The 144,179-nt window shown below is 38.6% G+C and overlaps 3 protein-coding genes across 9 annotated transcripts in view; all 3 read left to right on the top strand.

The window, feature by feature from the left end:
- Positions 1 to 45,770, top strand: part of TAPT1 (transmembrane anterior posterior transformation 1) — a 51,376-nt gene extending 5,606 nt beyond the window's left edge. Inside the window, exons 3-15 of one of the 2 annotated variants that reach the window (XM_063401655.1) lie at positions 3,614 to 3,732; positions 8,867 to 8,890; positions 17,663 to 17,825; positions 21,601 to 21,736; positions 22,526 to 22,623; positions 22,797 to 22,866; positions 31,863 to 31,943; positions 32,786 to 32,895; positions 34,533 to 34,592; positions 35,946 to 36,014; positions 37,271 to 37,347; positions 40,828 to 40,988; positions 43,648 to 45,770. In XM_063401655.1, coding sequence (XP_063257725.1) covers positions 3,614 to 3,732; positions 8,867 to 8,890; positions 17,663 to 17,825; positions 21,601 to 21,736; positions 22,526 to 22,623; positions 22,797 to 22,866; positions 31,863 to 31,943; positions 32,786 to 32,895; positions 34,533 to 34,592; positions 35,946 to 36,014; positions 37,271 to 37,347; positions 40,828 to 40,988; positions 43,648 to 43,877 — 1,398 coding nt within the window. In that variant the 3' untranslated portion in view covers positions 43,878 to 45,770. The remainder of the gene's footprint in view (positions 1 to 3,613; positions 3,733 to 8,866; positions 8,891 to 17,662; positions 17,826 to 21,600; positions 21,737 to 22,525; positions 22,624 to 22,796; positions 22,867 to 31,862; positions 31,944 to 32,785; positions 32,896 to 34,532; positions 34,593 to 35,945; positions 36,015 to 37,270; positions 37,348 to 40,827; positions 40,989 to 43,647) is intronic. The other variant, XM_063401656.1, reaches the window with a different exon arrangement.
- Positions 45,771 to 76,157: 30,387 nt separating this feature from the next.
- PROM1 (prominin 1) lies at positions 76,158 to 139,513 on the top strand. Of its 6 annotated transcripts, none has more exons than XM_063401648.1 (27): positions 76,158 to 76,299; positions 82,854 to 83,267; positions 99,295 to 99,353; positions 103,659 to 103,685; positions 105,209 to 105,414; positions 111,643 to 111,763; positions 114,388 to 114,451; positions 116,409 to 116,498; positions 117,774 to 117,991; positions 118,408 to 118,482; positions 119,672 to 119,735; positions 121,460 to 121,619; positions 123,574 to 123,726; positions 124,565 to 124,688; positions 125,124 to 125,227; positions 125,665 to 125,749; positions 126,956 to 127,102; positions 127,353 to 127,424; positions 129,807 to 129,899; positions 130,974 to 131,027; positions 132,434 to 132,514; positions 132,603 to 132,671; positions 133,212 to 133,304; positions 134,479 to 134,594; positions 135,682 to 135,750; positions 137,800 to 137,840; positions 138,065 to 139,513. In XM_063401648.1, exons 2-26 carry the CDS (start codon positions 83,048 to 83,050, stop codon positions 137,816 to 137,818), a joined length of 2,583 nt encoding a protein of 860 aa, XP_063257718.1. In that variant the 5' UTR covers positions 76,158 to 76,299; positions 82,854 to 83,047; the 3' UTR covers positions 137,819 to 137,840; positions 138,065 to 139,513. The 6 variants fall into 6 exon arrangements, with proteins under 6 accessions (XP_063257718.1, XP_063257723.1, XP_063257722.1 ...); XM_063401649.1 differs by lacking the exon at positions 76,158 to 76,299 and adding an exon at positions 77,100 to 77,300; XM_063401651.1 differs by lacking the exon at positions 76,158 to 76,299 and adding an exon at positions 77,409 to 77,541.
- A 124-nt stretch (positions 139,514 to 139,637) lies between these two features.
- FGFBP2 (fibroblast growth factor binding protein 2) lies at positions 139,638 to 143,657 on the top strand. The gene has a single exon (XM_063401657.1). The coding sequence runs from the start codon at positions 141,879 to 141,881 to the stop codon at positions 142,467 to 142,469; it is 591 nt and encodes a 196-aa protein (XP_063257727.1). The 5' UTR covers positions 139,638 to 141,878; the 3' UTR covers positions 142,470 to 143,657.
- The last annotated feature ends 522 nt before the right edge of the window (positions 143,658 to 144,179 follow it).

The following is a 144,179-nucleotide window of genomic DNA, read 5'->3' as shown; positions in this document are numbered from 1 at the left end:
CAGATGAGTTTTTCTAAGGTTGACTTAATTTTCATAGTCTTTTATTTTGCTTCATGCCACTGTTTACCACATCTCCCCTTTCTACCAGTCTTATGGCCCTTCCTGAGGGATCCTTGCCACCTTGTTTATGTCAGCTTAGATATTGTTCTGGCCCTGCAGTGAGCCAATTTTGTTCTGGCTTAGCCATGTTGATTTGGGAGGCAGCAGCAGCAGCAGTGTGCACAGGAATGATGAGTGAGGCAACATCAGTAGTAGAGTTTGTCTAGGCTGCAGTGTAATGATAACACTAAAATTAATACTGCTAAAATTCCCAAAATCTCTAGGGATGAAGTTACACAGAGCTAAATCCTTTTACTTTAGACTGAAGAAAGAAGCTTCTTTTGCTCTTCCTCCCACTTCAGTCTCCTGCTTTATGCCTGTTTTGCATGAGCTGTGGTGGTTGTTGGACCGTTCCAGGAGTTAAATCCACTCATAACTCAGCAGTGAATGTTACACTTTCCTTGCTCTGTTTGCTCTGTGCTAGAATAGTGGTCTGATTTGTTCAGCCAATGTTCTTGAGCATCCAAGTCCACACAAGAACAGAAGGGGAGCTTTATAACTAAAGATGAAATAGCAGTGAAGGGGGAAGGAAGGGTGGGCAGGATTCCCTTGGTCAGTAGTGCTCGTGTTCCCCCTTCAGTATCATTAAATTCATCCTTCAGCCATGATGAAGCCTGGCTTTACCAAACTAAATTCCCAGTCAGGTCCTGCAGAAAATCACAGAATGGATGAGATTGGGATAGACCCATGGAGCAGTCTATCCCCTTGCCTGAAGCTGTGTAACCTACAACAGGATTTTCAGGATTGGAGGCTGTGAACATCTCCAGTGATGGTGTCTTCACATCCTCAGTGTTTACCCATTCCAGTTTATGACAGAATACTCCACTGATGGTAGAGACTCAGTTGAACGATACAGCATTTCGACATCATCTCCATTTTAATCATGTAGATTATTACATGCTGTCTCCAAGGCACAGAAATTATTCTGAAGGATCGTCACCATAGCTTTTTAATAAAACTTTCAGTGTGTAAGAACATGTAATATCCAGCAGCCTTTTTATAAATAAGATTAATACTGTAAGTGGTGCAATTGATGGGTTTTGCATGGTGAATCAAACTTCAGTCTGTGCTTTGAATATGAAATATTATGAAACTGAATAATAAAGAGATTTAAAAAATGATAGCAATCTGTTTACAGTGAGATTATGAAATAATTTTTTAGTTCTTTGCATTGGCTTAGTCTATGTTAGTATACATACTAACTATATCAAATTGAGCACCTAGAAATCAACTAAATAGTGTACAGATCATCACCTGTTGCAGAAACCACTTGCTGACATGATACAGAAATCTGCTTAGTTGAAATAAGATATGTGAGACACTAGTAAAGGAAGAGAGGAATTTTCTTGATGGCTTGTTTTGTTTACTACCTTATAATTACAGAATAAGAATGAAAACTATAATCAGGTAGAGTGAGAATAAATTGGAGTAAATTTATCACAGCTTAATCTCGGGAGATATTACTTAATAGGCACTTATGTAACATCTGTAGTTTTAGAGAGGGGGGTAATGTTCAAAGGGTAGTAGTTGTATTGATTGCTATTGTTATGACTACCCCTTTTTTATTTAGAGAAGTTAGATAATTTACCATGTAAACTCTACTACCACTCAAGCATTTTGTGCAGTTTTAGTGGGAGCTTTTCATTGCAGTAGGTTACTTATACTAAATAAGGTGATCTCTATTCCTGCCATCTTAAGGGAACAGTTTTCAGTTGATCTCAAAATTAAACTTTATGCTCCTTTATTAAATTATAGTTATGATGATGGAAAAGCTCTGTAGGTTTTTCTGTTAGTTCCTTAATATCTGGAATGGAGCAGCAAAAATAATGTTTACAGAAAACAGTAGAAGGTTCAGCACTGATTATATTTCATCAGATGCACGTAGTAAAAACGTTGGGAAAATGAGTACGATAAACAGTAATTGCAAATATTAATGCAAGCTTACAGACTGTGAAACACGGTCATTGCACTAAGGTGGAGAAGAAGTCTGTCTAAATCTAAAAGAAAAAGTAGTGGTTTTGAGATTAGAAAGATGTCCTCAAAGAACACAAGCAAAGTGACAGGCTGTCTTTCTGTTTTGTTTGGGTTAAGGAGTTTAAAAATACTAAGTGTTCAGTTTCAGTCATCTTCAGTGCTTCAATATTCAACACCTAGTTTAAAAGTTATTTTAAAAGAAATGGATAGCTTAATGGCATATTTAAAGCAGTGCATAAATTTATCTGCAGTTCTTGTAACCACTACTCCTGATAACTTTGAATAATAACTCAAAATGCTGAAATTTTAGAAAATGGTACTAGAGGTGAATGAGTAAATATCAGGAAAGAGACCTTAACATCGTGATGGTGTTGAAGTGTTCTACCACTGTAGAATTGGTTGAAATAATATTATAAAGGAAAGTACAAACTCAGGGATGATGGCAGTGCTGTTGTGCCTGAGTCAGTTGTCTTCTGTGGCTTGTGGATAGTTCTGGAGTGCAGTCTGTAGGACTGCTTTCAGAGTTACTAGGATGTATGAGGGCGTAAGAGTGCTCACTGGACCTGGAACTGGCCATGCACAAGCTAATAAAGAAGGTACTTTGAAAGGCAAAGGGATTGTGAGAGATAAAAATAATTTGCTTGTGCTTTGGTTTATACCCCCACACTAGTATCTTCCTTTCCCATCAGCAGTACATACCACTTTCACATGTAAATGCATCTCTGACATGGATATGTAGGTCTGCTTAGATGTTGCTAGTCTTAATTGTGTAGCCAGTTAAGCTGGCTTCTGTGGGATTATCCTTGCAGGAAAAAATACTAACTCAAGGTCTGACAGAAGCATAAAAGCATATTTCTAGAATTTGGAGTTGTAGAGTTTATGTCTGGTTAAATTATCATAGAGTTCCTTGGCTTGTAGCCACAATGAATGGCTTTAATGTTTGTGTAAATTAAGGATAAAACCTTTAAACTGAGGGCAACTGGAAGCTGACCTCTTTATATTTTATATTCTTTGTATGAAGAAGGTGGTTATTCTTTGGAGGAGATCTACCACAGCTGTAATTAGCTGTGCAATAGAAAATTTACAAGCTAATAGAAGACTCTTTGGGGGCAGGAAATAATGTTGAAAAAGGAGGTAGGTAGAAAATGACTTTACACATTTACACACAGCTCTGTGGGTTTTTTCCTCTAAGGTTAAAACATGAACTTTGGTAACCTTACAGGAAAGTCACCACTGGAAAATGAGCTACAGTTTTTATTCAACTGCAGTTTATATATTAAAGACTAAGTTCAGTGAGCTGTGAAAGTCTACAAAAGCCTTTGCTGCTTGGACCTTGTGGTGCAGAATTTTTGCTGAATAGTCTTCAAATGCACAGCATGTTAATATTTTTTACAGTTCAGCTGATTGAACAAGTGAGAATATTGTGCTTATTTGGTTAATAAGTCTTATGTAAATGTATTTTTCATAACATAATTGTTTATAAACTTTTTGTAAATTTTATAAACTACTAACATACTTCTGTTTTATTTTTGTAATTTAGTTGATGTTTTTTGGAATCTTTTTGTGCCTGGATGCTTTTCTGTATGTGTTCACCCTGCTTCCTTTGAGAGTTTTTCTGGCAATGTTCCGGTTCATCACTTTGCCTTGCTATGGCTTACGGTAAGTTGATTCAAGAGAAAGGTGTTGCTATCCTTAAATAATATGTCACCGTTTATATGTGTGCTTCTTTTTGTGGCCTTTCAGTGCCACTTGAACTACTAATGACTTCTTCCATTGTAAAACAGAAGTCTCAATCTAAACTAGCCAAAGTAAGTGTGTGAGACTTTTAAGCTCAACCAGCAGTCACTAACTGTCATCATTGCTTCCTTCAGACACAGCAGTTTGATAACAGCACCACTTAGACATATTCAGGTTAGTAAAGGAGAGAGATGTAACCTTACCTTATAGTTTTGTTCTTTTATCTAACATCTATTTGAACATTTTTTAAAATTTCTTAGACTTGGCTCATGTCTTTTGATAGGCTCTTTGATATTGAAACAGAAGTTGTTTGTATTTTAGCAGTAAAAGCTTTCCTTATTTTCATGGAAAACTTTGCTGAAAAGATCCCTGAATAAAATATGTTCTTTCCTCTGAAGAATTCTAGAAAGTGAAACATGGAGAGGAAAACCAATCAGAATATTAAGAAATTTTAGATCTTAATGCCTTGATTTTCTGTTCATAGCGATACTAAGAAGTTGATAATACATTAAATTTTTAGTTTGCCCTTCTGGCATAGGCATCAAAAATTGGATAGAATTAATTTCCTTCATAAAATCTCATACTTCATGGTAAAGTTGGTTGTATGAGTCTTAAGTGCAGCCTAAAATAAAAGGAGCGCTTGTATTGATGTTATCTTTTTTGCTTGAATAAAGACTTCAGGATCTTTATTCTGAATTTTCCAAAACTTGAAGTTTATTTATGGTTACTGATTTTTTTTTTTTAATCAAGTTGTTTGTATTTGCATTATCAGTATTGTCTTTTATATGTGAAGGTCTTTTAGATGCATAGTTTAGAAATGTATGTTCTGATTGCAGCAATTGCTAGTTTAGCTACAAAAAAATAGTATTTTAAAATCTAGTCTAAAGATGAAATGTTTGTATTTGGTGGTGTTAAACATAGGCACTAGATGGCAGTCTTTAGTGTTTTATTGTGCTGTTAATTTTGAACTGACCCTCATACTTGTTATGTAAAGAGAGTTTTCTTAGCAGTGTAAAAATGACAGTTATTTGGTTTTAGCCTGATGACAAGGCAAATTATGTGCCTATTTCTAGATATCTGTATGGATTCTATTACTAAATTCAGGTAAATGTGATGGAGTTCAACGTAGCATTTGAATCTCTTTTTTTGTATAAAAATCTTCTTCCTCTTTTATAAACTCAGCTTTGCTTTTGGCAAAGACTTTTTTCTGCTCCTCTGAAATGACATTTAAAGATTTCAAAGACCAGTTGCTGGTTTAGGTTATTGTTCAATATGCGGACGAAAGTGACTTTTGAAGCACCATATGCACTCAGATGTATGTGATATGTGTATATCTGCATGCATGCACCTGCAACGCTAATATTTAGTCTGCTTGCTTGACAGTATTTTGTGTGTAAGGCACAACAGAAGCCAGTTTAATCTATTGAACTTGACTGTGTTAAAGTATTATCAAGTAAGATGCTGTGAAACTGAGATTATCTTGAGTGAAGACGTCTTTGTTTTTGTAACAACTCCTGAAGCAATTTCTTTCTTCACCATTTCCTCCAATGTGTTTGGAATTTAGTTCACTAGAATCTCTACTTGTTCAGTACATGAAGCTTTGTCTAATTCATTCATGTTGGTGACTTTGTACTGGAAGTTTTAAGACTCATGTCTGTAATATGTAATGGAACTTCTTCAGATGTAATGATTCTTATTTCCAAGTATTCAGAGCCTGCACTTTGAATTTTGGGGAGTTTTCTTGTTTTTTGTAGTTCGTAGTTTTGCTGATTTTATTTGTTATGGCAAAAAATATTTGTGATTTTCTTCCAGCTCAGGAAATACATTTTTACATATTTGTAACAAAATAGATTTGAATAGGTAAAGCACTTTTGTAATTACAAAAGGTACTTAGAAAGCAGGTGGCTGTTTATTTTTTAGCTTGCACTTCCTTGCAAATATTAAATAAATGTTGTCTAGTTGTTACTTGAACCTGCCACATCATATTCCATTCTGTGTAGTAAATAAAAGTGCTCCTCCCTTCATCTTGACATTTTTCTCAACATCACAGTGAAGTAAATAATTTAGTAGTGAGTATTCTGTTTCCCTTCCAGTTTTCAGTTCAATTATTTCCTCATAATTCTATCTTCTCTTTTCAGTGTAGAGAAAATTATATTACTCATTATTAAAAAAAAAAAATTCTATATAAATGGGCTAATTCCTGTCTATGGTATATTATGCAAAGTGCTTAAATATAGGGGAAGCAGTTTACAGCCTCTTCCACATGTTGTAACGTGGTGGGCTGGTGTGATGGTGAGGTGCTACAACCTTCTCACGCTTCTACGGACTTCAGAAGGGAAACTAAGAGTAATGTATTTTAAAGAAAAGAGTTTCCTTCTTCTGCCCAGGCAGTGTAAGCACTTCAGTTTGACTTCTGTCATTCTTCCTCATCACTTGATCTTTCTTGATCTCTTCTGAGCAAATTTAGTTCTATATTTTTGTCAGTGCTATATTGGTGCTGACAAAACAATTTTTTAAAAAACTTCAAGAACTGCAGTCAGAAGAATGCAAGATTCTATCACTGAGTGAACTAAACTGCTTTGTTTAATTACTGAGATCGAACTGGCAAAGGCTGAATCATCACATGGTGTAGTTTTGGCAGGTGCAACTTTATTGCACCTATGCTCTATAAGGGGCAGGGTGCTTTTAAAAAAATTAACACACACACAATTCACAGGATTAGATTACATCTTCTGAAATAACAAAAAATCATCTCTACTGTATTTTCTTTTGAGATAAGAGAAATTTCCTAAATTATTCTCTTTTAATCTTGTAGACTATTCTCACTTTATTAAAATATTCCTTGACAGCATTAAAGGTTTGTTGTTCCAGCAAAGTCTGTGCCAAGGTAGGCAGAGAAGTGGACCTGGTGGAGTTCTGTTTGAATTAGAGTCCTTGGTGACAGGTTCCTAAAACTAACTCTGCCAGAGGTTGAAAGGTCCAGTTTCATTTTACAATTCAGACAATTTTTATCAATACCTAGACCCAGAGATTCTGGGTAGATTAATATTGCTGCTGGTTTTGAAGCTCTTTCACAGAGCTAACCTACTATTTTTCTCGAAAATATCTTGCATACCAATAAAAGTCGATGTAGGAATGTGGAAAAGCTCTTCTGCATTATTTGTAAAACACCATGATATGAAAGCTAAAATTGCATTAGCAATTATTTAGTGAAACTCTGATGAGATTCCCAATTTAATTATGTTTAAAGGCATTTACATCATCTCCACAAAGCAAGAAAAGATTTATGAGGTAAAGTGATATTCTTTTCTCCAAATTGTAGTTTTCACAAGAAAATACAGTAGAAGATTATGAATTTTCTTACATGTAAAAATAGATTGACAAAACCTTTACAAGAGACCTCCCACACACACCTCATCGGCAGGGGTTCCCCACACCCCACTGCTGGCAGTGGGTCCAGGACCTTTTGGGCTCTCCTAAGGGATGAGGGCAGCACCTGGATGGAGGAAGCCCAACAAGATCAGATTTTGTGTGAGCAGCACCCCCTGCCCCTAAATGCCCCAGCACCTCCAGTGCCTCACACCAGAGCTGAATCCCACCAGAACTGGAGCATGGTGCTGATGACACCACGGTTGTGGGTCCAATCCCTGAACGGGCCATTTGCTTGAGAGTTGGACTTAGTGATCCTTGTGGGTCCCTTCCAACTCATGGAATATTCTGTGCATCTGTAAATTTTTCCATGTGGAAGTAGATATAGACACATTATAAATACATGTTCTGTGTTTTTCTTTTCCTCTGCCCTCTGAAATAAGTGAATTTAGGTCCTGTCTGCAATAACTTCAGCTACATTCTATGTCCCTCTTAAAATTCCCATTGACATCCTGTGAATTCAGATTCAGGTTTTTCAGTAGAAAATAAATAGAACAGCATTATTCCAAGAAAGAAAGCATATCTAGAAGAATAAAACAAACAAATACTCTAACATTCTTCTTATGGACATTATTTATTTGTTCATATTATCAGGCTGTTAAATAAATTTGAACCTCTGTTGCACACTTGTTCCCAAGCCTTTTTTTTTTCTTTTTTTTGCTGAGGAATTTTGCTATGAAATCCATAAGCTTCCTGTTGTCACCTGAAGATTGTTGAGGAAGTTGTGCATCTGCCCACCAAAATGTGCAGCTTTCTACCAACCAAGAAAAGGAAGCTGCATTCATTATTTTCTGAAGTATACTCTCACATCAAGTACTCCTTTCTCCTTTCCATAACAGTGCATAGTGTAGCGACATTACAACCTTCTCTTTCTTTCTTTCTTGTAAATCAGACCGAAGGGAAGAGCACTTTCACTTCCTTTATAGGATGGAATGTGGTGTCACAGGGATTCCTCCTTGGTGAGTAAATCCTGATTTTCTTTTTCCTTCTGTGCTGTCAGCCAAATTCACCTATCTACATGTAATCAGTAAAAAGGCTGGTTACAAATGATTAGTATAGCTATTAGATACAACACACCTCGAAGGAGAAACCAACACTTAGTTTTAAAAACAAACACATGAAATTGATTCAGTGCTGTTTGTGGTAGGTATATTTTCTTATGTAATTTTACATCATTGTGGAAATAAGTGGTTGTCTTAGATTTAAAACATTTTTCACATAGAGTGCCTGTGGACCAATTTGGCCCAGTTTAAAAAAGCATATCCTGGAAAAACTGTAGCCCCTGCTGTACTTCAGTTTATAGTGCCTTAAGCTTTTTGAGGTTTCTTTTAAGTACTGTTTCAATCAGGTTCATAGCTATATTTTTGTGTGTACTTAAAGCAGGTTTTTTTGTAATGCTTAACCTCAGTCTTAGGGAATTCGGAAAGTTCATTGCCAGGTATCTTAGTGTTAGACTTACAGATAATTCTATGCGTAATAAAATACAGCACCTTAGCATATGTTTGTTTACTGTTTTCAGTTATATTTGATTCTGTTATTTAAAAATATAAGCCTAATGAAAGCTTTTTCTAGTTGTCACTTATTTGAAACCTCGTTTTATTTTTTTTTTTTTATTTTTTTGAGACAGCTCTCTTCGGGGCCTAACAGCAAGGTTGGTTTTGTTTCATTCTTAGCATGGTCTCGTGCTGTATTGTGTGCATGTAGAGGCTTTTTATTGTTGGAGAAATGCAATGCCACCTAAACTTGGCAAGCTTGGCTCTCAGTTTCTTAGAATCCTTTATTTGGGACTTATTTTTCTTATCAGTTTGTATAATCACAATTTTATATCAGTGAAGTCCTGCATACTGTCAGGTGTACCTCTTCTTAAAATTAAAAATTGGAAATTAGATTTGCTCAAAATAGCTTCTTTTCCTGAAGCCAAACTTTAGCACAACTGTAGGGAAATATTTCCAATAGATCACATAGTCCATTTAAAAAAAATTAGTGTGTAGCTATGTGGGCAAGTATACCCTTTAGACAACCTTTTTTGGATTTATTTTCCCTAACATCTTTACTTATGCTAACCAGAAAATATCCCCTTATGTGCTGATGTAATAATTTTTGTTAGTGCTTCATGTAAAATTAGAAATTTGTGACACCACAGTTCACTAATGAAGGATATATTGAAGAATTGAGAATTTGGTAAAGAGTACATGTAAATCAAAACCCCATTGTTCAGTTTCCGTGCAAGTGTCTTTGATGTAAAATGGAGAAAGAAAGGATACCTAAGCAAAACTTTACTAGATCACTATAAGAATAACTGAAATATATTATTATAGATCTCAATGGTTATAATACAATCAGAAGAGGTTTGCTGTAAAATACATGCTTGAACTTGTAACATGCTAAAAGACTTATTCTGTGCATTATTAGCTGAAAAATAAACTCAAGTAAAAAGGGTTTTTTCAAGTGTCAACATTTATAGAAATATTACTGTTACAAAAGCATACTTTAAAATGTATATGTGTATGTATGTTATTAAGATGAAAATACCCATCTGAAACATCTTTGAAGTGACACTGTATTCTTATCTTTGAATTACTGTATAGATCACATCAGTACTGGAAATTTTATATGTGTTGACTTCATAGGAGTAATTGTTTACAATAATCTGGATTATTTGGATGAGGCTAAATAGTCTAAACTAAAGGAACCAATTAAAACGCAGTGAATTGTATCAATAAACAAGAAAAAATCTAGAATGCCTGTTGGTTTTTAAATCAACTAACAAAACAATCAGAACCCAAACAACTCTAAAAGATGATTGGAAAATCATATGTAATCAGATTAGTGAAGAATTGAGGAGCATCAAGAGGCCTGGAAGACAAAAATAAAGAAATCATATGACATCTTGTGACAGTTTGTGCAGTTAAGTTTAAAATAATATATTCAGAGTGCATATGGGTTGGATGCCAAAGAAGCTAAGTGCTCAGACAAATGTACTTGTCTGCAGATTACAAATGTAGTGAAAGCATTTTGTAGGTGCCAGTTACTGAAAAGCATACCAGAAGCAACTGTAGTGAGACTTTCTTTTTAGACTTTTTATACAGTAAGAAGAAATTTCTCTTTGTCCAGGCTGCATTTCATGTTCTGAATGGATTAAATACTTTAAATTCAATAAGCAAGGCTTATAAAAATACCTAACACACAACCTTGGTTTTCTTGGAAATCACTTGCTTAAGCAATCTTGTGCATTAGCTGCTTGTGATTTTGAACACATTAAAGACAAATATTGGTAAACTGTGATTTATTTTCAATAATGCTCTGTTTGATGCTGAGTAACTTCAGTTGCACAGCTGTCGGAACAAAAACGAGTTTGATGGGGTAGATACCAATACTTAGAAACCCTTGAGCTGATTTGTTTCTGTAAAAAATTAAAAAGAAAATACTGTGAGATCCATCCTGCTGTTCAGCAGCAAACGTTAAGGGTCAGTAGTGTGACCACCTGTGTAGTCATAGCCCAAATGGATGATGGAACCTAATGGAACCTAATGCTTTTCAACCAGTAGATGGAGACAGAACTCTTACTACTGCATAAAATGTAGATCATGGCATTTTGAGTATGATGTTAAAGAGAAATACCTCGAAAATTACAGACAGGTAACTAGTTCCTTAAGCTTTCACTTAAGAGTCTGCTTATGATGAGCACTGGTTTTCACACTGGATTTTTCTTGATTGGTTTTGTGTAGTTTGTGATATAAGTTTGTCTTCATTTTGTAACAGAGGAGATTTTTTTTACAAGTATCACAAGTCATCTTGAAAAAAAAAGTTATTTTTCCTAACATTTATTGAAATTTGTCAATAGCAAGGATATTTGGTAACATTCTAATTTGATAGTATTTTAATTTAATTTTATCAAGTAGCAAAGTAATCCTTCCTAACTATTTATCTATTTATAAGGCAATTTGCTTGCTTTTAGCTTTCCAAAAGAAGAGAACATACACAGATCCAATGCTTTTATAATCAGAGGAAAAACTTGGATTTACAGTTTCTAAATTGGTCTCATGGTGGACAAACCATAAATTGGAAAGTTTGAAGCATGAGTATGAAACTTTGATTGTTATTGTGTTGTAAAAAGTAGATTTTTTCTGTAACAGACTGATTGGCTCAGTTCCTGGTTGATGTCAGTCAGTGCATTGTGGAAATCTTGCCATAGTTTGACTTTCAACTGCTTTAAATATTGTGTGAAAAGCATTGAGTGTGGTATGCTTCTGCTTTTTTAACAATTGACTGGGCTGAAACAGAAGCAAGCTGTGGTGGAATAGGGAGGTATAGTAGTATGGCTTGCACATCACTTTATATTGAAAGGAGTAATAAGCTCGTATATCCCATTAAGTATGGATTTCTGTGTTTATGGTATTTTGAGAAGTAAGGCTTTGTTTCAGTGGAGATTTTCTGTTAATTAGTAGATCGATTATAATGACAAATGTACTCAAAGGCTGAGGATTTTGAACATCTTAAGTTCATGCTGTAGAATAGTTAAGTCTCTGTGGTTTCTTTCTGTATTGTCATAATCTGCTGGTTAATATTCCAGTGCAAGAGAGTTTCTCTGTAGGGGAATGCTTGGATTTTCACTGAATTCATGCAGAGTGAAGAATCATCTCGTGTTAAACATTTTGGTGTATTCAGTGTTAGTAAAGCAATATAAGATTTTACATAGTAGGTAATAGAATGGATAAGTCTTACTTTTTAGTATTAAGGTACTTTGCTGTTTGAAGAAGTTTTAAAATTTGATTCCTTGATGGTCTAGGCTATATAGCTAATGTGGGAACTTGAGACTTAGCACAATGAAACCACTTGTAAAATTTAGTATAGAGCATCTTAAAGAGCATGACTTAAAGCAAAAAATATTTGAAGTAGTAATGGAATAATCATAGAATCATTGAATGGTTTGGGTTGGAAGGGACCTTAAAGATCATCAGTTCCAGCCCCTCTGCCATGGGCAGGGATACTTTACACTAAGCCAGTTTCCTCAAATAATGGCAGAAAATAATTAGGTGGAAAGATATAAATCATGTATCGTAATAAGGTGATTTTGAAGAACAGTCCAGGTGCACTGTGTCATTTTATTTAGTGGTTTGAGGTGTGAAAATTGTGAGGTAAATTATATTCAGCTAAATTTTGAAACCATGTAACATTATTTTTGGAATCTGGTAGGATATTAGAGGAACTACATCTTGAACAAAGGCTCTCATGATACTGTCAAGAGCATTCATTAAAGCCAGGCAAGTGTTAATATTTAAATCAATTGTGCACCATCACTGTATGCTTGGGATAGCTTTGAAGGAAAAGACGAACTACTTTCTACAGAAAAATTCTACTGCCCACTCTTTTGTTACCTTGCTACCAGAGGAAAGTTGTATGGTTGTAGTGCTCTTTAATTATTGTTCTCACTTTGTCACTCATGAGAAAAAGGACCCATATGTAATTTTCATATGAAATTTTCCTCGCTGTCATAATTCATGCACAGCTGTAAAAATGTGATGTGTTTGGAAGTGAGCTGAGCTGTTTCAGGTTCTCATAACTCTGTTCAATGGTTTCTAAAGATCACAGGATCACACTCTGAGTTATCACATCACCTCAGTATTGTCTAGTTATTAAAACTTGGGTCCCTACTTTCAAGTGAGGTATTGAAATTACCAGCACTATGCCATGTTTTTCTTGTTTGTTTTTTGGCCTTTTTGTAGTTGTCATCGTTTGGCCAGTATAAGCTTTTTAATTTTGTTTCTTTGAGCTTCTGTGGTGCTCATGATGTGCATGACTACAGCAGTATGAATGTGCATGTGATATTAATCACAAGGTCTGATTAGTTAGTGCTTAAGATGTCCTGAAACTACTTTTCAGTGCTGGCATTGAGTAGTTACTGGAGACAATAAGTAAAAGCATATATTGAGAAAAATGAATGCAGAATGCTGGGATGCTGTGACAGGCATGAAATTGCATCAGGCAGTGTGTGTTTATATGTATTAAACAGCTTAATCCAAAGGATAGGAATGATTTGTGCCAAATACAGATTAAACCTGTGTGCCTGATTGTATACTAAAACTGCAATGGTCAGCTCTCACTGAGCACTGGCTGTATAATTTCATTACTGCAGGCTTTGCAGTCAGTTCTGTGTATTTGCCAAAAGGTGATAAATCATTAGACCTAATCTGTTTACCTGATTTCCTTGTCTTTGTAGGAAATAATTGTCCCTTTTCTGTATTTTATGCAGAACCACACCTCAAAATCCTTTTTTAAATGTTACTAACCAGAGCGGAAGATGATTCTGGTACAATAAAACTGCTTCTATGGATTTATGAAATAGACATGTTTGATCTCTCTCAATTGGAAACATGCTATAGTGGTACACTGTAGATTCCTTATTTAGTCAATATGAAAGGGTCTTTCCTAGTATACAGTGAAAGAACACTAGAATATATTGTAAATGCCAGGATCTTCTTACTCTTCTCACTTTCTAGAAAGCAGTTTTCTGTAGTCAATCTTTACAGTAATCCCTTGTACTCAGTAGAGGGTTGAGATGCTGGCAGCTCTTCTGTCATCAGACTGAGAAATTTGAAACTCTGAGGATATTTTTATGACTAAGATATTGTAGTTTAGTCCTAGCTGGCTCCTAAGTACTATGCAGTCACTCACTCACTCCTTCCTGTGGGGATGGGAATTGGAAAGTTAAGGGTTGAGATAAGAGCATAAGATAAGCTCATGGGTTGAGATAAGAACAATTTAATAATTGAAACAAAATATGCTGATAATAGTACTAAATATGATAATAATAGTAATGAAAAGGAGAAGGGGAGAGTCTAATAGAATCCTAAGAGAAACATTCTAAGAGAAACAAGTGATAAGTTATCCACTAGCCACTGCCTGGTACTCAGCCAGTCCCTGAACAGTGATAGACCTCATTCTGGGTAACTCCTCCTGGGTGTGATGCTCTGTGGTGTGGAATATTCCTTTTGGCCAGTTTGTGACATCCTGTCCTGGCTACACTTTGTGCCAGCCTTCTGTGCAGCTCCTCTCTAGTAGAGCAAAAGACAGTCAAAAATCCTTGAGTCAGGGTAAACACTTCTTAGCAGCAACCAAAACATTCAGTGAGTTATCAGCATTCTTACACTAAATCCAAAAAAACAGCTACTAAAAATAAAAGGCACTCTGTCCCTGTCCAAACCAGGACTCTTCTTCTGAAGTTGTCACTGTCATTACTGTTGGTTCTGCTTCTCATGTGGATGAGAAGCACAGGAAGTTACATAGAACTTTGCATAAAACATTAATAGATTGTATTTTTAATTAAAATATCAGAAAAATATTGTTTATTGCAGTTTTTTTTCCTAGACATACAGAGAGACTACTGAGAAAATAAATCCAAGTCACCTTGAGAAGTAGGACAAGAGGACCTTATGTAGTGCCAGGAGAGGTTTAGATTGGATATTAGGAAAAATTTCTTCACCAAAATGATTGTAAAGTGATGGAACAGGCTGCTGCTCAGGGGAGTAGTGGAACCACAATTTCTGGAGGTACTTAAAAGATGCATAGACTGTGGTTTAATGATGGACTTGGCAGTGATAAGTTGACAGGTAGACTTCATTATCTGAAAGATCCTTTCCAACCTAAATGATTCTAAAATTCTCTAAAAACATTATTTAAATGGGATCTGTTCTACAAAAGTTTAATTCCTGTAAAGCACAGCAATCAAGAGTAGTTGATCTCACTCTTTAGGATTGCATTTGAATTGAATCTCAGAGATAATAAAATTTGTTCTGTACACAGCACATTCTCAAAATCTTTTAATCTCACCGGTGTATAGGATGCTGTGTGCAAGTTTGCATGCAACTTCATAGAGAGTTAGTCTCCTGAGATAGTTTTCAGAGTTGAGACCACCTTTTGAAGAGCAGTTGTGTTCCTGGTTTTATGTCTCTCTTCTCAGAATTTGTAGTCCCCTGTGATGGTTGCTGTATGCATTTACATTGGCATTTCCTGAGTTGGTTTTACTTGAGTGTAGTCGTACAGATGAAAATCAACACAAGAAGAAGACTGATAGAGCTATCAGTACAGAACATCTGCAACTTGTGACTGGTGGTTGAGCATCTTTGATGTTACGTGTAAGCCAGAAAACCTTTGATGTGGTATTTTCAGTCTGTATTGACTTGTGGACATCAAAGCATTTTCCTGTGAGAATCTGTCTGGACTGCTTCAGAAGCTTCATAAACAGATTCTACTCACTAGTGCATTTCAGTAAGAGACCATTCTGTCATTAAAGTTGGTACCTTAAAGACTGTGAATGAGATTTTCAAGTGGGTGTCTCTTTTGTTCATCAGGTTTTATCTACCAGGTACTCACTACTTCTCTAATGATAAGGTAGTTGTTGGCTGAAAAAATGACAATGCTGATTTCCTGAGTAATAGATTCTGATTCTCCTTTTCATGTGCTAAGGCCTGGCATTACTGTTGTGACATAATAGTACCTTTACCACTGTATCCCAATCTGTATTTCGGAGTTTGAGTGTTGTACAGAAATGACTGAATACTCTTCCAAAATGGAAGTAGATTGGAAAAAAAGGAATATGCTGTTACTCAGCATGTGAATAGTAATAATAATTACAGACTTGTTCAGGTCATGTAAATATTTCAATATATACTATTATATTGCAATGTCTATAGTTGTTTAAGTCAGATGTAATTAAATAAGGCAGTAAATTTTCAAAGTGTGATTTTACAGGTTGGGGAGGGTGCATATTTTTTGGGTGTCATGCAAAGACAGACATAGGCTTTTTAAGCAGTGGGCAAAAGGTACACGTTCAGTTTTGTTTTAATTTTTTCAGTTGGTGTTTGCAGTTAAAACTCAGTTTGGGGACCAAAGAAAGGAAGAAGGTTCACTGAGGCATCTTGTCAAGGACTTAAGCTGAAATAAGATATGGTGTGAATATTGTTTGTTACTGGAGGACTTCTGAAAGCAAGAAAATATCTCTTAGGGAGACAAAGCCCCTGTAAGCAGTTCTGTTATGCTGGACCAAGTTGAATTCTGTTATTCAGAATGTAATTGATTTCAATGCAGTTTATGCAGTAAAAAGTTGATTGTAAAAGGAGCAGTTGCTCTCTGTTCAAAGTGCAATACTGTAAATCTGAGAGTTCTGAAAACTTTCTTGCTCATACTCCCAGCAAGAGCACGACCTATTTGCCCATTGTGGAATGTCACTGTGTGGTTCCAGGAGTGATATAATGCATGAACGTTGTTTTCAGGGCATTTTTCTTTTGAATGGAAGACAACAAAGAAACCCAAAATATAACACTCCAGCTGTAATTTAAATAGAATGAGGTAGCAGGGATTTTTAACTTTTCTGCAGGGTCTGTAGAACTTCTCCAGAGGTCATAAGTAACTATTTGGATGTTTTTTACAAATGGCATACATTTTTACACGACTAAGATAACTTAATTTTTTTTCTAAATGTGTTATCAGTTCATGGGAATATTGCCTAATCACAGGATGACCTACTGATTTAAGAATACAGAAACTGAAAATTCATAACTTGAATTGTGCTAACTGCTTGCAACTTCTTTGAAACATCAACTTCTGTAAAAGCATTTCAGTGTATTTAAAAAAATAAATATATTTAATAGAAATTATTTCCTCCTTTTTTATATATTTAATTCTCAACCTCTTGATGTAATTCAAAGGCTTTTTAACTGCTTTGCATCCTATTAACACTAAACTAAATAAACAGACCAGTGAATATGTCCTTGCAATTTCATTATGCTTGTGTATACTGTTGTGGCAATTGAGATAAAGCAATTTTCTTCCTGTAGTTTTACTAGGAAGAAATTGTGTAGTGATTCCTTTACTCACCTGGTGTACTCATGGAAAACTTGTGCATTTGGTTCACAATCAACCTCCAGCTCTAATGTCAAATTGTTTGCATTTACTGCTGCAGAGCTTAGAGCTAAATGAAGATACAGAATTTACAACCTGTTCCTCAGTATCTAGTTCATTGTACTGAAATTGAAGATGTCTGCTTCATTTCTTTTTGATCATAGTGAATACAATTTCTGTACCTGAGGAACTCAAAATCATATAATTGTGTGGAAGAGGGAAGGTAAACTAGAAACCAAAGGGCATGCATGCAGAAGGTTATTAAAAAGTGTGAGCTCTCAACAAATACAGTGTTTTAATTACAGGCATGTGGCAAGCAAGAGAGTGATCCTGTTCATGAGTGTGATCTATAAATGTGTATCATAGTCATGGTGTTGGAGTGAAGGGCAGAGGAAGGGGCATAATAAACTACATTAAAATATATCCATGATGAACAGCTTCTGTAAATTCATACTGACTTAGTAACATCTGTATTTTGTGGGTATATGACATTTAGTGGAGCTTTTTGCCCTTTGTATTTCAGTGACAGGCGTTTGCTACAACCTGCTCAGGTATGTGACATGCTCAAAGGAATTATATTGGTCATCTGCTACTTCATGATGCACTATGTTGACTACTCTATGATGTACCATCTGATAAGGGGACAGTCTGTCATAAAGCTCTACATCATCTATAACATGCTTGAGGTAAGAATGTTGGCATCAGAATATGAAGTATGCTTTTGTCAGACTATCTAAGATATTTTGTGTTCCAGTATTTGTACTTAGAATGTGGCACATCCGGTATTCTCACAAATCTGCACACACTTAAGATAATAAGCGTAGATGCAATGAAACAGGTTTGTGAACAATAAGGTTTTAGGTACTGTTTTATAATGCCTAATTTATGGAGCTTATTAATCAATTTCATAACAAGAAACTTTGATAAATGGAAGTGAAAGAGGTGTCTTATGAAATGCCAGGTAATGAATGAGATTTTGAACTCACCAAAAAAAGTAGAAACTGTTGATTTAAAATAGTGATAAGATCCCCAGAGAGAGCAGAGGAGGATAATAGAAAACATGGAATGTGGGTTTTAGTGCATCATTATGGGAATACAGCTTTCATTTTATGCAAGGACACATGTTACAGCTTTACCTCAGTCCTGGTTGGCAGACACAAGCCTATAAGGTGAATGAATGAATGAATGAATGAATGAATGTAGTGACACAAGAAAAGGAAATTCTGTTTTGGGAGGTGAGATCATGAGAAGTTCTGTAGAGAAAAACAGTTTCTGTTTTGTTATTAATGTAAAGTAAAAGATTTTTAATTGTACCTATTTTGTCAATGGTTCACAAAGTAAGCAATGTTTTCGTAGGAACAATATCTCCATCCCGCAAATATAGGACATAGTAGGAACACAACCTCTTAAACGGACTCAATCAGAGCTTTGTATACAAAAGTGATTCGACTAGGGTTCTGGGATTCCTGAATGATATATTAATCCTTGTTTGAACATCTGTTGTACCTTTGAAGACTGCTGAAACAGGGTTACATTCTGCAAAAATTAGGATATTTTGTCTAAAGGCATTTGTTCTTTCCTAATAAAACATGAAAATACTTCATAAGGAACACACTTCGTTATACTAAGTGAAATAAAAAAATATCATACAGGCCACCTCAGTTGTTAATTCATAGGGGTGTTGTTGCCTTTGATTTTACATTTGCTGAAAAATACATACAAATATTAAATTGGCACTGAGTTGGTATCTGGATTTTAGTTGTGTGGGAAAATACTCAACTATATATAGTTCCATAATTGATGAGAGATTACCACTTACTAAATAAATCCATGTGCTTAAAGTAGTAATTTCTCTATTTCAAGACTACTTCAAATCACTTAGTACTTTCTCAGCTTTATGTGCTTACCATGTAATTTGAAGTGATACTGCAGTGTTTGCTGTGAATTGGAAGCCATGTGCCATCCAGTTTGAAATGAGGAATTTAATTACTTTGCTATATTTGGCAGAACCAAAATTGTGTGCTTCAACTAAGAAATGTGCTGCGTGAGTTTGTTTCTTTTAGGAAAGAGGGAAATCTGTTACTACTCATGGTTATTAGAAAAATTACATTAGACTTTGAATTTGGAAACAGTATTTAACTTGCATGGCGTCTAATGAAACCCAGCATGCCAAGCAGAGTGAATGTTTTTAAGGGGCTTTTTTTACCATGACAAGTTGCCAATATTGGCAGAAAATGTTCATGATATCCCACTGAAAGACTTGGTTGATAGTCAGCTTTCAACAGTTTGAATATTAGCTTGCTTAGACTACTTTGTTGACTTTTATTAAAAGTCTTTGCTACTGATGAAAGCAATACTTTTAAAGGAATTTTAATATGTTCTTTTTTAAGCAATATGCTTTATGTTTTTTTCACAAGTTTTCAAAATAAGGAAGATCCTTTTACTCTAGTAAATCACTGAGCAACAGAGATGTTTACAATGTCCTGATGTTTTCGGCTGTTGGCAAGTCCAGAGACTATTGTCCTGGACAGATATGAGGAATGCAAAATCTTCAAATTATGTGCTGAATGCTCCCAACTGACAGGCTAAGGGGAGCATTCAGCACATTTGGCTTAAATGACACTTTTCTTTTTTAGATTCAGGCCCACCGGCTCCTGCTCCTTGTGAAGCCCCAGTGTGCGTTATGTTGGTGACAGCACTCACCATGGAATTCTGCTGGAGCCTGGAGCCGGCATGTAGGGTTTAGGTAAGTCATATTTGGAAAAACGAGCAACAATATTGTGTGGTGGGTTTTAAAATTTTCTATCCTTTCAGCAAAGAACCAAGGACTGCTTAAATAGAAAGGAAAGCAAAGCCACCATTTTATCTATTAAAACCCTCACAATATTGTGAACAAAAACTTACCAAACTCTTAAGCATTCTGTAGCTGGTGTTACTCTATACCAGCTGTAATTACTCAATGGGTCATCACAATGAGCAGGAACCAAATAATGCAGACAATTTCAATTTACAAAATCTAAAAGCCGAAAACAGTGCCACTGTAAATATCTCTTAAACTGATGAGCTTGGGAGTTTCAGATTTATGATAGTTCATCAGTTCATGGCTTTGTGCATTTTATTTCGTAGTTGATTCTTAGAGCGCAGCACACCATACATTTACTTGAGGCATCCTGTAAAATTTTGTTTTAATTCAATTTTCGTATTTTAGGAAACTTCATTCAGTAATAATGTCAGAAATAAATATGACTTTCCTCACTTCAGTATCTTTACCTTGAGAACTATTTAATTTAAAAAGTCAAGAAATGATCTGAAGTCTAGGTTTGTGTTGTCCCAAGAACTTATTTTCCATTTAGTAGGATCATTATTTGCAGGTACATTGTGCACCTGGTTCTGTATTGCTACATGTTGATGTAACATGTCCAAAATTGTTGCTTTACAGAAAGACACTTAGAGAAAGTATTCCTTGTTTTTCTTAAGCAGACATAATCCATTTGTCATCTTTAACTGTTTCCATTTGGTTGAGTTAGTAAGCAATGACAGACAGCTCTTTTTCTCTTTTTTTAGCCAGACATGTGCCAAGTTTAATTTTTTAAGTTCTGGTTTTGTTGCCCTTTGCAGCTTGTTTTTAAAATTTTGAACTGCAGAAAAAAATGTTCTACTATGTAATGATTTTCAGTTTTATGCGTTTGCTGCTGATGTTGGGAACTGGTGGAACTCCCTGTGACCTTTCTTGCTGTGGTATTAAATTACAAGTTCAAAATGCTGTCCATATGTTATATATCTTTAGAATTACTGCTAGGGCATTCTTTTCCTGTTTGTGCATAAATCCTTTGGATTATACTCCAGGTGTATGTTGTTTCTTCAACATATTTTCCCTTTTTGGAAGACTTTCAAGTCCCTCTCAATCTCTTGGTTTTGTGTTACAGTACTTTTAATTTTGAATTCTGCTTTATGCTGACATTTGCATTAAGTATATACTTCAGTATATAGAACACAGTAGAGCCAAGTCTAATTTCAGGGGGTTTTGTTCCCTGTCATCTGGAGTTCACTTTTTATTGTTGGGGTTTTTTTCCCATTAAACCCTGAGGGATGGGGAAAAACATTTTAAACGGTTGGATACAACATACATACTCCTTTTCCAAAGGCTGAGCTTTAACCTGTACTTGAGTCTCTTTCAAGAAAGCATCTAAGGTAACAATATATGATTATTTATTCCAAATAGTGTTGCAAAGGGGATAGTAAGTTTGAAAGGGAAAGTAAACTGCTTAATATAGAAAATGAACAGTATTGCTGTGAAATCCAGAGAGAAAATGGAATAAGTAAGAGATCAGAAGTGATATATATGTGAAACTTTTTTTAGATCAAGCTGTACTTTTAGTTTGAACTGTTCTTGAACTGGGCATGCTCAAGTGTTGGAGAGAAAGGTAGGCAGTAAAAGGCAGTAAAGTTCTTCTTGTTTAGGTGGCTGATCGTCTGATTTCTTCATTTGGACAAGATATTTTGGATGCTCTTTATTGGACAGCTACAGAGCCTAAGGAAAGAAAAAGAGCTCACATAGGTGTGATTCCTCACTTCTTCATGGCAGTGCTGTATGTCTGTATCCTTTTTCTTTGATAATTTACAAAATATTCTAAGTTAAATTACAGAGAAATTTCTCTGCATTATTTTATTTTAATACATTTGAAAAATTGATGGTATTCATTAATCAGTGTTCTTTACTTGAAAAGTAAGATCGCCAGTACCACCTGCTTTAAAAAAAAGAATTTCTTCATTATGGTGTACCTATAGTAAAATGAAAAATCATAGTTCATGAAAAATTTTATTTCTGATTTGTATTCGAGTATTTAAAACCCTCACAGGCTTTTAAAGACAGTAGGGTTTTGTTATTTAGTGGAATGTTAAATGCATCTGGCTTGAAAATATTTTCTCAAAGTGAAGGGATAAACTCAGGCATATTCAGGATGCAAATGCTCTTCGTGTGAAATAACCTTAGAATGTATTGATGAATCTAAACAGATACCATAGTCCAGTAGTTTTGGTAATAAATTTAGAGTTCTTACCATATTTCCCTATTTTTTCTGAAATCTGTAGGTGGATTCTGAATCTTTACCTCAGATTTTTTTCTTCAGATTGTATTGATGTTTCTCACAACTAATGTCATTGAGTTCTTTTAGAACAAGAAAAATTAGCATCATTATTACATGCTACAAAGCACTGTGCATATATTACAGGTAAGTATTGTCTTGCTGTAAGTCTGGTTTACAGGGATATGGAAACCTTCCTGTTAAACTTTGAAAGCAAAATAGGAAATCTGTGGTTAACTGCTCCTCAGTACTGTTGTGGAGAAAACTTATTTCAAATATTCTTCCTTAACCCTGCTATGCAGTCCTGCATGCTATTCTTATAATGGTTCAAGCAACAACCCTTAATGTGGCCTTCAACTCTCACAATAAATCACTGCTCACCATCATGATGTCCAATAATGTAAGTATGTAGCTTTATCATATAGCTACCCTAATTTGTTTCAGAATCTAATGTCTTTGTATGTCATATGTCTTAAGTATTAATATTTTAAAATAACATCTTTTTTAATAATATTATTTGTTTATATCAGTTTTTTTGTGAGAAAACTAACTAACTGTTTCTAAAAATTGCAGTTTGTCGAAATAAAAGGAAGTGTTTTCAAGAAGTTTGAGAAGAACAATCTTTTTCAAATGTCAAACAGTGGTACGTATAGCAGTACTGATCAGGAGGAAATGTGAAGAGAGAGGCTGTTTATTTAATTCATTAATGTATTTAATGTAATCAGTGTATTTAATATTCTTACTATAAACATTTTACCTTGGTGCATTTGAGTGTTCTGACTTGGATTCCTCATCACCCCTTTTACTGTTTGGTTCAGTAGGATGAAACTGAGATCCACTTCAAGGAACACTTACTCCTTTTATGGAAAGTTTTTATTTGAGGTGCTCAAACAGCCTACTGGCTTTGTGCTTCCAAGTGATCAAGTCTCTGTTTTCAAAAAATTGACTATATAGTGTGCTGTATGGGCACAGTGATCTCAGAATGCATGTTGGGTGGCTGTGAGGGTGGATCTTGAAATACCTCCCCCTAACCCTAAAACAAACAAACCACACCCCCCCCCCCCCCAAAAAAAAAAAAAAAAAAAAAAAAGGTAACAAAGTACCTGACATATGAGGGAGATACCAGAGATTACTATAATTTTTGATATGCTCTCAAGATAATAGGTAGAGGGTATTTAAAACACATGCTTCTGGCACTTCTTAACTGTGTTGCTGCTTAGGATGAATTTTGGGAACTCATACTCAGTGTGTCTCATGAGGAAAAGCTGTTCAGGTATCCTTTGATGGAGATTCTTCCTAATACTGGTATCAGCCATTTGAAATATTTATGGAATTTTTGATTTCAAAGCCAGTGGTGATTGCACTTTAAAGTTGTGCTAGAGCTTCTTTGCTTGTACTAGTTTTGTAGAATCTCAGAATGCTCTGAGCTGGAAGGGACCTCAAAGATTGTCTTGTTCCAACCCCTACCATGGGCCAGGGTCACCTTCCTCTAGACCAGGTTGCTCAAAGCTCTGTCTACCTTGGCCTTGAGCACTGCAGGGAAGGGACACCCACAGCTTCTCTGGGCAAACCTGTGCCAGGGCCTCACCACCTTCACAGTGAAGAATTTCTTCAGGATATCTGATTTGAATTTCCCCACTTTCATTTGTACAAATGAGCAAAGAAAATAGAATATATTCTTTTCATTCCAGCTCATCATTTATAAACCAGAGAATTCAAATGTGCAATAGGTTAAAAAAAACAGCTACTTATTTAAAAACGGATTATTCATATTTTGCTATCACAAGTGAAATTTTCAGCAGGCTTTCATCAGGTTGAGTTCTGACTCAATAGTCCTTTGTCTAATTCATCTGCAAACTGCAATATTACATGCAAATATTTTGTCATTCTTTGGATGAAGGATTATTTACGTAAAACCTTAAATATATCACATAAATTTATGTAACAGAAAATTAACACTAAATATTAAGCTACTGCATAGATGCTCTTAAACCTCCCCTAAAAGATCTTCCCAGCTATGTTCATTATTTGTTTATTTAGTGAGAAGAGTATTATTTTTACTTCAAAGATTTAATTGCTTATATTTTTAAAATCAGACATATTTAAGTTTACAGTGAAAATGCTAAAAATGAAATTTACTTAACCATTGACAGCAAACCTAGATAAGGTTTCTTATTAATGCAGAAAATAGTTACAACTAAGCATGTAGCTCTCCTACTTAAAGGTGAGGCCTCTTTCATGTTGAAATAAGCAAGGGATTGGTATTAGAAATTGCTAGTAATTTCCTCCATAAAAAGAAAAGGATATCAATGTTTTATTGCTGGACATTGTTATTGAAGAGCTGTAATAGCAAAAACAGGTCGTCTTTTATCAGTTGATGGAAGAAGTATTGCTGTTCATTAAACAGTGTGGGGATGGAAGCAGTGAGTACATACATAAAGAGTGCACAAAAGCCAATTTATTCCTTTCAAACAGATAACTTTTCCTGGAACACCTTTCAGTATGGTTATAAATAGTAGTGTTTTTCTTCTCAGAGATAATAGCAGACAGATTTTTAGTAGAGCTTTTCACCTCGTTTGAACTTGAACAGATTTACTCCATCAGTCAGTATGCAACAATATTGTTTCAATTCGCGTATTCTGATCACTTTAGTATCCTTTATGTGTTTTATTTCATGCAGCTGAAATGATGATGCATCTTGTGTTGGCCTGCTATGCCCACACTTTATCCTACCCTGGAACTGAGGCTAGTCTGGTCCTGTCAGCTGAGCTTCCAGTTAGCCTTTGGAGTGTCTTGTGTGTCCTAGAATTACATTGTGCTTAAACTGCATGCCTGGGCTGAACTGAGCTTCTTAATGTAAACTCTAAATCTGGGCATTCCCATCTACTTCCCACCTTTCTCTGCTTCTTTCAGGAGTTTTCTAAGGTCTGCAGTCATCTGTAGGGTAATGATGGTAGCAGTAGCTGATTAAGCTTGGACACACCAAATGGATTCCCCTTGTCCCACCTTTTCTGCGGCTCAGCTCAAAATGTTATTGTTGTCAAACATATGTTTTCAATTTAGTGTAAAGGTACTGATTAGTACACAGTAGCTAAATACAGTCATTCTGGAGGGGAATAACAGGAATCTCACAGGGACATCTGAGGAATTTCTCATGAGTAGATGAAATTCTCTTCTTATTTAACATGTTAATCAAAAATATGACATAGCAGAAAAGATAAACAATGGCCACAAGAGTAGATATTGTGTTCAAGAGAAGTTACTACAACTAGAATTCAAAAGTCAGTTGTCTAGTGAATAGAAGTGTGAAAACAGAAATGAGCTGTGCAAGCTGTACTTTCTAAGAGATGCCCTGTATCACACATTGAAATACCTTGCAGAGCCCTGCCTGGCTCAAGCTTTTGTGCAGTATGACATCAGTTTGGGAAGTGCCCCCAGGCTACCACTTTAGATCTGGAAATTGTGAAATCATTTTCATTTGGCATTGTGCTCAGCACCAGTTGGTGGATAGCAAGCTGATGTGTGGCTGTATTATTTTTCCTAGTATTTACATTTCTGGACTTAGTGGAGTCAGTGATCCTTCTCACCTTTGTATGACCATTTAAAATTCTACTGTAACAGCTAATTCATTAAAACTTCAAGACTCAAATAACTGAATCATCTACATAAAAAATAATTGAATGGGACTTGAGATATACATTAGTTAACTGTCATCTAATAAAACAACCTGTTTTATTTTAGGGGCAGATCAACAAAGACCCTTGGGCTTGTATAGCTGCTTCAGACTGCAGCTACAGAATCTGGGACTTGAACCATGCTGTTCCCACAGCTTTGCTTTGTCAGCTGCAGCAAAACTGCTTTTGCATTGTCACCCTGAATTTACAAGGAAATTAATGCACACCCAGGCAATCTAAACACTGTGGCCACTGGAAAACACTTCTATACAGAAAACCTTTTATTTGTTGTATCAGGAAGAAATATTTCCATAAATTTAAAGAGTATATTCTCTTTTTGAAATAGTTATCTGTAAACTAATTTTGTAGGGTCAGTATTAGAGAACAAGGAGACCAAATTATAAAGAGAAGTACTTTTACTGGCATTCTTGAAAACCCAGCATGTTGCCTTCCTTTATGCTTTTAAATATCTTATTTTAATTTCAAGCTGTGCTCTAGATTAAATTTTTTCACAAAACTCAATTGTACCTCATACAAATAAACGCATTAGATATGGTTCATTAGGTTATTTCCTTCAATCAGTTGTTAGGCCTGACTCTTCCTTGTTTTTTAAATCTCTTGTCTAAAAAATTTAACATATTTATTCTGAAGTTTCAGGAACTTCAGTTTTTCTTCATAATTCTGTACCTTTTCTTCTCTGTTCTTTGTTCCAAATTTATCAGTCTCTGACTTTGATCACAATGTTGAATAGCCTTTATTTTTATCTTTGGTCATTGAAATTCGATCTGCTTTCTCATGTGGCTTTTTTTTAATACTATTATTCTAATGAAGTTGTTCATTTTAAGGATGAGGGATTTGAGGGCAGGACTATGTATAAGATTGTTATGTCCTTGGTGATTCCTTGTTCAGTGTTTGATCCTTTCTTGTGCTCTGGACACTTGTTAAGAGGTAGTTGGCACCAGAGCTATTTAGAAGTAACTGAGATGTAAAGCAAAGGATCTTTTTTCACTTCTTACATGCTACAATTTATAACTAGCTTTTGATTTAAACTTTTAAGCAGTGGGATAAAATGATAATTTTTTTTTTCCCTTCTGATTTGGGATTCCTGCATAATGTGTCAGGGAGTCTGGAAGGAAATAGCTATGTGTTCTAAAGACTATTTACCACACTTCAGGATCTCTGTTCCCGTGATCTCACGGTCTCTTTTAGTTACCATTGCAAAGTACCTAAGATCTTCAGGGTTCAGCAGATGGTTGTTGAGATATTGGCTAATTAATTACACTAGTCCATACTAGATGCAGTGCTGTGCCAGGAATCTTTATTTCCGGTAACATTTGTTTCATGTCCTTTACAAGCTTTCTAAAACCAATGATACCCTCTGGCAGGCTGAAAATTAATTTCTGGGTATGTGTTCCTATTTTTCAGGAGGATTTATGGAGGGGCAGAATGTGTTATTAATATGGGAATAGAATTCTATTAAAATTGGAATGGCAGAGTTCATGTAAGTGGGGCCAAAACATTTAAAATCTGATTTGGCTGTGTACAATTCTTTTTTGGGCTTTACTTTGCACAACCAAGAGGAAAAAAAAATAGATCTTGCTTTTTTTTCCCTTTATTGCATTTATGGCAGTATATGCATTACATGTATTTGAAATAAATGTTTACGACCTCTGTTCATATGACAACCCTTATAAGCACATGTGACTTACCTTAATGGAAAAGGGTATATTGTGGTTAGTTTATGACATGTGACTGCTAAGTTCTGATGTACTAAGTCTTGGAATGTCTGATTCCCCCTTTCCAAAATACTGAAATACATACTTTAAAGGCAGTTGAAAAGATTTAATCATATCACTTGCACCACTAGAGGATGCATAGAAACACAGGCAAATACAGTGTTGTCTTTCAAACTAATCTGGAGTGTGTATGGGCAGTATGTAGTATGATGAGTGTCAGGCTGCAGGGCCAGCCCTGGTAAGAGTGCAGCTTCAGGATGGTGTTAGAATGCAGTCTATCAGTCATAGAACAGCCTAGGTTGGAAGGGACCTTAAAAATCGACACTGAAGTGACCTTTCACTAGACCAGCTTCCTCAGTGTCATATCCAGCCTGGCCTTGGATAGACTTCCAGGGATGGGGCATCCACAACTTGTTTAGCAACCTCTGCCAGGGCCTCACCACCCTCACAGTAAAGAACTTCTTCCTAATATCTGATCTAAACCTCTTCTTTCAGTCTGAAGTCATTCCCCTTTGTCATGTCACTATGTGCCCTAGTAAAAAACCCCTCTCCATCTTTGCTGTCGGCTCCCTTCAGGTACTGGAAGTTCACAATTGAGTCACCCTGAAGCTTTCTCCTGTCTGAACAATCCCAATTCTCTCAGCCTTTCCTCACAGGACAGATGTTCCATCCTTCTGATCACTGTGGTGGCCTCCTCTGGACTCACCCCAGGTCCCTGTCCTGGCAGTGCTGGGAGCCCGGGCTGGGTGCAGCCCTGCAGGTGGGGTCTCTGGGCTGGAGCAGAGGGGCAGAATCTCCTCCCTTGCCCTGCTGCCCTCAGGGCTTTGGATGCAGCCCAGGGCACGTCTGGTTCTCTGGGCTGTGAGCACACGCTGCCAGCTCGTGCCCAGCCTCTCATCCCCCAGAATCCTGGGGCTCTTCTCAACAGGGCTGGTTTGGATCCGTTCATCCCCAACCCAGGTGCAGCACCTTGCACTTTGTCTTTCTCCATCTTTTGAGACTCCCATGGGTCCACTTCTTCAGCTTGTCCAGTGCTTCTGGATGACATCCCACCCTCCTAGTGTGGCAAGCTCAGCCCTCAGTCATCTGCAAATTTGCTGAGGGTGCACTCAATTCCTTCATCTCCGTTGTTAATGAAGATACTAAATAACACTGGGCCCAGTATGGACCCCTGAGGGGCAGCACCTGTCACTGATACCCGTCCAGATTTCATGTACAGTATGTTGTCAGCACTGTGCAGGATATGTGCTGACAACATACTGGTCAAGGGGATAAATATATCTGAATTAGTACTATATGTCAGGTTTTTAACACTTAGGATCATAAACACTGAGAAAGTAAGCTTCTTAATAATTTCCTTGTGGAGGTAGCTGAAGACCGTTTAAAATATTGGATTGTTATTCTGGCTCTCATATAACCCTGTCTTATAATGGCAAGGGTTATTGAAGCTATCCTAATGGAAAAACCATTATGTGATATGCTTATCATATATACTTAGTGGAATACATGCAAAACTGGGTTGAAATGGCTTTTATCAATGTTAATAAGCCTTGTCACAACGGAGAATGAAAAGATATCACTTTTTCTTTCTGCTTTCCTCTTCATTATGCTGAAGCAGAATAGAATGATTTCCTCCTGCTAGTACCTGTGCTGTCTGTAACTGATCACTAATACTGGTTGTTTGCCATTGTTTTACCAAATACTCAAATACAGTGATACACTTTGCTTTTGTTGTTCTTAAGAGCATGAGCAAGTGTGGATCCAGGGATGTAGCTTCACTTGTTCCATAGTTCACCACATCGTCTAAGAAATGGCAATACAAGCTACAGGAAAATCCCCTCACCAGCTAAAAAAATCCAAATGTACATATACAACATCAAATAAGTTCGTAATAGATGATGAAACATTACTGTACATGTTCTGTATTCCAAAATTTTAATTGGTGTTTAGGACTGATTACCAGTGTTGTTTTGGATATCCTGAAGCCTGTTTTTAGCCTTGTCCATGAGAGCGAGAAATGAAATGAATTTTTGAATTGTTTGAGTTTACTGTTGAAGCTGCTGTAAAGTGCCCTGTCTGCCTTGCTTGCAAGTCTGACAGTTGATGAGAAGGATGAGGATGAAGAGTAGCAGCCACAGTCATTCCTCCCCCTCCTAACAGCCTTGAGCAGCTGTGGCAGCAGAGATAACAGATTAGAAGGGAGGCCACTGAGAGCAGGGAAAATAAGCAGAGGGGAAAAATAGGTATCAGCCTGTCACCTAGCCTCAGAAATTAGTGGAAGAAAAATTGGTATTATTACAGCATTATAAGAGGAAATTTAAAGCCCAAAATGTCCCTTCTCAATTTAATCCTGTTGACTGGTGAGCTAACATATACCAAACAGGTAATAAATCTCCGGAGGATTAGCTTGAGACATGCTTTAATGTTAGGCCTGAATTAAGGTCTTTGCTTCCCACTTGAAAATGTCTCTCTGTACAGGCCTCCCTGGGACCTGAAAAACTGGAGATGAGATCTGTGTTGGTTATACATTGCTGACCAATGATGTGTCATGGCAGTGTGGAAGTATGTGATGTGGGAAATAGAAGAATAAATAATCTTGAAATTCTGTGCAGAAGTCTGAGAATTCAGTGATTATTCTAAGTCACTAATGGGCATGATAAAGAATGTAGATCAGTGAGTGCTTGATGCATTTTCACCCATTCGTGACAGCATCATGTAGTATCTTGTCACTAAGTTTTTCAGATAATGCTGTGTTCTGATCATTTGGGCATTACTTTGTGAATTCAGAAGCATAGAAGAATGCACTTCACTTGTTGGAGTGTTATTGGCAGGAAATCAAGAAATTATGGTTAGGTTTTACCTATGTCCTTTCTTCTGCTTTAAATTTATTGTACTGAAAGATTTCCTTTTTCTCCACCCCCACATAGATGCTATTCATTCCATTTGAAAGCTTCTCCGTTCCCTTCCCCAGCCCATACTGACAGATGAATTTATGTACCCCAAGATGTGCCTTTTTACAGTGTGCATGAAATCTCATTCTTCTTGGATTCTGTGTGCTTTTTCTTTCCTTTTCCTGAAGGATTTCTTCTTTTCTTTTTGCTCCATTTTTTCAGACTTGCCAGTATTTCCAAACTTCTATTCTAAAATGAGGTATATTATTATACTACAATAACTGCAGCCATGAGCATTGATGTTGGCCTGTAGTCAGTCAGAGATGATGGCAACTGTTGACATTAAGTCAAAGATTTTTTTGTCCAGCTTAATCCTTGTGTGTTCTTCCAAACATTTCTATTTCCCAAAACCAGTAGGTAGAAGCCCACACAGTATTGGAGGTGCTTAAGAAAATGATGTAACAAGCAATAACAGTATCTTCACAGATTTTCTTAGTAGCTCTTTCTTCTAAAAAGACTTCTTTGGATTTCCTAAATTGTGATGACATTATGTTTTAAGTTTTACCTTGTTTTTCAATAATACAGTTTCAGGAAAGTGTATTTTAATAAGCTAAAAAATGTGATGCTTCCTGAAGCAAGCTTTGTATGTCATCTCTGGAAACAGGACACCAAAACAGAAAAAAAAGGCTGCCTTGTCTGGGAGGCAAGTCAGAGGACTTTGTCCCTAATTAGATTGCTTTTGTGTTACAGTGCTCACAGTTTTGATACCTATGGTGATACATCCTGCTGTCCCCTTTTAAAATGGCCATGTGAAAGGCTGGTAGGAACCTTCTAGCTAAAGTGTAACAGTTGTCTTCAAACATGTTTTCTTCCTTCTGCTGAACCCAATATACAGCAATTTGGATATCTATGGTCTGTAGAAAATGAAATGTACCTTGCTAATAGCTTGAAAGGACAGACAGGTATATTTTCTTCATTTTAGTAACAGGAAGTGCTGGTTCTTTTTGAATCACAGAAGGAATGCATAGACTTTATCAAGAAGAATGATTATTTTCTTACTGATAGAAGAGGTGATAGTAAGTCACAAGTCCCTTCTGCTGCTGGGAACCCCAAGTTGTAGCAGCATCAGACAGACCAGGTCACAAACTACTGCAAAAATCCTGTCCATGCTGTGGTTCCCAGCATTTCCCCCACCCCTTAAATTCAGTTGAATAATTTGTGGAAAATGGTATCTTAATTCAAGAATTAATAAATGATAGAACCTCAGAATGAGTAGATATCTTTGTATGAAAATAAATGTTTCTTTGGAGCTGACAGGTTTTGGTTTTTTTAATCCAGATATAAAGGAGAGGTTTACCAATTACGTGCTGCTACTAATTGTATGTCTAAGGAATATGGAACAGTTTTCATGGAATCCAGGTGAGTAAACTAGAAGAAAAATTCCTGTGCTATCAAGAGCTGTATCTCTTGCTTCTTCCCTCAATCTGAAAGATAAGGGTAATCAACACATTTAATTAACAAATCTTAATTTGGTCAGATACTTTAGATGCTCGTTTTTCTGTTTCTAGTATTCTTTTAAGAATGACTATGTTCTTTCTGCTAGAAATATGTATTGTTATGCTATAAACATGTACCGTTATCTTTCAAGCAGTGTTTGGAAGGATTTCTTCCCAGCCCTTTCCTTTCCTTGGAGTATACTGTGAATGAAAGATCCCTTAGAAAGTGGCTAGTGAGATTGAAATGTGATAAAGATTATGTTAAAAATACAATTCTTAATCTAAAATTGGTTATAGTTAGGATTTTAATGACCTATTTAATATTGTGTAAAATACCAATTTTATTAAAACACTGCTTTAGTAATTTTGACCCCTGATCTGTGTGATGTATTTTGCCTCAATCTCATCAGTCTACCTAAATTTACCTTAAGTATCTAAAACTGCAGATGCTTTGTCTGTGTCTCACACATACTGAATACATACTATCTAGTATTTACAAAGGTTGTCTTCCTATAAGAAGTAAAGGTTTACAAAGTGAAAAGTTTAGAGCCTGATGCTAACTGTGGTGTGATTGTACAGTGCTGATAAGCTGTAAGGACAGCAATGGAATAAGTAATAATTTGCATACTTCATGCTCGGGGATGATGTAAACTTACAGATTATTCAGACTCATGAGGATTTTTTATTGTTGAATAGAATATTATTATTCTTTTTGTATGCTGACATTAAATGAAATGGCCTAACTTGTTTCTTCACAACCTGCAGATCACCTTTGGGTGTTATTCCCAGATGTTTGCATGGTGGTTGCTTCAGAAATTGCAGTGGATATTGTGAAACATGCCTTTATAACAAAATTCAATGACATCACGGCAGATGTAGGTATCCTGTTTGGAATTCTGGGTGCTATTTTAAGTTGTATTTAATTTTGCTGTTTTTAAGAAAAATAGTACAATTTTTCCAGTGCAGAAAATGTAAAAATTGTTATTTTCATATATTCAATATCACTCTGGAAAGCTTGCTAATTTCCTGATACAATATAGTTTTGAGGATCATTATAATGTGTAACTAACACCTCTGCTTCTAAATTAGTAGTTCCAGATGCATAAATTATTGCAAGTGTTGTATAACAGCTACAATTCACATTTTGTGAAGTAATCATTAGCCAGATTTAAAGAAGGTTGCTTGTTCTGCAGCCTAGACAGAGCTTGTAGCCTTTCCTAACAAAACGGATTGTAGGTTAAAATTCAGGCTTTTGGAAAAAAAGGTCCTGTTAGGCTGCTTTAACTCCATTCTTGCCTGTGTGTTAAAAGTGGAATCTGAAATCAGAGATATTTTTTCCCACTGTCCCTGGAGTACTAATATGAAGTAGGTTATGTTAGTTTCCCACTCGTGAAATTTCTTAGGCCGCATATATTATCCAGTCCCTCTTTTCAAGCAGTAGATGAGGTCGCTTCTTGTGTGTTGCACCATGATTCGTGCACCATTTGTGTTCCACACTGGGTGAATTCAAACACGCTTGATAAATTTGTGAAGATCTGAGTTAGTGTCTTTTCATTATTAAAAACACTTTCAGGAAATAAGATCAGAACCTGTGAAGTGCTTTCTTTTTCAGCATCTCTAAAGTAACTACATTGTGGGGTGTAGAAACAAGCGTAATAGATGCACTTAATAAGCTCCCTTATGCCAGAGGCATTTATGCATGCCCTACTTTTGTATAGAGAGAGTGGAAAAGAGCAGTTATGAAGTCATGGTAGCCAAAAATGTAGCATACTTCAGAGTGCTGAAACAGCTGGAGGATCGAGGTAGTCACTGGCAATTTTGCAATGTTTATTTAATAAACTTTGTGGGGTTTATGTGTGAAGTTCTAAAGATTTATGATTGCTAGGTCACTTTTTCCAGAATTATTAACCTGCAGAGCAAGTTGTCCTGCCACTTACCCTTAAAATAGATGCTTTTCTTTCTTAACATGCAGAACTGTTTCAAAGAGGAGGAAAAAATTAATTCATCTTCAGATGCAATTTTCTTTTTTCATAGGATCATTTGCTTAGTCTATAAGAAAGCTCTCTCATTTGTTTAATTTGATCCCAGGGCTAGCTTTCCTGTAGCTTAAAAGCAGTTATGAACTGTGTGGGGGGGAAATAAATGTGATTAATGTGATTTCTGTTATTTTGTGTTTTTCATGATCCTGAAATTCAGTAACTTTATGAAGTCTCATTCAGTTCCTAAAGCATAGCATAGTGTTGGTTGTTTGTTGGTTGGTTGGTTGTGTGTGTGTATATATATATATATATTTATATATTTATATATATATATATATATATATATATACACACACATGCAAATTACTTTACTGCAGAAATAGAGGCTCATCTCTTGAAGAGTACAGTTAGACCTCAGAAAAACTGGCTTTGATTCTTTGAGCAAATGCATGATACTTCATTAATATTTGTGTTGCTTTTATAAAGTGTGACCATAAATGAATCGCACATCTGATGTGCTGGATTTTTTCCAGGTCTACAGTGAATACAGAGCCAGTCTTGCATTTGACCTTGTTAGCAGTCGACAGAAAAATGTAAGCCTGAGAGTAAAATTCACTTTCCTGTATTAACTAACACAATTGTTATGGGGGAGATATTGGAACAAACACTTAAAGAAATACATACAGTACTGTTGCCCTCCTGCTGCGCTGAAACTCTGCTCTGCTTTCTTTAATAAGAGATAACAGGAATATTTCTTTATGATTTATATTTTTATCCAGTTGTTCAAGTTAGTTTGAGCTTTATTTAATAAACTGCTGAGTAGTCTCTTCAAAATACACTTACAGTAAGGGGTCAGTTGTAGCAACTTTTGACATCCATGGGAAGTAAGTAAATTTAACAAGGTAATTTTAGATTACTCTTCTTTTCATGGTATTTTAACTGTTGGGTGAAAACATAATATTCATTAGGAATTTCTATTTCTTTACAGAGTGCACAGAGCTTTAGAGACGTTTGCACTATGCGTGTTACTGTCATGGCATGTGTATTTACAGAACACATAGACCACTTGTTTTGAATTAGTATCAGTTTTCTGGGAAGCTGTTTACTGCACACCTTTCATGGATGAGGACTTATTATGTTTCACCTGTTAGCATTCCACTCAGCTTTAGATGTGTGCTCTAATACATGAACTTTATTACTGTGATTTCTGTGGTTTTCTTGGGCTGTTGTGAGGAATACAGTAGTTAACCCTTATAAAGAAGGTAGACAGCTACAAATAGTTAATAGTAATTTCTTAATAATAAAAACATCAGTTTATTAGTTTTGAAAATTCCAATACTGTTCCTAAGGATCCTCTGTGGGAAATAAAATAGCATCATTTAGGCACTAACTTTGGTGTGATGGTCAATACTGCAGGCAAGGTGTCACACAAAGTACTTGTGTTTTGACTTCAAATGTAAAAACATTTTCAAAATAATTTGAACACAGTTATCTTGAGGCTAATTATAGATGTTTGTCGGATGATTTAAAATCACTAGTGTGGTGGATAATTGTTCTTTTATCCCTGTAACAGTTTTTTCTGTAGAGTATTTGAGGATCAGTCAAATTAATACAGAAAGGTGTCTAAGCTGGTAATAATGTGCAGATGAAATATCATAGCGCCTTCAGATTCAGTGTCCTAATTGCTCTCGATTTAGAGATTTGTATTATACTCCAGTTGCCCTTGATTTAGAGCACTGAAGCTAATCTTGCTGGTCATGGTAGTATTACGTTTTTGTCTGAGAGTGCAGCTATCTCTATTTGAATTCCAAAATGTGGCTAGGTACACTTTATATCACTATAGTGTTTGTTAACAGAGCTTTATTCTTATCTGGAGGGTGTGCCAAGCTAAAATAAGCTCATTCCTTTGCATAAGTAGTTCATTATTCTTCTTTTTCTTTTCCTAGGCATATACAGATTATAGTGATTCAGTCTCCAGAAGAATGGGTTTCATTCCTCTTCCACTGGCTGTTTTAGTAAGTTGTATCATTCCTATCAGTTTTCTGTCAATAAGATCTCACTTTGAGAATATGTCCCTCTGGAATAGCTGGCTGGATGTGTTGAGGATGAAATTATCATCTGAAGTAACTGAAATGATGCTGAAAGGTTGAGTTAACACTTGGTACAACCTATATCACATACTACTTGTGGCTTCACAAATTTTGTGAAGCATTATTGTTTCTCAGCCTTTCATAGAAAAGTGAATATATATAAATTTTATAGAATTGGTAAGAACTTGAATTGTACCAGTGAAATTAAACTGCATCTGTGTTTACTAACCATATATTCCTTTTGGCAGTTATCCTATTCATTCATTTGGAATAGTCAAAGCAGCTGGTTGCCAGAAGGTTAGCAGTAGTGCAGCAGTTTATTTAGGTTTTCATAGGAGTCCTTGTGGCTGTCCCTGTAATGGCACGCTTAATGACCCAATATTCTTTTATATGGGGCACTGAGATCCTGAGCTGATGTTGAGTACATTGCTCTGAAATAGTTGATCTTGTTATACATACATGTTGCTATAAAATGAATGACTTTTAATTAAGTAATGGAACTGTGTCCAGATGCTGAATTAAGATGTCCTGAATTAACTGTTGCAGAATATTTTCTCTGCCTTTCCCCATACATGCATGTAGACAAAGCAGTATCATAATACTGGGGATCTGTACATGTTTTGTCAGCAAATATGCTAATTCACAATGTTCCTGGAAGAATAACAATATGAATTAACTTAAATGTAATGTTCTCCCATGGAGATGGGGAAAAATACTATTCACAGGATTTGTTTAAACTACTGAAATAAAACTGAAATTTCAGGATCCATTTGTTAGTCAAACTTGGGAGTCATATGCCTTGTCCACAAAGCAATTTTGTAATCATAAGGTTAGCATAGTGTATAGCCCTGATTCTGTTTTGCGTTGCATCTCTCTGACGATTTCCTCAAAATTTGGTAACTCTCCTTCTAGCCCTTGAGTTTGGAGGTTTTTTCCACTTCTTTTACTTGAAAGTCAGTGTTAAGGAAACATTGTCAGACTCTGGTTTTGGCAAAGTTGCAACTAAGTGCTACTATAATAGTTACTCAAATCAAAATCTGGAGTAGTTAGTACTGCCAAGGGGAACATTAGACTAAATTTCTGTTAATGTAGGTGTCTCTACTTTTCCTTGAATTTACCAAATAAGCAATGTCTGTTACAAGGTTTTGTGTGCTAAATTTTAACTTTTGTTCTTAAAACAGCTCATCAGAGTGGTAACAAGCTCAATAAAAGTCCAAGGAGTCTTAGCGTATGTTTGTGTTGTGCTGTTCTACTGTGGGTAAGTAAATCAACACAATTAAAAAGTATTCACCATTATTTGATTTCACATATGTGAAAGCAGTTTCTGTTGATACTTCTGGATGTAAGGATAAACACAATTTATATTCAGTAAAACATAAATATTCTTATGCTTGTAATCTGTAAAATGAATATCCGTAAATCTCTTATGCTCATAATCTGAAATTGAGAGTGCAGATTTGTCCCTGAGTCTTTGACTACACTGGGGGATTATAGCCTTCAATAAATAACTTCAGTAGTGGAAATAACTCACTGCAAAAAGGCTGAGAGAATCTGAGAGACATGCACCATATTGCTGTGTAAAAAGGGAAATTGAATTCCAAGGAATGAAGTTTTCTGTAAAAATACCAAAAGATTCAATAAGCCAGCAAAAATAAGCAGTTCAAGTGCTCTGAGCAGATCATGAATTTTTCTCTCAGGTAGTTAAATGCAAGGTTTACTTTGGTGTAGGAAACTGCTGTTAAAAAATAACACAAGGCTCACCTTTCCTGTGAGGGATGGGGTCAGTAAGTAATCTTAGTTAAGAAATACGATGTTGTGTGTTGATTCGTTTTCCATAGCCAATGATGTGCAAGTATCCCTTCAGCATCCCTTCACTGCCAAGTCAGGTTATAGGTGTCTTGCCTTTACCTTCTCACCAGTTGATAGGTACTTCTGAGGCTGCCTAACTGTGTTTTGCATCCAGTTTAGTTGTCTGTCTTGAGACACTTGCTGTGTACTGTCTGTGGATGACCACTTCCTAGGAAAGCTCTATACTGCACTGTCATTGTTTGTGGTCTCTCAGAATTGATCATAAGCAATTCAGTGTTTCAGGTTGCTGATGGGAGAAGCTCCTGCCTGCAGTATTGTGGGAGTACTTCTTCCAGTGTCCTGCCAAGTTGTGTTTTAAGTGAAGGCAGCAAGGCTTGAGAAGCATAAGACTTCTAAGGCTGAGGCAGTGGTTTAGCAGGAAGAGAGGAGACCATGCTGGAAGAGAGGGGACTCCTGTTCTACAATAACTTGTGAAAAGAACAGGATTACTACACATTCTGTAATGATAGGTAGACTCTTATCTCTAATCTGACCCTGATCTGCAAAAAAGGGAGCTTAATCAGATGCATTTTGACTACATCAGTGTAAGGACACCTCTGTTTAGTGTCAGCTAACTAAGACTTTGAGATAATGCACACAGGCCAAACAGTAAAATTTTAGCCACGTTCCTCTGCACCATACTTTGATTTTTTCCCCCACCATACCACATTCTGTGCCCATGTTCTCTCCCTAAAGCCAGTTTTGTATAATTCAAAGCATTATGCCCTGATCATCACATTTAAGCTGTGGCATACCAAGGTCAGCAATTTCATCCTGCTCAGTGGTTTTTCCCCTTTTTTCCACTATATGTAATATTTTTCTACCTCTACCATTCCACTGCTGCAGCCCAGGATTTTTCACAGTCTCTGTTGCTTGGAGAATGGAGGGCAGAAAGAAGTAATGTGATTAACATGAACTGTTAAATGCTGCTCTTAAAAGACATAGGTCACAAAAGTAAATACATTTTGGTCTATTTTTGTCCTTTTTGAAAAGTGAGAACAAATTTTTACTTTTGCTATGATCCCAGACTTGGAGCTAGCTCACCTCTTGCATCTTTCAAGTAATTTTTGTTCTGACCATAAATTTTAGCTTTTCATCAGATGTGAAAATATGTGTAAAATACAAACATAATAGCATAGATATGTGAGAAATGACATGATAAAATCTGAAGCAGTTAACTAGGAAAAGAATTGAGCCTATACTATGGGTGAATTAATTTTGTGTTATTTATTAACAACTTTATTAAATATTAATTGTAGTTAAAGAATCTTGCCAACAAAACCCTTGAGTTTCTTTTTCTAGAATGCTGAACAACTGCAAACTTACATTCTTGTTAAAAATTGGGGTAGGCTGGGAGAAAAGAATAAAGGAGAGTTGCTAGGTAGGCTTGCATAATTTTCCATGAGAAACTGGAACTGATACAGGGAAGTGGTGATTTATGGCCTTTTACACTTCTGATCTTGTTAAATCAGAGTCAAATTATGCTGTAGAAACCTTCTCTCTCAGAACAACATGTTACATAAGAAGCATAAGAAAAACACCTCTAAAACATTAAAAATGGAGGAGAGCTTTTTAACTCTCTGAAATAAAATCTGTCCCAATAATATAATAAAATTGAAGAGAGGCACAGCTTTCAAGTGTATAAAATGATATCTTCTTTGTGGTTGCTTGGATACTAAAATGTCACTTTCTTCTGAGTACTGGAAGTGATATGCTCTGCTCATTCTTCCATTTCTCTATTGAAATGGAATAAACAAAACTTACTTTTTCCCTTGAAAATGTAGTGTAGTTTGTTTTTCTGTTTGACAAGTTCTGAGTACATTTACACAGAGGTATAGGGGAGCTGCTGCTGGCGTGTGCTTGGGTCACTTTATGATTAAACAGTTAGACCTGCTCCATGGATCTGTAATGTTCATTCCAAGTTGTCTTTTGACTCTGTTAATGATGTACATGATGAACAGACTTTTCAGAGAGTGGAGAATGAATTCAGAGACTGCATTTGGTTCACTCTTGTTACGTAGCTTGATCTGCATAGAGAATACTTCATTCATCCTGCAGAGAACAGATCACTCTCTTTATTGTTCTGCAGTGAGCCTTCGCTCCCTGGAGTGGACATTGCTCTACGAGTCATGAGTTGAATGAATATAATGAAAATTAGATTTGCAAAACTCAGTTGAATGGTAAAAAAGCACTTGATGGTAGACGAGGTCTTCCTTTTCCTCAAACGAGGGGATGTGTGAAAGGGATTCAGTGATCTTCTGAAATTTGTGCTGCAATTTAGTCATAGTAGAAAAAGAAACTGCCATCATCTGGACTGTGCTAGGATGGAAATGCATTGCTGCCTCTTTAGATTTGTTGAATTTTATGGACTGTCTTCTGTGATGTGAAAAAGGACTTATTATGATTAGTCTGTAGTTTGTAAAAGCTAGATACTGGACCTGGCAGTGCTGGTTTAATGATTCCATGGTTCTGTATTTGCTGTTCTGTGGTTCCAAGTCTACTAGAGATCCTTGGGTGGGCACACTTAATTTGGGTGCATTTATTTTGGACTTGCAGTGTTGAGGGCACTTTTTAATTCTGTGTTTAAATATTTGATGTCCTAAATGGCTGCTTAACTGTCTTTGTAGTCCTTTAGTTAAATAGTAAAACTTGATGTTCTTCTCTAGATGCTTTCTGGAGGAAAAAGAAAATTAAGCATTGAATCTGAAACAAATTGTTAGGAAAAATAAATTACCTTTTGATCTTGATATTGAAAGGATTTAATTTGTTAGCTAATCCTTCTAAGACAGCACTTACCATATACAATTATTTTCTTACGAATAATTGCAGTATGAATAATATGCAGTTATTTTAATATGCTAATGCAGATATGTAAACTAATTTTTTCCAGGTTAATCTCTCTCAAAGTCCTTAACAGCATTGTATTGCTGGGGAAATCATGTCAATATGTAAAGGAAGCAAAAATGGAGGAGAAATTATTCAATCCTATCCTGACTGCCACCCCAGGGAAGCCAGCTGGCAAACAGCAAGGCACATTTAAATCTACCCAAGGTAAGGCTAACTGCCTTGGTTTGTTTTCAGTGAAATTTTTTCAGAATAAATTTGATATTTAACCAGATGCACGACGATGTTTGCTGCACAAACCCTGTTGGTGGACCTTAATTGTGCCACAGCACAGCTGTGAACACAAGACTGTAAATAAAATTGAATTTATTGCTTTTAGCTCATGCATCTTCTTTTGGTAATAAATTCTCATATCTCTGATAAGATCTCACTTGATATGTAGAGGTGATAGAAACAATGGAATAGAAGCATGCTTTTGTTTTAAAATCATAATCATAGAATGGTTTGGTTTGGGTTGGAAGGAACCTTTAAAGACCATCTAATCCAACCCCCTCTGCCATGTCACTGCACAAATAAGTGAACATTTACACATCATCTGTGCCAGTGCTTAAGTTTAGGAGGGAAGCAATCGGTATTTCTCATGGAAATCAAAGTCAAACAGGGTAGGTTTACACATAGGCATAATTACTTGGGGTTGTCATGAACACATAATGAAAAGCTTTATGAAATCCAGATAGGAATTTCAGTGGGTCTCTGCCCCATTTCCAGTCTTTGCAGCACAATTTCCTCTTACAGGTCCTCAGAATCAGCGGCTCATTTATAATGGGAATATGGCATTGTTGTATTTGTGTGACACAGTATAGAAGGAAACAGAAACCTTCATTGTTCCCGTCAACTGAATTGGATTGCATCTTCCTGTGGGAAAAGCTCAATGAGAGCCTTAGAGAACTTTACAGTGGGGCTTTTATTGTGTTCCCTCCATGGCTTGCCAACAACTTGAACAGCTTGAAAAGCAAGGTGCTCATTAGTCGTCAGAGTGTCTCGCCAGCAAGGGGAGAGTTAAGACTGTCAGTGTTTGGCACAAACCTCTGTATCTCATATGTGTCAAACCACATCAGGCAGAAACTTGGTGCAAACGTTTACTTTCAAATTCATACAACTGCTTTACTTTCATGATGAAAGAATGTGATATGAATTGTTCTGAATTCATAATTGCATTCAATTTGCTATTTCATTAGAGGACTATAATGATGATAAACATTCTCTTACTACATTTAGATATGAGACTTAGTAAGTTGCACTTACTTATATTCAGCCTTTAACTTACAGTATATAAATCCTCAAGACTATTTTGAGCTGAAGTAGCAGGGATGCTTATTTTCTCCAATAGAAAGATTTTGAGCAAAAAGTAGCAACTAAAAAGGTTTTGTGGATTTTATTCAGAGTATTACTAGCTTCCATTGGTGATGGGAAAAGCTCAGTTTTACAGTTTTTTGGGGATTTTATATTTTTTTAACACCTCTTTATTTCCTAGAAATCTTGATTACATGAAAGAATGATTTTACCTTCCCCCAGCTTTTGCATCATTACTGCTGGGCTCTGCAGTATTAGTTAATCTGTGTGCCCCACTTACCAGGTTTTTACAATACAGTCTCTCAACCCATCTCTTATCAGGATTAGGGAAAGGGAATTAATTGGTCTGGTCTCCTTTCTGCCACCTTATAGTTTAAATTAGTTAATTTTTAAGAGTTTCTGCCTTGTCCATAAAAACAGTTAAAATTTTGGAGAATAAAATTCTAAAACTTGCTCTTGAAGCATGAAAGCTCTAATTACTGGTAATCATTTGTAGGCTGACCAGCTTCATCTGGAAGCTGCTGGGTTAGAAAATACTTCTGTTTGTAACCAAGTATTAGAGTTAAAATCACTTGTCTACTTTCTCAATGCAAGTTTAGTACCTTTAACTTGCATAAGACTGTAGAGGGTAACCCAGGTACCTGCAGGTAGTAGATGGCATACTGTGGACAGAGGCTCTGCAGAAATAAGTTTTTTGTAGTAATTTGGATAGTCTTGCCATTCTGATAGATAACATTTCCTTGGACTAGTCTGCAGTACTCTCCACGTCAGTCAGATTTTTTCAGATTCCTTTAGAAACAATAACTCCATCTTTACTGAGGAAGAGAGAATTTTTTCTTACCTTTTTTCTTATCTCCTTATCATTTGATTGTAAATTTTAATACTTTACATGTTTTAACAAAATATGGAAAAAAATACATGGATATTACTTACCAATATCCTAGGTTAATGAAGCCAGTGTTCAGTTCCACTAAAGTAAGAGACAGGAATATAAATAGATATCTTTAGTAGCACTGCTTTAGGAGCCAATGCTATTAAAGTGCATAGCAGTGCATGAGTCATTTATTAGCTATCCCTGGAGGAGGCAGGTTTATTGTACTTATATAGAGGATTGGGCACATCTAGTTCCTGCCACAGATTCCTTTTGTTCATTTCAGTAGCAAACATTTGTGTGATTGACATAAGGACCCTCAGAAATCTTTTTGCTTAAGCCAGTAAAAATAAGCATGTATGTCCTAACTTCTGCTGCTTATGCTCTTGCTGATTATTTAAACTTCTGTAGAAGTTTTTTCTCTTTATTTTCTACATATTTTCTGAATCAGAAAACGAAATCTCTTACAGTAAAGCTAACAAGAGGTAGTGGCTTCCAGAAGGCATTTTTCTGTTGCTTCTGCTGACTTGATGCAGCACACTTTTTCAGGATACCTTTGGCTTAATCTGGATGTTGCACATTGTATTAGTATTTCTGTGTTAAGTTCATTATTATCTTTGTAATTGTCTTCTGTTTCAACAGGAATTTCCACAGATGAAAACGGTTCTACATCAGTTACCAATCAACCAGTGCATCAGAAGGAGAATATGCCATCTTTACTTGTAACAAGCAATTCTGATCAATTTCTGACAACTCCTGATGGAGAAGAAAAGGATATAAGCCAAGACAGTTCAGAATTAAAACACAGGTCTGCAAAGAAAGACTTGTTGGAGATAGACAGGTTTACTATTTGTGGAAACAGAATTGACTAAGAATTTATTTTTTTTTTAATCAATGTGCTAAGGATACTGAGCTGTTGGGACAGCAGATGCTACCAGAATGGACAGTTGCCAAAAGGCACATAAATATTTATTTAAAAACTTAAATTATTAATGGCAAAAAAATTATTAATTTCTTTCTACAAGTAACTTGGCTTGGTATCTGGTCAGGTCAAGTAAGTGATCTCTAACTTGCCTCTTGGAAAATGTGGTGGATCGTGAGTCTCTAGCCAGGTGGCAGAGCTGCAGTATCACTTTTCTGGAGACAGACTGGAAAAAGCAAAGCCCTGTTCTGCGTTATGAAACCACGCTTCCAGAACACTGTTGTTCATGAAGGTTCCTCCAGGGTAAGGATGTTCCTGGGAGTGTGTGCCGACTTGACCGGAAGCTTGCCTACCCAGTATCCGTGTTTCATTAAACATCTGCCAGCAGAATTCAAAACTTGTGCTTATATCAACAAACACATAAAGCATTGGTACATGAAACAGTAAGTCAAGATAGTTATTCTTGTCAACAAAAATCTTTTCAAGATGTATCTTGAAAATCTTATAATCAGAATAAAATTTTGCCTTTAAGTGAAAGACTTACTGCTTAGTATTTTATCTGAATACTAAACACCAAGGAAAGATCACAGTAATGAAGGTTCTGCTTAACTGGGCAAATATGAAGCATATTCATTTCATGTGTTGTGTGTCCTGCAAGGCAAATAATTCAGAATTTTTTTTTTTTAAACCTGAGGATTTTTTGTTGCTGTAGGACAAACTATTAAAGGGGCACTTCTAATGTTAAGGAATGGCAGTGTTAATTGCAGCAAACAAGTGTTGTGTTGGAACTGTATGTATGACATTAACACAGCAGTAAAGAACATTGCACTGCATTTTGCATTTAACTCTTAGAAGAATGACATCTGTGTATTAACTTGCCTGAGAACATGCCTATAAAAGCTCACACTGACAATCAAATCATAATTGTCCATTTAATGTAATTGATTGGTTGTAGTCAAACTTAGATCTATAAAGAGCATTTAAGAATTACAATGCATCTTAATTTCTGGTGTGAGATGCAGAGTTGAGAGGGATGAAAAAAGAAGTTTTGGAATCCTCAGACCAAGAATGGATTAAATTTGAGCTCAAAACATAGGCTGGAGAGTTTTATCAGAAGAGACCCTTTAGTTGAGGATAAATTCTTCCTATGTTGTAAAAACACATCATTAGCTTCCAAAATGCCTTTCAGACATTCAAGTAAGCACCGATTTTACTTTCCAAGGGAAGGTATTATAAAAGTACTTCAGTGCTGAACAAATGAAGACAATTTGCTCTATGCTGATTTCATAGTTTGTCGGAATGGGAAAGCCAAAGTTTATTTGCTGTATGAACATGTGAAAGTAAATGTATGTGCTAATCCCTGAAACTTGCAGGACTACAGTAATATAGCAGATGGAGGCAGTTGGACAGAGTTACGTGTCTGAGCAGACTTGGTATTGAGAGAACTCTGCTGTACAGTTTAGGGTTGTCTGCTCTGGTGGGAACTCCTTGCTGCAGTCTTGCAGCCTCTCCTCTCCCATAAGAGCAGTGGGAGTAATGGCCAAAATCTGTGGTTATGTTCAGGGATGAAAGTAAAAAGAAGAGGACTTGTGCTGTGGAAAAAATTGAAAATCTTTAATTTTTGATGTATTTTATACTAATTGGAGATGTTCACACATTGAAATTAAGATTATCTGTCAGTTTGGTGTATCTTATTTTATAATTATTTAGCAGTTGCTAAAGAAAGCTTGAAATTGCTTTCATTTTTTTTCTGTTGAATGACATTCTGTATCAATTTTATAAGTGCATCTTGTGTGAAACTCAATAAAATTCAATTTTGTAATATTTGTTTAAAAAAGGAAAAGTACAGCGTCAACATTTCTTTTTTAGTATTCAGAGCTGGTGATCTTGCAAAGTGTTTAATGTATTAAATTCCAATTTCCATAAAGTAGGATTCTTGCAAATGTGGAACACGAGTGAGCGTAAGAACTGGGTTATCAATGGCTTCAGATCTATTTCTGTAGCAGTTGGTTGTTGCCACCTGTAGAAAGAAGATATTGATGCCAACCTATTATTAATTTGGTTTTTAAGGGCACACACCATGTGAATGAAGGAATACTGTGTCAGGGGAGCTGTAGTTTGTGTAGTCAGTTACTACAGTTGGATTTACACCCACACAGCAATGCCAAGTGTGAATGCAGGCTCAGCAAAGCCCTTGCTGAGCACACAGTGGTGGCAGTGGGAAGGCAATGGCTCATGGCACTGGGGCACGAGTCCTGGATCCTCCTGGGGCTTTGTTCTGACACTTGAATTGTGGTGCCTGGCTCTAAAGCAGTGCAGCTGGGCTTTGGGGTATGGCTGTACATCCCTGCCTTCATTGCCCTGGGATCGCTGTACGCCAGGGTGTGCTGAGACACTGCTGCAGAGGGCAGGGCAATCACAGCGCTTCCCTTGAACTCCCCAAGTCTGGCAGGGGCCCAGCTGGGCATTCCTTCCTTTTGCTGCAAGCTCTCTGATTGTGCTCATCTTTCTGTTCATGATTTATAAGGATTCCTTGGATATCTAGCACTGTATCTTTCATGAAAAGTCACAGCTGCTTCTTTGACCCTGGGTGGTCCTCTCAGAACTCTAGAGGTGGCTGAGGGGGAACAAACCACCAAACAAGAAAAAACAGTAACACTGAGTTTCTCATCCATAGATACAGCTGTTCATTTGGGTTTTCTTGAAAAGCTCCTGTCGTAACAGTGATACATGTAAGAGCATCAGAGGTTAAGTAGTGAATAAATGAAGTTCTTCAATTGATAAATCCCTCCAAAAATAAAATCTAGGCAAGCAGTGATATTTCAGCTAAAGTCACAGTTGCCAAATTAATTCCAAAAGCACAAATTGAATACAGTGTATAGTCATAATTAGTACTATTCATTATGGGAGCATTAAGAAACAACTAGGCTTGACAGGATTATTTAATTAATCTTTTGAAGCCTTGCAGATATTCATCAGCCAAGCAGAAATTCCCCTCAAGCATAGTAGTTTTACAATCATAAGCACACTGTTCATTTACTCTCCTCTTAATTTAAAGTGAGTTTGTGGAAACTTTTCAACTTTGTCTTAATTTTTTGTGGTGCAAAATTTTGTGTAGTCTAATAATTTGTTCCGAAGTCTGTTTCTGTGACTTGGCATAGTTGATGAGGTCACTGTTGTTAACGCAGGTATTTGCCCAGTTGTGGCTGCTGTGCCAGCTCAGCTGTTGGGCTGGAGATGTGAATCTTCTTGGTGGTGGTGAGCAAGGATGGATGCAACTGAATTATAGCACAAATGTAATGAGACTGAAGCTCCTGAAACACAGCACCATTTTGTCTTATAAATTGGGCTCCTCTATTGTGAGTAAACTAGGAGTTGGACCAATGCAGTCATAGCTTGAGGAGTCATAGCTTCAGTATGCTCTTCACAAATGCTAAACAAAATTTGCTTTTCCAACCTCTTCAGAGTAAGTGCTCTTTCTGAGAAATTTGGACTGTCTTAATTTTGCTGACCATGGGGAAGCAAATAGCTTTGTGTAAATACTGAGCAGCTGTCAGGGGGAGCTGCAGTTGGGACCACCTTTATCTCAAGGAAATTTTTATATATATATAATGGTATAAAATTTTTAGACTGTGAAGGCTGTCAGAAAACACTTGATGTATCATTTCCATAAGTCTTTTTCATAGTAACTTTCATCAACCATACCTACCCAGCATGAGTCTAGTCAAGCTATTTTTAGGACTTCAGTATACTCTGATTTAGAAAAACACTGCCAGCAGAGTTTTAAAAGATCATAAATATATAACACCAAAGAACACTTATTGGTAAGCTCACACTTATATTAACAGAAAAATCCAAAGTTCCGGTATGTTTTAAAAATTTCTTTTTAAAAAAACACGATATTTCCTTTTAAAACCCACCATATTTGCAATGAAATAAACTCAGATTTTAAAATGTACATTTGTAGTCTGCTGCCCAGGTGTGCCTCACAGCTGCAGCTTTGGGCTGTGTAGGCTGTCATTGCTTCATTCCCCACTGCTGCCTCAGAGAGTGATGCCATCGAGCAGAGCTGAGGTTCATTCTCAGTTGGAGGCAGTTCTGTCTGAGAGATGAACTGCAAGGAGGTGTTGAGCACTGAGGGGAGAGGGAGAGAGGGGAATCAATTTTTGTGTGAACGAAGATGTGGGTTGCAGCAGCGCTCCCTTGGATTCTAGCATTTTAGGCTGACTTGTGCAGTCCTATTACAAGCTTTGCTAGATAAATCCTGTATTGTTTAGGCAAACACGTTGCATGAATTATATCTTGTGTTTACTGCTTCCCAATTTCTGTAGCAGAAATTACTAATCTTGGATTGGTGGTATGAGAGCTATGTTACAAGGCAGTATATTTTTAATAGAGCAACTTTTGGGGTTCAAGGAAGTCTCAGGATTTATGTTGGTTGTTCTTCCCATCCATGCTCAGTTTGTTGGACAAGATCAATAATAACTTTATTGACTGTTTTCAGTATTAGGAGTATGGGACTGGATGCCCAGTCCTGACAGGTGCTTAGATCATAGAGTCATTGAATGGTTTGTGTTGGAAGGGACCTTAAATATCCTCTAATTCCATTCCAACCCCACTGCCATGGGCAGGGACACCTTGCACTACACCAGGTTGCTCAGAGCCACATCCAACCTGAACAGCCTTGAACACTGCCAGGGATGGGGCATCCACAACTTCTCTGGGCCACCTGTGCCAGTGTCCCACTATCCTCACAGTAAGGAATTTCTTCCTAATGTCTAATCCAAACCTGCTCCTGTTTGAAGCTATTCCCCCTTGTCCTGTCACTACGTGCCCTTGTAAAAAGTTTCTCCATCTTGTAGGCTCCCTGTCTTCTATGTCTGAAAATACATTAAGTACCAAGGTAGTTGAGGAATTACTTGTTTGATGCTGACAATAGTTTAAAATAAGTGGAATTGCGAATTCTTAGGAAGTGATGCATTTGGTATACTGAGAAGTGTGAAATGAAACTTAAAATCCAGCATTGGACAGCATATTCTTAGGATTGATACACTAAATCACCATAGGAAGGTGTGTGTGAGTCAATGCTACCAAGTACAATCCTGGTGACAGCTCTGACTGTCAGACCAAAATTTTCCTGCAGGTTTGATTTAAACTTTGTGGGAAATATTAAAGGTAAATAAGGCTTGCAGAAAGCTGTATGGAAGCAGGCCCCAGAAACAGAAAGAGCTGAAGAATTTAGAATTAGCTGTAACTGCAAAGCTTGAAAATAGGAAAACTTACAATAGGACAGCAAGCAAGGACATAAAACAATAGTCTGAGTCTTAGGTTTGGCTAGGATCGATCTTAAGGCTGCAGAAAAATATGTTTAGCAAGATAGTTAAAAGTTTTAAGCTTAATAATGTAATATTGTTTATTGTTAATAAAAAGCATACAAGAAAGCATTGTTTGAAGCAGGTGTATGTGTGCTTTCAGTGATTGGCTAGAACAATTGATTGTAAGCTTTAGCAATATGCTATTGGCTGGAAAACTTCTAAAATGCCCTGTAACAGAGATCTTTGGCTGCTGCTGGCAGACGTGACCCATTGCCATCCTTCAGTTGTGTAAAACCCTGTTATGAGACTGATGCTGCAATAAAAGTTCAAGGAACGTCTGGCAGTAGTCCTGTGCCATTCGTGCCCGAAGCCCCAACACAGAACCTGGCACTCCTGTTAAAGGCAGAAATGCAGCCACCTTTTTATAGCCAAGGCAGCAGGAGCTGTGATGAGTGAATTTCTTCTGGGAACATTCCTGAGGTATCACGTGTATCTAACCTGGAAGCTGTGGGACGTTGTTTTCAGGCTGATGCTTTCTGCCCTTTGTATTCTCTTGAGGTGTAGCTGCAATGAAAATGAGCCTTGTGTTGAAGCTCAGCACTAGCCACCGATGGGAGGCAGTGTGCCTAATGCAATAGCAGAGGACCCACCTGCTAGGCTGTTGAAAAATTCTGAGTGTCTTTAGTCACTTAAAATTACTTTGACATTGGAGTAGAGCAAATTCTGCTGCATCTGAGGTAATGCTTTATGGTGCCTGTTCAGCCATTCACTGACTGACCACAAGCTATTTGGCTTCCATGTGGGAACAAATAAATTGTCCAGCCAGTTTTTGTGCTAGACCCTCATTTCTCAAAAGCAAGGACCAAAGCCCCAGTAGTGATTCTTTGCATTGATATTCTGCTAATAGCATCAGAGTAATTTTGGGGAATTGATTCATCTGCCTTGAAGAAGGCAAAGGAGGCATTGGAGTCATGTTACATCAGCTTCAGCCCTTCCACTACTCAGCACTTCAAAGCTTGGGCCAGTCACAGCTTGTAAAGAACCAGGGAAGACAGTCCAGTGCACTAGGCTAGAGCAACTGGAGTGTTCTGGAAAGCCGATGTCAAAGTTTGGATCTTTCTGGTTCTATTGTGCTGCTGTTCCCCCTTGTTTCTGTGTGTTGGTGCTCGTCCCACAGTCCAGCACTGCTGCTTGGTGCCAGAGCTGAGGTTTGTCCTCTGCCCTGTTCAGCTGGTGTCTGCTTGCTCTGTTCCAGTGCTCACTGCTGCACTCCCTTGTTTTACCTATTTTTTTAAATCTTGTTAATGAAGCCTGTTTCACAGTATCAGAAGCTGGATAGAGCTACTGATTCTAGCTCAGGTCCTGTCCAATGCAGTGTCCAATCCTGACATTAACATCTTTTTCAGTCTCAAATAACAGATTCCACAATCTCCTTGAACAGTTAATATGAACACTGCAAATGCTGTTATTACCTTCCTACTATCTGTTTCAATTCTTCCTTACTGAAATTCAACCCTCCCTACTTTTTGTCCATCCGTGGCATGGAGAATAGATTTTGCCTCTCCCTCTCTTTTCTTCTTACATCTTTGGCAGCTGAGACTGCTTTGTGTTTCCCTTCAGGCTCCTGCTAAACCCCCACAATGAGTTCAGCTTCTGTTTGTGTGGAGAGTGTGTCCCATGCTCATTGTGAGCACAGAACTCCAGCTGATACCTCCCATCCCAGCTGAGCTGAACCTGAGGATTACTGCAGCCAGCTTTTAGCTGCCATATCCTGGTATGGAATTTACCTCTTAAAAACAGGATGCCTCTTCTGACCCAGGAGAGTTGGAATGTGCTGCAGGAATTTTATGCCTCCAATGGAACTGCCTGATTATTCCCAAGCCTGCACTTGTGCTGTAGTGTACTGCTGCCAGAATGTAAAATCCTGTATTAGGGCTGCTTCGATTCAATTTTTTTACCATCTGTTCCTGTGGTTAGTCCAGTTTGTTTTGAACTCCTGTTGTGTAGTGTATCCACAGCCTGCACTTCACCTTTCTCTGGCACCTGCCCAATATTGCTGATTAAAAACACTGAGTGGCAATGGAGCATGAAGAGATCCCTGCAAAATCTTAGTGCTGCGAGAGGGTGAAATAGGGATAAATATTCCCCAAGCAGGATTTCCCAAGAAGTTTTGTCAACTTCTCCAAGCAATTTTAAGCTCTACTATGTTTCCTTAGTTTGGGAATATCACATGAAAGAGTATCAAAAGCCTCTTAAAAGTCAACATACGTGATTATCTGCTGCTTCTCACCTTATGGTGTGCTGCGTTGTTGAAGGGAAATGATTTGAAATGATCTGACAAATTTATGCTGGCTTTCATTCACCATCACATTACTCTTCAAATGCTGAAAAGAACAAAACCCAAAACTGATTATGTGCCCAGAAAAACTGTGGAAGACTGCAGTTAGTTTGATCTATCATTTCCTTTTCCCTTTTTCCAAAGATTGCTCTTTCAAATCACAGGGAATCTGCTAACAACTTTGTCAGCCACTTTTCAGTTTTGTGTTTTGGTGCCAAGGATAAGACCTGAACTGAGTGAAAAATCTCATATGCCTCCACATGGATGTGTCAAGATCCTTCTGAGTTCCCATGAGATTGCTGGTGGCACATTTGGTAGGGAGAATGGTGGGTTTGTACTGCTGTGTTTTGTCTTAGAGTGATGTTCCTGCAGAGAAGGGTGATGTGAATAAAATAAGAAGCTCTCATGATGTGCAAAGCCCTTCGATTGTGCCTTCAATTACTGGCAGGGGTAAAAGGAGAAAAGTGCTAAGCTGTCACCAGAATTTATGTTTCCCCAAGGCCCTTCAGCAGGAATAGAGAAGATATGAGGTAAATCTCTGAAGCATTTTGTGATGTCCTCAGTGCGCAGTGATGAGAAACAAGAAAGCAAAGTCCTGTCAAAGTCAGCCACCATGACCCTCAAACACAGGGTGAGGGCTGTGGCTCTCTCTGCCCCAGTCCTTGCTGTCTCAGGGGGATGGAGTGGTGTGCAGCTCGGGCAGTATCCACAAGCATCTGAAATGTTCAGTGGAGGCATAATCCTACCTATCCTTGTCTTGGATTTTCAGTACCTGACTTTTTCTGGTCCTTAGGCTTTAGTTGAGATTGAAGTGTTACTGCTTACCAATGAGCTCCTGTTATTCTTTACCTCCCAAATCTGACTTAAAGCCTCCCCATCCTGAAAAGCTGACAGACAAAGAAGCTTCCCTCGTCAAGAGGGCTCCCATCCTCCTCAACAGCTCATGCAATGCCATCCCATGGCCGAGGGTGACAAAGCCATCTTGGAAACATCGGCTGTGTGGTTCTCTCCAGGAAGATTTTGGCTTCCCCTGGCCCTAGAGCAGAAGGCTTAGGGTTCACAAGCCTAGAGCAGCATCCCTACTATTTTCTCTCCTGCTCTAAGAAGCTTAGTTGATTGGCCAGGGTCCCTTCCTGTACGACTCTTGGCTATCTTTGTCTGCCTGGGTGCAGAGAACATCTCCTGGGCAGGAGCCTTTCCATCACACCCATCTGAAAGTTGCACCAGTCCCTGCTGTTTTTCATTGCAGTGATGACTGTAATTTGCTTTTTTGGCAAGACATTTGTTCTTTTCTACAACAAAGAATGAATCCTTACTTGCTGGCAGGATACTGGAGCAGCATAATGAACCATCTTTATTCTGGTGGTACCTGCCAAGAGCAGAAGCAGAGGAAGCCTGTGATACATTCATTTCCTTCCTCCCTACCCTAGCAGGTAGACTGAGCAACAAATCACTTTCTTCTTAACTGTATTTTTAGTGGGAGACTGTTATCATAACTCTTCGTGATCACCTCTTTTCCTAGACCAAAGTAGCTTAAGGCTCTTTCCTCTAGACTCTCCCTTGGACTCTGCATTGGTCCCAAGACTGGAGGCTGTCCTCCTGTCAAGGCTTCACAAAAGCCTTGTGTTGGAACAAAACCAACAGTGTGATTCTTCCTTTCCATGCTATGCTTCTATTGAAGTAACTTATAGTTGATAAAGCAAGTCTATCATTAAATTGGCACTGTCAGCATAAAGTTTGGATGTTTCTCATGTAGCAGCATGGCCAAATTGCACCATGTCTGGGCTGAACTTTAAAAAGATTTAGATGTTAATTAATTTTATTTAAGCACCTGAATGCTTTTATGAAACTGATCTCTTGCATATTCTGTTGAGATTGGCACTTCTCATTTTTAAAGTGTAATAGCCATAAATAGGGATAAATGGTTTGGCTTTGGGACCCTGACACCTCGATTACAGATAATCAAACATCACTTTAGTTCAAGACCTGGAGCAGGTAATTGAGATGCAATATCAGCTCCACTTACAATGTCACTATCTTGACAATGAAATCCTCCATGCAGTGCTGCAAAGGGGAGATGAAAGCTGCAAGCTTTGCCCAATTTCCTTTGCAGTTCAATAATCTTTACATTTACACTTCCACTGAGGTGTCAAAGATTTGGATGTTATATTTTTGGATGAGAATTGAAATAAAATACTTCAGGCATGAAGTTAAGTCCTTGAGCATGAACTCTCAGTGCAATACCAGCAGACCAAAAAGAATCAGAGACATACTTCACCCTGCTAGGTTTTCTGTGCAATGAACGCATTTTTATACAGTGCTAAATTAGAATAAAGACTCCAATCTTGTCTATCAAATCTAATGAAAAAACCTAAAGTCAAATACTTGTGAAAAAACCCCAGCAAATTCCACAAAAACAAACAAGAACATTGGAAAACAAGCAAACAAAACCCCACAAACAGCAAAAGCCAAAACAAAACCCAAAACCCCCACCCCACACTACTGCTATCAGGTAAATGGTAGCAATTTCCAGGGCATTGCAACTTACAAAAATCTTTGAAATTATGTGGGGCAGCTCCTCAATTATAGCTGAGTTTTCCTAATTAAAACAAATTCAATTAGTAATTTCTAGGTTGTAAGTTGAAAGCACCACTATAGCATTCCCTTCAATGCAGTAACATTTAAATATACCTTTAATCTGAAGTAATTAATTAGGAAATGCACAATAGATCATCCTGGAACACTCCTCTAGCAAATAACTAGCACTACTTAAAAGTTAGTGTCTGCTTGAAAGTGATAGACTCATGAAAACCTACACCCCAAATTCTATAATGGCTTTTGCCTAAGCCACAGTCCTTCTGCTTTTTGAAATGTGCAATAAATCCCTGTGCAAATGTAATATCATGCTTTCACATTTCAGTCAATAATCTCAAACCCAACAAATCTCAATTAAGCCTCACAGCAGCACGTTCTCTCACAGTGGGACATAGAAGAGTATTTCTGCTTAAGAAAGAACAGGTAATCTAGCTCACTGACCCCAGATCTGTCTCAGAGCAAGGAACAAGACCAGAAGGACCTATCGTGCTGGTCCATCTGAAAGAACAGCACTTGGCTGAAGAAAACAAACTCTTTGGTTTACTTTAGATTTACTCATTGTGTTAGGCTTCACCACGGGAATGTGCAAGGCAATTTCAAGACCAGGTTTCAGCATTATCCATTTTCTACAGATAAAATTCAGGGCAGGTTCACCCCTGTCTGAAGCACCATGATTGATATACACTGTAAGATTTGAAAATCAAAAAGCTTTGAATGCCACTTTCTTTCCTTGGACCTCCAGGACATCTTTTTTATTAGTGTTAATTACTTGGAAGCTTTTGTCTGTAATCCTATGAACGGGAGACTTTTTCTCTAAAATAAACACATAAATTGCAGATTGCTGTACAATCAGATGATCCCAGGAGTTCCAGCCTTAGGGAATACAGCAAGCACAACTATTGTGAGACTGCAGTGCAAAAACGATGCTTGCCACCTTAACTGAACATTTTCTCCCAGGGTGAAATGCTCCCTTATTGCAGAGAACCCACAGAAGAAATTTTGCATCATATTATCATCTAATTATATGGGCTTATTAAGAGCAATCATGGTAAGAACTGAACAACTCCTAATTCCCATGTCTGTAATGAGCACGTTGCTGAGTTGCCTTGGCTGTGCACAGCTTTCTTTCAAGGCAGCAATTAGAGCAGACCCGACTGTGAGCACAGTTAGCTGACATATGGCTTGCAGAACAATTTACTGTGACTGAACTGTTGTCACAAGTTGTTGAGTTTACAGTCACATGCAATTCTCCAGAGCTAATAATAATCTGATAACACAGAGAACATTTTTGTCTTTTCTTCTTTAATGCATATCTGAGAATTCGGAAGTCTAATTTTAAAAAATGATCTTCCACTGTCCTGACCTTATGATTTCTCTGTGTTTTTGAATGGTACAATTAGAAGTGAGAAGGCAGGTCTGCTCCAGGTCTGATGAACAATTAAACCAAATTTAGTATGGCAATATTAAAATTACTGTACCACTTTGGTGAGGTAAAGTACACATTAATCATACCTACCAGTTAAGTTCTGACTGGTAGCTGTGCTCCACTGCAGCTCCTCTGTTCATCTGGCAGGTGTCATCAGCTGCAGTAGAAAGCAAACAGCAAAATTCAGGTTGGGTAACTACTGAAAAAGCATCTTTCCCTCTATTTTCATTTCATTTGAGCAACATTCTCCAAAACATATCAACGTGTATGTCTGTGCCATCCAGAAATGTTTCTTTAAAATGAAATTCAGCACTGGTCACATGCTCAGGGATGAGCGCTGAAGGCATTTCCCTCTCCAGCAGGAGCATTTTTTATCTGGTGACTACAACTGTAGTGAGTCGAGGCCAACCACTATGCTACAGTGTCAGGGAAGATGTGTTGGGAATGGCCATAGCTGTGTGAACACTGGAGGACAGGAACTGATGATCTGAAAACTTGACTTGGGTGAGCACCATTTGCTTCTAGCAGTATTCACCTACAGAAGTTGAATGGGAGCATGAAAATTTAACAGCATAGCAACTCTCTTGGGCTAAAGAAGGCAGCTTTTGTCTATTCAGGCATTTTGATAGACCAATTCTCTTCAATAAACTCTGAGTAAGTTTTAGTTCAAATTTATTTGTTTTCAAAAAAATCACAAAATGCAAATCAAAGGCTTCTGTCTCAAAATCCAGACATAATACATCTCTAGCTTATAGAACTGATCAAAGATGTACTAACACTGTTTGAAAGAAATGCTGTTTTTCACATATTCCTCAATGCAAACACTAAACATTCTCTTAATTTCAGAGAGTTTTATTAGGAGGCTTTCTTACAAGAGCTGGAAAGAAATATAATGCTCATCTTCGTTTTCTTGTTCATGGTAACACAAGATCAAGCCCTAAAGCAATGCAGATTGTTGTGCAGATTTAATTTGTAACTCAGTGAATTTCTTAACATCTTCATGGGTTTCACTCTGCATTGCTGCACAACTGAACCAAGACAGTGAAAGATCAGAAAGGTGTTTCAGACTGTTCTAACTGCAGGAGGGAACTGACCACGGATGCATCTTTAATGGGATGCTGGCAAAGACTGCATTGATAGCAGAGCCTGAGGAAGACCAAACAGGATGGTGTCCTTTCTAACATCTCAGCAGCCTTACAGCCAGGACACAGAGTGCTGCCTTTAAAGCCTTTCTTTCAGGCTCCTGCTATGTGGGCTTTTGCAGCTGTACCCATGGCAGTCCCCACTGCCCCCTCTGTGTTCTTCCTTCTCTTGTGCTCATACCTGCACCTACATAAGCAGTACCCAAGTGAGCTTTGTGGCTAAGCCTTGTACTAAATAAGATTCCAGGCTTTCCCCTTGAACTCGGTACCACTCCTGAGGACACAGGGTGGTGGGCTAGGAAGGCACTCCGGGGTTAGTGACCTCTCCTCCACTGGCAGGCTCCCGAGGCAGATGGTGCTCCCCTTCCCCCTCACCCGGTGGGAGACAGAAGGCAGAGATTACGGGGCCAGATAAGAACAATTTACTGGAAAGGACAATGAGATAGGAAAATGAAAGTAACAGCAACAGTATTAATAACAAAAGGTATAAGACCAAGAAGCTATTTACACAAAAAAAACCCACGACAAAGTAACAACTAGCTCTTCCCCATCACACCATTTCCCCTGCCCTGAAAGAGTGAGCGAGTCCCTTACTCCCGTGCCTTTCATGATGTGAGAATCGCACCGAATCGGCTTCTGTAAAAAATTAACCCTGCCCTGGCAGAGACGCGGGCACACATCTGCTCCCTCCAGCAGCCCCCTTCCCTCGCTGGGCATGGTTCCATGGGTATGTCCTGGCAGCTGAGGGAAAGAAATGAGTTTGAATTGGGCTGCCAACCCTTGCTGTGGGGCTTCACACACATCTTCCTCCGTAAACCCTGATCCTCTTTTTAACATCCAGCCCCTCCTCTCAGTTTGTTTCCTGTTTCCTAGTTTGTTTCCCTTCTAACACCTGAATAATCTCATTTTACCTCACGGTGTCCTATTTAACCTGGTGGTTCCCGCTGTGGGTTAACAGCAGAACCCAGGTGGAAGAGTGAGGTTATGAGAGACAAGGACAGTGCCCTAGCACACCAAACAGCAGCTGCTTTTCCAAAGAAGACCTTGTTTCACTAGCAGTAGTGAAGAGATGGAGATAAATGCAACTGTAAAATAGTGTACAAACTGCGTTGTCAACAATTTCTCCTTTCCAGTCAGGACCACCTTTTCCTGAACATCTGGCATCTATATTAATCAGTTCTCCATCTTTCGTCTTCCAAATTTTTTACTGCTTTGCTACTATCTCTGGCACAATTAATGCCAGAGATAGTTTTTTGTGCCCTTTTATGGCCGCTGTGTGCTGGAAATCTGAGCTCTGAAGGCAGACTCAGTGCTGCACAAACTCTGCACTGTTTGAGTGGAGCTCCTGGAGTTCTGCCAGGGTACGTTCCTCTGGACCCATCCTGCTGCACTTGCTGCTTTTTCCCAGATTTGATAATATTCCTCATAGCTCTAATGATCAGGGAAGACACCTGCACAAGCAAAAGTGGTTCCTATAATCCCCACGGATTGTCAACAATTGAGAGATTGAGCTGGAATTTGATATCTGTAAAAGACTCCAATGAGAAATTTTCCGGGTTTATGTGCTGCTATGTCCAGTAGTTGTCTAAAGTCCAACTCAGAAACAAAAAACACCATTGTCACCAGAAATTCTTTTGATGAATATCTGAAAAATACTTCTAGTAGGATCACTATTTCCTCTGATGTCTCTATTAAAAAAAAAAAAAAAAAAAAAAAAAAAAAAAAAAAAAAAGGCAAGCTACTCAGAAAATAAATTAAACTTCTTGTATGTTATTTTGACAAGAAGCCCAGTCATTTCCCAATGTTTATGTACGCCTTCTGTCCTGAAAAACATAGAGTGTTTGCATCTGGGATATATAATTTTCTGGCAGATAACCTGAAAACAGGTGTGTTTTCCAGCTACAGTACAGGTGATTTCAGTACTGGTGTTTCCAGTGTAACTCTGCACAGCCACAAGTGTCTGAACTAGTCTTGGATTCCTTCATGTAACAGGGACTGTAATCCTGCTCAAGTGAAGGCAGCACTAGCTCTGGCTGTCTTAGATGCTCCACAAAGGTACAGGTGGAGCATTTGGCTTGCAATTTTGGGATATCAGACATCCTTTCTTCCTGGATCTTCTTTAAGATGCACGCTGGCAAATAAAGGATAGCCCCTGCTTCGTTCTTTTTTAGAGGTGTCCATACTTTTGCTTTGGCTATTAGCATCAGTAGGCTTGGGGCTTTGTCCCATTGTATGAACAAAAAAAATAACCCCAAACCATTATGTAGAACATAATTGTGTAAATAAAAATGGTTGGTTTGATTTTGAGAGCATGGAAGAGATCTCCCTGATCAATGAATGCCACAAGGGAGGCAATATTCACTCAGTGGGGGTAATAGAGGGATGCTGAGTGATGTGAGGGCATGGTGTGATAGGGACTATGACACTGAGTGGAAAAATCACATGAGTGCAAATAAAACTCAAATTTCCCCAGTCAGCCAAATTGCAGGTAGTGCAATTTGGAAAAAAAAAAGAAAGTAGTGGCCATAGAAGATGAGACACCACATAGCTAATTTCTTTATTATTATGATTTGTTGTGGCATAAATGTAACTGGTGCACCCAGAAAATACTGAGAAAAGGCTCCAGGTTGAACAAAAATATCTCTGTTTCTTTGCAACTGGAAATTGAAATAACTGGTGAGTTTGGGGTTTTTTATGACTTCAGAGTGCCTGTTACTCCAAAGCAGAGGGGAGAGGAGAGGGTGTCATCTTCTGCCTTTAAGCTGGCTACCCTGATGGTGAGCATGATGAACACTGAAAAAGAAGACTATTGTAGCATGAACCAGTTGCCAGCTTGAGGATTTTTTCCTTTTTTCAATCTTTCTCCAAACGGGTAATGAGAGAGGTTTCAGCATTGTCATTTTTTTTTGTGGAAGAAGCAGTTCTTCCTGCTCAGGAAGAAATGTTGAGGAATTGCATGAGTGACACTTATTCTTTCTCCTTTTTTTTCCCCTCTCTTTTAAGCGTTGTTATTTCTGTGTCTTTAAGCAGCTTTGCACTGTGGATCACATCTATTTTGAAGCCTAGAGACTGAGTTTTGTATGAATACCAGTTAGGGAACCTGAATCTTTATCAGCAAGATTCAAATCCCATTAGTATACATTTTGCATAAAATATTCAGGATGAATTACATATATTTGTAGGGCAAAGGAGGTGTAAATTAGTAAATAGGGGGGGAAAAAAGTAGGAAAACATGGCCTGAAGTGTGTATCTGAGATTTGGGAAGTCATGCATAATGAGTAAGTAAGCATGCTGTTGAATTTGGATAGTATCTGTAGGTGGATGATGGAAATTGCACAGCACTGATGTGTAAATAATGCACAATCACTTAGTAACTCTGACCTGTTACTTATGAAACAGAGGAGAATGTGCCAGGAAGAGCCTGACAATAATGCTCAAAATAAGTCTCTGCATGAACATGTGCAGCTCCCAGCAGCCATTACAAAGGCAATATGACAATTTGGGAATGGCATTTTGATGATTCTTTCACCTCTCCTGCCCTCACTCATCACAAGGGGTTTTTTGCAACTCTTTGGATTAGGGCTTCCATTGCACGATGTTCAAATACTGAACTTTTCAGCTGCTGGAGGGAAAATTCACCTAAAATGTGTGTCCTCTCTATGTGTAACTGAAAACAAGTACATGCACAATCTAATTTATTTGTAAAATCTCAGAAATGGGCATGTGCTGCTGTAGATGAATCTGAAAGAACAGCTGGCTCAAGCTAGATGCTGTGGATTGAAATACTAATTAATGTTTTTCTAAAGGCTGTATCTCATACTGCGGTTCACCCCAGGACTAGGGAAAAAAGATATTCACAGCAAGAGGCTGAGCATTGCCAGTGTTTATGTGCTATTGAAACTTCACTCAAAAGCAGCACAAACTTACCCTGAGCTCTTCCTGTGCTTCCACATCCCTCAATGGCTCTTTGCAATAGACCACTGTGATTGTATTTGGAGCAAAACAATTGTAAATACAGAAGCCAATAAGCAGTAAGTGTTTGCTGTATCCTGACATTTTATTACCAGATTTTATTACCAGCCTCTCTGCTCTGGTAATTGCCATGGTGTGGGCAGTGGAGAGACCCCCAGGTAACTGCCCAGCAGGAGCATGAAAATGGTGTTGTTTCCAAGAGGGGCCACATGCTGGAGAGTCCTCCTTCAGACCCTCTCGTTTTGGTAACTAAAAGTAACCACATCTATTGAAATCTGGAGAAAATAAATCCTCTACATATTTTTCTAATTTCAGAGGGCAAGAAAACCCCTTTACCTTCTCTTTGATTTCCACAGATTAACTACTGTGGAGAGGGGGCTAAATTGAAGGCCTTGGTCTTTCTCCAGTTGGCAGCAGTGTTTTGGTCTTTTTTTCAGCCCCCGGCCTCTGAGGCACCAGCACTCCTGCTGTCCTGGAAAGTTGCTCCAAAATAAAATAATAGTGTGGTTTTGGTAGCTTCCCATTAGAGTTTTTATTGCCTCACTGGTGAAGTGTCCCTTCCGTGCTTGGGGAAGGAGCTTCAACAGCGTCTCTCTTCCTGTTTGTTAATAAGACCAAAGGAAGATCTCTCCACAGTACAGAACCCAGAGCTTTGTCACTGTCTGACATACTGTCTAAAAAAATTGATAAAGGAATCAAATCTTTCAGAAAACATCTTAAATATTTGTGATATTTGTGCTTGAAGATGATGTATGTTTGTCTCTGAATATGGAAAACTAACTCCTGTCCAGTGCATTCAGAATGGATAAACAAGTTGTCATGCATAATTTTAATGGTGAAAATAACTTTCCATGGGTGACAGAATGAGGATAAATGCATTTAATATGAAATCCTTGCTAATATATGGACATTTAGCCTATATTTCTCATATATGGTGGTGTAATTTCTAAAGTGTTTTTAAGGTTTTTATAGTTCCAGTTCTGCTAAAAAGAGAATTCACCAGACCATGTGGAAACTCTTCCCTTCCTTTAAGTGGTTTAAAACATGGGCAAAAGAAGCAGCTGGTGAAGGCAAAAGCCTGACAGGGACAGTAAAAAACCCACAGGAGGCAGCCACTGTCCCCTTTGCCTACAAGAAGAGGAATTGCTGGTTTGGGCTGTGTGGGGCAGGGCTGCTCTGGTGGGGCCAGAGGCAGCTCTGCCCCGTTCTTCAGCAGGAGCTGTATCAGGAGATGTTCACTGTGAGAAAACAGAAGTTCAGCTCCTTCTGCTCTGTCAAGAAGAATTGCCCCAGTCTTGTCCTGTCCTGACCCATGTAACACTGAACCTCTGTGGAGGATGAGTCTGTGTTTCTAACATGACACTGATCTCAGCTGAGCTCCTCTGGTGAGGTGGGGGAAGCAAACAAAAGCACGAAAAAGGGGATAAAATATATTTGGAATCTTCTGCCCTGATGTCAGTGGCCATGACAGCTGCACGGTTGCTATGCTGAAGGCAGTCTTTTTCTCAATCAAAACACAACAAAAGGGAATAAGTCTCAATGTTGGCATTGTAATTTCACTTCTAACGGTATTCTACTATCTGAAGTGAAAGCCCAGCACTGCTAGAGGGCTCTTGCTTGGTTTTGACTAATATAAACACGTATTCAGATGCAATTCTTCCTTTGCAAGCTGATCCCATAGTGTTTTACCTAAGCCATTCTCTTCTAGGTGTAGCTTGATGACACACTTCCAGCATAAGAATCACTAAACTAGATTTAGTCATGCATACTTGAGTCACAGTCTTGTGTTACTTAATTTAGTACAGGCCATTAAATATTTTTACCTCTGTATTAGGGTCAGGGTAAGAGAACTAATCAAGAGAGATTCACAGAGGCTTTATGTGTCATACAAAGTACTCAAGTTAATCTCCCACACTCAAACTTACTCCTCACCACATGTGACTGAGAGAAAAATACACAGAGGTCACACATTTCATGTATATACACATGTATTTACATGTGAGTCTGCTGAGACAAGAGTGCCTGTGTGCAAGGGAAATATTAAACATTAAAACCATCTTCATTTCAAAGCAAAGCTTTTCAAGGTGAGAATAAAGACATTCAAGGTGACAGCCAGAAGCAGAGGCACAGAATCCCCAGCCTGGTCTGACCTGAAGATGTTTTGTTGATACACCATGGAAGGATTGCAGTGGCACAAAATACTGCTTAGTTCAGCATTGCTACCTTGGAGCAGGATATACTTGTTGGGATTTCAAAGCACATGGTTTATTAATATATTAAGAGATAGTTACACTGGTACAAACATCTTTGCTACACAGAGGTCCAAAGTAAAAAGACACATTTGGCACAATCATTTTGGAAATCTTAATCTATTTATCCTTTTTAGTATTCATCTTGTTAAACATGTACAGCACTAGATAAATTGGTACTACTTAAATATTTATCAAATGTCTCCCTGCATGTTTAAATAGCAAGCAGGCAGCCAGTCGTAAACATCATTTTTTTTTTTTTATCATTCCTTCAGGATCATCTGCATTTCTTCTTTGGCCCTCAAAGGCTCAGCATCACAGTCAGCCCAGTGCCACAGAGCAGGGAGAAGCGTCTGAGCGTCTGAGAAGAGTCTGACAGGCTGTGCCAGAGGTGTGGGAGCAGAGCCCAGGACCCCTTGGGGCTGAGCCCCAGGTCCCTGGAGCAGCAGTGCAGTCCCTGCGTGGGCTGCAGGGCTGGGGCTGTGCTCAGCCTCCTCGCACGGTCACCCGCTGCTGTGTGGGGCAGCAAGCAAGCATTTCAGCACATTTTTATTCAGAACAAGTTTTGTTTACCCCCATGATTCCAAATCTCACTCCGGCTTCAAGCTGTTGTATTATCACAACCTTTTTCTGCAAATAAGCTTTAAAAACCTAGTTTGCATCACTATCAGGAAGCTTAAAAGCAGAACGGAAAGAAGAGAACTATTTTATTGTGAACTACAAAATCATAGCAACAACCGTGAACACAATCTCATCCCTCCCCCCTGCTTTACTGGTGCCTGGTACATTTTAGCAGTGCTGAAGTTTGTACCAGGTGCACACAAGGAATTGCAATTAGAATTTGCTTCCAGCCACGTTTCACACAGCACCACTGCCAGCCAAGCACAAAGCAGCATTGCATTCCAGCCAGCCAGCCATGCATTCCACTGCTGGGAGCTGGAAGGAGCAATGGAAGCAAAGGTGCTGAGCAGGCCAGGGCATGGTGCAGAGCTGGGTTCTGACACCAGCACTCTATGCCTTACAGGTTCACTGGGTTTGTTTCACTGCATGAGTGATGACAGGGCCAGGGCACAGCCAGGGACATCCTGTGCTGCAATAGCACCTTCCCCTGAGGAGCCATGCACTTCACAAGCATCTTTGCTTCCCTTTTGCAGACAAGGAAATCAGTCAAAAAGGGGGTTATAATAACATTCTGCCATATGTATTAAAAGTTGGGGACAAACTGGCCAACAAAGTCAAACCTCTCTGACTCCTGGTTTTGTGCTAGTCCTACAAAACCACATTTAACCCTGTTCCATATGTAACAAAGAACACTGATGGTGCATTATTCTCTTCATTGTACACAACAGGATGTTTAGTGTCAGTGGTTCAGTGACAATATTTGAAGTTGTTTCAAGTAGAGTTTTTGGGGACCCAATTGTGTGCCTTCCAAAACTTTCCTTAATGATACCAATAAAGGAGTGGAGGATGTCCTTATAAAATATGCAACTGATGCCAAATTGAGAGACAACAGCATTTTGGAGACAGAATTATTCAAAATAGTCTTTGGAAACTGGGAAAGTTCTAAATCAAATATATGAAATCAAATAAAGCAAAATGGAGGAAAAAAAATCAAACACACACCCAAAAAAACCCCAACCCTGAAAATACATGCCTTACCAGCAGCATTGTATAGGAGATTCTGGATATTGCAGGACCCAATACACACACTGAGCACGTGCCTACCAAGAAGGCAGATTCATCAGTGCATGAAGAAGAGAATCTTTATGATGTGGGATGTTGCTAGGTTGCTTTCCTCAGGAAAGGAGCTCTCAGCTGGAGTAACATATTTACATAGGGGAACTATATGTTTTAAAGGACACAGGCAAATTGGAGAGAGGTCACAAGACAGATATGACAACATGACTCTTTGAAGATAGCTTTGAAGAACTGGGCTTTGATCCAGAAACCAGAAGACCAGGGAAAGGACATGATAACATGTTCCAGTGCATGTTTCAGTATTTCAAACACTGTTACGAGAATGATAATTCCCTATGTCCACTGAGGGAAGGAAAATAACCTAATTTTCAGTAAAGAATATTTAGGTTGACTATCAGGAAAATTTTCTTATTATGAGCATAATTAAGTGTTGCACAGGCTGCCTGAGGGACAGGGTCTGAGGCACTGCCTTCCAGGGAGGTGCCAGAGTGCAAGTTGCACAAGTGCCTCGGGGTGTTCTGGGCAGACTTTGCAGCTGGGAGGGGGAATTGGGGACCTTTCCCACTCTGTTTCTCTACACATGTGGTATTTCTCCTGTTGTGAGATCCACTGATCCAATGAAATGTAATATTCCTGACACTACTATCTGTCTCAATAGTCATCTGGTCTTCATAGCAGCTTCTGGAGGAAAAGAAAGAGGCTACAAGTTTGCTCCAATTGATTAAACAACTCTGTTGATAAGACTGAATAAAAGTGTTCCAGAGAAATTATTTTGGTCATAAATAAGTTCAAAATGACTTCATACTATGATCAAAGCACTGCTAAATCTGTGCTAAACCTCTTCCTGCCCACCAAGAAGAACTGACATTCTGCAGATTTGAAATACAGCAACTGAGGCAGCCTGGATACAAAGGTTAACCTAGACAGATTAATATGAGCTTGTATAAAGCTCTTAATGCTATTCCAAATGCTAATAGTGACTGACATTATAGGGTTTCCTGGAACTGATTTAGAAAAACAAGAATTGTTTGCAATAAAAGTCTGTTTATCTAACCAGAAAAGCAAGAATTCCTTAACTACCCAGCAATTTAACCAATTATGATCTCATTTAACAGAAAAATAATTTCTAAACATGGCATTTATCTGTCTGATTTCCCAAGACACTGTACTGTACCATACACTGCTCTTCAAACAGGGCTCCAGAAGCACTGCTGAAATATGTTTTGTCAGAAAGCAGTGAAACAAGGAAAGTTTTATTTTAACCATTTTGCCAGTCAGTAAAGCCAACCACAGCAGGTGCAGTGTTTTCCTCAAGGTAAGAATGAGTGGGACAGACAGATTCCCAGTGAGGGGCTTTAGATTCTCAATGTCCATGCCCATGTCTGTTGTTCCAAGCCCAGGGATGGACAGCTCCTGGTTAAGCAGTGAATGATCCTCAGTGCCCTTCAGCACACAGGTGCTCTATGGAGTTGCTTTTGAAGCTTTTCAGCCATGCACATTTCTCCTTTTTATTTCAGCCAACACAAAATTTTCCCTTTTTTTTTTTTTTTTCCTTTTAGTGAAATAACAAATGTGAGACTATTGTGAATCTGGCAAAGGCATAAGAGAAATTTTGAGAACCTCAGGGAGCTAAGCCATTTCACTGAGAGTAACCTCAGCTCACAAATAGAACAGCCGTCCCTGGTAGTATTGTAAATGCTGTTTCAGCAGCAAAAATATCTTAGATTTTTTTCCCCTCTTAAAGAAAGAGAGAAAATAATACACTTTGAGAGAGAGCAAATAATATACTTTAAATCTTTAGGGGCCTCTGCCAAGAACTTTAGACCAGATGATCCTTGAGGTTCCTGCCAATCTGGTATTCTAGGAGTCTGTGATTTAAGCTTCCAGTTATAAAATACTATTTCCCCTCCTCCATCACAGAAGAACCTCAATGTTAAAAAAGAAATTGAGCTTCTCAATAAAAATCAAAAGACAAGATACTTACAGAAAATAAATATCAAAATGGCTATAATATAAACTAACTTAGGCTGGAAAATAAACCGGAAGAATGTTTCAAGTATATGTGGTATTCTGTGTCATTAAGTACAAACTAATAACATTTGATGTATACCAGAATTCAAATTTGGCCGAGAGCTAAGCACACATTTATCTCCTCTAGTTGAGTTTAGTGTAAACTGTATTTGTTCCCATCCAAGGGAATGTTTCCTAGTATTTCTGGGAATTTTCACAGGAAATATTTTTGATGTGATCTCTCTGCTCTTTCTTTGGCAACTCCTGGGCAGAATTACTATGCACTTTTTTTTTATAACATTTTGCTGGGTTTTGCTCTGTGTATTGAGATATTCTGCAATCTACTTAAATCCAATTACAAAACCACTGCACTGTGCATGTTTCATAATATGAAACAGCTGCTAAGGAAAGCTCAAAATACATCTCATGTGCACTTTTTAATTACATGCTTTTACTGTACCAACTCTCAGCTCATACAGAATACATAAACTAATACATTTTACTGCAGTGAATTGTGGATTACTTTTTATAGGATGATTGCTTCTACAACTTCAGCACAAATTGGGAATTTATTTATTTCTATGCTACAAATAGCAGAGGGTAACAAATACAAATATGAAAAAGCAAATATTCAAGCCTGTATACAGAGGCAAATGCTAGCATGTGCAAGGTGCAATAGAAACAGAGAAAGCTTAACCAAAACATGGTGAAAATTACTATTATTTGGACTGTGCCTCTAATTCCCTTGTAAGGCCTTTCTGTGGCTGCCTCATCAAATGAGCAGAATGAAATGTAGAGGAATTTAATGAAGTGTCCATTTAGCAAGAGAAATGGGAACAGGAGTTCGCAATCTAAGCTCTAAGCTGTTAGACCTCAGATCTTCAAATATCTGTAATTCAATGTCCAGGGAATTAAGGAGCAGAAAGACTGCCACAATACGAGTGAGGCTCAGATTTATAGATAAAGCATTAGAATAATAAACAATGGCTTCAAGATTTGTCAAAAGACCTTCTCCATTTTAGCAGCTGTGGAGGATTTGCAGGCTTCATATGCTGAAGGGAATACTGCTGCTTTCTAGTTGGAATTGGCACCAAAATCCCAATCATTTATCTGTCGTGTCCGCTTTGGACCACTGCCTGTTCCAAGAACAGACACTCTTTTTAAAAACTTGTTTCATTGTTTAACATGGTTATTTCTAATACATTATTAAGAAAAAAAAAAAAAAAAGAAAAAAAAGAAAAAAAGAAAAAAAGAAAAAAGAAAAGCATAGAAGTTCTACCTGGAAATATTTAAGAATGGTGCTACACTATGATAATATTATCAGCTTGTCAAAGGAAAAGACTAAAATAATCTCATAAAGGTCAAATGGCACCAAACAGTGTTGGGCCAAGATGCAGAGGCGTCTTGGGTTGAAAAAATACAACCAAAAATGTGTATTCTATTTTCATATGTTGAAAATAGAATATGCTTCATCATCTGAGGCAAGTTGGGAGATACTGCTCTTCATCTCTTATAACTCTAGGGGTGGAAGGAGGGTGAATGCCCTCTGTTAATGGGACAACTGATAACACTAGATATGGCAGGGCCTTCTTATCTCCTCCTCCACCCATCCTCCTCTGAGGGACATCACCTGTGAATGGGCCATTTAAGGCCTCTCATGTGACTGATAACATCACCTCATTCCATTGGGAGATGCTCCACCCAGAGGGAGGAGCCAAAGCCTTTCCACTGACATAAAACCAGCAATCCCAAACAACAAGGGAGCCTGTTTCCACTGGATTCCCAGAGGATGACTGGACCCTTTCTTGAGGATCATCTCTACTTCAACAGAGCCACATCTGTCACTCCAGGAGGACTTGCTTCAGGCTGCTTCCAACACCCTGACCAACAGGGTGTCAGGTTTGCATTCTGACTCTGTCAGTGGTCCTTTGTACTATTGCATTTATCTTATTTTATTTTAACCCTTTTTGTTGTTTGTTTCTTCTCTCTCTATTAAATTGTATTTCTGACTTGGAGTCTCACTGGTTTTGCTTTCAAACCAGTACAAGAGGTCAGACTTGAAGATTTACTATCACCACTGAGTGGTACCACACCTAATTCTTTGGTATTGCTTGGTACTGTGGACCCACTACACTGGTCATTACTATTATGAGGTTGTTCAAAAGAGTGAAAAGAAACTGGAAAATTAAATTGGACTAATGAGGTGAAGGCTAAAATTTTAATCTTTAATGATGAGAGAAGTTGTCCATTCAGACATTTCACAGTGCACCAAAGTCTACTCTCATCTGACATCCAGGTACCTCTTCCCAGGAGTTTGCCATACCTGCTAGCTTAATATTGAAACTAGTATAAATCCTCCTGGATTTGTGTATGTTGTGCATATGAATCCCATGCAAGGTAATCAAAACAGTCCTCTCTGGCTTATGGAACAACCCCTGACCATTCCTTTCTTCACAGCATGAGGTACAGACCAAGGAGTGCAGGACTTGCTGCAGTCCCTTTTATGAAAGCAGGTGATGAGCAAACTTGATGAAAGTCTTTGTTTTGCTCAGATTAGGAATGAAGTGTGCAATGTCTCTGGTTTCTGTGGCTATGTGGGTCTCTGTTCCCAGGCCAAAGGGTGCAGACTGCAGAATGACCTGCACCCCCAGACTTCACTGTTACCAGTCTGGAGACTCATGTGGACTTATGGAGCCAGAGACAGGACACTTGAGCAAAGATCAAACAAGCCTAACAACGTGGATGCACCCTGCTGTACCCATCAGCTGCACTGTGAACTCAAGCAGAGAGGGAGGGAAGCTGTAGCCTGCAGTAGGGCAGAACCAAGAGACACTCTGTGGCTCTTGGAGCATGAGGCTGATTCTTGCACTGCTGCCTGCAGAAATACAGCTGAGTGCTACCTCAACTCAGGCTTCATTTGAAGATTACAGATTAACTTTAAAGCAACAAACCTCAGGTGTCCTCCAACATACATGTTCTCTGTTCTCAACGGCTTAATGTTGCCAGGAAATACTTATAAAATGAAAAACCTTTGCTATTCTGACATGCAAAAAGACAAAGAAACAGTGTCAGCTTTCCTTTTTTACATCTTACATCTTCAACAGTAGAAATACTTCACAATTTCTTGGTCTCTTATAGCTTAGCAGCAGGAAGGTAAAATACAGGAAATAATAAATGAGAACATTAGGGAAAGAAAGAGCCAATCTTCACAAAATTCTGAAAATATCTTCCTTGGAAAAAGAATTCATTACAGTATAAGAAAAAAAAGTAATTTTCCTTGGATCATGTTATCACCAGGGCTGCAGTCTTGTGCTCAGCCATGGTGAATGGTTTTGTATCAAACCTGAGATGACCAAGCAGGGAGCTGGAGCTGTGAGGTGGCAAAGAGGAGAGGTTGTACTCCTGTTTTGTGTGATAACAGCTTGTGGGTAGTGTGTTGCTATCCCAGCCATCCAGTGGAAATTGGGAGCTTGGGAGCGGGACAGAAATGCTGCGGGAGTTTTTAAGTGTGGAGCTGAATACGAGGAGAGAGGGGGAAAAGTTCATAACCTAGACCATGAAGCCCGGACAATGATAAAAATTGCTGTCTACTCACCCTCTAAGAACCCTAGGAATCAGGTGCTCAGCACAACTCTGTGAAGAGCTTTTAAAACCCAGGCCTTTACTATCCTGCTAATAAATTTACAACTGAGGTATAGTCTGTATTAAATAAATTGTTATACCTCATATAGTTCATTTCAGGAGACTTGCACTAGGTGTAAAGTTAATAATAGAAACTGGAGCGAAGGGGCCCTGTCAGGTTAATCCTGCAAAGTATGCTGTTTATGAGCTCCCTACAAGATGTTGTAGGTGGTGGTGTCATTCTCTCTGAAAACATAATGAACAGATGCCTTTCTTTGTCAGGTTTTGTTGTGCTACAGATTATTTAATACTGATATTAAAAATAACCTTCTTCCAATCTTCTTTACTCACGTCAGACAGCATTTACTACAGAGCAAGCAGACAAAAGAAGGTCACTGCAGCAGCTAAGCTCCTGAGGTAGGATTACGTTTTGTGGAAAGCGTTGGATTGTCACCCTGTGCTGAGGGGACTTCTGCTTGTCAGAGAATCACAAACAAAGATGAAAACCAATCTTTTTTTTTTTTTTTCCTGAAAAGTGACTATCCAGATCAATGACTTTGCTTCTGTGATAGTGTTCACATATGCACTCAGTTTTGCTGATTAAATATTTTTGCAGTGTTCTATTCTTACTGACATACAGATACTTTTACTGGATTCATAGTCTGTGTAAACCGTGTATCACAATCTCTCTTGCCTCCGCCCAAGCAGTCCATCTCAGGTCCTGGCTTTCAGAAGAAATTTATAAATGCATTCATTAAAAAAATCCAAAATAAGTAAGCCACAAGAGAGAAAAAGAATCTATCAGTTCTAATCTCCAGGTGTCCATGGCAGTAGGTGAGGTGAGGCCACTGTCTAGGCTCGTGCTGTCCCACATACAGCTGCTGGCCACTTGCATCATCTGCACAGAAGAATTTGTTAGCCAGGACTGAACTTTGGGACCGTAGAACCCAGCCCAGCTGAAGCCTGTATGTCCCCCACAAGATACCAGTGTATCACAAGAAAGAGCTGTACTGGTAGCCAGTGCTTAACTGGTCACAACAAGGAATCAGCAGTATTGAGAACAGACAGTCCTATGTCCCATGGCAGTATCCTGATTTCTGAAGGGGAAGGCACCAAACCGTGTGCTCAAGTTTGCTAAACAGGAGCATCCTTATTTAAAATCTCTTTTTCTAATAGGTGAAATTACACATGTGAAGGAGGTTTTTCAGGACTTATCTGAAAGCGTTCATTCAAAGCCATAAGGTGCTTTCTAACAAACTGAAATGCCCTTCCTGATATGGCCATGCCCTCTATCAGAAAACTCATTACATCAAGTTCCCACAGGAAGAACCTTGGAGATGCTGAGCAGGACATTTCTGCTCATGCTGAGCAGAAGTGTAAGGTGCTGGAGCTGGAACCAAAATCTGGACTGGTGGTTGGCCATTGCACCCTACTCTGTTACCAAACAGCATCAGAACCAGGACAGGAACTTGAAAAGAATGTGAAAATGCAGAGAAGAGCAAGGAATGAAGCTGCAGAGAATCTTGACTTGCTGGGGCTAAAGACAGTTTGATTTTCTTTTGGATTATTAATTTTGTTTTAGTGTCAAAAAGAAATGTGCCTTTCCCATTTTTGTTTCAAGCATCCCTGACTTTGTGGTTTATCAGGATGCCAAGAGTCAAAGCTTGCAAGCAGAAATAAAACATAGAAATGATGGAAAAAACAGTCTTTGGTGGGGAGGGGGAGCTCATAAAAGAAGATACAAGCTCCAAGTACATGCATCATGTAATCCCTGTCATTTTGTATCTTTGTTTAGCAGTGAAATCTGTGACAGCAACTACTACTGGTTTGTTTCCTCAGATGAAAAACAATAAATACAATTTTTAAGTTCCTGACAAGGTGACGTGCAGATTTATCACAGTCACAAGAAAGGGGCACAACAGAGTGTAATGGCAAGACATGTAGCTGACAAAACATCAACTCTCTGAAGGCATACTAAAGTGATATAAATCTTCCATTCAAATGAAGGCAATCCTTACTGAAATCATATCCTAAACTGCCATGGATCAAAGGTCTACAATGAAACATCACATTGTTTTCTAAGCTTGAGAATTAATGTAACATTGGCCATTTCATTTTTTTTTTTTTTTTAATTTTTTCCCTTGGGTTAAGAAATTAAGCAAATACATGTCAAGCACACAGCCATTGTACTGTTTCCCACCATTTTTATGGATTCCAATAATTCTTTCATATTTTGCATATTTTGTGTCTAACACACAGATTCACGGCCTGCTTGCTCTGACTCCAGCCCTGGGTGAGCCTGGCTCCAGCCTCGAAGAGTTCACAGCTTGGAGTTGGGGTTGTGAACTCGTACAGCCTGTAATCCTTTAAGCCTTGCATCCCACAGAAGAATTAAGGATGAGGAAGGCTGCAGCTGTGGATGTTGGGGCGGGGAGAAAGGGTGATGATGAGGAGCTGAGCAGAAGGAGGGCAGGGGCCATGCAGGTAGCTGGTGAGTGCTGCTGGGCAGCCTTTGCTGATTGGGAGGGCTGGCAGAATCCAAAGGGCTAAGCCAGGCCTGGAGGGAAGGGTGGCACTGAGGGGCAGGAGGAAGGGCAGAGCTAGGCAAGGTGCACAGTGGCAGAGGGCAGGGAAGGACTCAGGGGTTGTAACCCACAGAAAGCAGAGCAAAGTGGGCAGGCATAGGGCTAAAGGGCAGAGCTGGCAAGAGGGATAAGTAGATTGGTTCAATTTTGGGATGCTGGCAGAATGCTGGATGCTGTCACTCTGACATGTTCTTGGCAAAGGGTGTATGTAAAACACTTTTCTCCACAGCCCTGGTGCAGGGGCATGCTGCTCCTCTCCCATACTTCCATGCACCCTTCTCTCTCTAAACAAATACCTAGAGGAAGACTAAACACAATATAAGGGTTTTCTACCTTGTCCTTTTTCTTTTTGGGAGGTGGGTAGTTTGGAGTTACGATTTTATGTCTCTTCAGGGAATACTATACTTAGCTTGACTCCAACTAATGAAAAGGGCTATTTATCTAATGGACCTTTAATCACAAGCTCTTTTTAAAAATCAATTACATGATACAACCATTATAGTTAAGCTCTAAATCTCATGTATCTTCCTGTTATCTGAGGATTTTCCTCTCAGATAACAGAGATACACAGCCAGATTTTCAAATGCTCACCACAGAGTATGGGTCAGGTTATTTCATCCAGCTGTTACTGTTTTGGATGCTTATACAGCAGGTTTTCAGAGGCCTCATCACCTATGGTGCTGTGGTTTGAAAGACTGCTTCCTTATTTATGTGAGCAATTGGGGTTCAGCTGCCTTGGGAACCTGATCACAGCTCTGAGTGCTGACATAATTTAAAAGTTTTGACCATAAAGAACAGAGTTAGAAGGCATCCTGATTAAATTTAGCCCAATTGCCCTAATAAGGCACAAAGGACCGATAGAAGATGATGCATTCCCTCAAGGACAAATTTTCTTGATGTCTCTGAGCTTGCTAAGACTCCACCCTGTTTTTTTTAATGTGACTGTGTTCCATGTGCAGGCAAACCACAGAGCAGCACACCCCTTGCACAAGGCCAGGCACAGCTGCGATTTGGATGGCAGGGACACAGAGAGAAAGGGCTGCAAACTGGTGCAGTATTTCCTGCTTTACAGTTGTCTGCCTCTACCTGATGTGCAGTTAGCAGAGAAGAAACATCAAGGAAAGGTCACCAGCTGCTCAGAGCAGTTTCAGGTCAGACACATGCTTGGGGTTGCCAGCAATGTAACGGGAGGCAGCTGAAGGGGTCACGCTTCCATTTACCATCTCACAGTGACAAGCTTTGACATCTTAACTAGGTGTCACTCAGACAACACATTTTCAGCACCCAATACAATATAAATTATTGTATTTAACTAACTAGTGACTAACTCTGTCACTTCCAGAAACTTTAGGCAAGTCCTTTATTTCAGGCTAGATCCCAATAATACAGAGAAACTCAGATATGACTGGAAAGGTTTCGTATATTGATAGCAACGTCCATGAAAAGAAACAGATCTGTCATACACAGGTAATACTAATCATAAAATAGGTGTTGGCTTAATCTGTTGAAGAAATGCCTCCCTTAGTAGTGTTGGTTTTGATTCAGGTTCAATTTTTGCCTGAAAGCTAGTGTCTTTTTCCTGTTACTCTAGTTTCATATCCTTGTTTATGCAGACATTTCTCATCCAGAAGTACTGTGGTAGCCTACCATAAATGGTAGAAAACCTATAACTTGTATAAATTAGTAATCCGAGAGAAAATCTAAATGTCTTTGGCTCCAGCAAGTCAAGGCTTTCTGCAGCTTCATTCCACACTTTTCTCCTTTGCATTCCCACATTCTCTATGAGTTCCTACAGACTATTCCATCCTTGCAGATATCTATCACTACAGCCATATGCCTTCACTCTGCATTTTAAAATCAGTCAGTCAGTCACTGAGGTCAGTAGGACTTGGCCTTTCTGGTTTGATCCTGAATGGAAGCAAAGGAATCAAACTCACCATGTTGTCTCATTAACAGTGTCGGGCATCCACAGCCCATTATTTGGAAGGAATATTCTCTTGTATTTAGAACAAGTTTCATCCAAAGTTTAAGACAGGAACTGTAATTCCCTTTGTCAGACTATCTGACTAATTTAACACATTTGTCCATCTGTCAAGGTGTTCTGCTTTTCACAAGGCTACTCTGTTGCTGCTCTCGACACCTGGCTTTGGGTGCCTATGACAACTCTAACAAGAACTTGGACAAGAGCCTTTCTCTGAGCTCTGTACCATTCCATTTAGGGCGGTGCCTTTACATATCCTCCTGCTAACAAGCTAAGATTAACTCTGGTCAGGATAATCGTTCTGTGTGCAGCCAGTGTAGCAACGTGTGCTTTGATGTACACTGCTGGCAAATGCCCTGAGCTGAAATACAGGTAGATTTCAGCAACATGAAGAGTGCCTGTGGGAAAACTGTTCGATGTTTGGCCAGGCTTAAATTAGCAATGCAGAATGGTGCCATAGCTGTTGCCTTGTTTTGTTTCTGTCTGCAAAAGGGAGACTAACTGCTTTCTCCATCACTTTTTTACTGATTTCCAAGGAACCAGCATAAACTTGAATGTCCAACGAAAATTCTTGCTTTGTCTTGCAATGCATTTGTGATGCTGAATAACAGAGGGTGTAGTAACGGAGGCAAGAATGATGTTCATATTTCACTATTGCATTAGAGGAATCACTTTAATACACCAAAGTTGCAAATCAAAAGCACAAAAAAATCTGCACAAGGCAGAAGGAAAGCACAACTGTATCGCAACCTGTAAGAAAAACACTTCTCATTTCACCAATAAATCACTGGCCTTCGGGAACAGAGAACACTTAGGAACACAGGTAACAGCCCTAAAAGGAAATGCTAAACCCATCAGGAAATAAGGACACCTCTCGAGAGGAGTAAAACAAGATTTTTTTTTTTTTCAGAAGTTAATGGGGTAAGTCATCTTGCTGGGAAAAGCAAACCCGCCTGACCTCGAACCAACCCGCAGAGGCACTCGCCAAGGGAGATGCAGGGCCATGCCCAGGACGGCGAGGCGGGCTGTGCCTGCCGGAGCCCGGCGTGGCGGAGGACCTTGCCGGCCGGGAGCAGGGCGGGAGCCTGCCCGGGATGCAACAGGTCCCGATCGCTGCGCACCACAGGGGTGCGGGTTCAGCAGGACCCGCTCGCTGCGTTACACCGACCGCAGCACGCAGCCTATGCCTACCTCCCGCTCCGCTGGCCCAGCACATCCCGCCGGGGTTAAACCCCTCACGCTCCTCCTCTTCCTCCCCCCACCATCCCGGCCTGTCGGGGTGGTCCTGCAGCCCCGGCCCGGGGCAGAGCCCGCCCTCCATAATCCATGCGCGGGCGGCCCCGCCAGCACGGCTGCCGCGGCGCTCTGAGGCGGAGCGGGCTGGGCTGTGCTGTGCTGGCCGTGCCCCGCCGCCTCCGGCTCGCTGTCCCCGCTCCACCGGTGAGGAGGGGTCCCGGGCAGCTCTGGCGGGGCCGTGGGGGGCAGCAGGCGGGGATGAGGCTCCCCCGCCTTCTCCCGCTGCGGGCGGGAGGTCCTGGCCGGGAGAGCGCGGCCCCTTCCCTGGCGGGAGGAGAGCATCGGGGGTAGGGGGGCTCCGTGGGAAGCCGGGTGGGGGGGCAGGTGGCTGTCGAGGGAGGCGGGGGCCGAGGGAATGGGGCTGCCCGCGGGAAGGGATCCCAGGGGGCTCGGCAGGGGCTGCGAGAGCGACCTGTGGGAGCGGCGGGATGGAGGCGCCCTGGGAGCGCGGGGTGAGGCGGGGCAGAGGGGCGGCCGGCGGGCAGGTCAGTGCTGCGGGGGCTGGGGAGCGGGAGAGACGGGTTTGGCGGGGAGGGGGCTGCGGCACGGCGGGGGGATGCGGCCGGTCCGCGGGGAGCCAGGGCGGGTCCGCCCGCCGAGCAGAGCGGGGCGGCGGGCACGGCGTGCGCGTTCCCTCCCCGAGGGTCGTGTGTGGCCGCGGCGGCTGGGGAGAGGTCGGGGACGGCTGTGAGCCGCTGGCAGATGAACAGAGAGCAGCGGCGGGAGCTGGGCGGAGAGAGCCCCGGAGATCTCCGGGGAGAGGGGAAGCCGCTCCACGGGGAGGAGGAGGAGGAGGAGGAAGAGGGCGGCCGCTGAGGGCACCTGGCCGGGGCGAGGCGGGGGGAGGCGGGCAGTGGGGCTCGTCTGAGCCGTCTCGGGGAGGGCGCTGAGCTGTCCTCCAGATCGGCTCGTCAGGAGCGGGGCGGGGGGAGCAGGGAGGCGAGCCCCGGTCTGGCTCTGCGGTGGATGTGAGCGGGGAGCGGGCCCGTGCGCTCCTGCGGGCTCCGCGCCGGGCACGGCCGCGCTGCGGCGGATGCCGCCGCCTCGCAGGAGTCCCTGAGGCGGTGCTGCCGCCGGCTGCTCGCTGTGCACCTGGGCAGACCGCGCCAGCCCGCCCCGCTGGCCGAACGATTTCCTCAGCAGAGGTGAGCTCTGCAGTGAGCCGGGGACCTCAGCCGAGAGCTGTGGAGAAGGGGCAGTTGTGGTAGTAAACATGGGCTGTGTCTTCTGCACACAAATGCGGAGGAGCCGGTAAAGAAACTACCACATCGGAGTGTTCCGGCAGAGGCAGAGCTGCGGTACCCGCGCTCCTCTGCAGTTTGCAGATAAGGACGAGGCAGCCTGTTAGAGGAAGAGGTCTCTACAGTCTAAGTAATTGGAAAGAAGGTGAAGGAAAGGATTGGTCTCAGCTAGCGGGAAACGTGCGTCGTGTTGCGGTACCCTGGTGCTGGGACGTGTACACAGCACGTATCAGTTCACACTTGCTAAAAACTGCCTGTTTATGGGCTGTGTTTTACAATCCTCTATGTAATGCTGGAAAGTAATTTAACACAGAACATTCTATGAATACTGGGGTAAATGCACCGCTTAGAATCAAGTTAGATAAATTATTTTCTTTGGTTAGTGAAAATGTATTTTAAATCTTTAGGGAGTCAGCTGAAAATCAGACCTGCTTATACTTGGGGGAAGATATCTCACCAGGAATTTTTACAGATGTGCTTCTGCTTGCAAATGGCTGTGGATTGTAAAACAGAAAAAAAATTGATGTTGATTTTTTAGTTTATTAATTTTGACATTAGTAAGAAGCTGCTCAAAGCAAACTGGTTTCTGAATATTCAATTTTTCCTGACCTGAGCTCTTACTTGATTTGAACATATAGCAGGCAAGTCAGATGGGTACCAAGGCTGCCTTGTGTGGGAGATGCTATTTGTTTAGTTTTCCTCTGTGCTGCCAAGCTCTGTTCTCCAGTCCCTAGTGTTTATTAGGTTTATCTGCTTCTTAATCCTCCTATGGCAACAGGTTGTATTGTTGGTAGGCCTAGGCAGATTTTGTAACACAAAACTGTACTTTTTTAACCTGCCAGTATCTAATTTGGCTTGCTGCACTGGGTCTCTTGGATGGGAAGGTTGTGGTGTGGGTTTGTTTTTTTATGCATACTTAGGAGTTTCAGTCTGCCTGTAACTGTGTTTTGTGGCTGTTTTAATTCCTCTTCTGGTGGTTGCTGGCGTGGTGCATGGGGATTATGGACTTGGATTTTCAAATGTGTAATTGAAAAAATGTAACAAATGTACTCAGAGCCTTTGTGTGGGCTTCCTATGGACAACTGCATCTAGCACGATCCCAGCCCATGCTGGTTCACTGCCAGCAGGCACCCCCATTGAGCTTTAGCACTCTAGCTCCTGGTTGATTGAATTTCAGTTCACAGGGTTAATCATGGTTGCATCACTGCACTGCAGTGTTGTATTTGCATGGATTGCAGTGTTAAACAGAAGGAGGCCAGTCCCATTGGAACAAAGAGCTGGACATCCTGCTGCCTCTGAACTCTGTTATTCAGAGTTGAGCGTGGAGGTTGGTGAACTAAAGCATTTAGCTCTCCTCTTCCCTTGTTAAACTTAAAGCAGAGGTTGGTTTTGGAAAATATTTTTAGTAAGAGATAGAATAGGATAGGATATATCTGAGATGATAATGCTGCTGCATATTTAAGTGATGGTGTTCTCCACAGGTAGTGTTTAAAACCCCAGGAGGTATGTTTAGTGACTTGTATGTATAGAATATTAGTGTCAACCACAGAATAAAATGCAAAAGCTTGAGTCTTTTCCAAATGGGCATTTGCAAACCACACATAATAAGGAAAATCTTTAATTTATTTTACCTTAAGTACTTCACAGGGTGTGTTGTAATGAAATAGATAGTTTATTTGATAATTACTGTAAGCATTCCAAAGTTTCACACAGCTTCTTTTCATTCACTGTTTACCTGAACTTGGAGAGAGTTGTACTGGCAGTTCCTGTAACTCATTGACTGCAGTGATGCCACACTGTGTCTGAGGAAATGAGATGCCCACATGCTGCAATGAAGATTAGCATAAACTGCTATTCAGTTCTCTTTATTTGTGTCACTCCTGTGTGTGTCATTTTTGAAGTTCTCAGAATTACAGATTTCAGGGATAGATTTCTCCTCTTTAATGCTGTTTGTCTAGCATATTTAACTACTAATAAGCTCCTAGCTAAGTTTCTTTTAGATATCAAGAAAAGGAGAACTGCTGGGAGCTTTTTACATCTGAGTTATTTTTATATCTGTTGAATACATATTAGACGCTGAGAGGCATCTTAAGTTACAGGTTTAACAGTGTTTTTGCAGGTTTCTGGTTATTATTATTAATGTAACCTTGAAAATATTAGTGGTTTATGTACTATAGAGAAGAACTGGTGTCAATCTGGAGGAATTGTTCAGTATAGATTGTACAAATCATGTTTACTGTGATATATTTGCCAGCAAAGGGAGAGGAAGAGAGTATGGTTATAATTCTGCAGATTTGTTGATTTGCAGGAAACTCACCTGAGTTTTATAAAAGCTTGACTGAAAACTGTGTAGAATTGGAGACTTACGTGTTTCCATTTAGTAGAATATTGTTTTCACAGTACAAGGAGTGTCCTTGCAATTTTAGTGGTGTCCTTGTCTAAAAACTGCCACCTTTATCTTGGTTAATACGTGACTACTTACTTCTAGGAGGTGTAGTGATTGTTTTCCTGTATTGGGAGAACATTTTAACTCTTTTATTTGCCCGTTTGTGCAATTAGATAGACTTGAAATTGTCTTGAATCTAAAATCTTACAAAAAATTGTGTGTGTACTTTATCTTCTTCTGCCCTCTCTCTAATACAACAGAGCTCACAACAGAGAGCTTTGCCTTAAGACACCAGTTACAGAAGTCATCATTTTCTCAATTTCATCTTTCTCAACCACATTTCACGAACATTTCACTGAAATGGATGCTTTTAAATCTGTTTCCTTAACTTCTGGAATCAAGGCTCAGTTACCATGTGTGAGCTTTTTCTCCTGACTCACTGAAGTGCTGCAACTGTACTTCAGAAATCTCCAGAAAACTAAACCTGACTTAGAAAAATTATTGAAATCTTTTTTTTAAGGAAAAATAAAATCGAATTGTTGCCTTTTGAGCCCTTAAAATCGAGCCAAACAAGGTTAAGGTGATAAAAAGTGGTTACCATATAATGAAGGTCCCTGCAGGTGCACAACATGCTGACATGCATGCTGAAATTGCATTGAAAAAGTACATGTGACATAGGGCTTTTAGACTTTATAAGTTTAGCAAATTAGCATAATTGACAAGAAGCCCCAAGTAGAAGTACAGTTAATGAAGCAGTTCCCCTCTTGGTTTGACCTTCTGTAAAGCCCCCTCTTGTTTATGTCTGAAATATGAGAGTGTGTCTTGAGAAGGTGGCTCGGCCTTGACTCCCAGCAGAACCAGGATTAGAAGAGGCTTTCAGAAATTTGTCTAATAGGAAAAGTACTGGAGTTAGCTAGGAGACTGTATAGCTACACAATAATAGGCCATAGAGCCATGAATATGTATGAAGAGTATATGTAAAAGCAAAGGTAAGTTGGGCATCAGAACAGTAGTGTATCAAATTTGCACAATTTTCACTGTTCTGATAAAGTCAAAATTATTTTTTTTCCACCTAGTTGTGGTCTTGTGATATTTTGTCCTGTATGGTTTCTGGAGATTTGAAAATAAACTGCAGCCTAAGCAGTTTTCACTTTTTGACCATTTCTGTGTTCAGCCTTATAGCAAGATGTGCATATGATAAAACTTCACTAATAAGTGTCTTTAAGGCTGCGGAAAACTAGTCTCTGTAAAAAATCAAAGGAGGAAAATGAATATTTTGGATTTGAACTTTTTTTTTCTTTCATTAATCTTTAACAGAACAGTCTTTTCCAGATAGGAGAATCCTCATTGTACTATGTGTTCTAAATTACTGCGTGCTTGTGTTAAGCATATTTCAGAGTGGTTGCTAACATCACCTTTTTGAGTAAGAGTTGGATAATTGTGCTAATTGTAGCATTATTACTATTCATTCTTCTTTGTTTTCACGAGCCATGAGGAGGAAAGATAGGTTTGAGTGTTCTCTCAACTCATTTGAACAGTGGAGAAATGAAACAGTCTCTAGGTCTTTGATCTGATCTTGTATTCCTTTGTTCCATATTTTTCTTGATCTATCTTTTGAGTGCAGCACAGACTACTAAACAAGCCTGCAATGTGTTTTTGACTTATTGCAAAGTACTGGTTTTTGGAAAGGTAGCTGGTGTTTTACCAGAGACTGTAAAGCATGGCAGAGATTTAAGTCTCACTTTACTACAGGTTTTAAGTCTTCTGTCTTCTGCACCTCTTTGACCTGGAGGTACCTTGGAAGTCATTGGTGTAGCGCTGGTCTGACTGAAGCCATGAGGTGTGTGTGTTATTTTGCTGTCATTCGTGCTGGTGAATGGTCTGAGTGCCAAGGTGGAGACTGAAACCATTTCTCGTGGGTAGTGCTGCTGAAAAGGGCAGCAGAGGCCCGGCTGTGCCTGGGGACAGCAGCTGCTGCTGGGTGCTCTCCGTTTGGAGGTGATGCCTTGTGGTGAGCACTGTGCTCCCACACAGCCCTGCCAGAGCCACTCCGGGGCATCAGCCACGGTGGCCCAAAGAGAAGTCAGGCTGATGGGTGGGACAGTCAGCACGATGCTCACTGGCACACTCATCAAGTATGTGCAGCTTCCAGAATCAGAGAGGGGCAGCAGTTTCTCTGTTGCCTTTTATTTGGTTGGTTTTTGGTCTGTTTCCTCAGAGACTGCTGTTGCATGCTGAAGTGAAGAAGTCTTACCTGGTTCCTTGTAGATCAAGACATGGTTACTTGATTTGTTGGAAACCCAGGAGTGTTTCTGTTTAAATTTCTTAAGTAGTGGTAGATTAAGCTGCTGTGATTTTGTAGATTCAGAATGTTCTTAAACATGTATAACCATCCAAAGTCATCTTAATGACATGCAGCTTTAGCAAGCAGTAAATAAAAATTGTTGACTTCTCCAATTCCTAAGGAGAGCCTTGAGATAGCTTGAATTAATAGAGAGTAATTGCTGACAACCATTGTAATCTGTCAAGAGGGTGATGTTTTGTTGATTTTGGGATTTTTTTGTTTTAGTTTTTGTTTTGATAACTTTTCAGTGATGTATAATTTTTTTCCTCAATCTTTGAAGACATTTAAGATTGAAGGTTTTGCTAAAACCATGTAAATTAAAGAAATACAGGGTATGACTTATAAGTGTGATCAATTACAGAACCATCAGGTGGTAATTAAATGCATGTGTAATTGTTGTGACATGACATATTGTACTTAGTCAAAAGCAGAATTCATACAATGCTCCTTTCGTTTTGTTTCCCTTGGAGCTGTACCAACATTCTGCTTTGTTTTTGAAAACTCACTGACCTGGAACCGTTCACAATTCTTTTTCCACCTCTTTCAAGTACAATGTATGTAGTGTAACATATTACTCACAAACCTCGGTATTTTCTTCTTCCCTGTCCCATCAGGCTCCCTTTTGCAACTGTTGCTATGTTCAATTTCCACAGATGATTGTGTGTTGTCTTGCACTTTCCTATTTGCTTGCACACACCTTAATGAGCTGTTTCTTTTTTTTTGCCAGAGATGGTGCGCTGAGTCATTTTCAAGAGAGGCTGCTGTACCACTCTGAAGTAAAAATACACTTAAGAGTTGAAGGTGTGAGAGTGCACCAGCATTCTCCTGGCTAGAAAGCTGCCCCTCAAGTGAATGTATTGAAGATTTCTAGACTTGGTTGGACAAATACCTCTACCTCCAGTTTTATGAATACTGCTCGCCATGGCTGTGGAACTCTGTTTGCTGCTGCTGCTGCTTTGTGGAAGTACTATTTCAGAGGTACAGCCTATATACAAACCACCTCCTGGAACTCTGGATTTTGGATTTGTACCATCCAAGACGTATGATACAGGTGCATACCATGAACCTGGGGCAATAGGAATTCTGTTTAAAATAGTACATGCATTCCTGTACTTAGTGCAGCCAAATACTTTTCCTCAAGGTAAGCAGATAAACTACTTTTTTTAAAAATACAGATTTGTTATTGATGTATGCACCCTATTGTAGATACCAAGGCCGTAATCAGGAAGTAAAATATATGAAGGGGTATGTAAGTAGCATGTCTTACAGCTTGGAAATGTTTACAGTTCTGTATAAAAGAATATTTCTCTGCTAAGCATAAGGGGGAGGAGGCTGTTAATGCAAATGAAATGTTGGTGACATTTCACAGAACTTTGCTTACATATCTCAGAGCCATCACTGATGAGATTGAGGCATGTTTTCTTAACTGAAACAGCATGAGATAGAAGTAGAGGATAAGCTGCTTTGTATTTAATGTTAAATCCATAAGAGACTGCTTAGTTTTGTATATTGTAATAAACAGGTGGTTATAATAATTACAAGATTTAGCCCATGAATTTTGAAATAAATTTCATTTATTTCCATATATGTGTCTCCATTGTCAAGTTTTATGTAAGAGCAATTCCATTACATAGCCATGTGTAGCTTCTTGTTCCTTTGAAAGCTGTCAGGTTAAAACTTGAAACTACACTTGTTTTAATGAGACTTTTTTCCTCATTTGTTTTCTACTAAGCTGTCTCTTCAAAAGGAAGACTTAAGATGTTGGAGAAGTGTGTGCAACCTTATTGAGGTTGCATTGATTGAAAGGTGTTTTTGGTAATTGCGTTTTTATGAATGTGGTAATTTCATCAACTTAACTTTTGAACAGGCTTTTTGTTTCATTTAGCTCTAATAAATGCTAATGTGTTTGTATAATACTGGCATTTATATTATTATATATAATATATTATTTATAAAATTATATCAAGGTGAACTTTTAATTAAATCTAAGAATGGGTTTGGTCTGTAACTGATTCCTTTTGGTGGTTTAGCTGCAATTGTGTATAAAAGTTGTTTACATTATTTTGTAATACAGATTTCAGTTTATACATTTAACTTTTAATAATATTAAAGCCTTAAATTCTTTAGTCTAAATGGTCACATATGTGTATGATCTCTGTGAACTACTGTTTGGCTGGATTTTTGACATTTCTTTGTGTGTCTCTGATGTAACTGTAGAAGAATGAGCTCAGCTGAACTTGAATGAATGAATTCTGTTTAGGCAAGTGCTCAGAGTCCCAAGGGTTAACCAACAGAATAATACCTTGGCCTATTTTCCTTCAGGATGTGTCTTTTGAGCAGGTCTTACCCAAGGTGTAATGAGGGCAGTTGCATGAAGGTGACAGTAATCTCACCTTTGGGAGGCACTGTTTCCAGATACCCCTACTTATTTTGCCTCTTTCCTTCTGTTAAATATGCAGGTGGGCTATTTGTGTCTCTGTGAGACCTGATGGTGAGGATTGCCATCTGCATTCAGCTCCTAGAAACAGGCTTCCACTGTGCCTAAAGCCCTGCTGGAATATTTTGTTCTCTTACAGTTGTGGAAACTTGATTTCACTGAGATATTTACTGGTTTTTATATTTCCAAGAATTTGGTCTGTAGTTTTGTATGTCAGAATTAATATCCTGCGTCCTAAGCATGTGAATAATTAGTGAGTGTAGACTTTGTGGTCAAGGTTATTGTCTGGTGGGGCTGCTTGTAGTAAGTTCTGCATCAAATTGGTATTGTGAACACCAGCATTAAAAATGATTTTTTCTTAATTTGTAAGCTTTGAACACCCCATATCCTTCTTACTTCCTTGAAGATACTTTTTTGCCAAATCAGTTTTTTTCAGAACTTTGTTATTTGCATTAAGTGAAGTCATGTTCCCATGGCCGCACATACTTCACTGCAAAACACAGATTTGAGGGATCATGTCGGTTTGAGTCATACCATTTAATTGGCTAATCCCCATAATCTCTTTTGCCATATGCTGTTCTATTTTCACATTCAGTGTATTAGTGGTGCAGTTACATATTTAAAATGGTTGTTTTGTCTTGTTTGGTTTGTTTAAATTCTGGCTTGAAATAGAGTTAGTTCTGATTCAGAGATGAAAATAAACATAATGACAAATGGGCACAGATATAAGCCTTTTAGTGCCTCTGTTTTAGACTTCATCATTCTGATGGGACTGGTGCTTCAGAACAGTTAGCTCCAGGTTGATGCCCCAATGTATTGCATATAACCAGAAGAGAAGTGTAATTTGTGTGCAAGCCTTGGCAGCAATCACTTAGACCTTTGAGCTTAGTAGTATTGTATTTTTGCCTAATACTTGGAAGTACTCAATGTTTAGTTTTCCAATCTATTAGTACTCTTACCTGAGAGGAAAAGAAGTGATAGCATTGTTAATTGTATGTAGATACTCCTGCCTTTGCAAGTCATCTTCTAATAGTGCTTTGATGGGGCTGAATATGTTACAGGGTAACATTTATACTCCTTCAGTCCAAAGTATGCCTTAATGCTTTTCTGCTTTACACTGTATAAATATATACAATATATTTATACATGCACTATATGTCTTTATGCTTTATACCAATATGATAAAACAAGATATGAAGTACATGAGAGCTTTTGGGAAATGTTATTCTTAATTGCATGCTGCTAAGACTCAGCAGTTGAAGGGGATCACTTAAAGAAAAAATTAGTCACTTTCACTTTAAGAAAAAAAGAATATTTTGTGAGATGGTTTTCTTTTAGTTACATCTAGATAAGTAATTATTCCCTTCTAAATTTGTTCATGCTGTCAAGTTTGTGGAAATACACTTTGCCTTAAGTTTGGATTTAGTAAGTAAGTTATTAATTAGATCAAATATAGCTCTCATGTAAAGTACAGTAACAGAACCAGGGCAAGGAACTGTAACTCCTTTTAGGATTTTTTGAATTGCTGAATCTTTAAGGACCAGCACTGTGCTCTTTGGATACGGTAAGAAACTAGCTCCAAAGAAGTGAATTAGGATATCTGATTGCAGTGCTTCAGTGAGTCTAAATAGATTCTGCTTTCAGCTCCACCAGTCAAATATTTTTGTACTTATTACCAGATGATGTAAATGGGAATGAGTTTACTTAAGTGTAAACTGTTATTCAGGGAAGCAGCCTCTACTTTGAGTTAATGATAACACTGGAGTGGAAAAGACTGTTTGGTCACTGATTTGCCACTTGAGGCTCAGTAAGTCACTTTAATCTCAGTATGCCTTTGTTCCTCCATGGTAATGATAGTGCTGCTACTCCCTTTGTTGAGCACTATTTAGGATAGAGGCATCATTTTCCTTCTTGTTAATAACACCACTTAAAATAAAGAGATGATAATAGGAAAATTACAAGTTGCTCCTATCACTTAGCTAAGAGGGCTTCTAACAAAACGAATAATCAGTTTTTCTTACATAAAAATTTTTCATAAACTGTAGCATTGATTTATTGATAAAGTTGAGTGCATGGTTGTGAGATGGTTCATGTCATCTGTTGTGTTGGAAACCTTCAGATAGGAACTTGGTATGGACAGGGCATGGTCAGTATGATGCTGTGGCTGCTATGAATTATCATAGTTTTGTCTTTGTTCCCATGGAAACAGTTGGTAGTTGCAATAAGAGAATGTTAATCTGAGATTCCAGTTGCCAGCAGGATGTGCCCAACAAATCTTTGGCTTCGCAACTTGTGTCTTGTAATAAAAATATGAAGCCTTCACAAAGGAAAGGAGCTGTGAATAAAGCTCCTGCTCCTATTTTTAGGTGAAATAAGACAAAAACTTTTTAGCTTGTTGACCTTACCCTACTGTAGCTGAACATACTGCAGAACAATTTTAGCAATTAACTTACATCTGCTTTTCTCCAGCTTCTTTTACTTTTACTGTAGATAAGCATTTCTGCTGAAGTGGGAGTACAGCTTTAACATAAAAGGGCAATTGTTGAATGCAGGTACTTGCTGGGCAAAAGATAGTATGAAGAGTTAAATGCACTGTTTGCTATGGGAAACAAAAACAAGATGGTTTTTAGACCTGGACTACACCTCTCAGTTCTTTCTGACTGCTGAATCTTGCTTGCTGAGTTTAATTAGACTGAGGATCAGAACCTGAATATTGTAATGTCAGGTCTGTGTCTGACCCCTTTTGGTCTTTTTCTCCTCATCTAGTCAGCCTTTAAAGCAGGTGCAGATTGTGAAGTTCAGCAGGTTAGTGTTGTGTTAGCTCAGTAATAAATCACGACTGTATTCAGCAATTAAATTATTTCCAGATATTTTAAAGAAGAAACTTGCAACTTGAATGTGAAAATAAACTGTATCTGTAGCTAGTATAGCTGTAATAGAAAATGCATATGCAAAACCCTGTTTTGGGTAGGTTTGATGAGCTCCTAGGATACTGACTTTCTAAATCTATTGGCTGTGTTGAGGTTCTAAAGCAAGTAATCAAAACACTTCATCACCCCCTCACTTAAACTTAGTAAGGCAGAATTATTTTGTGTGTGTGTCATACTAGCATCTGCCTTTTGTAACTAATTCTTCAGTGCTCATTTTTACTTTAATTTTGCTTCCTCATAGTAGTAAGTCTTCCAGAGCACCCCTACAAGAACAAATGCATATGTCTGGATGTTGGAGCTAAGCTCAGTTATGTGTAGTTGGTAATGCCCTTTTATTTTTAAACTTAAGATTTTCCCAGGAATGTAGGGCATGTCTGCACAAGGTGAAAGGATTGTGCTCTGGCTGTGACTCTGCAGGTGCTACAGTCCAGCACCATAAAATTTTGCACAGGTACCTGCAGCTATTATGACATTTCATAAAAACATAATTTAAGATATCCTTTTTTCCAGTTGTGTGAAGTTAGTTTTAGTTTGGCTGTGATATATTGCTTTTTTGAGCTAGTGTTTGATAGCTGCCCCCCTGTGCAGGTGGGTTGGTTTTCTGAAAGCTTACATCCTGGAGCTGGGTTGGGAGCACAAGTGGAACTGGTGCAGGAAGTGAGAAGAGGGGCAGAGCAATCTGCCCATTAGTAAGCTAGCTGTTAGATTGGCTCAGTTCTGTTGTCAGCTGACAGTCAGTGCCTTCACTCCATCCCTCTTTTGTGGTGTTTTTCCACAGCTGTTGAGTAGAGCTGTGGTGTGAATTTAGAATAGTGGCTTAAGTGTGTATATCAAAAATGCAGATGTGACAGGTACACTGCAAAATGCAGTGACAGGTGTTAGAGACAGTGGTGGTGGGGATAACAATGCTCCTTTATTTGGAAATACAGTATATATGTTGAAAGAAATTTCTTGTACATAATGTTGGCAATACTGGGGAAGATGGAGCAGCAGGAAGATATGAGATGATTTAGCCTCTTCTCTGCCCACTCGTATGCATTTAAGGAAACAGTGTTAAAAAAAATCATTGCTCATTTCGTGTTGGGAAGTTAAGAGCTGCTCTGCTTGGTGGCATGCCCATGTAAAGGAGGAGCAGTCTGAGAACATTTCTGAAGCAGATTTAAGGCTGGCTTTTTAGTTTTCTTAGGCATCACAAGAGTAATTATTTTTCCCCTGATTCATTCAAAATGGTAGACTAACAGATTGCTTGTCAAAAGGACTTTCTGTGGGCAGGGAGGAGAGAGGGGTTTTAGGGAGGGGAGGCTTGTGTAGATAATCTACTGGAGGTTACCACAGAAAACTACAGCTGCAAATGTTAAGGGTTCTCTGATGTCCTCCCACCCACTTCTTTTGGATTATGGCAAAAGGAATCTCTTTTGCAGACAGGCATTTTATGGAAAATATGGAAGTATTCTTTAAATCAGTATAGCATAGCTGATAATCTAAAATTCTTGCTCTTTATGTCCACCTGGAATCCTTTCTCTACAGTATCATCAGTGCTTGCACTGATCTGGTGTAATTCTGCCTGCCAGCTGTGCCTAGGAGAAAAAACATGCTTTGACAGCAATTGGAAAACATCAAGTTTACAATTTTAACACTTAGGACAGAAGGGGAAACTAAAGAAAACAAACCTCAGGTAGAGCTTGAGGGCCTTGGGTTACTTTCCATGGGAAGGGTACTCGAAAGTGGCATTAGCACAGATGGCTGTGGTAATTCCTGAAGGGTACCTCAAACAGCCATGCCTCTTGGAGTTCAATAATAATCATAAATTAAAGGGGCTTACAGTTGTGCAGTATTCAGACAGCTCATATTTCCCCAATCTAAACTGCCTTCTCCCCATTCCAAATGAGACAGCTACATGCTTTCTGTCTGTGGGAACATCTCTGGCCAGTGGGTTGGGCATGTCCTGTGTGGAGTGCTGAGGAACTCGGGGAACCTGCTGATAGTTAAGCATGGACAGTCCTTAAAACTGTCCTGACCTGATTCTGTTTGTCTGTGGATGTTAGTGGGAGACACAAGGTATAGCCAGAGAGCTGATCAGCAGCATTCCCTGCCTCAGTGCAGCTCAATCCAGGGGTGCTGATTACAAGAAAGGAGGGCTGTGAGTACAGCATGGTAGTGTCAGTGAACGTGGCCTTCTTGTTTGTCATACTGAATAGAGTCCTCATTGGTGGGGTTTGCATATTTTTAAAGAAAAAAAGCAAAGGTACCATGTTCTAGAAATTCATATATTTAGGTGATGAGCATAATTCTAGAGGTACTTTTAGTACCACTAAAAGCATGACAGCTTGTTTGATACTTGCAGAGCATACCTGCAGCATCTCCTATAGAGAGAAGGGGGACAGAACAGGTTTTGGATCAGCCATATTGTCTGGCACCATGGAGGAACCTCTGCAACTGCAGACATCTTTTGGATTTTAGGCAACTGCTGATACACCGTGGGTTTCCCAGCTTAGCAGTGGCTACTACTGTGCTGTCCATCTTGCCCCTTCATTTAATTTTTACAGGATTATCTATCCACATAGTGCTGAACCTCATTCTGATTTCTAACTTGTAGCTCTGGAACCGATAGGGAGAGAGAGGAGGGGGAATATCACTGAACTTAGTGGAATTATGTTTGCACAAGCTTCTAAGGGACTTCTCAGTTCTTTCATCATCTTGGCTGTTATGAAGCATTTTGTGTTAATCATGTGAAATACTGTACAGAGACTGCCTGTTATTGGAAAAGCAGTCATTTGAGCCTCTCTTTTCTTTGTTACAGACTATCATAATAAGATAGCACAGCCTAGCCCTATCATATTTGTCTGGTAATTTGCTTACATGGTTGTTCACAGAACAATAAACTCCTAAGTCTTGTTCAGTGATGGCTTTTTCTTGAATGATGTCGGCTGAAGTAAGGACAGCTTGATAGATCTTTGCAGCAAATCTTTCCACAGTCCTGCTAGTCAATGTTTCATTACTTTGAAAATGATAATCAGTATTTTTTCCTCTCCCTTTTTCTCATTATTGTTTTTGCTTGTCAAGATGGTGAGTGTAACTTTCAGATCTTAACCAAAGTGGTGCCTTTTCCAAGTGAATAGACAATATTCAAAAGTTGCTGGAGCAAAATAAATGTGTAAATATTAATTATAGTGGGTTTTGTAATCCTTTTAACAGTATTAAAATTTTCCATATATGTATTAAAGCTTTTGAGTAAACATCTTCCTTTTTCCAAAAGTGAGTTATCTTCATGTTAGAAGAGAAACTAGGTGCCACAAATGTCAGTCAGTGTCATTTAAGCTGACTTATCTATCCATATCTACATTTTAGTGTAAACCTGCCAGTTATAAAAAAGCCCCACAAACTTACTTTGACACTTGTTCAATAGAGCACATAAATTTCTTATCTAAAAACACTTGTGTGATTAAATTATGAGTTGTATTGCATCATAACGTAGTCAGGATCTTTCTTTTTTACAGAAAATACACAAAATTATTTTATTTTGGTGAACTTCAAAGTGTCATTACATTTGTGAATGTGAATATTGCTACTACTATTAAGTATTACTTTTTGGCTGTTTAGCTGAGCTAAAAGATGCCTGTGCCTGTACCGAATAAATCCAAGCATCAGGCCTAATTAGCTCTCTTCAGAGTAGCAATCTTTAGTTTTGCTTTGACTTTTGAGTGAAGTAGTGGTTTCTGTGGTGAACCAATATGTATGTCCCAGTTATTAAACATATGTGGAAAGTTGTGGCTCTTGGCAGAAATGGGGAAGCAGAGGAAGGGAGTTGTGAGGAGTCTCAGGAAAGCTGCCGTAATGCCAGTCACTGAGGTAATCTGGTCAGCAGGGCTCCAGCATGTCATTTTCAATTAATTATTTGTGTTCATATTTCCAATAATCCAAATTATGCAAGAGAGGATTCTCTGTACTCTCCTCAGTTTACAGCAACTCCTGAGGAGATAAAGGAAGAGAAAAAATGTTGTTCACACAGTCCAAATATTTACTACTTTGATCGATGTTACAAGTCCAGCGTATGTCTGCACAACCCAACCTGTCAAGAAGTTGCTCAGGCTGTGCAGCGTGCTAAACCACACAAACATACAGTGCCCCAAGTTAAATCCTTGCCTGTAAGCTGTTGTAAATCCTTACCAGATGGTGGCCTAGGGAGAACTTGAAGTAGCTACTGCAAACAAAGCAAGTGGCAAAAAATAGCTGGCATGGCACAGTGTGCTGCAGAAGTTTTGTTGCCTTCAAAAAAAGAGAGAATGTAGTTTCTGTGTAGAATACTTCTTCAAAGCCTTCAACTTCATTTTGTGTCTGCGTGATGCATGCAAATTCTCTGCAGCCTCCTAAGGAAGGATTTTTCTAAAGGCTTTACTCTCTTTTTTCTTCTTCCAAAACTTCAGCAAGAACAGAACTTTCTTTGTAGCAAGGAACAACTAGAAAGCCCCTGCAAAGGTTATTTTCAAAGGAGAAATCTTTCATTCCATGCATCCTGTAACGGTTGATATTGTGGCTATTTCTTTTTTCTTCAAACCTTTTCCTTGGCCAGGCTCTTTAAAGTTGTCTGTGCATGTCAGTGGAAAGCAGAATGTGCCTAAAGAGAAAATGTGACTGCACTAAAGAGTGACCTCAAGTTCTACAGGGGCAGCTCTATGGTGGGGGAATTTCCTGTGGAAGACTTAAATTACCTGTTTGATCTTCCTGACTAATAACTTCCATTTTTGGGAAATGGGGAACTTTTTTGTGTGCGTAAACAAAGTTCATTGACTGTTACTTTTATCTGATCCACTGCTGTATAACTTATTTCTTCAGTAGACAAATGTTATTTTCTGTTAGGAAGGGTGTAAAGGGAGTCTCCTTAATTTCACATTCTAGTTATCTTGGAAGCTGTTGCTGCCGTGCAATTCCTTGTCTTCAGCAGTCCCACCATGCTTAGTCCTACCTATGCTCTGGCCAAAGCTCTCCCTGTTAGGCCACTCCTGCAGTTTAACCCCTGCTCACAGCTGTTCATCTCCTCATTGCTGCTTCATATTGCATCTCTGCTCCCTGCTGGCTCTCACACTGCCCTGCACTGCATGCAGGATAAGCTAAGGTGCACCTCCAGGTGGTCTGGTAACTTGTCCTTTCACTTATGAATAAAGCAAAATATGCTTTACAAATCTGCTGAGACCTTAGAAATGTATTTATTGTGTTTTTGCTTGTGTCATATTGTGTGTTGTTGAATTTTGTGACAGCCAGAGTGCTGCAGGATAACAACATATAATTAAAGAATGCAGAGTCAAAGAATGGGAATGGGCAGTGATCATGTTAATAAGAGGAATGCTGAAGGCAGAAGAGGGTGACAAGACAGATTGACATAGCAGATGAAAGGTTAAAATACTTAAGCAATTGAGTATGTATTTGTTGGATTTTGACCTCCATTCAAACAAGTTTTCCTGTTGTGTAGTTGTGTAATAACAGGTTCTAGGGCTTTATTTTGCACATTAGCGGTGAAGTACAGCAGCAAAGTTCCTTTCTTACTTACCTTTCTCTCTTGTCCAAAGGGCACGGTGATTTTTTGCTCATTATTTCTTTAACGCATGTGAACAGGTGGTTGAACAGAGAATTTCCTTTCATCACCTCTGTAAAGGAAATGGGTGGTTTTGTGTGTGGGCTACTGAAGCAAGGGAAGATCCTTGTGTTCTTCAGGAGTTGTGCTCAAAGGGAAGAGGGTCAGAATTGCCTCTTGTGAGGAACAAGAGGGTAGAAGCTGAATCAACCTGATGTTCCCAGTAACTCCATGGAAAGAAAAAATCCAATTGAATATAGAGAAACTTTGGCTAAAAAGAGGTGGGGGGAGAAATTATCTAAGGAATCTGAAGATTTTTTCTTAGTTAAGAACAAGGGCTGTCCCAGGTCTGTCTGAGGAAAATATTTTGAAGAGAGGAGTGAAGGTTTTCAATCTGAAGTCGGAAAGGAATAGTCTAGACTATATGAGTGAATTCCTGACTTAGATTCCTTATCTGTGCACCAAAGTGATCTCTTGTGTGGGAATTGGGAAGATCTCCTTGTCTATGAGACTTCCCACTTGTCCTGCAGAGTGAGTTTCCTTCCTGCTCTGCTCAGAGGGGGCACAGTGCAGGGGGTGAGCAGTGTGCGTGTATTAGGGCCCTCCCTCTCTGCAGTCTCCAACCATGCCTGATGGATTCCTCACAGCCATCAGCATTCCTGAGCTCTCACCTTGCTCTGCAGTGCAGCCAGAGGGAAGTGATGCTGTGGGATCAGGGACAGCAAGGGTGAGCAGAGCCCTGATGGAGGCAGGAGCAGTAAAGGGGACCAAAGATAACCTTGGGTTACCCTAAGAAGACCTCTTCAGTGGGAGCCAAATCTGACTGTGGTAGAGGCTGTTGGCTTGAGGCTTTGGGGAAACAACCAAAGCCCCACTCAGGTCAAAGCAAGTATTTTAAAATGTCAGTAAACTGGACTTGCTGTAAAACTTGCTTTAAGATACCTGGAAGGTTTTTGTCTCTGATAAGTCTGAAAGGCTTTCATGGTTATCTTGGCTTTGCAGGAGATATTCATTAGTGTGACTCATAATTAGGAAAATAATCCTCAAGTTTGAAGTAATTTTAATTAATTAATGTCAGACAGATTGACCTGCATTCACAGAGGTTCTGAACTGTTCAATGTATATGTAGTCCATTGACTCTATATCTACTATAGATGAACAAGAACGGACTGAAATTCTACGGAATTTGTAGAACATCTTATTTTAATTCAAAAAACCTCTTCTTTTAGTGCAATATGAATGCTTCAGTCATGGTTCTTATTGGCTTGTTTGAAGACCTTTCAGAATAGAAACCTAATATATTATATTATGCATAACTTCCTAATATATTATATTTATTAATAAAAAAGATAATAATTTCTGGCATAATTTGATTAATGCTGGAGTTACGCTACAGCTGAACTGGCTCAGTGGAATTTTTGAGTGAAGTGGAAGCATAGCATTAGCAAATGTTTTACTCCAGCTATTTTCCTGTCACCTAGATTTGAAAAGATTCATTGGAAGAAGAATTTGTAATTAATTTATGTTGGTACTTAATAGCTAGACAACTTATTTTTAAATCTCTATTCTTTTTGCTATCCCTTTCTGTAGAGCAGTTCTAAGAACCACACTTAGTGATAACCTAATTTTCCTGCCAGAGTTAAGAGATGCTGAGTCTATGTGCACAGTACTCTTGCAATGCAGGAGTTAGTGATTATGTTTTCTTAACTGGAGATCCTCAGAGGTGCTTAATATTTCTTCACAAATTGCATTGGTAAATTAAGAGTTCATCTGGCTAGTTAGATTTAGTAGGGCAGATGGCATTTTGCATGTGTGATGAGAGTAGAAAGGATTCAGCAAAGCAATAATGTAATTAGCTGTGTAAATGAGCCTCACAAGGTAAATCTCTTTAACCCCAATGATAAAATGTGGTTTGTGCTAAAGCCGTGGATTAGTGGTCCTGTGAAACAATGTGTACAGCTGGTCAAGCCAAGATTTCAGAACTAATCCAGTTAATTTGAAAATAAAGGACATGACTTTTTATCACACCTTCCTAACACTTCTATGTTTGAAACAGAAATCAGCCTCAAGATGGTAGCTTGCAGTAATATAAGAGAGAGTTATGTGTGGTTACCTGAACTCAGTTGTAGATAAAAGCTTATTTGAATGCTAGAGATGAGATATTCCAGCTAGGGAGGAAAGATGCTTCATAAAAGCAGACCAAAATCCCAGGCTGAATAAAATGTGAGCTGAGCTGTCTTTTCCTTGTGCTACAGTGAGCAGTGTAGCCATATGTAGCTCCTGTTTGCACAGTACCTGGCACAGGATGTTCCCCCATTTAACCCTTAAGCTCTGCAGTAGTAACTGTGGTTATCATCAATGTGCAATAAAACCTGTGGAATCACAATGGCTTGGGTCGCAAGGGACCTTTAAAGATCATCTGAGCAGGGAGGATTTTGGTGCTGTGAATTCACCAAGGCCTGTTTGAGTTACTGCAGGTAATCTCACGTTCAGTTCTAGCCAGAAATATTTTTTATAGAATATATACGACTTCCACATTTCATTTGAAACTAATCAACTGGGGATATTTCTATTTGTGTTGATATTGAGAGCTATTGAAATAATAAATTCATGGTAAAGACTGGTCAATCACTGTGTGCTGCCTGGTTAGAAAAACACCCTGGAGCATCATGTTACTTCTGAAAAAATCATTGCAAAGTAATCTAAGTAGTGAATCTTTATTCAGCAGGGCAGTCTCACGTTCTGTAAAATTAAGGGGAAAAATGGGCTTTGTAGCAGCCCTTGTGTTGTGCATGAAACCTGTATTGTTCTTATTATTAAATTTACTCAATCCATGTGGGAACCTTATTGTACCAATTTTCAGGCTTTCTTGTTTATTATTAAATCTAAAGATGTTTTAGATGAACAAGCTGTTCATCTAAAGATGTTTTAGTTTTTGATGAACAAGCTTTAGAGTATCTAAATTTCAAAAAAAAAGATGAAGTGCTATTTTCTGCATAGGTTTCTCATAGTGTATTCAGGTTGACTTCTGTCAGTTTTTTTACTCACAGGCTATAAAATACAGAAACAGTATAAATAAGCTGTGAATCAGGAACACTGAGCAATTTAGGCATATCACAAGAAATCAGAGCAAGTTTTGGGGTTGATTTTGTTTGAGTTTTTTTAAGTATTGTCTCTTCTGCTGAGCAATACTCAAAACATGACCAGACATGGCCGTGGGTAACCTGGGGGGTCACTCTGGCCTGAGCTGGGAGGTTGGACTGGATGATCTTGAGGGGTCCCTTCTGATCTCAACTATTCTGTTTCTTTTGAGTAGTTACTTTTATATGCATAATGTGTGCCTACAGAGGTCCATAAATCTGTGTGGGTGTGTGTTTGTACAAGTATGTAAAATTTAATGTAACATGTTTGAGGGTTTGATTTCTTTTAATGTTTAACTTGCTGTGGGGAAAGACACTCAACTCGGAGAACGGGTAAATGGCTTCAATTTTTATTTAATAGGAAAAGCGAATGCTTTTAAGATTTTCTTGTACCAGTTCTCAATAGTAGGAAATGTATCAAAGGACATTTTTGTCAGTAATAAAATCTTGCTTTCTTACATGCTTCCTGCAGTCTTTTCTCTACTGCACTAAATAATTTATAATAGAAAGTAATTACGATTGCAGGATAACTTTGGAATAATTCACATTGGAAGGGACCTTCAGACATCATCAAGTCCAGCTGTTCAAGATGAACCTCGAAGTTAGGAGCAGCCTGGAAATGAGAACAGGTTGCTGGGGGCTGGAAATGAGAACAGGTTGCTGGGGGCTCTTCAGGTTGCTTTCAGAGCAGCATCGAGGAGAGTAATGCCACAGAATCTTGGTCAGCTAGCTCCTGCAGCTGATCACCTGCACACAGTCTGTGCTGCTTCATGCACTGAAGATCACAAAAGCTTTTCCTGTTTATTCCTTCCTGTCACATTCTAATTGAAGCTGGTCCGTTTCTCATCAGCGGCTGTCACACAATGCTAAATAGCTGAATCAATACGTAAACAAGAGAGTTATTTTACCTCTTTTCCTGTATGCTGAAAGTCATCTAGCTGTAAAAAAAAAATATTGCATTTGTTATTTCATGCAGCCATATTTCTAAAATTTATTTACGTGGCATAGAAATGAGAAGGAATAAAGAAATGTTACCTCTGCTGACAAAAAAAAATCGTCTAGCAGTCAGTGTGAATTATATCTTTGGGGTTTGTGCAGTTTTGCCTCACTTAGATTTGTATCTCCTTGTTAGTGAAACTTTTGGTGAAACACAGATTCTGCCATCGATGCAGGGAGAACTCTGCTGGTCCCAGTGTGCGAGATGTTTCAGAGTTGCAGCAGTGATCAGTTGTGTGTTGTCCATACAGTGGTGTGTGCCCTTTCTTACAGCAGTCTCATGACTCCAAAGATGCAGAGTGTGAAAGGAATTGCAGGGGTCATAACCCTTTTGTGCTTCCCAGACACTTATTCCATGTATGTTTTGGTTTTATTTCTCTTATTGTGGTATTCAGCCTTATATTGTACCTTATGTATGGTCTTTCCAAAATGAAGTTGCCTCGGAATAGAGTCCTTGCTTACCAGCACTCTTCCTATGCTCCTATGCAAGGAATGATTTGTGGCTTGGCACTTCACTGATGCATTAGCAGATCTTTATTTTTTAATTGGCAGTCTTGCTGGCTGCAGCTCCCTTGCAGGGAATGCCTGCCTTGAACCAGCAGCTGGTGCTTTGCTGTTGAGTGTTTTGTTTTCTTGGACAGTATTCTGTGAGGAAGTGTTCAGGATCTCTTCAATCAGTCCAGTCCATGTTCCCACTGTGGGGTGTTGAGCAGGGAGAACTATGGGCACTGCTTGCTTAGGAATTTGTTTTCCTGAACCACGTGTGGGGGTGAGAGAGGACTGAGATCACAGCCCCTGTGGACTCCCTGAACATACTTCACAAGTGCTACAATAAATTCAGAGAGTCTTTGTATTTTTGGGAGGTGAACAGTCAGTTTTACACCTTCAGGTCCTTTATGGATCCCCAGGTTAGGTGATTACTGGAGGTTTTTATCCTCCAACTGGAGGTTGTTTATTAACTGTGTTAGTTTGCACATAGGGAGACTGAAAACAAGGCCATAGTAGGAGGCAGTCCAGCTGTGTATGAGCATAGGGGGTAGAGTTACTCCTTGAGCTGTTTGAGGTGTAGTGTGCTCCTTCCTAACGTGCTTCCTCCTCATCAGAGGAGACCAGAAGCTGGGTCATTTCTCCTGAGTGTATGAACACTGCTGCTTTTTACACTGCCTAGCATGGAGCAGGCCCAGGGCCACTGGTGCTTCTCTGAGGCCGAAGGTCTGCAGAGCTGGTGGTGCCCCTCTCCTGCAAGTGCCGGGTAGCACTGAAATGACCAGCAGCCACAGTTCCCAACTTAGTTTCCATAGAGTTGTCAAAACCTCAATAACAGTATGACAGTGGTGTCCCAAAAAGGGGATCCATGTGTTGCAGCTGCCAGAGTTTACTGAAGGTGGCGCTAGTTTTGTTGAATTCCTACCTTTTTTTGTGATTGCTGTGGTTTTTTATATTGTGAACAAGTTCCAGTGAGTGCTGGATCGATGCACAGTAAACAGTAACAGCACCGTAAATTGTAACATGTTAGGCTTTCTGATTAGTTTTGCTGGTGTTACATACTCACTGTTGATCCAGACATCAAAAAAGAAAATACAAAAATAAAAAGGGGGAAAGGATTGGGATAACATTGGCAAGATAAGGGTCTTCTTTGACTCTTCAGTTAAAAAGTCATCATTAGCATCCTTCTTTTGCACATTATGTATCTAATGCTGTGTGTATGTATATTTATGCATGTATGTACTTGGCATAAACATGAAGCAAAGCTGATAGCCAAAACATTGTCCAAGTAATTGATACATATGTGATAAAATTTTAATGATTTTATGGTACAGAGGAAGACCTCAGAAAAAACTTTGCTGTATTTCAGTAGCAACTGATTAATTGATAGACAACCTGGCTGTATTCCTGTGAGCTCATAAAACACACAGTTGATTAGAAATGTTGTTACTGAACAGATTTATGGGGACACTTACATGCTTGCCTATACTGTTGATTGCTGTTCTTAATTTCATCTTGACAACCTATTAGTAGAATTCATACTATTCTCTTTCCTCTGCTTTTATAAACTATGTTGTTTAAAACTGTGGAATATTCTTGCTTATTTTCAGATCTCATCAGAAAACTAGCACAGCAGCAGTTTGGAAATACACAGGGCGATTATCAAAAGGTAAATTGTCTATGTGTATCTGCATAAAATAACGAAAACTATGACTTTGAAATTCAAGTTTTTTTCTAAACCAGGAATTAGTATTTTAAAATGATATGAACAGAATAAAAATATGATTTTTAAAAAAATAATAAATATGATGTTTTCCTGAAAAATGTGAGACCAATTATAAAGAAAATTCCACAAGCCACTGTTAAGAAACTACTCATAGTTAAGGATGACTTACAAATTCCAGCTGTAATGATATTGTTGCACAAAGATTGATGAATTTGTATTCAAAATACTGTTTGTATTGAAAAATACTGTTATATCAAAAAATGTAGGGAGAACCATTACTGCTTAGCTTTCATGTAAGCTTCAGCTGTTGTTTTCAAAAAGCTGAATTTTTATTATAAATATGCTATTTATATATTAGCAAGAAGATGGAATAGAACGTGCATGAGTTTTAGACTGTTCTGGAGCACAGTGTTTCACTTTTGAATCAGGAGCTGAGTTTCTGCAGTAGGAATTGAGCTGTGCCCAGGCAATGGACAAGTTATTTCATGTGAGCTGCTTGCTTCTGGTGCCCACACTATGGTGTCAGGAGGATGAGTGTGGTGCTTGCACACAGACACTGAGCTGTTGCTGTGACCAGGATGGCCTTACTGGTGCTTCTGTGTCTTCCCAACAAGAAGCCTGTTTCTCCAGTAGCTTGATAAAGCTCTGCATGACATCCTGGTGTGTGGTTTTGTTGTTATGCTGCATCAAATGACTCTTGCTGATCCCGTCTGCTTGCTTGGTGGGACTCTAGAGAGTGTGCAGCACACATTGTTCCTGGATACCTAAGGATAGGTCTTGGATGGGAGAGTCTCAGGACAAAACTCTTAAACTGTAGGTGGTATCCCTGACCACAAGCAGAGTATTTAGTAACTGGTATGTAAGTTACGAGAAATCTGGAACTAGTCCTGTGTAGGGGATGTGATTACAGGGCAGCAGTTAAAATATTAGGAGTCCTTAAGAAGCAGAACAGGTACAGGGCATTTATCAGTCCAAATTCTGACCTGAATACAGAGCAAAACCTTGAAACAAATTTGGAAAACAAAAATATATCAGAACAAGTAGAGTGTCCTTCAGAAGACAGAGGCAGCAGTGAGAGTCAGCTGTGAAGCAGCCAGCATGGCTGTAGATGTGCCCCTGGAAGAATTTCCAACGGAGACAGGGAAGTGTGAATGTTACTGAAGGGTGTGAATGAGTATTTAGAAATGTTTACCTGTGGTTTTGATCACTCAAATTCAGGGAGAATGAATTCAGACTAGGATGAGTTCAGAAAGTGTCCATTAGGGTCACCTGGGAAACCTGTGGGTCTTCAGATGAAACTGGAAGAGTTTGCGTAGCTTAGGAAAAGAGTTCATAAGGGATGTGGTTACTCTTTTGTCATGGGTTGACATTAGACAAAATGCCAATGCACCCATGAGGGTATATTTTACCTAATGAACTCCTGTGAGATGTGGTCAAGAACAGAGCAGAGCAGGCCTAATACTTGAAACAGACAGACAGTTTATTATACTACATAACAATGGACAATAGAAAAGGAAAGAAAAAACCCAACCACCCAAAAGCAGAAGAGAAAACCTCCCAAAACACTGCTTCTCCTCCCCCCCCATTTCCATTCCATACATGCTCACTCAGTTGACTCCAGCACATTACCTTCATCTACTTGCTTAATCCCTCAACAACCCTGGGTTCCTAATCCAAATCATCATCCTTTAAAATTCAGACAATCCACATTCCATCCAGGACGAGAGGAGTCTCTCTCGCACCACAGACCCCCCCCCACAGGAAACACAGGTCCACCATCCCGTGTTCCCACGTCACCCATGGCACTGCCTCGAGGGGTCTGCCAGGGTGACACCCTCCTTTCCATGTCCGGCACTCTCACTGCCGTCCATGGACCTGCACTGCAACAGGGCTCTTTTTAAGGATGTTTTGGCCAAGTACCAAAAACCAGCCATCTTCTCATTTTGGGACTCAGGTCCCCCCCATTTACCCCTGGGGCCGGGGGCTCCAAGAAGCAGGCCAGAACGTCTCTGGGTTTGAGCCAAATACATCCACCCAAACACAGTCTTATTTATAGTCAGGAGGGTCCAGGGTCCGTCTATGGCTATCATTATGCAAGAAAAGTCCAGCCTCATAGGCCACTCCTCTTCATTCTGGCAATCGAAGGGGCTTCTTTTCATCTCACATTACCCTCTCGGTCCCAGGCTGTCCTCTCTCTTCTAAAACCACCAACTATGAGAATTCAGCGTCCAGGGGCAACTCTTCTGCCTTAGAAAGAGTTAAAAGCTTTATCTCCCACCACCAAGGTCAGGCACAGGCGATCGCAGGCACTGCAGTTCTCACAAGCAGCTCCAGCTCGGCACCTTCTCTCTGTGGGGGGAGGAGAGAGACGGGACCGGGGGGGGGGAAGGGGGGGAACGGGATGGGACAGGGAGGGGGACGGAAGGCACCTCCAAAGTTCTCCCTCCACCCCTCCATTCTAGATGGAAGCTGGACCAGCTCCACTCCAGCTCCCTCTGTTCCCCACCCCGAGGCCCACCTTGCTCAGCCAGGCCCACCTTGCTCCCCTCCCCCACCCGGCCTAGCCAGGCCTGGGCAGGGGAGAGGAGAAGACGCTCCCTCTCCGAAAGCAGAGCAGGGAAAGAGGGAGTCCTGCTGGGAAATCCGGCTTTTAACCCCTCGTGTCCTCAGAGGCGTGTCCAACCTCTTAGTGGCCAACAAAGGTGCCAATACTCAGACCTAAGGACTGATTGGTTTGACCACTACTTCCAAAAAAAACTCACTTCCCTTCAAACCACGACATACATAAAATACATATGAAGAGGAAGCACTAGGAACAAGGTTCTGCTTCTTGGGCAAAATACAGTGCTAGCACAGAAGCATGGGGGCTGAAATGGACCTGTGAGAAAGAAGACTTGCTCACCAAGAACTGAGAAGAGCCCTTCAGTAGCAGGAGCAGGAAATCTGCTTCTATTTATCCTGTTAAATTTCTGTCATTCCTCTGTATCATTTTTTAACCTATTTATAGCATGTGTTAGTGACCCAGGAGGCCCTTCCCACTTCTGTGCTGTGCATTTGAGTGTTCCCAGTTGGGTTCTAACCACGAACATCTCCCTGTGCCCTGCCAGAGGCAGCAGTGTGCCAGGTCAGCCCAGCAGCTGAGCCGTGCGTGCTCAGGGGAGCCCGCTCACTGCTGCTGCCATAGCTTTGCTCCTGCTGGGAGCGCGTGCTTGAAACACTCAGGATCAGACTTGGTACAGATCAGGAAGGGAGGGGAAGCGTTAGTCATTCTTCCATTGATACAAGAGAAAATATGGTCAGAATACCATTTTGAACATTTTAAGTAGTGCTGTACGGTAGAGGTTGCAAAACGATTCATATGATGCTGATAAATCGCTAAAACGTGAACATTTCTGATTATCACATATCAGACTTTGAGCTGAAGGATTTTGCCATCTTTAGCTTGTCTGCTTTTCTTCCAGTTAGGAGAAAGGGGAAAGTACTGTCACCTGTGAATTTGGCAGGCAGAGGTGAAGGGAAAAATACAAAAATTAATTTGTCATTGTGGAAACAAAGGGGAAATAGGGTTCTTCTGAAATTCTGCCATTGAATATTTAGTTTTCAGTGTTTTTCTGGTTTTACAGATTAGAAAATAGGTAAGCACTGTTAAGTAGATTTGTTCAGTCTTTCTTGAATGCCATTTCATTTTTTCTTTTGAATAATTTAAATTGAACCTCTACATGGTTAATTAAAAGTAAGGGTGAATTTTATGTGTAATGTGTTAATATCCCAAAACTGCTACTGGAGCTACTAAAATAAAATAAGCACTGAGAAGGAAAAGAATATCAAGAATATCATATCAGTTATGACAGGTGGAATTCATGAAGAAATCACCAAACTGCAAAATAATGCAATCCCTGTCCTTCTGTGAGATATATGGGGAATTATATGAAACAAACGCTCAATGTGGAAGTAACTGGTCTGTCATTGTTTTAAGATGGAATTATTTGTTGGACAGATCCTTGATTTCTTTCATTCCCCAAGGAAACTAGAAAATAGCTGCTATGTATTTTATCCTAAATACTTTTCCATAATTATTTAATGGTGCTTCTGTGCATTATTTTACTTTAGTGGCTTGTTTGTTACTGTTTCTGTGTTGTTTATTGTTATGGTCTAGTCATGGTTAATTATTCATTATTCACGGGATTTGTTTTTTGTGCATGCTGCCTGTGTATTATCCACATTCTCCATTTGTTTTGACTTCCACAGCCAGAAAATGTTGTCCTGACTCTTCAGGTAATGTCTTATGGTAGATGTACAGCTTTGAAAAGAAACTTACAGTGTCTGTAGTGCTTCTGTTAAAACATTCTTAACCATTTTTATTGTTACTTTAAATACTGTTTTTCCATCTAATCTATCATAAAATAACATATGCTGTCATATAATTTTTGAGGTGTACAGCTATATAGAAAAGAAAACAGTGATTCTTTTGCAAAATCCAGCCAAATTCTTCTTTCAAGCATGTAGTTCATATTCTTTAGAAGGAAGTACAGGTTGTAACAAGCAGTTAATAATAATTAAAAGAGTAGTTTTCATCCTAGAATTGGTAATTAGGGCAGAAATTTGCAACTCTGCTAATGGTGGTAGTTGCTGTATTTGGCTCAGTTGGTAATTAGGAATAGTGAGGAAGGGCATCAGCAAAGCTGGAACTAGAGCATGATTGATATCTTGTGAGAAATTGTAACTTACTTTACAGGACAGTTATGCAGCCTCAATTTCATCCTTTTGCTGCCAAGTTGTCCTTGTGCTGATGCATCTGTAAAACAGAAGAGGGCTCAAAGTACTGGTGTGAGCATTAGTTCTCCTAAGGTTGGGAAAGGAAAGGAGAAGAGAGATTTTTCAGGGAAGAAGGACTCCTGGGCCGTGCCCACACTATGCTGTCTGTGCACAGACACCTCCCTGGTCCGGTTTTGGCTGGGTTGTGTTTTCAGCAGAGGGAGGCAGCGTGGCCAGCTCTCAGTGTCCCCTGGGAGCCACACGGCCTCGTGTAGGGCCCAGCCAGGGCTGCCTGGCCCTGCTTCTTGGTCCCGGGGCCCTTGCAGTGTGAAAGCAAGCCAGGGTATTGTATGGCATCGTTCTCTTTCAGTCCTGCCAGCTTTTGAAAACGTCCTTTTAGCTGCTGCTGCTTTGCTGTTTGGCAGCAGAATGACTGTCTTTACCTGAGAGTTCTTAAAATCTGTCTGCTTCTTCATGTTTTCCAGTCCCTAAGCAGTTTTAAATTCAGCACTTAGGAGTAACTTCTGCCATTGTAATCGATCATCCAGTGAAATACTTCCCTTTGGGGTTCAGATGAATTTTTCTACTCTTAACTGAATAAAAAGGAGAAAAAGCAAAGCCTCCTTTTCCCCTGGTGGGATGTTGCTCTAGTTAGCCTTGCAGACATTTATGGAGCCTTTTTGGAAACAGATGTGAGAAACAGCAAATTCGTGGTCTGGGAATTCAGAGGTGTTCCATTTTTAACCTGTCTCCATTGCATTGATTCACATTTATTTCTTGTGAGCCTACTTCTCTCTTAGCACTCACTCTTGTAGTTTGCCTAGCTAATACTGTAGTGAAATAATTATTAGCTATCAGTGTCTACAATGTTATGTATCTTTTTGTTAGAAAAGTTGTCAACTATTGAAAAATATACCAAGTCCATAACCTCAGTAATGTAGTAGATGGTTTAGTCTGTAGCTTGATTTTTAATGATTTGCTCTATATTGATTGCAGTTACTGTGTGATATCTGCTATTACCACTATTTTTGTCTGAATTACAGGCCATCTACTATGAAATCGGTTTTATAGTCTCCGCAGCCTTGGGATTGCTATTTATTTTGTTACTGCCTCTTGTGGGACTTTGCTTCTGTATGTGTCGTTGCTGTGACAACTGTGGTGGGGAAATGCATCAAAGACAGAAGAAAAATGCTGACTGTCAGAGGAGCTGTTTTGCAACATTTCTTTTTGTTGCTTCTTTAATAATAAGGCAAGTGTGATAAAGAGAACAATATGAACCTTGGTATAGCACTTATTTTGCAGTGTCATATGACAAATAATGTTACTATATTAGCCTACAGGTGCAGAAATTATTTCGTTAGATTAAGTACTATTATTGCTTATTAAAGAAAATGTAACTGCATTATAAAAAACGCTGCCATCATTGCTATCCACAGGTCATTATGTACTTATTTAAGCAGAATGTAGGTGTGAAACAAACAAAAAAATTGTGTTTGTATTGGGCAAATGACATTTTTGCCAGTTTCAAAACAGCAGTTGCAGAATGTTATGTTACACTTGTGAACACGAGAGAGCATGTCCTGTGTTCAGTCTCCATCCCCTATCAGTTCCCAGAGAACCTGAGATACCACATACTGCGGTGTTCTTGGTAGTGTTGTAGTGGTGAAAAAAGCAAAGTGACTTCCTTCAGTATTTGCTGTACTCTAGACATTTATCCTGGTTCAAAACAATGGGTTTTCTTCTGGGTCCTGTGTTATTTAAACCATGCATGCACTCCCTGTAAATCCTGGAGTCTGGAGACATTTTTACACTGTTGGTGTTTGGAAAATACTCCTGTGCTGGGTGGGTAATGGGTGATGAGGAGCTACAACCAAGACTTCTTCCCGCTTTCAAAATATGTTGTTTGCTTTCAGGCTGTTTTCCTTTAACTTCTTCATGTTTTCACCTGCCTACTATCCTTATTTTGTGATTCTGTTAAAGAAGAAAAAAGTGTTTTGATCTATACAGTGTGAGTGTTCAGTTATATGGGATGTACTTTGTCACTTCACTGTAATCTATTTTTTTCTATTACTCTCTGTCATGATAAATGGTGACCTTGCTTATTCTCAAATAGAGGACAGGCTGATATCAGATATGGGAACATGCTCTTTTCTCCCAGACATCACTAACAAACATGACCTTAAGAATTTGAAGACTCAAAAACCGAATGGTGTAGGGTGATAGATGTATCCCTGCCATGATGACAGGACAGAAGTTCTTTATGGTTTGAGTATGCGTTGAAGACAGTAAGTTATGAAATTACCTCTCAGCATGTTGAAACTGGAGGTAGGTTACAGAGCTTGCCAGCTGCCTTTCCACCACATTGCAGGCTGCTGCTTTCTGGCTATAATGCCTGGGGCATGTTGCCTGTTAGTAGAGAAATTAGGATTGTGCCCGTTGTTGGTCTCTTTAACTTGTGTGTTTGCTGCCAGCTGTCCTTGTGGGATTAAGCATACCCAGCACAGGCAAATGCTTCTTCCCAGGCCGTGACTGGCAGATCAGTGATCCCTAGTAACGTGCTTTCCAGAACTAAGGAAATTGCCTCTTTAATTTCTCCTTTTCTCCCCTGTCTTTTTTATGAGACATCCTGATGTACCAGATGCTTACCCTAAGCGAGGGGTGTTGCCTGAAATCAGTCTGCAGGCTGAGTGGAGATAAACTCATATAAGGATTCCCTGGTTACGTCTCCAATGCTGTGACTGATGTGCAAGACAAGACAGAACTTTACAAGGCTAATGTTACTGATCCCAGGCTGACTGAGGGCTCAGATTTCCAGTATGCCTCTGTACAGAGAGATTCTTCTGCCCTTCCTGGATCTTCTTTAACAAGGGACGAGAAGATGCCATGCCTGGATCTATTTAAGCCCATGTCAGGTTGCTTACTGCTGTGCTGTAACACAAAAGGACAGTCTGACTGGTAGCCATTGTGCCAATAAAAAATACTGGAGGAAGCCTGAGGTTTACTTAAAACTGTTTCTACCTATTCTGTTTGTACTGTACTCAAAAAGTATCCTTGTGGTAACTTATTTGTGGAAACTTTATTATCTGCTTTTCCCCAAAGTTCTATGCAATTTCAGCTTAGGTGGAAGGGTTACCTGTAATTCTTCCCAAAATCACACTTCTCAGGGACTGTGCCTGAGCTGAATACATAAGCTGTGACAATAACCAGAAGAGTATAGTCCTGTGTGAGTAAAATGCTTATGGTACCTGCAGACAGAGCCAAAAGAGTGAAAATTGGAATGATCTCAAGTTACGAGATGTGCAATGAGGTTACTAAGGCAGGTCCTGTCATTGTTGGGGTATAATTTCAAGTTCATGCAGCACAGGAGGCTGCCTTTGGGAGTAGGTCTCCCAACCCCTGCCAAGTGACTGGAGTGCCACAGACTCCTTCACCCTGAGCTGGGCTGTCTCAGAAGATGCATTTGGCAAGGTGGGCATCCCTCAGAGTATCCTGAACCCACACCTCTGCTAGTAGAGCTTGCTTTAAAAGCACTCCTGTGGAATGTACACGTGGAGAGCTGCTGGAGGCCTGGGAAGGATTTCTTGGAGGTGGACTTCTTCAGGATTACCATCCAAGTGTGTATTCTCCTATCTCTTGCAGTGAGACATCCCAGACATTCTGGGATTCTCTCACTGAGACATTTTTTTTCTTTTTTTCCCAGACCTTGATATAGGAAAATGGTTTCAAATTGTTTTTTCTTGGCTGGCAAAGACAGATTAAATGCACAGTGGAGAGTAATGGTGGGGGAAAGACTCTGATTGTGGAGCTTGCAATGGACTGTGTATCTAGGCAACAGCTCTAGAATACTCTAGTAATGTGGGGATGAGTTTTCTTGTGTGTCAGGATGCAAGTTCACACTGACATATATACACTGTTAATGCAGATTTTAGAATATTTCAGCCTGTAGATTTTATTCATGATGAACATTTCTTTTCACTTTCCCACTGAAGTGCTCTGGAAATTCAGAATGAGAAGGTGAGAAGTACACTTTCCTCAAGGAGAGTCCGAAAGAAGTCAGAAAACCTGTGATTATGTATGCAGTTATTTATCTTAATAGGCCTTTAGGGTGTCATTCTCCAGTAAGTGCACTTTCTGTGTGGAATATTTCTTTATAGATTGAGTCAAAAATACATGCACTGTTTTTGGTAATTCACAGCTTTTATACATGAATGTTTCCCTAAAAAGTAGGATTCTATTCAGAGGATGTAGAAGTAATCTATCAAATATATAGCTAAGTAGATTTGATATTCCAGACTTATCATGAAAACAATTACATGCTTTTCTTCAAATGTTAACTGAAATTTTAAGGACAGAGACCTCTTACATGTTACTCACTAGTCATCTGCAAGCTTAGGTAAACATGTATTCTCTGGGAAAGAAATGTAATTTCATTAGTTCTAGTACATTATAAAGGCAAGCGAGGAACAATTGATTTTTTAAGAAATTTGGTATTGCATCACCAAATTTGCTGGTGATAGAAAAAGTCCTGGTTATTGCACAGAAAAAGCATGTAGTCAGTTTTCTTTGCCTCCAAGAAAGCTTGTATTATAACCTCTTTTTGAAGTAATGGATGTTAGGGAAAGCCAAGTCTGGAAGAAGGAAATGGTGTTTGGCATCTTAGCAAGTACCTCCCCAGGCTTGACATTTGTCCTCTTGGTTTTGTAGGATTGGTAATACGTGTTATTCAGAACCTGGAAATCAATAGTATCTAAAAGAACTGGTGGAAAAGTTGATACAGAAATCTCTATACCATTATTCTCTTAAATTCATTATCTGGTAGTGAGGAAGGGGCTATTCTTCTAATATGTAAATAAGCTCAGGGTTTCTATTTTATGGCTTGAAATTTTTTGCAAGCTCAGCTAAAGAAAAGTTTGGGATCCCCCATCTGTGGAACCTGACAAGAAAGTTGAATGTGGAATATTGGACTCCTGAAGAACTGTTAAAACAATTTTCTTAACCTGTTACAGAAGCGGCAAGTCCTTTTTATTCCTGCTTTATGACTTTCTCCTCGTAGCTGGTTATTGAATGTTGACTCAAGGCTCAGCTACATCATAAATAGAATTTTCCTCTCATGTTTTGTGTTTGTTTAGTTATATTCAGAGTATAGTCACACTTGTTCTGAGTACTGTGGCTGCTTGAAGTATCTCCACTATCTTGTTTTCTCCCACTCCTTCCATTTAGGAAGCTAAAGAGAAAGATGGTTATGCTGAGATCTTACAAAGTACTGCTTTGTTTGCTTCCAATTGACCTTTCCGATCTCTGAGCATAAAACTGAAAGGACATAAAAGTGCTGGCTGTCTAAAGAATGAGGATGTGGTTATAAACTCTGAGCCTCAGAGCAATATACACGTTTGCTTTTCCTGATAGCTTGAGATAGTTTTTCTTTTGAGTAACAAAGAAAAGTAAACATATTTTGATAGCAATTGCCATCAAAGGAGAGTGAAAAGAAATAATACATTGCCTATATCTAAAATTAAACTGTTTACTATGCTTGTCATAGAATTATAGAACAGTTTGAATTGAAAGTTACTCAGTTCCTTGGTATTTAGGTATTTATTTATTCTGAGTTCTCATTCCTTGAGTGGTAGCTGATAATAATGTCTGCTTGAGTGTTGGTCATAGTGGTAATAAAAACTATGCCATTTGCTGTAGTTTAAGTAGGAGGATACATGTTCATAGTGACTTCCATGAGGTTAATTAACAGCTAGTTTTGAAGACATAGCTGTGAAATTTTGGGTAGAGAAACAACCTTTTTATGTCAATCGCTGTCATCCTGGCATGAATATTTTTGGATGTTGAAAAAAATGTTAGTAAAGGAATCCTAATAGATCTGACCTGTAGCATATAGTCCTGCTATTTCTCCCTGTGACTTGCTTTGAAATTAGAATTTTCCTTTAGAGAATATTTTTCAGAGCAACAAATTCTTGCACATGTGAACAGTTTTATGAGAACAAGCCTTTACATTGTTTGCAAAAGCTGAAGTAAGAAAAGCAAAATAAAGATGAAGGTTTGGTATTGATTTCATGAAGAAGGAGATGAGCATCATAAATCAGAGCGTTTACCAGGATCCACAGGTCGTGTTATTTCAGGTTCCTGTTAGCCCTCCATAATTTAATTTATGTGGCTTTATTATGGTTTCCTTGGAATGTATATTCTTTGGGGCAAGAGTTACACTTACCATGTATCTTTTTCCCCGTAGAGAGCCTGGATTAGGTTTTCTGTAAGTCTTATTTAAAAATACTAGTATCCAAGTCTTCTAGACACCCCAGCTTAGGAAGTTTGACAGTCAGGCAGGAGCACAGTACCAGTGATTGTGTTAGTGAGTCCCTTCTCCTGTGTTGGGATGTCCAGAATGGCTTTCAGGGTACTGCCTCTCTAGTATTGACCTGTTGAATTGCAATACAAAGTAAGAGGCTTAACAAATGTGGCAAGCAGGAATTGCCTGTAATGTGCCTGACTGAGGCCTCAAGGCAGTGTCTGCCCTTTGGGGATAAATCCTGCCTGTGGTGAGTGCATCTCAGCTTTCTACTGGTTAAATCTCAGAGTTAGTGCTTAGCCCAGCAGATGGGTTTGTAGTCAGCCTGGTTTTGAGATGATTACCTCTCTGGTGGTTACTCTTGACTTTTCTGGTACTTGTCTGCAGGGTTAGCTGCTGTGAATGTGAGATATTTAAAAGTCATTCTTCTCTTTAAGAGAACCTAAGCCAAACAAAAAACTAAGGTTCATGTGTGATGAGATCTTTGCAGTCTCTCATGGGACCTTTAATTGCCTTTTAACTTACTGTTTGTGCAGACCTGCCATGCCGTAATGAGAACTTTACAGTGAGGAGTGATCAAATAGGAAATAATGAAGTGACAAGAAAATAATGAAGCTGACAAGAAGTCTAGCTCAATTTCCACCTTTCAGTATCAGGAAATGCATATTATTTTAGCATTACTAGGAACTATTTGTGTGCTTTTGAATGATCCGTGCAATTATGTAAATAAATTGTGTTGTTATTAATAAATCTTGCTGAAGTTATCAAATGAAAAATACTGCTTTTCACAGTTAACTGGCAAGCATTTGCTTGTAGCTCTGTCAAGGTTAATGATACTTGTAAAAGAGCCTCATGTTTCTAAGTCTCATACCATTTACTTGGGCTATACACGTTTTCTGACAGTACCCATGCAAATGGATTAGTAATTGTGCATAATAACTTTGGGAGACTTCAGGGTAACATTGCTTTTCCTTTCTGGTTTTTGAATTAGTAGTACAATATTGGCCCTTTGGGCTCAGTCTTATAGTCTGTCTTATGGTATATGTGGGAACCTGTAGTAATTTATGGAGACCTTTCTTTTTTTTGATAATATTGACCTTTTTTGGCTGTAATTTTTGATTCTGTCTTATGTTAGAATGTGCACTTACATTAACAAATATTTGTTATCTATATTTTTTGTAGTGTTGGAGTGCTCTGTGCATATGCTGCCAACCAGCATTTAACTAACCAAGTCCGAGGAGCAAAGAAACTGGTTAACAGTAATTTTAAAGACCTGAAAATTTTCCTTAACGACACTCCAGCGGTAAAGAATTTTTTCTTTATGGGGAATGATAGTGGGAGGGAAGAGGTATAAATAAGAACTATTGCAGAAAATAATTCTTTCTTTCTGTACACCTACAGTATTTTGTTTATTCTTTGTGTGTGAGTCTCACTAAGTAGAATAAGCAGTACAAGGTAAGATGTTTTCACACAGCAGTAAGTGCTTGGGAGTTATCCTGATGGATCAGCATTCCTTGAACAACTTCTGAGCTGTGCTTTGGGAGTATGCTGGTGTGATGCTTGTAGGCCCATTTCCTCCTACTGAACTAGTGTAGATCACAACCAGAAGATAAATAATTTGGGAAAAAAGGGTTTTAAAAGGAAAACATCAAAAAAAAGTATGACATGAAAACTTGGATTCCTTGTTGCTCTTTCCTATATCCTTTATTTTGGGCATACCTCTATGGGCTCTGGGACAGAGCCACAATAACTGCTTTTCCAGGAATATTTTGGACTGTTTTTTCTATAAACCAGAATCACAATGTACCATACTGAACAGGAAATATTATTTTCTTTCAAATTTTCCTTAAACTTCCATAAGCAGTCCTCTGCACATCTTGTTTTCTGTTGGAAAAAAAATGCTAGTTAGGAAGACATGTAGACTATGTGCAATTTCAATTCTTTGTGAATTTGTAGGGGGAGAACGAAGTCTGACAGTTCTATTACCTTGGCTTTCATTAGTTTTAATTATTTGAATTCAGCTTTATTAATTTGTTTCACTTCCACGTGACTGATAAATTAGAAAGAGGTGGAATTCATGCAGTTATGTGGAATCTACAAGTATGGCAGCATCCCAGTTACAGTAATTCTGGGGTGCTTTTCTGCTGGCTAGGGCTGTGTGAGAACAGGAGACGTCTTGGGGGGTGCCTCAGATGTTCTCCTGTCTGGAGTTGTTCCCCAAACTTTGTTTGCATGTGGTGGTATGACAGATGGGTGGTGGAGGTATATGGCAAGAAATGGAGGTCATGCCAATAATCCCTCCTGAAACAGAGTGCTTTAGGTCAGTCTGGAGCTGATCCTGGGCACAGAAGGATCAATCCAGTCAGATCAGAAACCACCAGAGTCTCCTTGAGCAGTGTACAGGGTTTCAACAACTGGGGAGTTCAGAGGAGCAAATCTGTTATGTAGAAGTAACTACCTTAAGAGAAAGAAATAGACACTAGCTAAAATGTAATAAAAACACTTAATTATTAAATTTAAACATGTCAGGACTTGAACACTTTTGCCAGAAGTTAGTCAGAGTATCACTTAGTATTAGTTTCAGTGCAGGGTTATTATCTTTTCCTTTTTAGACTTGGTGTTGATGCAGTCATCAGCTGTATCTCCTGAGTCTTTTTGTCAGACAAGGTGCATGAGTATCATGTATACACAAACATTTGTAAGAATTTCTTGAGGGAAGGAGAAGAGCTACATTTTTTAAAAAAAAAGTTCTAATATCCAACTAATTGTCTGTAAAGCTCTGAAATTCGAACTGATGTCCTTGACTCATCAGTATGAGGTATGTACAGCTTATAAGAGGATTTGAAAAAGAAGTCCTGTATTAAGAGTTTGTGTCACAGGAGATTTGCAGACGGTGGGTATTGAGCAATAACACTATTAGTTATGCAGAATCACCTTTTGTCTGGGACATTGCTGGAGACAATGCAAAACAGGTAGCCCTGCAAAATTTTAGTCCTTTGGTTAACCTAGGTAGACCAAAACAATAAATAAGCAAAAATATACCTGCAGCCTTAGTAAGAAACTGATTTTTTTCTTCTGTTTTAGAAAAATAATGTCACTCCCTACTTTGTCATTGAATTAGATTCACTGATCAATAGGTTGTTTTGAGGGTGTTTTTTTTGTCTTTTTTTCTTTATTTCACAGAAAGTTTGAGACTGCAAGCCAGATACACTTTGGTACACATTTGAATCATACTTAAAATTTTTGTGCAAAACTGGAAATCCGTTTGTCAAGTGTGTTAACCTTTACACCACTTTAGCTTGATTGGGGTAGAATTCACTGCATTATTTTAAACATGCAGAAATCAATAATGTCTTTTCAAAATTAGTGTAGGTTTTCTACACTTGGGATGGTTCTTCATTAGCCTTTTCTCCAAACCCAGGATTTGCTGGTAACTGAGTTGCTGGGCCAAATCCACTTGGGGGTAAGGAAAACTATTTATATTAAGACAAAGCAGTCGATTCCTTTCCACAAGAGCTCTGAGGGGCAGCCCAAATGCAAATTCATTGGGTTGGTGAATTGTTTCAAAATTGCCACCACATCAATGTCAGGCCCTTCCATGAAGGAGGAGCTAGTGCCAAGAGAAAATCAACTAACAAAGCTGAAGACATGGAAAACCTTATTGGCATGACTGACTTGAAGCCTCCATAAGGCTACCCTTCCTGCTAGTTAATATTTTTGAGGTGAACCACTGACCACAGCGATGTTGCAATTAAGTAGATGTCCCTTTTTTAATGTGCACTGTTGTTAAGCAAATAAAGTGGAAGGGCAGTGTTTGGAGGGGTTGTAGAAATATTTTGGTTGTTTCAAAGTGACTGTTTGATACGTTCAAAAGTGTTACTTTTTTGCAGTTCTTTTAATAGTTTTTTTAAATCATTGTCTTCTCAGCAAATTGACTACTTGGTGAACCAGTACAACACAACTAAGGATAAAGCACTCTCTGACCTAAATAGTAAGTACTTCTATTTAAAGAGGGTTAACAATGTGTATTTAAAAGCTTCAATAAGATAATACATTATCTTAGATCATTGTTCAAAGTAAAATTTCATTTATGAGAATATGGTTTTTAAATAGAAGTGCTGTTCTCAGTGGTAAATGAGACTAAAATCCTTTTCATATAAAATGTCTCAGAGCTGGTATAATGAATAGTATTTCCCAAAATAAAAGTATTATATTAAATTTTATCCAATAAGTCAGGCTAATATTTTATTTTCCTTTTCAGTTTTGGAATATTTGGAATCCTTGTTTTCAGTTTTTAAATTGGAGCCAAATACCAAATAACAGGGCTACTAGCAGTTGTGATAGTTCCAATGAGAGAGATTTGTTTATTTTTCTTGTTCTACCTTTGTCCTCTATTCAGCTAGGAGTTGAGGTATAAGCTTATCTTCTTTCTAAAGCTGCTTAATGTATTTGCCATTTCAGAACAAGCAGTTGAAGAGCAGGAGATAACACCTGAACTGCTGCACTTTCCCCTTCAGCACAGATACAGTATGAGGCATCACTTTTAAAGCTCTCATTAAACAAAAACAACTAGAAAACTGACACCTTTTTTTTCCCTAAGTTTTTTTGTAATTTAAGATTCACTTTCCAAAATTCCCAGTAGAAAGGGCTGACCATAATCAGTACACATAAGGATTCAAGGTGCATTGTTAGCAGGTGTTAATAACTGGGTACAGGTTTGCATTGTCAGATTGAGGGATTGTTGCTGGGATCAAACTGTGCAGCTGTGGCATTGTGCCACTTATTGATTCTCATGCCTAGAATCTCTGCTTCTGTGTAGGTTTAAAATGTGTATTAAAAGTAATTTTCAATTCAACCAACTTGGCATACCCTGAGGTTAATGTGTCTTGTCTGTGTGAGGCTTTATTGCATATTGAATATGCCTATGAAAGTAGTAGTAGCAGTAGTTAAGTAGTCTTCCTACGTCATTCTCAGCAGGAACACTATGATCTAAAAAATAGATATAATCTTTAAGTCTATGATAATAATAACAGTAATAATGAAAAATTGATGTTGATATTTCAAGTACTAGCTTGAAGCTTCCCAGCCACTCCAAACTCAAATTTCAAATTAAATGTTTATTTGTTCTCAAGGCAATTTTATAATGTTAGTTAACAGAAACTACAGGGTCTGTGATGAGAGCCATCATCAAATAGAGATAGCTTTTATTTTCTCGAACTACCAGAATTAAGTGTGTGTCACGTGGGTACAGGATTTTTTCTAAAGGGAATCAACAGTAGCAGAAATCTCTAGAGAACTGTAGATGAGTTCAGTTTACCCACCCTAAGGAAATGCTGAAAAGTGTTTCCTGCTTGGTAGAAATTGTCATCCCAAGCTAGATGTGATAGTGCCGACAGGAAGGGATGACTGTACCATGCAGTATTCCCATCTCATCAAAAGGAAAACACCTGAAAAATCCATTTATTGTGATCTGAAAATGGAGACCAGGTGATTACCTAAAGAATGTGTCACATTGTGGAAAATTGTGGAAAAAATCCTGTTCCCAAAAAAGCAATAAATGCAGTGAAATACGTATTATGGGGTTTGCTGAAATTCTTATGTGTCTTTACCCATGTGGTCAAGTGTTAATGAATATTTTCCAACATATTTTGATTTACTTCTTTCATTTATAGGTCTGTAGTTAGCTAAAACAGAACTGTGTCCCTGCATTACCTTCTGTCACTTAAGTCAGGCCTTCGAAAAATTTCAATGTTACACCTATATTTATTCATATGTATATGTATGTATAAATGAAATTGTATCTATTATATATATATAAGCATACATATATGTATACATATAATACATGTATTTGTTAAGTAAAGAGTCTGACAGCAAGTGGTTTGAGAGACAATTTAAATTGAGCTAGTGTATAATGTGTTGGATTTTTTTATCTCTCCGTACTACAGATGTTGGACCTGTGCTTGGAATCAGAGTTCAAGAACAGCTGGGAAAAGAAGTACGTCCTGCGCTCGATGCAGCTCTGACAATGGCAGGAGGTAAAGATGTACATATTGTTGTATAATGTTCTGTTGCCAGGGTAAAACAGGCACAGCATGGGATAGCTTTGTGCAATACCAAAACGTAGCATTTTTCTACATGCCTGGATATTTCTTTTAAACTGAGGATTTCAGACATCTTAAGATTGACAAATACATTTAAAAGCTAAAGCAAAATTTACATGCTATTGTTGATACTTAGTTGTGGCAGTCATTGAATAGAGACGAAATCTGAATTTTCTGCCTCTCTGTTGAATATAAGGGAGACTAGGAAAGCTGTCCTTTTAGAGTTGCATCATTATTATAGCCATAACTATTTGCAGGTTAGTCTTTAACAGGTCAGGGATTTTTTCCTGCACACTGCCAACATTGTTATGAGAGCATTTCTTCATTATATCTTTGAGTTTGGCATTGCTCATTCTTAGTTCTCTCTCCCTTTAGTGACAATATTCCTTTATTATTTTTCCATTTAAGACTTCCTTTTTCAGCAATAAGATACAGCTTACAGAGCAAAGGCAAGGCATCCATGAGATTGAGTCACTTTTGTTTTGGTTTTTTTTTTACCCATGAATTCTTCCTCATTCATTTGTCATCGTTCTCCTTTTTTTTTGCTTTATTTCTCTTATTTGTCTTGAAGTCAAAGTGGAAAGGGCTATCAAAGGTAAAAATCAGATAAAACCTTGTGTGGTGTGAAGTGCACTTGATTTTTGTAACTTTGTGTATTCTTAGTTGTGTCTGTGTGGTTCTTTGTGTACTAAAAACAGTGTTTGGGGTTCTTTTCTTTTGTTTGTTTGGTGTGATTGGGATGGAATATAAAGCCAGACAGTGTAGAACACTCATTAATGCTTGTCTGATGCAACATGATCTCCTTACCTTTCATCTTGTAGCTATATGATTTGTGAGTTGGATTATAAGGAAAATACTGAAAATACAATTTGATGGATATGGGCTTTTAGTTTCTAATGACCAAGTTAAAGTTCTTTACTGAAACCACTGAGGAAGGAGAGGTAGGGAAAGGGTAGAAAAGTGAAAAATGGATGAAATCTCAATAAAAGTAACCTGAGCACATTAATTTCTTTGTAGGAAGGCATAAGTGGTATATTTTAATATGCAATGAGTGCATATTCTGTGCTAGAGGTTTTTTTGGGGAGGGAGGCAGTAATTAAATCAGTATTGTTAAGACGATGATATGATTTATGCATGCTTTCTCTTCATGTCTGTATCTATAGGCTGCTTTCTAACACAAGTTTTTTAAAAAATTTCACATCTTGGCAGCCATCAGAGAAACGAAGGAAGCTCTGGAAAATGTGAGTGTCTCTGTAGAGGTTTTGCAGGAGGGAACAGAGAGGCTTCATGCAAACTTGTCAGATGTTAAAATGCACCTAAGCAACACCCTCAATGACTCGGCGTGCAATGCGGCTCAGGCGGCCTCAACTTGCAATATCATCAGGAATTCATTAGATCAGCTGAACATCAATGCCAATTTTAGTGGGGTAAGATCTTTTAATGATATTTTGTACACTCTCAAAGTGTGATTGCCTTAAGTAAGCCCAGTAGTAATTCTGCAACTCAGTGGCTTGGTGTGTGCTGTTACTTGTGAGATAAGTGACCTTCACTTTTTCTGTGTTTCTGAGTAATTCCAGTCACTGTTTTCATCTTCTGTGCAGAAAAAGATAAAATGTGTGTCAGGCTATGTTAAAGTGCTGGTCTGGGCAGTGATGTAATCTGCCCTCCCAAAAATGCTGAGGGTTAAGCTTTGCTTTTGTCCAGCAGAGGTTTCATGAGTTTTTAGGAAGATTGCCCTAAAGACCACTTTAGTTTCTTTACCCTCTCTCCTAACTTTGAAATAATTACTGAATTAGCAAAACTGCTACTTTGGTGTGACTCAGGCATGTTTTTTCCTTCCCAGTTGCCAGGTGTGAGCTCACAGCTTGCAAAGATCAATGATGTCCTTAAAATAGACCTTTCCAGTCTGGTTCAGAAGGTATGTTTCTTGACAGATTTTTAAACTGTTAATGAATAAACTGGGATATGTTTATCACTTGTTTCCCCGTGGTTCCTCAAGCACAATTCTTTTGTTGCCACCTCAAACTGCTTCATGGTTGGATGTCTCTCATTGTTTGGCCAAGATTTAACACTTGAAATATGAATGTACTGCTTTGTATCTCCAGGATAATACAAATCTAAAATGTTTCGCAAGTTATCTTCTTGAAAGAACAGTCCATAAGAAATGAAAAGACAGAAACATGGATCCAGTAGCATGCTCTCTACTTTTTGGTTCAAACTAAAGAAATAAAAAAATCCATGGTCTCCTAATTAGCTTTATTGTATTCTAGCTATCTTGAAATATTTATTTCAAATTCTTTATGTGCATGTTTAACATTAAATCTGGTGCAATGGATCAAGTGTAATGGCTACTAGTATTTTTGCAAGACTTTCCAAAAAACCCCTATGATTTTCACCAAGGAAAAGAATGGCTTAGTTTGAGCAGTTGAAAAATCTAACAATCTGAAAACATGTGCTGGGAATAGAAGTCATTTTCTGAAACCAAAGGCTGTGTGTTGTAGGGGTTGAGACCCCTTCTGCTTCTGCGGTGATCAGGCTTGCAGGGAGTAGTAAAGCTTCATGTATCCACTGCAATGATTTCTCCTTTCTGTCCAAATGAGCTGCTGAGCTTGGTGCCCATAGTGTGGACCCCCTCTTTCTCCTTCTCAGGGAAGAAGGCATTGCAATGTCTTGAGAGGCAATTGGATTTCATTGTTTGTAATGCATTTCATGTTTGGAAGGCATAGACTCAGAAACAGGAGGTATTGGGCTGGTACAGAGTAACTCCTTTTGCTTAGTGAATTTTCATATGTGTGTTCCTGGCTTTTAGATGAGCTGGATCTGACAGGCAGCAAAGTTGGAGATGCCTGTGACTGATTCATTTGTATTTAAATACAGATTTTTTTTTCCCCAAGGAATATTTTGGAGACTAAATTAAATTTGAAATATGCTTAGAGTTCCTATTTTGCTTTCACCTTTTCTAATGTGCTGTGATAAAACCATATTTTTCTTAGTATTACCATATACGTTTTAGTATGTGTTTACTTTTGATCCTTGAATAAAATGAAAAAAACTGCAAACAATTTGATAAGGAGAAGCATGCCATAATTTTCCCCCTTTTTTTCTAGGGTTATGCAGCATTTAATGATACTCCAGACTTGGTGGTGAATCAAACCAGGAACATTTTATCAGGTGAGAACAAACTATCTTTTCACTTTGTTTTTGTTTTCTTTTATTTGTAATATATTTTCTTGGCTATATATTAAAAATAGAAATCTGAAACAACTATTTTTTAAAATTTAGTGCCAGAGGGAAAAAAAAGGGAAACAACTGTGTCTTGATGAGGACTCTAAAATAAATCTAAAAATAGACCATGTGGTATTTTATGGAGGAGTTTTATCTGTTAGGCTTTTTATTGCTCAGTAATGAGAAAACTCGTGATCTTCACACTTATGCTTTATTTGTTTGAAAAACTAATTTTCCTTGACTGATGTGTTTGTGACATATTTAGGAGTGTGATGTTAGAAAAACTGACCCCTTCCCCTCTGCTGTATTAAAATGTGGTGGATGGTGAAGTGAAAGACATATTTTGCCTTAAGGATAATGGAAATGGCTGTCTCAGTTGTTTTGTTACTTGGCTTTACACTCTTTGCTCTTTGACTGTACCTGTATGGTAGTATAGCATATGTATACTAATCTGTTTTAATTTTTGTTCTTGCATTGTGGACCTGTTCTGCATTATATATAAGCAGCTGTTCCTTGTAAGTTTTTCCAGTTTGGTTTTTTTCTTCCCCTCCTGGGCAAAATAAAGCACAGTATACGTATAAGCATAGTGTACTGTGAACTTGCCTGTAATGAGCCAGTTTTCCAAAACGGACACTACACTTTTCATTAGGAAATCTAGAGCAGATTTACTCATTTTCCATATCTGAGATGTGTAAACACGGACAAAACATGTTAATTTATCTATTTATAAATTGTTAGAGCTTTGTTTGTATAAAAACTGAGTTTGAGTTACAAAAGCAAATAAATAGGTTTATTAGGAAAAAATTGCATTTACCTGTAAACTTCTAAAACAACTGTGATTTGTTACCTGTTGGATTTGAGGAGTAATCATCAAAACAGACAAAGGCTTGTCCAGTTGTGTTTTGAGACAGAGGGAAGTACTGCCTACCATGAAATTACAACCTGTAGTTACACATACTGCTTTTTCGAGTATGTTTTGAAGGAAAGGAAGAGTATAGAGAAACTGCATTTTACACATAGACAATATATATAATAAATGAATTAATCACATCTCTGTATATCTAAATAGTGTCTAGCTAAACTGTAACTAGAGGGTAGCATGTTTGGTCATAATCTGGGGGGAAAATGGCTTAATGGATTGTTACCTCAGGAGTGTTGCTAACTAATTGGAATGAGTTAATTTAAGTAATCTCTTTTAATAAGATTGAAAATAACTAGTATAGATTCTCAATATAGGCAGTCCAATTTCTCTCACATGGTTGTATTCCCAAGGCATGGAGTTTAAATAGATTTTGTTCTTTGTAAACTTGGTGGCTAATTGTCTTGCTCAGTGTTGCCATTTGCAATATTGCATGAAAAGCAGGATTTAGGTTGGCTAGATAAAAAGTGACACATTCATTATAATGTGAGAGGACAGAGGAAGAACTCTGGCTCAACTCTGCATCTTGAATCGTTAAACTGAGTGCTAAAAACAAAGTGTGCATCTTGAAATGCCTTTGTGTTGCTTCAGAGTTTGATGCTTTTGTTGCCTGCTTGTGTCTTCCTCACACTTGTCCTCATGGCTCGCTTGTTACATGTGGCAAATGGCTTAATAGCATTTTATAATGCATTCATGGAATGTAGATTTCTTTTCATGGATCTGTAAAAGTGAAATATGTTTGTTGTTTTAGATATCAAAAGTGTACTGGAATCCATTGGTTCAAATATTACTACCTTCACAAGAGCGCTGCCTGTTCAGAAGATTTTGGGAGATTTGATGGTGTACCTTACCCAGAGTGAGGCATATGTTCAAGATTATTTTCCAGTAGTGGAGCAGTACGATTTCTACAGGTGTGTACAAGGAATAAGACAGGACTGAAACACTACCTGCTGTTAATAATTTGTAATATTTTAATGTTCTGTAAAGGCAAGTAAACTGGTAATGATGAACACAGTGAAAGAAAGATGTATAAAGCAGTTGTTTGGTATTGGCATTTTGGTAAAAGTGAAAAACAGCTAATCAATAACTGGGTGCTGTTTCATCAGAGAGCAAGAGTAGGTGTCTACTCTGTAGATCCTCAGGTCTTTTTCAGGAAGGACGGATACAGGTAGATGTCAAAGGCCTAACACCCAAAGGAACTGATTATTTCATAATGCCAGGGTGACATTTTATCAAGGTCTTGTTTATTTGAGTTGCTGTTAAATTGTGGGGGCAGAGGACCAGAGAGGCCTTGAGGCCAATCCATTGTTACTGCACCTTTGGTACTGCAGAGCAGGAGTAGCAGGGATTCTGCTTCACACCCTGTGAAGGTGTGAAATCTTTGTGCTTGCCCCTGCTGGTGTAGTACTGCTCTTTGTGGTTGCTTGTACCTTGAGAAAAACATAATTTTTGAGAGTTTTGTGTCTCTTACAGTTGAGTAACCTCATATTTTGATGTGTAAAGCATTTCATTTCATACCATCTCTCTTTGTCCAGATTTAGTAGTTTCTGTCCACAAGCTCATCAAATTCTCCCTACATTTTGTTTGATACTTTAGTTGACTTTATAATCAATATTTGCTTCTGTGATTCTGTGATAATCACTTTCACTGCTACAGAATGTGTGTTGCTGGCTTTAGTGCAGCGATAAATAAAAGTGAACAGAAAACTGAACTTTTAGAACCTTGCTTAGCATCTTACCTTTAGCCCATTTCTTATCTGGCAGTTTTTGTGGTGAGCCATAATTTAACAAATTTATTGATATTTTCATTGAAGCTTGTTTTGCATTTCATCAAATAAATATATTGTTTTATTCTGCTACACAAGAATATATCTCATCTACATGGCACTTAAATACCTGGTTTTGTCAAAACTAACCTAACAGTACTTCAAGTACAAATGAAACCAATAAGCCTGTAGTTGTCTAGATTACTTTCTGTCTATTCCTTTCTTAATTACAGGCGCATTATTTGTAGTTCTTAAGAAGTATCCTTTTATAAATACGCCTGTCAGCATTCATGATTTCTTTTTATTGGCCATGCATGTTCATTACAGTATTTCTTTTACAGATTTTTCTCTACAGAAGTATAGGGAGGAGAAAAGGGAACTTAAAAGAAGTCAGAACAGAAGGGAAAAAGAAGCGCAGAGGGCATTGGGAGAGGGTGAAAGGGTAGATGTGTGAATAAATGGATATGCTCCAAATACCTGGACAGATAGAACTGTTACATGATGTAATTAATAAAAATGAGAGTTCATTTCCTATCCAAGATTTTTCTCCTGATCAAGGTCCATTAACTTTTCCATACGTTGAAAGCAGTCCAGTACAGACACATGAAGCCTGGGTTTTTACTGGCTTGAATACAGTTATTTACAATTACAAGCCTAACACAGTGTGCAAAATGTTAGTAAGCCTCACAGTAAGAGCAACTATGTGCTTCATGACCAATGGCCAGTCCGCATTCATAAATTTCTCCATTTATTCTTGAATTAATTGCTGTTTGAACATCTGCTTCCTTTGAGTAACTGTTTGCTCTGTTTGGAACACTTGATGTTTCAGCACAGTTCACTTGCATTAACTGGGGAACACCTTGTTCTGTGGTGTTTGTTCCCCAGTCCTTCAGTAGCAGCTGACTGCAATCCAGCAGTGACTGTGTGCTGGCCCAAAATACATGCTGGTGTGGCAAATATGTGTATCCTTGCTGACACTGGCTCCTCAAACAGAACCACGAGTGGGACATGTGGGAATACAGTGTTGCATGATGTCTCCTGAAGGTCTCCAGCATTTCTTTATGTGAAAATAACCAAGAGCTTTATCTTTTATTCCTTAGGTGGCTGGGTTGTCTCATTCTGTGCTGCATGTTGGTCCTGATTCTGGTCTTTTACTACCTTGGATTGCTATGTGGCACCTGTGGGTATGATAAACATGCTTCTCCAACAACCAGAGGCTGCATCTCCAACACTGGGGGAAACTTTCTGATGGCGTAAGTTTCACTTACCAGGGAAAAAGAAAATAAAGGTAGAAAGTTGGTTTGGTTGAGCTTTTGAAGGACATATATGTGAAAAGAATTTGGTTTGTTACCTAGGTATATTTGCTGAGGAAAAATAGAAACAAATACTGATTTCACACACTTACATTGAGGGACTTGGGGATTTGGGGTTGTTCTTTCATTGAAGATCACAGCTGAAGGATAAAACCCTCTGAATTTGCCATTATAAGGCAAGTGCTGTGGCTAATGAATTTCTTTGCAAATCCCTTTGGAAACTGCAAAAACTGGAGACGACAATAGAATATATTAGGGGAAATTAATAACTTTCTAGTAGACTTGGAACATTTGTTCAAAGCTGCAAACAATGCTATGCAAGGAGACAAGAAACACTTGAGCTTTTGAGAGTATTTCTGGATGTTTGGGTCTGAAAACTGCCTAGGGGTTTAATGTTGTTTCTGCTGGATGCAGAAGAAGATTGCATTTGGAAGTCTAAAACTTTTTTGAGAGCACAAGGCTAGAAAGTTGTATTTAAAAAAGAAAATGGTATGGTTTTGTGTCTCATAAATGTAATTTGTAAAACAGTTTGCATGCCCAATGCTAATGTGAGTTTTCAAATGCATTTTAACTAAAGACTTTACAGAAGTGAAACATTTAAGGTGTTTCAGAGGGCAAGAACATATTTGGAAAACAGAACTATTTCAACCATAAATCAGTTTTTGTATTTCTGTTATAGCTGCTAACTGTTGGCTTCACTGTTGCCCCAAGTATGTATATTTATATGTATACACAATGTGTTCTTATAAAGCAAAAACTTACTCAACTTCTTTTTCAGTGGTGTTGGATTCAGTTTTCTTTTCTCCTGGCTGCTGATGATTGTAGTGGTGCTGACTTTTGTCACGGGTGGAAATGTAGAAAAATTGGTCTGTGAACCTTTTGAAGATAAAAACTTATTCAAGGTGAGGTTATTCATGTTACTAAACAATTCACAGGGTCCCCATGAGTCCCAATGGTCTTGTCTGCTCTGTATGGCATATCATTTTTATAGGAGACTTCAAGTGAATTTGGATCTAGTTTTACTTCCTTCTTACAACCCATATAGAGACATTCATCCTTTCTTGGTTTAATTTGCTTTGCAGTGTTAATACAGCATGCCTGTCTTCCTTTGGAGACAGATTTTTCTGATTCAGTTGTTCTTGGTAATGGGAACTTTAATATTCACTTTCTGCACCAGAGAGTTTGAATTGAGCTAATTCAATTTTTTTCAATGTTTTGCTTGTATTTTCATTAGTGGGTGATAAGCTTAGATGTTGTTATGTGTCAAATGACCACATATGATTAAATACATAAAGAAACTTGGAATTATAGTAACATTACTGAATTTTGTCTTCTAGGTTTTGGATACACCTTACTTACTAAATAAGCACTGGAAAAACTATCTTGCTGGCATCATCTTTAAAAACCCAAACGTTAACCTGACTTTTGAAAAAGTGTACAGGTATTAGAGTTGTGATTAAGATTTAATTCAGTTCATATTTAACTCTTTTTTATTTCATTCAGTTTATACATACTGGTTCTGTGGTATCTTCTATGCTTCATATTTCAGGCACATCCAAAAATTGCACACGTTCTCGAAGACATTCTGATTCTAGTGATTCACAAGCAAAAACAATTTGTTCCTATGTCTGAGTTATTAGAGATAGTCAGCATAGTACTATGTGACAATACTAGTCAAGCTAATTGATAAAATACTTTGCCTCTTTCAGAAACTGTTAATCAGTTCTCTTTTTGTCTTCTGAGCTTCAAAAAATATAATCAGTATTTTGTTTTCTAAAGGACTGATTTTCTTAGAATAAGAAAACATTGTTAATCATTCTGTTAATACTGATCCTCAAGGTGGTTTTTAGGCTGATCTGTGTATTTGTATTCTTCCAGTGATTGCAAGGAAAACAAAGGAATTTATACTTCCCTTCACCTAGAACATCTGTTTAATATCAATGAGCTTTTAAATATTAGTATGGTAAGTAAAGAAACTATGAGTGACTGTATGATTCTGAGGAATGTTGGCTCTTGAAACGCCATATAGCGTATCTGGGGTTTATGGGATTTTGGTTTTTGTACACAAAACATCCTAGAGAGAGGCAAGAGCTGTCCAAGCTAATCTGAAATACATAATTTGATTTACAAATAAGATATTCCCTGGTCTCAGTGGGCCAGGGAAGATTTTCTGACGTGCTTTTTTAATGTGCTGATAATAATGTTTGTTTTAACTTTGAAACATGCGTGGAAGGTTGAAGTTTATCTTCCAAAGACTGCTTATGGTGTTCAGTGACAGTTTTCTTTTTATATAAACACCTGTCTGGGTGTGTTCTCCACTGATTCCAGTCAGATTTATGTTGGTCCAGGATATGATATACCTTTGGTTCTAAGAATTATTCTGGTTTTGGTTGGAAGTAGTTGGGGTAGAACAGTCTTTTCAGTGAAGCTGTAATGATATGTGACTGCACTGTCATTACAGGACTGTACTAATTTTGGGATTGCCTGTAATACCTGTCTTCATTACACCAACCCCTTGGGGATACATTTTCCATTCTGCCAGGCACTTGTACCCATGTAACAGATACAGTCCCTGCCCCAGATAATAGACAATGAAAATGAACAAGGCAGATTCACTAAGAGGGAAAGTTATTCTGAGTTTCCACAGTGGACTAACGGAGGAGTCTGCAAATGAATTCAGATTTTCAGATTCCTCAGCTATAGCTCTGCAGCCACTGCAGGTAACATAGTTTGGCTGCAGTGCAGAAAGGTTCAGGTAACAATAACTAATCACATTTAGTCACCTCTAAAGGTATTGAGGAGTCTCATCCAGTTCTGTGGCAAAGAGTGTCTGTTCTGGCCACAGCTGAGATACTGACTTCTCTAGGTTTCCTTACTGAGGGCCAAGGGTAGAACTTAACACTCTTAAAAAAACTTTTCTAAACATTTACTGTAGAGATGTTAGTTAAAACAGAGTGGAAGGCAAGTAATCCATTGGTATGAAAGAGACAAAGGCAGGTTAGAACGTGGCCTGGTGGATTCTGTTCAACTTAATTGAATTAAACTGATGTGAGCAACAAATCAGTGTGTACTTCTTCATGGAAATGAGGAGTCAGCAAAAGCAGGATGCTTTGGGCAGGGGCTATCATGTACTGGTTGCAAACTACTTTTGTACTTTCTTTTGTTTCAGTATACAGAAGATGTAGCACTTAAAATTGAACACATTCAGATAAACCTCAGCAAAATCATTCTGCTGGATGAAATTGGGAAGGAGAATCTTCTGAATTTCAGCTCTACAGGAATAGATGGGATAGACTTTTCAGCATATTTGACAGAGGTGAGACTGTAGTCAACTACAGACATGACTGGGACAAAACATAAAACGTTTGTTTACCGACAGGCAAAATAGCAAAACCTGCTTTTGTGTGAAACACCATGTTTTGGAGGTTCAAACAAGTTGAGAAAAAAGCACTTAAGAAGTTAAAGTTAATAAATAAAAAAATAAAGAATAGACAGAGTTAAGTGCAAACTGTCTATAAATAAAATAACAACATACTCCTTTTCTTGCTGCTCACATCTTATTTCAGATCAATAAAAGTGTTACCAAAGTTGATCTTCTCTCATTTGCTAATGATCTAGAAGCAAGAGCAGACCAGCTGGTAAGTTCAATTCAGCAATATAATAATACATAAAATATATAATTTATATGCTATGTAAGTATAAATACATAGCAAGGTAGACTTTTTATCAGAGAATTTTTGGACTTCAAACATTTACAGACATAGTGCAATGTTATGTAGGGAAAAAACACTGAAGAGCAATGTTGCATGTGAGTTGTATTTTAAATGTTGCTAATTATTGATTTTGTATACTCTTGCCCATTTTCTGCTTTGAAAGTGTATTTTCTTAAATTCCATTCTTTGTCTGGGCAGTGAGGGGAATGCTCCATTTCAGTATTTCCTATTATGGTCTTCACATTTTAGGGTCCTATTTGGAAGAAAAATTGGTTAGATCATGCTGGAAAAAATTATTTGAATTTTTTTTTTCGGTTAGTGAGCAGGAGATGTTTTAATTAGCAACAAAATTAATACTATGGCAGCTTGTAAGGACTGTAATGAGAACTGGAGCTCCATTGTGGAGGGACAATGTACAAAAGAAACTGTGTTCTCTGAAGGGCTTTTTGAATGCAGGACAGTGGTCAGAGGGTATTGCTAAAACATTGCCCAGAAATGAATCTGTGAGTGGCACAGATCCACGTTAACAGACAGTGACTGTTCAGGGGATCTGTTTGTTGTGCATGTCCGGGTCAGGTCATGCTCGCTTTTCAGAATGAGGGTCATGGTTTGGATGCTGGCCCAGGACAGATTCCTGCACTGCGATGCAGGAGGAAGGGTTATGTTGCACATCTGCTACAATTGCTTGGATAGCTGAGGGACACAGCAGAGTGAGACCACCTTGTTTGCAATGTATCAGATACCCATCCCTCCTCAAGTAGAGGGAGGGCATAGGGGAGGCTCCTGGTGTGTTTGTTCTACCTCTTGCATCACTCAGTCATACTTGTTGCTGGGTTTTGTTTGTTTGGTCAAGGGGTTTTCCTGCCACATGTGCAGTCATGTCAAGGTTAAATAGCTCTGGGTTTAAGTGGGAGCTGGGTTTCTTCAAACATAGCTCCATAAAGGAAAGTCTGATATGCTCATAGGTTGCTTTCACTATTTTTTGTAGAAGCCTCTTAAGGAAGCATCAGAATTAAGAATAGATCAGACAGAGTAATTTCTTCATATAAAAGAAATAGTTGTGTAAATAAGTATATATGTTCACTGTTACAATGTATGTTCTTATTTCTTCCTTTAGATGCTATTTAGTGTAATCTATGAAATATCTTCAAAAAAGAGGCCAATACCCCGAAAATGAATTATAAAAGTTAGATTGTTAAAAAAATGGTACTGGTTTCCTAGGATATTTTGTAATATCACTTTGTTACTGCTGATAGCTCTTAGAACCAATTAAAAAGTAAAATAAAAACTTACGGAATTAATTGATTTTGGGTGTCTAGTTTGCAACTTTTGGCACCTTACACAAAATTGAACATAGCTTTTTTTAGACTGGAAGGAGCAAATGAAATAAAACTTGGATCAAACCAAGGGGTCATGGTATGGAGGAGGGAGCAATACCACCAGTGTGTGGTGTTAGGTAAATGAATTCACTTGGTCATTCTGGGAGGTGCAGCATCCTGAAACTGCTCAATGACCCAGCTGAATGCTCACAGGAACATTTCACAGGAAGCAAACACATCTCTGAGTGCTGAGGTCTGCCATTCTTACACATCCAAAATGGAGTTAGCAGTGTGTGTTCAGTGTGTATGCAGGGAACCAAATGGTTTTGTCATCAAAAGGAAATGGAAAATGAATTTATATCTGAGAGTAAACCAAATTTTATAGTATTTGGCAATGGGCATGAGTTCCAGACAGGCATTTGGACTTGAAAATCAGAGCAGAAACTCACATCTTCTGAGTGAAAGGTGGGAGCCACAAAAATAGGAAATACCCTTCACAGGTGCCTTTCCAAGTGACTGGCTGAAAATACTTAAAATTCTGTGCCAGTGAGAAAGCAGAGGGTGCCTCAGGGTGATGTCCACATTTCCAGAACAAAAGCAAGTACCCATGACTGGGCGATGCTTGTCCCAGCTGGGGTGCGCTGCTGCAGGGTTCTTGCAGGCAAGTTTGGCTTGTGGTGACTGTGAGGGAGATGTGCTCACTCTACTGTATTTAAAATGACTTAGTGCATCATGTGAAAATTCTCTTCAGTTAAATCTGTCCTAATAATGTTATAACTAGAAAAGCAAGGTAGTATATCTGGTTTGGTTGCTGAGGTTTGAATTATTAATGCAATGTTATGGGGTTTTTTTCCCTCCTTGTGTTGAGAAATTCAGTTTGCTATACCCCATTTTTAGCATGAGCTGCTCTGGAGTGGATGTGTAACTTTGATTGTTTTTTGCTTTTTTGAGGTTACTGAACAATATTGCATAATTGCATTTTTTGCAGCCAAAAGGAGCACTGGAAAATGCCTTAAAAGGACATGCAAACAACATCCGAATGATTCATAACCAGCAAGTTGTTCCACTGGAGCAAGCTATGGTAAAACATTAAAGCAATACTGAAACTTACTTGTAGAAAATACAAATCTCTAAATCTCCTAAAGAGGTTAGAAAGTGGACTTCTGTAAGCACAGATTGTGTCGATGAAGAGTAATCTGGCTGAAGTATGTGTTTAATAAATAGTTTTCATACTTAAAATTCTACTGTTTTATAAAGTTGTCTAAAATAATGGCCTTTTTCTTCCCCATCTTTTTCTATAGCTATTTTTGATTATATATGAACAGAAGAAAAAGCAGGGGAGAACTTCACGCAACTCCTAACCCTAAAACCCCCTAAATCACTCATTTTCTTTTTCTGCTTGTCAGTGGTCTTCAGCAATAAAAGCTATTATCATTTTGACACTTTATTTCTTGGAGTTAGCAGTCACCTAACCGTATTGGAATTGGAAACTCCTGGGAGTAGTATGTAGAGCCAAAGTCTTTTTTTATTGATGCTATGAAAGATGCAGAAGAGCTGCTTCTGCCTGATTTTGACACAGACTTGTACAGTATCAAGCTGTGAATATCCTGAATGTTAGGTGTTACTTTTTCATCTGCATAACATGACAACTTTTAGTTTATTCTAGCATCTGATATTTTGTCTGTACCACTTATAGAAAAAAAAATAGTAGGCCTTCTGGTCCACTCTGATTCTATGCTATTCTTTTCTAATTAACTCCTAATTATTCTCATCTCTTTTTTCTTTTACAAAACTGACTGTCAAGAAATATGTTAAAGCTAGGGTAAGTGCCTTTTCCCTTCAGAAACTGCACAATACACAATTCTATGAACACTTGGGTCTGAGTTTAACTCTTCCATCTTTCCTCCAACCTTACTTAGTTTATTGCATCTAACTTTAGTTAAATCAGTGCTGTTGGTGAAGTACTGGTTCAATGATAAAATGCACAATGTATTAATTTTAATGCAGCTGTTGTTACTGTTGTATACAATGTGATATGTAGTATTAATAACAAAATAATCTATAGAAGATCAAAGCATGAATATAAGTTTAAAACAGGTGGGCGCTTACCTGTAGTAATGACTTGAAGCTTTTTTTCTCCCCTCCTCCCCAACAGAGCACTTTAAATCAGAGCATCAGGTTACTGAAGAGGACATCATCTGAACTTATGGTAAGCTTTTCTTTCTGGCAATAGGAACATTTTTGTGTTTAAAGCTTTCTACTGCATATGCAGGGCATATATTTTCAGTACAGTTTTCATTTATTTCTAGCTGTTCTGTTACTGCAAGAGATGGTAATGCATTGAGGAAGTAATAAGGATTTAGATCTCTCTTCTGTGTAAAAAGAAAAATAAAAAAAAAGAACATTTGGGATGGTTTTGGGAGTATGAACTGTAAACTGAAATGTCAAGTGATTAAATAGGCTTCAGTACCAGTCTATACAGTATGTTACTCATTTTCCTCAGAATGTAAGGATTTCTTTTCTAGAATCCTTGAAAGCAAAACCTGGGGGAAACAACCATGAAACAATGCAAAAGTACAACTGACAAAAGACAGCTTTGTGACTCACATCCTTAACCACCATTTGTTCCATGCCCAGCTCCCACTGGGGTCTGTCTTTTTAAGTTGTACTCATTATGTTCCTGCTTCTGCACCATCCACCTTGCTCTGGGATCCTCTATAGAGGCTTTTCCAGGGCAGCCCACATTTCCCCTCTAAGCAGTGCCTGCAGCACTGTGAGACAGCTGGCTTTACCAGAGAGTGAGCAAGGGATGATTGCCTTCCTGGGAGTAAAGCTGTCAGCCACCAGCCTCCCTTGGCCCTGATGGCAGGAATCCAGCCACACTAGTGGCATAGCCACAGTCTCAACAGTGTTATGGGCCATACCTACCTCAGTGCTCCTCATGACAGTTTTCACCCATCCACAGCAGCAGAGCAGCTAGGTGTCTGTTAGAACCTGTGATTAGAAACTGGGTGAGGAGAGAAGAATCCATGACCAAAAGGTATCAATTAGAAAGGGGTGTTTGACTCTAAAGTATATTTAAGAAACATTTTCAGGCTGTACATACACTGTCCTTTGTGTGTGTTCCACAAGAGAATATATGAGAATATATGGGTTGTGCATATATTGAAAAAAACATCTCAGTCCTTCAGGTAGTTGATTAGGGTCATGTTCTGGCTGTACAGAATCCTGCTTCAGTCATCAAGAGTTGTGGTGGTGGTAAAGGGCCTACTGTTTTCTTCCTGTGCACTTTGTGTGTCTGTAGTGTATATACAAGCATTGATTTAAGGAAAGAGAGTGGAAGATAAAACCTATCCAAGGATGTAAATTAGTTATGTAGGTTCCAGGAATGATACCACATCATAAGCACTGACACATCCTTCTTCAGAATGAGACAATATTGAGATGATCACAAATCCTTAGGCAGGCTCATGTTCTATCTGGAATTACGTTTTATACCAGATTTTGACAAGACAGTGACACTGATTCATCAGGAGAATAGTTTCCTGGCCACAGAGCCATTGCAACAGCCTACAGGGGATTTGTTTGTATTAAACACCATCTCTTTCTGTCCAGGTTAAGGTGAAAAATGTCATTAGTGCTGTTAATGCTGCCCAGAATCTCATAAATAACAACGCTTCTCAAGTTATTGTCCAGGTAAGCTCTATTTCATCAAAGTACATTAGTTTATGATGTCATGGAGATAGAGGTTAACTTGCTTTTGTTCTCTTTGATCTGGTCCTAGGAGACAAAAAAGTACATGGATACCATAATTGGCTACTTTGAGCAGTACACTGAGTGGGTCAAGGAGTCGGTAAGATGCATTTACTTTATTGAGAGAAACTGTGTTTAAAAATAAGAAAGCTAAACAGTATTAGTAATAAAATCAATAATAATAATAATGTTACTTGGGAAGTGTGTTTTATAGTTTCAGGTTTTAATATATTTGTACTTACTGTGAGTGAGAAAACCAGTCACCTATAGTATTGTTGCATTTGCAGAATGAAAATGATGAGAAGTGTTGGTTGGAATGCAGTGCAAATTTAACAGTATCATTTTCAGGGCTAGCCTGAAATCTCCCATTTGTGCTACTACTGCGCTGAACCTGATCCTGCATAGTTCAAATTGATTTTGTTAGCATCTTTTGTTTTTCTCTCTTCAGCTGCAGCCTTTGAGAAAGTAAGCTGATGTTTAAAAGACTATCAGTTGATAGCATATCCTGCTGTTGTTTATTTTGAGTCTAGATAGGGTAAGACGTGATGATTTAGTAAACTGTAACTGTAAGCAGGCTTGGAGATTCTTATTTTAGTCTGTCAGATACTTAAAACTGTAATTTTTAATCTTTTTTTTTCAGATTTCCATGGAAGTAGCAGCATGCAAGCCTATTGCCAATGTAATAGATACAGCAGTAGATATTTTTTTATGCAGCTATATAGCTGATTCTGTGGTAAGAAACATTTTGTTACTCAGAATTGGGGAATCAAGGGGAAAATTCTTTCAACATACATCTGTGTTTAATTATTCTGGCTAGACTATTCTGAAGTAAGGTAATAAAGTATCACATACAAAGTTGTACAAGGAAAATGTTCTGATCTGGATCCAGTCCAAAGACAAACCAGTGCTGAACTTTCTAGATTTTCAGTAAACTTAAACTTCTATTAGCAAGAATTCTGTAAAATTAACTGATTCTGACCCACCTTTAAACAGAAAATGGAAAAGCATAAAGATCTGAGGCTTCATCTGTAACTGCTGCTAGCTTAGAGGGGTGAGGTATGGGCAGGAGGCAAGTGGAAAATAGCAAGGAAAATATTTTTCAGTTATCTTTCCTGAAATCTAGAAAACATGAATGAGTTTTTATCACTATACTTGTAGCAGACAAATCTTGATTAATTTGTGGATGTTGGAGACATTGAGCATGACTTGTAGAGGATAGAAAGGCAATTTTGGCTTTTTCATCTTGCCGAAAGAACTTGGAAAGAGGACAGCATATATTAAAAGTAAAGTAAGACACCATGTGCCTGGAAAGTACCAAAAATGCCTCCTAACTATTACTTAACTTTATGGCACTTTTAGACAGATCCCAATCACACTACCAGTAATACTTGTAATCAGTCAAAGCCAAAACACTCTGGCCTTGATAATGCTTAACTGTGAAGTGTTCAATCTCAGTAATTCTTAACCATGAAAACCTCCTAATCTTTGTTGAACTCATTGATTAGCTCAAACATTACTGAGCTTCTGTTCTCCTTTGTGGAGCCATTACCCATCTGGTGAGAGATGGACCGTGATTTTCCTGATGATAGAATTTAGCTGAGTCACTTAGAAGTCGAAATACCTCCAGCCAATACAAATCAAATTTGAAAAATCATTATTTTAACACCAGGTGATAACTCAGTTCAACTGTATAATAATGAAATCAGTTACACAAACAGGGCTGCAGTTTGCAGTTATGAAGTGCCTTGAGAAAGTGCTGGAAACTCATGTTTTGACAAGAACTGCAAGAACTGTTTTCTAATGTGTTCTTTTGGTGACAATGGTTAGACTATCAAGCAAGGGTTCAGTACTGATTTGTTTTCTCCATAACCTTTTTTCCTTGATTTTTCTATTGCTTTTTTTTTCAGAATACCTTCTGGTTTGGTTTGGGAGGCTCTTCAATGTTTTTAATTCCTGCCATAATTTTTGCTGTAAAACTGTCTAAATACTATCGTAGGATGGATACAGAGGATGTTTATGATGAGTAAGTATATATTCCAAAATAAGCTAAATGGCAAATGGATTAAAATGTCTTTTCTAGTGTTTCACATGAAGGCTCTGTAATTGTTAAACCTGTGCTGCCAGATTAGAACTGCATGTTCATGTGTAATGCTGCAGGTGTGGGTCAGTGCCTGCAAAGTGCTTCATGCAGGTGGCCTTTGGCAGCCTTGACTTGCCATGAATGATGAGTTCTGGCTCTGACTTTAAAAATCTTATGTCAGAATGAGGTCTTCAGAGCTCTGTGAGCAGCATTTATCTAAATAAGTTTCAAATGTGCAAGTTATTAGCTTTGCTAAGTAACCTGTTAAAGTGAGTTGTGCCTGATTTGTAGTCTCCTTGAATTAATTATTTGCTTTCTTGCTGTCTTAGTTATTCCTAACCAGTCTTTCCTTTTTCAATTGCAGTTCCTCTGTCTCAGGGACTTGGCATTTTACTTTATGATAACTATTCTTACATATTTTCCTATCAGTTTTTTTTACTGTTTTCTTTCCTGCTTCTTGTTTTGCTCATTGTTCAGTTAGCCTGTGCACTGCATTTCTCCCATTTCACAGTGGTTGTTTTTCATTGCACATTCACAAGTCAGTAGAGCAGAAACAGGCATGTACAGCTGAAATTACTCACTTATTAGTGTCTAGTTAATTACTTCTCCTTTTCTGTGTTTTTTAGTTTTGAAAATATACCCATGAAAACGTAAGACATTTTTGCTGATATTTATTAAAATTATTTTATTAATGTGGGAAGGTTTATATTTTTAATGTAACATGTTACTTCAAAAGAGGTAACATGTTTTCTTTCTTCAGACTTGATAGATTATATTAGAGTCTCACACTCAACAAGAATAGGAAAATAATTAATTGATTTTTTGAGAATATAAAAATACTATAAAATATAAAATTATAATTATGCCATAACTCTTGAATGTTACAAAGGAAAAGTTATATTCTATTGTACAGACACAGTTTATCTTTGCATTTAATACCATCATCCATTTACATGTCTTAGAAGCCATATTGTACATAGTGCATCTTGTAGTTAACATGGTCTTTCTTGGTGTATTTATTTTATTACAGTACAGAAAATGGTAATAATGGTTATCATAAAGAGCATTTATATGGTATACACAATCCTGTTTTTACAAGGTAAACCAAGTCTGAAACTGCATGCCTTCATGTGTCCTTACTTCAGCTTCTCTTTTAATCACATTTCCAATTTTCTTCATGCTTTAAAGTGAATCTTTCAATCCTCTGGGGGGTTTTTTGCATGATTATTCACAATAGCAAATGCTGTATGATGTATATTTCTCAAATACTCTTTATATAACAGCAGATATAGAAGTAATTTCTTGCAATTTAACAAAGTAATTGGTAAATTTGATCTTAAAATCCATGTAATCAGGTATTTAATCAGCACAGTGGGTGATCCTAAATTGACAAACCTATTAAAATGCTCTGATAGCAGATGAAAGGGATAGGATGGAAATGCATTTGTACTCCTGCGTAGTTTTATTTTTTAAATGGTGAGAGGAGATCTCCTGTGTAAAAGGCAATTGTTCCAGGTATGCAGAAAGCATGAACATAGAAAATGGGTGTTTGCAGGGGTAGGACTAGAATGTGGCATCACAAGGCAAGAAGCTCAAGTTATGTTTAAAAAAAGGAGGACATTGGGGTTATCTTCTGCCTCTACAGCTTCTGTGCTTCTGTGTGTAAAACATTAGCTGGTTGTAAAATTCAGTTTCCAGGGCAATAATATTCTATATCCCACAACTTCATTATTCGGTTTTGCAAAATTTGCAAGCTGCTTAAGAAAGGTTTAAATTTATGATTGAAATCTTAGCTCACTCTGCCTTACTTTGCAACTTCATGACTGAATGTATAGGTTGAGTATTTATAGAGAAAATACCACTCTGCTTTAAATAACAGGTGAATAGAGAGAGCTCAAAGTTGGGGTCTTGCCAGAGTTCATGGTTACATCTGATGATGATGATGATGAGGTTGAGGATGGTTATTATTATTATTTAGAACTGTATTTTACAATAATTATTTACTGACCAAGTCTTCCATATCGCCTTCTGAAGGAAGTATTTATACAACAATATTTTTAGTGATATTTATGATCACAATTGTGCTGGTCTTAAGGGTGCTTACTCTCCAAATTAACTGACAAGGAGTTGAAGTAAAAAAAAAAACTCCACTGGCATGTCTAAGGATTCTAAATTTTAAGGACTTTCAATATTTTATGTAAGAGAAAACGAATAATTTCTCAGGCCTTAGAATTCCTTTCCTGATCTTTGAATCTTTAATATGACTGTTGATATTCTTGAGGTTCATAGCATGTTTTCTTACGATATTTCAGTCATTGATAAATAGTTTAATTCAGCATTGCTGAACAACCTAAAAATTACTAGAATAAATACTACACAAAGATCCTCTAGTTCAGTCCTGACTTACTTTGATAAAATGATAACAAATTTAAGATTCAGTTTGATGCAGTGCTGTCTTCTGATGTGCTAATGGAGGTAATTCAAAAAATTATTAATTATGGCATACATGCTTTGAATTTCAGTATGGCATTCCCATGTGAATAAAATCTTGATTTTACTTTTCATTTCAGCATACTCTTTGCTTTTATGCTATCCTTGATTTTTCTCATTTCCTACAGATTATTTTTTGGAGATATTTTGAGAGATACCTGAACACCTATACTTTTGCAGGTTTAAAGAAGCCTATAGCGTTGGGCTAGGGGGTTTTTCGGGGGTGTTTTATCCTTCAAAATTGCATGGATAGTTTTGCTGAAAAGAGATGCAAATATTTTTGTAACACTAAGATATGTAAGTACAGACAAGAGCTGCATGAGGTGTATGTGTCTCACACAGGTATTTTTATACACATGTCAAAGACACAGCCTCAAATGCAGCCACCATTTTTGTGAGAGCAAAACGTGAGGCTGGATTAAATTCACAAAAGAGGAGTAGGCAATCCAAGTATTTATTTCTATCATGAAACAAAGATAACCTGAAAGGTTGGTGGAGAAAGCCATGAATCTCTTTCCTCTTGATTGAATCAGTAAAACATGGAAAATGTCTTAGGCCAACTGAGCTTGCCTCTGCTAAGTTAGACACAGTATTTCTGTTCCATTTGTGGGCAAAAGAAAATGATGGATTTTGTTTTGTTTTGTTTTTTCTCGTGTAGCTCTGTGGAACAGTGGTAACACATACTGGAAATTTTAAGGGGTAAGTAATAAACTTAAATCAATTCTAGATCTGTTACTACTTTACTATTTTAGGAAGGCTGCTCTGATTGCTGCAACATGAGTGGGTGTAAGGTCTAAAACCAGAAAGAGTTATTCAGTTATATTGATACTCATATTAGAATCTATCTCTTTGATCTGTTTAAATTACATTAAAATTGGTCTTCATAATTTTTTTTCTGAATTGTTTTTTGTTATTATTTCCAGGCTATATAAGTGAGGCTCAAGACTCTTCTGTGGGAGTACATCATTATTCTTCCAAGTGTATTGGCATTTCCATTCATCTGACAGATCCTGAGCCACTTGTTTTATGTCAGCTGTACTGTAAATCCCAAATGTACTATTGAATGTTATGCCATAAACTACTGTACAGAATATTTTGTGATCAGGGCACTGCCTCTCTAATACCACTGTTCAAGGCTTGAATTAAAAAGTTTTTTTGGTTTTTTACTTTTTTACACTGGGCTTTCTACCTTACATCACAGTATGTAAATTAATTAGATTAACAGCCTTTGCCTAGCAATTCTCTTAAAATTGTTCAAGTTCTTATCTTAAATTGTTGATTTGTGTTAAATACAGTACATACATGTTTACATAAAAATACATTTTGTACACAGAGACTTTTGTATATACATTTTTCTTAAAACTTCTAAGTGTTTAGTTAAGATTTTAATATTGTATAATACTCTTCACAAATGAATTTACCAGCATGATCAGTGTTGCTATTTGGTGCTCTTGAATGACTACATTGGACTAAGTTTGGATTGTAATGGGGTCCACAGTGTCTCTTTGTGTGTCTGAGCAGCTCAGTTGCAGTTTTGTTTTCTCCCTTTTTTTTTTTTTTTCTCTTAATTATTTAATATTTAGTGGGTTTTGCTGTATAGACCTGAAAGGGACTTTTTGGAGGAGTTTGTTTTTAAACTTTGGGTGGGAGGGTCGGGAGCGTGTGGGATGCATAATATAGTAAAAAAGCCAAGCTTTCTAGAGTTCAGTAGTACTCAAAAAGAGCATGAGGGATGTCCTATGTTGGCAATTTTTAGAATACTTTACGTTCTCTATCTTCCTCTTCTTTCACACCCACTTCTGTAATGTCCTTAATAGTATCACTGTGGCTCTTCTGCAGGCAGTGATAGTATTTTTGCTAAATAATATTAAACTGTGATTTACAATATGGAAATTCAAATCTGTTTAGCAATTGGAGTTAACATTTGTACTGTTAGTTATTTCCTTGAATTTAGGCATATGGTTGAATGGCTGAATTAGTTAACAGCAGGCTTTATCAACAAGGCCAAAACTATGTTACCAGTGTAAAACCTTCTGGCAGGTGAAATAGTCAATTTATTGATCTAAAGTAATATCTTTCCATCTATCAGTATTGTTAACTTTTTTTCAAACAGGGTTCATTGTCTTGAAGTAGAGATAATCCTGTACATCATTATTATAATTTTAAAGAAATGCTGAAAAGTGATACCAGTCTTTAATCCGGAATAACCTTAAATTTTTCATTTTTATGTCATAAATGGAAACATTTCTAATTGACAGTATGTAGCATATGTGTATATGTAATGTTCAGAACTGCAGATTTTTAAAAGTTTCTATTTTTAATTTGAGAAAATGTTCCCAGTTCATTTAAATAAAAAAGATCTTGCTTAACTACCTTATGTTTGGTTCTCCTTTTTTTGTTGCACAGACATCTCTCAGAAGAGTTGCACAGAGTTAAAATCTTATTAGAGTGAATTTCTTTACCCTGATTAAAAAATTTTGCTGTATTTGACTTTTACTTTTGCACCAGGAAGGATTGACAGAACCTTGACTCTGGGTGAGGGAGCTTCCAACTTCCACCAAGAATGGGAATTATGCAAAGATGGTAGGATTCAAGCTAATGAGCTGTGCAGGATATGCAGGCAACCTGTTTCTGTATAGCTCTGACAGCAGTATTAAAAGTCTGCTTGTTCTTCAGCTCCCATGGTTCACTGCTGGCATCCTAGCTTACCTTGTAAAAGGACAATTGTTTTCTACTGATGTGAGGGACCACAAACTGTTTAATCTGAAGCACAGGCAGACAGGACTGAAATGTAAGATTAGAATAAGACAAACACTTGGTGGGAACATAGTAGCTGTAACATAAATATATGTGAGTCCAAGCTTTGATATTTCTCCTTATCCTTGTTGTTTATTTGTTCTCATGATTAAACTTGAAAACCTTTAGAACAAGACATCTGAAGTGGTATAAATTAACTTTTGAACTGTTTTGGACTCTTCAGCAAATCTAAAAATCGTCTGTTGTGCATAACAAAGTGTAAACAATAAATTTGTCAAATATTAGAAGCTATTCAAGTGCTTGCAGTGGGGATTTGAAATTGAGTGTGAGGTGGATAACCAAGATTCTTCTGTCGGTCTGGCTGAAGGGTGAGAAGACTCCCCAGAAAACAATGGAAGAGTGAACGGTGAGTCTTAGGTAGGCTTATGCCATTGTTGTGAGATGTTGAGAGATGAGGTCTCTGCTAAAAATGTTATTAAAATAGCCATGGAGAAGGAACAAAAAGAAAACAAGGTTGTTCTCTCTGTCAAATGGTATTTAGTCATGGGAACTTGATGTCACATTGACTCAACAAGGTTAGGATACTCAGAATGTTCAGGTGGCTGCATCTTCTAGCAGACACCTTTCAGGTTATCTGGGCTGCCACAGCAGCAAGGGACTATTGTCCCTCTTGCATTAATGAAGCTTTTGTTATTGTTGATGTTGTTCTGCTTTGCCATCTGTGTTAAAAGGAATAGTTTTGCCTTGGCATTTTGTTCAGCAGTACCTAGTGAGTGATTAAATACACAAAATGCTGTTCCATTATGTATGGCGAGTCTTAAACCCAGGGTGGGTTTCCAGCACCCCACAGTTATTGAGGCATACCTAAACAATCCAATAGCCCTTTCCAGGTCAGGCTGGCTGTAGCATGTATGTCTGTGGAAAAAGTGCCTGGTAGGGGTCTTACTGGCCAGAAAAGTACTGTGGGTGGCCACAGCAGGGGAGGGATTTTTCCTCATGACCTTCTGAATGCTAAGGGAGTTACAGTGATTTTTCCTTAGCTCTTAGTTACTGCAGCAGAAACAGCTAGGACAGGATTCTGCTCTACAAGATTTCTGTTCTACATTTTTACAGCATTTTTACAGTTCACTTGTTATAAACAAGTAAATACTTATTTTTTAAAAAAAAGTGATTAAGTGCAAATATCTGTCTGACATGTCTGTGATCTGTTCCCTGCTGCTGAGAACTGTGGTTAGTTCTGCTGTCTTGCTCTGTTTGCTGAAAGTGAATTGTGGTGTGAAAATGATGGTAGAACTTAAAAATGGTTTTTTTAGACCTTCTTTTGCTCAAGTGTTATTTCTTTTCTTGCATACGTATTGTTTCTGTGGCTCAAAGAATGTGCAGTTGATCCCTTCATGCATCCCCATTGCATGTCATGTGGACAAAAAGAAGAGCTAAAGTTGCACTCTTACTGTGGAAATCCACAGCCCATTCCACAGATCAGCATTTTTACCAGGATGCTTATGCTACCAGGACATTTATAATCATTCAGATGCAGAGCTTGCTTTGGCATTTCTACCTTTTTTTACTTTGATATGGTCTTACAAGCTCTAGCATGAACATAGCTATGAAGCAGCTGGAGAATGGAAAATATCTGTTAAAAATCAAATATGACATGTTCATCCTGGATAGGAATGTGCTGCTCAGTTATACAACTATCGTTCTGTATTTAAACTGCATGTACAAGACTTGTCTTGTTACCTTCTTGGGAGTTCACACTCCGAAGGTTATTTGACATTTCCTCAGGCTATAAATTAGGGGCACTTGCCTACTGAAGTGTGATTTATTATTTTTATAAAAATGCCCAACCCTTACATCCCATGTTTTGCTGGAAAGAGGCTTCTTTGTGCACCAAGACTTTAAATTGTGAGCAGCCATTTACCTGCTGCTTTCACTTCTTCGGATCGTGTTGCTCAAGGATCTCAGTTCACTCCTCTCACCATGAAGAGTTTTGCTCTCCTTTTCCTAGTTGTGATCTGTGGCATGGGAGGATTGGGACAGAAGCTGAAGCCAAAGAAAAGAAGCAATGGTGAAGAAATCAGATTTCGGACTAAAACCAAAGATCTTTGCACAATTGCCATGAGTGGCGATGACGAGGAGACGAAACTTAGAATTGAATGCAAAAGCCAAGGCATGTCCTACTGGTGTGAGTTTGCTGGCAAGCCATCAGTGTGCCGTGCTTTCAGAAATAACCCGAAGATTTACTGGAATCAGATCGCTGCGGAACTCAGAAAGGTCCCGCATGCTTGCGAATCCATGGAAGTGTTGAAGACCACCATGTGCCAAAAAGCTCCCCCAGAAGCTCTCATGAGGCAAATAGCTGCTGGTGTGGAGCCAGAAGATCTAGCAAACCAGGAAAAATCAGTCCGGAAAGCTTCCATTCCTGTGAGACAAGCGGAGCCAAACTCTGACCCAAGGCAACGTGGTCATGGGTCTGAAAATGAAACAGAAGCAATGAAACTGGCACGGGAACATTGCTGGGAATCTCTGCATGGTGTCTGCTCCTACATCATTGGCATCTTTAGGGGTTAAGGATTTGCTTCAGGTAAAACTAATCTGGAAGCACAGTAGAATATACCTAAGAATAATTCTATTGTACAGTTATTTTGATTTTGGGGATCTCGGGGATGTGGACAGGGAGGTGCTAAGCTCATTTGCTGAAATCTAACATTACAAGGCTTATTTTGTGGCTTTTGAGGGGCTGGGCAGCCTAAATTTCCAGTGATCCATATTAGTTCAGCCTCCCGTTCAGCCTCCTGTGAGGTCTTCAATATGTACTGAGATGTTTGCCCTAGCTGTTGTTAATCCTGTGGTATTTCAGTTCTAACTGTTTGAATGGGCTAATTTTTGCCTTCTGTCACTCCTTCCTTATTGTGCTGACTTCTGGATTTATGCCAGGGAAGTAAGATAAATAACATGCATCAGATCCAGCCAAAAGCATCAGTTAGAGCAAACTCCATTCAGAGGGAATAAAACTTATTCATCAAAGCTTCTGGCTAATAATAAAATATTTTAATCTAAAAAATTATTTGATAAATGCCTTGCAGAAATGAGTAAACCCAAGTGGGCTGTCTTGGTTTGTGAGTCTGTTACTGTAGAGGCAATAGGGGTTCACATGCAGGCACTTGTTTGGTAAGTCTCAGGTTTTCAGGCAGCATGTAAAAAGGCAAAGCCCTTTATTGCCAAGTGATTGGATTCATACCCACTTCTGTTCCAGCTCAGAGAAAGCTGGTGAGTGGACCTGGCAAACTTGAAAGAAATGGGAATATGTGCAGTGTGAGCTGGCAGCGTTTAGACTGCTAACGATAATTTATGCCTAATACAGCAAAGTGACTAATTCTTTTCTCTTTTTTTTCTGTTTTGCAGAGCAATGATATTACAGCTGAAGAAGGATCCTTGCTGCATTGTAATAATTTAGACATAAGAATGTTGGTTAAAAGTATGCAATTTCTATAAATCTTTTAGCTGTCTCCTTTTTAAAGAAAAAAATGAAACTTTTTAACAGCTCTGAAAAAATTCACAAAGTTGGAGTGACTGTGCTTAAAGTGTTAGCATGAACTAACTGCCCCTAGCCTTGTTACACACCAAGGTGTTCTGCATTTATGTAACCAAGGATCTGCTTGACCTTGCATAGGTTTTCGTGTGTACTGACTTGCTTCAGTTTGTTAGAGTTGAAAGCTGTTAATGATGATACAGTTAGTGCAAACAATAAAAATAAGATTTTTGAAAAGGTACTTGGTGTGCTTTCTTGAAATTTTAACTGATGCTGTTTGTATAAAGTCACGATATTTGACTTTTTTTTCTTAAGAGGTATTTGGTAGAACATGTAAGAGAAGTTACAGGTCTGAGACATTGCTCTCCTACTGTGAACAAGTTTGCATAAATATTTTCAGTGTTATGAAGTTTATATTACAATAATGATTTTCAGCCAGCAGGAAAAAAAATGTAGAAGAGAGTACTGTAATAATACATTTCTGAACATAGCAGATTAAAAGTGTTCACCAGTGATGCATCTGCAGAGTTCAGTGTTACCAGGACTGTTAATGGGACTATTTATGTTTGGTTTCAGTAGATATTCTGAAAAGTAACTTACTTGGCAACTTGGGCACTTCCCTAAATATCCTCAAAACACAAAAAAAGACCTAATGGCCTATTGTCATAGTACAATACAATCAAGTTCAGATTATTCTTTAACAATGATCCCTTTTGTTCCCAAGTTTTTCACAGCAGAGATGTAACTGG

Source organism: Prinia subflava, chromosome 7 (assembly GCF_021018805.1).
Source record: "Prinia subflava isolate CZ2003 ecotype Zambia chromosome 7, Cam_Psub_1.2, whole genome shotgun sequence".
Classification (NCBI taxonomy): domain Eukaryota; kingdom Metazoa; phylum Chordata; class Aves; order Passeriformes; family Cisticolidae; genus Prinia; species Prinia subflava.
This window is presented reverse-complemented; position numbering and strand designations above follow the sequence as displayed.

What these genes read in the sequence shown, in the direction of transcription:
- FGFBP2 (XM_063401657.1), top strand. Translation starts at nt 141,879, where the DNA reads ATGAAGAGTTTTGCTCTCCTTTTCCTAGTTGTGATCTGTGGCATGGGA.
- PROM1 (XM_063401648.1), top strand. Translation starts at nt 83,048, where the DNA reads ATGGCTGTGGAACTCTGTTTGCTGCTGCTGCTGCTTTGTGGAAGTACT. An exon ending in AACCAGGAACATTTTATCAG is followed by an intron (nt 119,736 to 121,459) that starts GTGAGAACAAAC and finishes TTGTTGTTTTAG; the next exon opens with ATATCAAAAGTGTACTGGAA. An exon ending in TTCCACTGGAGCAAGCTATG is followed by an intron (nt 129,900 to 130,973) that starts GTAAAACATTAA and finishes CCTCCCCAACAG; the next exon opens with AGCACTTTAAATCAGAGCAT.